This window comes from Atractosteus spatula, chromosome 4, assembly GCF_055471065.1.
Source record: "Atractosteus spatula isolate fAtrSpa1 chromosome 4, fAtrSpa1.hap1, whole genome shotgun sequence".
Classification (NCBI taxonomy): Eukaryota; Metazoa; Chordata; class Actinopteri; order Semionotiformes; family Lepisosteidae; genus Atractosteus; species Atractosteus spatula.
In genome coordinates this window covers 39573220-39702792 of record NC_142709.1, presented here as the reverse complement: position 1 = coordinate 39702792, position 129573 = coordinate 39573220, and the positions used below count along the sequence as shown (strand labels likewise).

The 129573-nt window shown below is 36.1% G+C and overlaps 4 protein-coding genes across 8 annotated transcripts; all 4 read left to right on the top strand.

Annotated features, from left to right (window-relative positions):
- Positions 1-6165: 6165 nt before the first annotated feature.
- Positions 6166-34965, top strand: LOC148836327 (interleukin-18 receptor accessory protein-like). 2 transcript variants are annotated; one of them, XR_016090991.1, is made up of 10 exons: positions 6166-6880; positions 9054-9309; positions 9657-9825; positions 10175-10340; positions 18359-18427; positions 19161-19287; positions 19631-19785; positions 28690-28830; positions 31375-31505; positions 32715-34965. XR_016090991.1 is itself a non-coding variant. In XM_088914527.1 (10 exons), the coding sequence occupies exons 1-10, from the start codon at positions 6784-6786 to the stop codon at positions 33083-33085; spliced, it is 1716 nt and encodes a 571-aa protein (XP_088770653.1). In that variant the 5' UTR covers positions 6166-6783; the 3' UTR covers positions 33086-34965. The 2 variants fall into 2 exon arrangements, 1 of the variants encoding a protein (XP_088770653.1); XM_088914527.1 differs by having other exon boundaries at positions 31341-31505.
- A 5349-nt stretch (positions 34966-40314) lies between these two features.
- Positions 40315-92197, top strand: poglut2 (protein O-glucosyltransferase 2). Of its 3 annotated transcripts, none has more exons than XM_088913733.1 (10): positions 40315-40851; positions 41534-41739; positions 50728-50933; positions 57232-57309; positions 60793-60887; positions 61610-61847; positions 66410-66619; positions 83867-83956; positions 86821-86925; positions 88609-92197. In XM_088913733.1, exons 1-10 carry the CDS (start codon positions 40673-40675, stop codon positions 88624-88626), a joined length of 1425 nt encoding a protein of 474 aa, XP_088769859.1. In that variant the 5' UTR covers positions 40315-40672; the 3' UTR covers positions 88627-92197. The 3 variants fall into 3 exon arrangements, with proteins under 3 accessions (XP_088769859.1, XP_088769858.1, XP_088769860.1); XM_088913732.1 differs by having other exon boundaries at positions 60793-60965; XM_088913734.1 differs by lacking the exon at positions 83867-83956 and having other exon boundaries at positions 60793-60965.
- Positions 92198-95657: 3460 nt separating this feature from the next.
- On the top strand, positions 95658-105397 carry tex30 (testis expressed 30). The gene is made up of 4 exons (XM_088914130.1): positions 95658-95720; positions 96663-96801; positions 102505-102707; positions 104082-105397. Exons 1-4 carry the CDS (start codon positions 95658-95660, stop codon positions 104238-104240), a joined length of 564 nt encoding a protein of 187 aa, XP_088770256.1. The 3' UTR covers positions 104241-105397.
- Positions 105398-108287: 2890 nt separating this feature from the next.
- On the top strand, positions 108288-124152 carry rmp64 (ribonuclease MRP subunit p64). Of its 2 annotated transcripts, XM_088913730.1 has the most exons (9): positions 108293-108397; positions 109687-109841; positions 110173-110261; positions 115882-116010; positions 116523-116600; positions 117912-118285; positions 119323-119381; positions 120799-121061; positions 122624-124152. In XM_088913730.1, the coding sequence occupies exons 1-9, from the start codon at positions 108319-108321 to the stop codon at positions 122898-122900; spliced, it is 1503 nt and encodes a 500-aa protein (XP_088769856.1). In that variant the 5' UTR covers positions 108293-108318; the 3' UTR covers positions 122901-124152. The 2 variants fall into 2 exon arrangements, with proteins under 2 accessions (XP_088769857.1, XP_088769856.1); XM_088913731.1 differs by lacking the exon at positions 110173-110261 and having other exon boundaries at positions 108288-108397.
- Positions 124153-129573: the final 5421 nt, after the last annotated feature.

The window sequence follows — 129573 nt, the reverse complement described above, 5'->3', positions numbered from 1 at the left end:
AAAGGGCTGATGTAGTTGAAAGAATGAGGTCTGATTGAAACACCCAAAGCTTCCCACACGAGGGCTGACAGAAGACTGAGGCAGAACAAGACAGGAGCAGCTGAAGGGATGCAGGCAGGTGACTGTGCAGAGATGCAAGACTGGACTAGATAACCAGTAAGCAACACCGGACTGGAAAACAGAAACAGGACTGCACAGGATTACCAGAAAGCACTGAAACAGACTGAACTGATTAAAACAGAGCTCTCAGGTAAGGACAGAGCCTAAATAAGAGCGACTTGATAACCAAGCCCCGAGCATTAGTGTTGCAGGACTTAAACACTGTGTTAATCATGGTTAATGGGTAGTATGTGGCTAGGACAGCCTGAATCTGGTGTGTGTAGCACCGGTCAGGGCTGAGCGCCTCCTGCGAATGTGATCAGCCCCCGAGTAACAGGGAAACCCACTCAAACACGGAGAGATCGTACAAACTCGGGCCCCAGCAATGCAAAACAGCAACACTAAACACTGACTCAATGTACCACCCTCAATAGTCTTTAGCCAGGGATAAGACATTAGTACAGTAGTTATCATACTACAAGGTAAGTAACTTGTGCTCATGCCTTATATTATTAATAGATCTAATGAGAGGCAAAGTTACCTCCAAAGCATGAAAAATTAAAAACATCCAACATATCATGACACATGAAAGAACAAGATGTAGTGCCAATAAGCCAGTGATTTAGTTATATTACCTTTATTAGAGCATAATTTGGCATTTTTTATTTGCAGCTGGTCAGACAGTATGAGCTTCTGAAGGTTTCTCAGATCAGAGGTTTTCAGTCGTCTGAAGCATTACCGCTTTTAACATGGGAAAGCAGGTTGAACAAATTCATTTTTTGCAGGAGGTCCTACTTTGACAATTTCATCTTTTGACATATGTTATCAGACACAACTCTCAGAAGGAGAGGAATGTACAAGTTAATGGTTAGATTAGTGGGAAGCACAGATTGCAAAAAGGCCTGCTGTTGATAGTATGTGCAGAGTACCAGTATAGTTACATGTACTACAAATTGAAAAACACTGTCAGGAATGCCTCAAAGGATAGGACCTAAGACTGCTGATGCAAGTGATTTGTGAGAGTTCAATTTAGTGCACAATTATTGAAAGGGCTCTTGCTGAGACATTGCAAACCACAATAGAATAATGACAGCCACTATAAACTGACATTAATGTGCTAGTTGTAGTTCTAAAAAAAACACTTCTTTGTAAATAATTCAAAATGTATATGTTGAACGTGACATTTTTCAAGAAATATAAATGAGAACAGAAATGGAGACTTTAATGGAACAGTAATCTATTTTCTTTGTACAGGCATTTGACCTTTGAGAAAAACTTTTCACTCCTATTTCAAAGAAAATACAACAATCCAGTAATATTTTGCAGAATGTATGAAGGTTTTGTGATCGGTGTTACAGCCACACAGTATTCTGAAGAAATAATCACATTTTACAGTACATAGCATTTTATTACATTTTCTTTCATGTATCACCTGTTTCATGGGAAGCACTCACTCGCCTGAAAACCACATTGTGATGAGTCAAAATTCAATGTAAAATTACAGGGTAGGAGTTACCCACTAGTACTTTCAAGTAGTGAACATTTTAAAAATCGCATTACGATAACAAAACCACAGATAAAGAACGTCACACAGAGTCCTTTAAAGATAAAGCACCAAAAATTTTCCGAAAGTACAGAAGTTCAAAATTTCCACATTTCTTTTAAAGTTTTAACTTTATAGAGTCAGAAATAATGAGAAAGAAGGAGAACATGAATGGTGACTTGCAAAAGTATTCAGACCTACTGTATACTCATACTCATACCTTACTAAGTAATCAAGAATACTTTCTGTGGCTCCTTTATTCTAACCGTAAAAGTTTCCATGACACTTGCTATCTTGTTCAAGTGTACATTTCACATACACACATGCTATTATTGGTACCTCTCAAAACATTCAGCTTTCTGGTAAAACCTGCAAAACCATTTCCTGTGGAACATCTAATGGCTTCCTAAATTAGGTCAGCATACTCGGTACTATAAAGCAATAGAAACAGATCACGTTTCACAATTTGTAACAATTATATATACAGTATATATTAGAGAATTATACAAGACATCTGTTCCACATTGCTGCTCAATGTGTGTGTGTTTATGAGCATGTTTATAAGCACTTATGTACTGCATAAGGTATCTTTGGATTGCTGCAGGGGGTGGCAGAGGTATACAAAAGCATACAAGTGCAGATCTGTTTTTTGAGTTATTAATTTTGGCACAACTTACGCTTCAGGGGACACACCTTAAGTAACTACTGGGCATCTGGTTTTCAACAGCTATAGAGACATTACTGAAGATGTCTGTCCTGTTGGAAGATAAAACAAAATAAATTTAATTTCCTTTTCAAGAGACTAGTGTTAATCCAGTCATGTTTACCTTAATTTGTAATTTAAATGAATTTGTTAAAAATGAATTTCTTAAATAATAATAAGAGTCTCATAAACGCATTTCAGTTCCTGAATTTCAAAAGATTCCTTATACAGGACTTGGGACTGGCAGTTAAAGGAGTTTCTAGTTCTAGTATTTAGTTCTGTTCTACTGGCTCAGAAAGATCTGACACTTTTCTGAAGGTGTTAGATGGGACAGTAAAAGTGAAGCTGTGAAAAAAGCTGTGAAAAAACTGCACACAGGGTTTTAATAGGATGAACCTAGATTCCCTAGCTGAAGGATTGCTCTCTCTCTCCTGGCTGATCATTTTATTAGGCAAGTGTATTAGTTTATTGGCCTTATGGGTGCACTAGTGAAGATTCACTACAAGACAGAATAATTACACTCTGCCTCCATGTTGGTCACTCTTGCATTCAGTTTGGGGATTGATGTACTGTACCAGGGAGGTTGCTGCATGATGAAATAAGAAATTTCAGAGGTAAAAAATTAAAATGAGTAATTCGAGCATATGAAGTAATATACTTTTGAAAAAGGCTGACACTGAGGCTGATGGTACTTTAAGCTTGAATATTAATCTGTATTAGTCACAAGGCTGTATCTCCTCTGTGCTGAATTTACTGTAGCTTTTGACATCAAAATGTGGTAATGTGTTAAAGACTACACCAAAATTACTGTGTGTAAAATGTGAGGCCAAACTGGGGAAACCAAGTGGTGTTCTAACAGCTCAAACCTCAGTGTTGTGACAGCATGTACTATGTGTGGTAACAGTGAGTACTCAGTTTATTATTACAGGAAGGATCTAGGAAGGAAAAAGTGTCGTAGATAAATTCTCACAGAGACAGGGAGAATTATGTTGACAGTTAAACTTTACAGAAATGTTAGTAGTGGTCCATAATTAATTTGAAATAATTTATTTTTCAATATTTAATTGTTTGAAGCAAATGGAACATTCCAAGCATTTATTAAAACTGCACTATTGAATATTTAGCTTTTAGATGAAATTATTCTATGTAGGAGATGTTTAGAGCTGTCTCTTGTGGGCTGCTGTCTTTATTTATCTGTTAAATGACTGAATGTTAATAAATGTAGTTGTCACTCTTTCACAACACTTGGAGGCAGAATCATACAAATTTTACAAACATACAATTCTTCTTTTGTCTTAATGCAATTAATGAAATTGCACTTTTAATTATAAAAATTAGCAGCCATGGGCAAGTGTTTCACACTTATCAAGACTCGTCAGTGACTCAGAGCTAATCATGACAAGTAAAAAGCGTTTTTATAAACAAGACCAAGCATATGCTATTTATCAATAATCAATCACAAGTTGTTCAGCTGTCAAACTGGAAAGTTGTACAGCTGTCAGTATATAACAACTCTATTAAGTCATGGACTGGATCTGCATACAACTGCACATTTGAATACAACTGTGGTGCCAGGGACTTACACAAAATAATGTATCCTGACTGTCAATAGATATAGATTCTATTTCACCATGCTATTCCCCTTATCTCACTGGTTTATTATTGTCATGTTGAGATTAATCTTTCAACATGACAATAATGACATACATGCAACCAACAAAGTGAAAATCTATTTGGAAAAAGAAGCATTGGCCTTTTCAAAATCATGAAGTAAACATTATTTTCATTGAAGTCAAATGAGGTTGTATGGATACTGAGAAAGTATTTGGACAACAATTCATACACTGTAATTGATGAACTGGATAGGAGCATGAAAACAAGATGTCAAGCTATATATAAAGCAAAGAGATGTATACCAAATAATAATATCCATATGCTGAACAATCCTGTATATTTATTTGTTTTTGGTTATCTTCTGCACTAATGAATTGTGCTTATGTTTGTGCTCTTAGCTAATATAATTTTCATTACATATCCACTTTCTCCTCAGTTTCCATATTTGTTTCAAATGCTGTAACTACATGACTGCAGTGCATTACTTTAGAATCCACTCCAAAAATGTACTTCTCTTATCAGTCATTCATTTATTAGTAAAAATGCTAAAAGTGTTAATTACAACTGATTCATTTGGCAATTGCAGTCATGCAAATGCAAAAATTAAAAAACTAAGATAAAATATTCAGAAACTATTAATAAAATGCCTATCTGTAAGGCTACTAAATGACAATAAATTAACTAATGCCTTTTCATGTATGAGTTAAGATTATAATGTCTCAATTTCTGTTCTAGCATGTATTTGTGCTCAAAGGACAGTTTCTCAAAAGATGGAAACTGAAACTGTTAGAGACCGGAATCTGGTCTGCTGCCAAGTACCACAAAAAAAGGTAAAAAAAAGTGTAACAGTAAAAAATGTAACATTATTTATGTTTTCTGAGTAGGGCCTTGAATAGTGCAATAAGAAATGAAATACAGATGTTATGGATTTTATAGCCAACACCTAGATTGATTGATTGATTTGTTGATTCTTCTTCTTCTTCTTCTTCTTCTTCTTCTTATTATTATTATTATTATTAAATGCTGCTAACATTCAAAACAATGAACAGTAAACAAATACTGCCAAAATATGTCAATGATAGATTGTATATAAAGAAGTCACAATGATTTAAAAATTAACCAAATACAGTACAATAACACACAAAATGATTCGATTTTATAAATCTAAATTAAACATTCAAATTTATTAAGATGATAGTTGATTTGGTTCTTTGAATGTAGTTGTAAAAGTTGGAGAGGAGATCAAAGCATGCCTACTGTACTGTGCCTATGGCTATCAAACTTCTTGCTCACTTGCTTGTACCTTTCACTATTGCTAGGGCCGGCCCTAACTTTTTGGGGTCCCTTGACAAGATTTCAGAAAAGAGCCCCCCAGACTACAATGTGCACATATACTCCTATGATATCAGCTCCCACCTCAAACTTATCTTACTATTTAGAACAATTAAATAAATTAATTATATAACTAGAAGACTTTTATTAACCAGCGTTGAAGAACACGTAATAACTTATAAACAAGAACACGGAGCACACATTTCATAAAGATAATGTATTTCAACACTGAAAGGTATAAATTAGAACATTCTTAGCAATACATAAAGATAAACAAAACCTACAGTATGTTACTTCAAAATCAGCGAATCATAATTTTCACTGCAAGTACTGCACTGAGGCCTTTGTAGAGAAGAATTGTTGAAATAAATATGAAATTGAGTAAGAAAAAACAAGAGCACTCAATAACAAGGGAAGTGAGATCAGCAAGGCTGTGTAGATAGGAAGGTTTTGTAAAAAAAAACCTTCTATAAATAAATTGGCCTATGTTTTTTACCTCAGGTATGTTTGGAATAACTAGAGCTCTGAAAAGCTCCTCTGCTCTGCTCGCTCACTAATTCTACCACTGTCACTGGGAGATTGACTGCAATCCGAAGGGCTAAAGGTTGAGTTCACATTACCCCCATTTACTGAGAACATGAATGAGTTAACTTATAGTAAAACACCTCAAATAGCCTACATATCTAGCTTGAAAATGTGTCATTTCTATCATTCGCTACATACATGGATCTGACAGACCAATAGTCTAAAAAGAAAGTGTTCAAGCTAGACATGCATGTTACACTGCATTCAGTTTTTAATGACAATAAGAGGAAACTTCATCTCATTGCCACACCGCAGGAAGCGTGTGTTTAGAAACTGAGACCGAAAACTCTGGTACACTTTTGGACTGCGTTCTCTACACACTGCTCACTAAGAAACTTTGGCAACATTATTATTTTTTTATTTTTCAATTTGTGATTTATTAAGCTTTCAAATTACAAAAAATGGCAGACTTTGTCCTGTAGATTTGAGGGACTCAAGAGACATTGTTAGTATAGAAAATGTCAGACTTTGAAAAATCAGAATGGTACAACTCACAAAGGTGTCTTCAAAAAGTTTTTATTGTGACTGTATCAGGAAGGCCCTGGAAAGCTTTCTTCCTTCCTATTGTATCATTGTATTCATTCCAACAAAAACACAGGATTTCACGAGATCAACGTACATTCTGAGAATCAAGGATGGAGAAACAATGACAGATGATCATGTTCTTGAAACGAAATGGAACAGTTTTTTTTTAGGGTTCATTTAAGACTAAATTAGAAGTTCCAAATGACATTAACTTCCGGATGCCTGGATACATTTTAATTTTAAAATTTTTATTTAAATGTATTCTTTTTGAATTATAATACCTTGCCTAACATTTGTTTTGCAGAAAACTTTGGTGTACATACTACAGTATTTGGAGAGGAATTCTCTCAGGTTCATAGAAAACAGCTGCGAATCGAAGAAAATGTGTAAAGGATTGAGCAAGGCCCTGCAAAGCATTTTAATAACGTTACTTCTTTTTCAACAATTTTTTACCTCATTCCAAGGAATTTCATCCCAAGGTAATTTCCTTATTATTTACAGTATATTATTGAGACATATTGCCTTTCTCTGAGTGCATTTGTAAAATGTTCTGTCAATACAAATTGATTATCAGTGTCTTTCTATCAACAATTAAAAAAACCTAAACCCCAAAATGACATTTCTTCAAAAAAAACATGTAACCATGGATAGATATAGATTAAATATGTTAGTAAAACTGATTTGTTGGTACTAATCATTAGTGAAATGGGTTTCAGTAAAGTAGAAGTAGAAAGGAAAATGGTTTGGGAACATGTGTATACCAATAAATGAAGAAATATCTTTGCAAACTGTTGAACACAAGAAAGGCTTAGGCTGTGTTGGTAGGTCACTTGGTAGGTAGGTAATTAGTATGGTATCAAATAAAAAAAAATTACCTGGGACATTTTGTTGTCCATTCAAGGCAAGACTATTGCTAAAAAACTTTAATAGAATCTTGTACTGTAGGTCACATATCGCTGTGCACTTAATAACACAGACCACCTTATACATATAGTATTTCATACTGAATTAACTTTTGAATTATCATGTCATGTGTCTATTAAAAGAAATAAAGTTGGAATATTAATTTCATTTAATTCTTTTAGGTTAAACTTTTATTTACATTAATTTATCAATTCATGCTCATAACAGATGGCACAACACAAATAAGAATGTATAAAAATGTATTATTACTTCAGAGTAAATAAAATATTACACAATATAATTTTAGAATAATAGAACATGTCCTATTGAAATGAAATAATGAAATAATATTACAAACAGTAGGAGGCCATTTTGCCCATCTACCATGTTTGGTTACTTAATCAGGATATTGATCAGCCATTTCTTAATGGAAAAAGGATATCAGCTTCTTCCAGAATCCCACAACCTTTAATGTCAAGAAGTTTTCAATTTTTAATGCACTTTTCCTTTGTTTCAAAGGTTTTTGTTTCTTAAGAAATACACTGGGATAACATTGTCAATACTTTTAAAGATTTTTTTAATGAATACTTCATTTAGGCCTATAGTTATTAAACTAAATATGAATACATTTTAGCACAGTGGCAAATTGGATAGCACTGTTGCTGTGCAAAATTGGAGCCCTGGGTTCAATTCCTGGGGTGCTATTTGCATGGAGTTTGTATGTTTTTCCTTTGTTTGAGTGGGTTTCCTGTGGGTGCTCTGGTTTTCTCCCACAGACAAGTCCAAAAACATAGTGGTAGGATAAATGGGTTCTAGGAAAATTGGCCCTGATGTGAATGAAATGTGTGTGTTTGTGTGAGCCCTGTAATAGACCGGCGTCCCATCCAGGGTGTATCCTGCTTTACACCTGTTGCTTGCCACAATAGGCTCCAAAATATGTTTGTTGTTCATGAATGAAATTAATTACATTTCAACCTGTTATATTAAACAGTGGTATAAAAGTGCTTATTTTTTTAGCCATGGTAGCTCAGACAGCAATGGTGTCTATCTCCTGACTGGAAGGCCCTAGGTTCAATTCCAGGTAGGGGCAAGTGATGTAGCTTGCTCTAATTCCTTCCAGATGGCTCCCAGGTCCACTCAGCCTGCTTTCCAAATGAGTACCAGAGGTTAATCCTTCCGTGGGTAATAGGTCAGCCCACATCACCTCCACTTCCAGTGTTGGATGGTCAAGAAAAATGGTAGCCCTTGCCCCCCATTCCCCCATGGGTCTTTATGGCCTGAAAAGGGGTCCTACCTACCTATGAAAATAGTTTTACTATATATACATTACTTGATCTTGCCAAGTATATATTTAATCTAGATTTATCAAACAATTATGATGCTATTAAAGAGATATAATTAAAAATTAACACTTGATACATTATATGGCCCTTTCTACAGTGCTAAATATGTGACATTTTTATACAAAAATTGTTTAAATTATTAGAGCATCCCCAAATTTTGGAACAACATATCAGTTGTTCAAATTGTTTAGTTGTTCACATATCAAATTTCCAGAATTCTATTGCTTATTATTATAAGGTAATTTTACAGTATATTAATTATGTTGATAGATTTTTAAAAAAATTCAGGGATTTAAAAATGTTCAAAATGTACAATTCAGAATATAAAAATGTTATTAGAAATGTCCATAATTCTGGATTTGTCCACATTTGTATAACTTACAGCTATGGTAAATGTCATCGGCAGGTCTTTCTACTGGCTTCAAAGCATATGGATATAAAGCTTTAGCTGGAGAGCCATTTGTAATGCAATGTGATTCACCTTATCAAGGCTTTCTATACAACAATTCGGAAAAAGATGTTCATTGGTTCAAATACCCTCAGAATGGAAGTGATGCTCAGCACATCATCAATGGAAAGGATAACATTATAAAGGAGGGAAATTCCCTGTGGTTTACAGACATAGAAGACAGACACTCTGGCATATATTCTTGTAAATCAAGGTAGGTCACAGAATGCACTTCAAACATTCCATTGTTTAGTTATATCAAAAGATAAATGGTACTTGCACAAAATGCCTCTCTTTCCATTCATGGTAAATAATATACAATATCATAATTAATATTTACTATATAAAACAGGTGAAATAAAACAAATGACTGAACATCCATTACCTACAGTACATTGTTTCACTTTAATATTTTTGCCTTGTGATCTAAAGTAAATAAAATGTTAATTTTTTAAAAACTAAAAGCTCCTATATTATATTCTATAATATATTTGTAAAAATAAATGCCAGAAAAAAGAAAATTCAATGCAAACTAAATATATCTTTGATGCTGAACTACAGAGAGCACAGATTCTACTTCTTCTTGGAGGTGAAACAGAGAAATGAAACTATCTGCCAAGAGTATGGAGAAAACAGAAGGTTTTTGCTGATAGGCAGAGGTGAAGAGATAAAATGTCCTGGAGTGAGCTGTTACAGTACACCATCAAATGTGTCTATCAGATGGTATAAGGTAAGCAACAATTGACATATCCTGTAAACTTAATGGAAAACAAATACATAGCCATAGCAAAAATATTACATTGTGTGGTAACACACTAACTTCAGTAACTGCAAAAAGGCAGGCCTAAAGGAGGAACAGGATGATTACAATTATTAGTATTCTTTTACCTAAAGTGAAAAGAACAGGTAAGCACTAATTTATAGCCATACAACAAACATTAACACATTAACATACATGGTAATAAAAAAGGACTTAATTTAAAAATATATATTATCATTTAAAAGTTATTTTATTATTATTATTAAGACTGTTTAAGTGTGGCTTGTTTTTAATAATATTTTTATTCTGCATTTTTCAGAATGCAAAATCTGCCATGAATAAAAACAGAGGGATGAGAATTGAACAAGACAAGCTTGTCTTATACACCATCTACATAGAAGACAGTGCCAACTTCACCTGTGACTTTGATTATGTTGACAAAATTAATTGGACAGTGCGGAGGGTAGTGAAAACCAAAGTTATCCGTAAGGGCTATTATTTTTGCAGAATTTCTGTCCACTTTTTCACCCTACTCTTCTGCTCAGTTTTAAACAGCAAAAACAGTCTTTCAGATCAAGATAAGTCATTGTAACAGGTTAGGAGGTGGAAAGAGGATAGAGCCACCATGGGCAGGCAATGAGGTTAAAAAAGGTTAGTGTGGAGGTTAAAACAGGCAGGGTAGAGAAAACTCCGGCAAAATTAAGATATATCCTTCAGGATTTATAAGAAGGAGTGCACAAGAAACAGAATATTGGTGTTATGCCTGTGGAAAATAGGGTCACATATCCATTACTTGTAGTGTTACTCATGCATGGGATCTCACAGCACACCTGGAGGTAGAGGTGCATGTTAACCCAATAACTGCAGTATTTGAGATTACAGCAAAGGTTAATGGTATGGTGATGCAGACTTGTCAACTTGGGTAGTGCTTTAACCTTATTTACTTTTGCTATAATAGATCGAAAACAAATCCCGTCTATCTTGAGATAAGGAGTCACATGGGTACGCAGAGATGTAAGATACTTTACCATTGCAACTGCACCTGTGCACATCACCATTCTTATAATGTACTGGCCGTAGTCGTGCACTAGTTACCAAACTCCATGATTAAAGGGAGGGATTTTCCAGGGTTTTCTGATCTACTGCAGGGGAAAAACCTAAAAAAATTCAAAGTCAGATGAGGTTGCAGATGTGTATCCTTTTGTGGATGACCTATTTGAGCTTTGTGGACAGTCAATAAAAAGAGAGGGATATCATAGCATGAGTACATTTTAGTCATTGTGGACTACACCACTCACTATCCAGTGGTATTAGAAAAGTTATTTCTCTCTTGTTGCCTGTGGGACTTACTAAATACAGTATATGGAAAGAAAGGGAATAGGAAGTGCCCGGTACACTGGTGGTTATTTTTTGTATATACAATGAGCAAACTGTAGACCTACATGCAACTCTGTTTAGTGTCCTTCATGATCGGACTTGGTACATAGAAATTAAATTCTTACCATTATTGGTGTGGTACCCAGAGAAATACTGTATGTAGTCTCCTCGGCCAAGAAGAGAGAGATAATTAAATAATTGAGAAAAGCTGCAGCCAAAAAACTTGACAGGACATGGCAAATGACTTTCAGAAATTGAATTACATGTTGAAATTCAACTCATACCCACTGCCCCATGTGGATGAGCCTATTGAGAAGCAGAGTAAGCAAAATACCTTACCACTTAGATTTAACCAAAGGGTATTGGCAGATATTGTTTGAAGAAATGTCTAAAGAAAAAAAAAAGCTTTCATTACTCCCACAGGACAGTGTCATTATATTGTGCTTCCTTTTGGTTTACACAGTATTCCTGCACCTTTCCATAACTCTTGAATAAAATCCTGAGAGCTCACATTTCATATACCCTGCGTATTTTGATGACGTAATTATTTTTAGCGAGGGCAGGGAATCACATCTGGAGCATTGTAAGCCTGTAATGGAGAATATAGGAGACGTAGGATTATTGATAAATCCAAATAAGAGTCACATGGCCTTTACAACCATTAAATATTTGGGGTATCTAGTTGGAGGGGGTCTGGTACAACCCCTTCTGAATAAAATGGCAGCTATAAAGAACTAGCCTAAGCCCCAAAAGAGGGAGCAAGTGTGAATATTTTGGGGGTTGGGTGGGATACTACCATCGCTTCATCCCCAGGGTTGCTGAGAGGGCAGTTCCGCTTCTGGACTTAACCAAGTCCACTGCCCCTAACATAGTATGATGCAGTCCCAAATCTCAGAAAGCCTTTACATATTTAACCCAGGCACTAAGTCCGGTACTTAAGGTACCTGATTGCATTAAATCATTTACTGTATATTGTACACACGTGCATCCAAGATGAGTCTCAGTGCTATGTTATATTAGGTCTGGGAGGAGGAAGAACAACCCATACTGTTCCTTAGGTGCAAGTTTGTCCCAAGAGAATGTTACTATGTAATTATAGAGAAGGAATGTTTCATGATTAAATGGGCAGTGAAAGCTTTAAAGTATTACCTGATAGGTTGTAAGTTCACATTGATCACTTATCATACCCCTCTGACCTGGATGAGTTTGAATAAGGAAAAAATGCTCATGGTCATTCACTGGTGATTTCTGGCACTTCAACACTTTAGGTTCATGATTCAACACCGGGCGGGGTATAACATGCTAATGCTCGTGGAATATCTTGGGCTCATTGCCTTATGGTGGCAGACCCTCTATCACAGGGATTGAGCTAGTGGAGGGAATTTAACAAGGCAGCCAGATCCAAGAGGTGGAAAGAGGACAGACCCACCAGGGGACAGCAGTGAGACATTCCATACCCTACAGTTGTACAAGAGAACTGAGGAACTAGCTGCTCTCCAATAAAAGCCATAGGTAAGAGCAGAGGAGTGTCTGATTAGACTCTCAAGTTTCCTTTGGAGAGTGAGTCAAGTAAATCTCAGGCTGAGATTTTACACTGTCATTACAAAATTAGTTTGTAAAGAAGCTTGTATATGTTACAGATTTGAGCTAGAGGTGTAAAGCATGGTATCATCTGCATATAGATGAATGCTGTAGTTTATACATAAAAGTAAATCATTTATAAAGAAAGAAAAAAATAAAAGGACCTAAAACTGAGCCTTGTGGGACTCCTTTAAGTAATTCAAGAAATTTAAATTCATACTCATTCTTAATAACCCACTTCTGTTTAATAAATTAAACTCATTAAGATGATCAAATATTTGGGAATGTATTTGTTTTTCCATGAATATACATAATTACATATATTACTGATATCGATTTATAATTAAAATATGTCACTATATTAGCAGTCCATTGGAGGTGCTTTAGGGATCTTAATTTTCCAGACACAATATATTGTAAAATGATCACTGAAACAATCCTATCGTGTTACTAACATAAAGTCGAGCAAAGTATCATTTTGACTTTGTACATTACTAATTCTAGTAGGTGTTTTAATTAGTTGAGTAATATTAAAACTTTCCAGTACATTTCAATCTTTAGTGGAAGATTTATTTAGCCAATCTCTATTTAAATCCCCTAAAATAATCCATTCGGTCACTGATACTATTGAAAGTAGAGGTAATGCAGTTAATGGATTCTGTAGTGGCAGTTGGCAGTTTGGCAAATAGGTATTTAGATATAAACCCCACTACAATTACATCTGTCTGCTCTGAATAATTTATAATTATGTATTTAATGTTCAATATATGACATTTTACTACTACTAGTCTATGTCATGACATTAGTCTTATGACTTTCTACCAAAGTATTTTTGGAAGTAAGCTCCCAATGTTTGAATGTACAGTACAGTATAATTTTCAAACCTTTAGTATTATCCAAAATTACAATAATAGAAAATAGACATAAGTTAACCGAATGCATACTGTATACAATGAAACAATTTCTTATATAATTCTTATACTAAATATGGGAAAAAATATTTATACAGACAACCAAACACAAATAGATAACATAAATAGAAATGTAGAACAAAAATGGCTGTACTAAAAACACTATAATAAAATAAAGAGTAAGTGGTCTTTGGTACATTGGTTACGTTAATCTGACAGGTTCTAGATAGGAGGTTGTTAGGTCAACCATGATAGTGCAATAGCATGAGTAACATGGGGATAAAGAATGCAGTGGTATGGCAACAATAAATACAGTATATAATAGATGGTCAAATAAGAATCAGTTAAAAAATGTTTGTAGTTTTATATCAACTTAACTGGTCTAACCTGAGGCACAGACAGACATCATGACTTTTTTCAAAACTTGAAGAAAACTAATAAACAGGGATTTTAAGCTATTTCTTCTAGACGGAACTCTTAACAAGGACCAAATGTATTAAACTTGAAAGCTAATAGAAATAATGCTTTCTGAAATGATCAAATATTAAAGGCATAGTTGCATGTTCAAAGATTTGCATAGGTTTTGGTACAAAACATCCATTGAAACAGAAAAAGGAACAATTGAGTCAGGATGTTTTAAATGTTTCCCTAGTTTCAATGTTAGAAACAAATTATTTAAAAGATAGTCCTCATTAAAGCAACTTATGCAATAAAATCAAGATTGGATTGAAACTTAGTTGGATACTTTAAGCCAGTGGTTCTCAAACTTTTTGGACCAAGTACCACCCCTGATCAAACCAAAGCATCCAAGTACCACCTACAAGTCATCTTCTCATAGGAACCCCAGAAATTCTCAATGACCAACATGAGTGCGCGTGTGCGCACACACACTAACTCACACACATATGATAAATATTATAATAATAAACTTTATTTGATATAACACCTTTAAATGTGGCTTCTCAAAGTGCTTTACAGAAAAAAAACAGGAACAACAACAAATAAAAATAAACAATAAAAAAGCACCATTTCAGTGAGAGGGGTGAGCCTGTTTAGTCGAGCAAAGCAGATGTGAATTCGTGTTTCGAGCCTTGATACAATTCACAACAGAGTCTAACAGATTTTAAATTGTCAGGCATTTTCTTGACGGCAAAGGTCTCACGGTGGATGTTGCAATGCGTCCATTCATTTCTGGAGCAACCTCTCGAACTCGTGCAACTACACCAATGTGTCGGCTTGTCATCGCTCTCGCACCGTCTGTACAAACTCCATTTACAAAATGTACAAAATGCATTTTATCCAGTCGATGCCATTCTCTTCGATAAATTCATTCAGAAGCTGAAATGTGTGCTTTCCTGTAGTTCCTGTTGGTAGCAGTTTACAGAACAGAAAGTCCTCATGGGACGTACCCTCAAACTCGTACCTAACGTAAATGAGCAAATTGGCCAAATCGACTAGACTAATTGCAGTGAAAAGCATCTGCTCATCTTAACGCGCTCTATCAGCGTACTTTTGATATCATCCGCCATTTCAATAATTCTATGAGTGACTGTGTCTTTCAGAGGGGGCAGCAGGTCGAGCTGTTTAGCAGCTTTTTCTCCACACATAATACGTGTCAGCTCTTTAGCCATCGGTAAATAAGGTTGTTCAAAAATAGTGTGGGGCTTACCTGCTTTAGCAATCCGCAAGCTTGCATTTTTCCCCGTTTCCGTTTCAGGAGTCTGTCTCAGAAGTTAAAATAAGTTTTTATTTCATGCGCATGGGAGTGAAACACAGAGACGCTCCGTGTATTTTTCTCAAATTAACCTAGAACAGTTCTTAAATATTTTTCTGTAACCTATCACACTTTCCCGTGCTCACAAGATTACCAGCGTTCCTAGCACGCATTTCTATGCAGTCCTGTGTTTACAACATTGGCATTGTTCCAAAATCACGCACATTCTCCTACCTCTATTTGCTGGAGATAAGTTTTTTTAAATACAATTGGTCACTTAAGTTTGTAGCATGCATTCCTATAGAATGGTATAGAATTACATTGAAGCTCTGTGTCCACTCAAGTATTAGCGCGTGCTGTATCGTAGTACTTAGGCTGCGTATTCGACACGTCTTAAAATAGAAAATATGAAAACCCGTCCCGATTTTTCAGTGCACACAACAAAGTTCCAGGGTCATATGGCGTACCAGCTGGCGGCACTGCATGTACCACTCCTGGTACGCGTACCACAGTTTGAGAACCACTGCTTTAAGCTAATTGACTTAAATGAGAGCTCAAAAAATTATTTCTAAAAGTTTTGGCTCTATGGCTAATTTCCATTTTCTGAAAATTGGTGTTAAAGGGATAGATAGTAAGACAGCATGCAAAGGAAAAAGGAAATTACATTACCATGGTAGTCTTACTAAATCCTTACTAAATTTTATGTGCTTTACTTGAAGATAGAACCATGTAGAAAAGATCTTTAAAAGTAATTTAAGTTAGTTAGTGCAAGTTTAAGTTGCATGAAAAGTAAAACTGGCTTGTATTTTCCACAAGAAAAATCTAGAAAAAAATTCAGCTTTGAAAAAAGACTGCAAATGCAGCTGTATTTGTAGATTCTGGCCTTGAAAAAGGTAATAGGATGTAATAACGTGTTACACTACACTCTGAAAAATGATTAAGTTTTTCTTTTTAGGTGGGGTGTGGATCTTCTTTTTGTTTTAGATTATTGCTTTTAAAGGTGCTGTATAAAAATGTTTTTATTATTAGCAGTAAGGCTATACTGCAACAGATAGTCCTTTTTTAAAACAGTGTCATTGCAAAGTTGTTTACTTCAATAATTTTTCTGTGTCTTCTATTGATAAAAGCAGTGTTCTACCATCTGTGTACTGCATCTGGTAACAACAAATGAAACAGGCTGTCATGCCCCACACTCTACCTCGGAAATGCCGTTCTATCCCTGTCACACCCCACACTCTCCCTCGCAAACGACGTTGCATTCCCTGAACCACTGTTTCACAATCTCATCCCTGATTGAACCCATCACATTCTCACATGTACCAGATTCCTCAAATTCTCACTCCCTAACCAATTATCCAACCACACCCCTTTCCTTTCAGTATTTAAACTCCCCTCACACACCTTCCCACACTCACTATTGAGAAGCCTCTTGTAGTATTCTCCAGTGTGCGTTTCCAAGCCTTTTGACTGATCTCCCGTTATGAAACTTTTGCTTCCGCCTTTTGACCTCGCCTTCTGGATTTTGACTTTTGGATTGTTTTGGATATCTCTCATTACTGGACCCTTTGCCTCCCTTATCAACCTAGCCTCTTGGATTTCGTCTTTTGGATCGTCCCTTTCCTACTCTGCGTTCTGTGGGATTCTGGTCACGCATTCCAATTCTACCTATACTGTAGGTTCCCTGACACAAGCATATTTGTGTGAGGGATAAAATAGAACTGAAATTAATTTAAACCAAATGAAAAAGGCATGAAATGGAATTCAGTTACTTCCTTTGGTATTTATTGTATGTAAAAGATGAAAATGAAAGAATACATATTAATTTGGAAGAACTACACCTTGAGTTTATTGGTTTTCATTGTTAATTTTCTAGAATTAAAACACACATACAGTATACAGAACAGCAACAAAAAACACTTGATCAGCAATTCTTATTTACCTACATTATAAAATGGGTAGGGGCACTGAATCAGCATCACGTTGCAAAATAATGGCAACTTCACTTGCTCAAGCTTCTGCTTTTGTTGTTGCAGCTGCTTGTGCTGTTATTTGGTAATGTTTGTGAGAAACCTCTGCCACATTTCCTCATAATCTGTAATTAACCAGGAAAGTACAACAAAACTGATGGAATTGATCTTCTGTTTTTAGTGAGTTAATGTATGTGACTCATTAAAAAAATACAATAAATACAAAATGTTTTTTTCAGAGAATATCTGTTTCATATTAAGGTATTTTATTTGTTATTGCTGATGTCTTTATCCAAGAATACTTACAAAAGTTACAAGAAAAAAACATGCAATTATTTAGAAGGTACTGTACAAGTAAAATGACCACATTTCATAGGTTTATAGGTTCTATATTGTAGCAAGGGAGTCTACACAGTGCTATAAGCAAAACTTAAAATACAATCAATTGTGTGAAATGTGCACACAACACAACATAGGAGCAGTGCTGGTGTAAAAGCCAAAATGGAGCCCAAACAATAGCAATAGGTGAAAATTAACTTAGTTCTAATTGTTTCAAAAACTATTAACAGTGGGTTATTGCAGGGAATTACTACATTGCAGTTTTATTCAGATTATTAAAATGTCTTGGAAGAACTTGTCTTGCATTCAGTAAAAGATACTATTCCCAGTTTTGTCATGATAATTATGTTGTGACAATAGTTGTGTTCTGGTAAACATTTAATGAAAACCAAATGGTGATGACTAACAGCATGTTTTTATTCATCTGTCATGTAAAAATGTCTGGCTACATCTTGATGTCTTGCATAATGAAGAAGTGCTACTCTTCCATTACCCTTCTTACATCTTTCATTATTTACAGGTTTGCACCACTAACAATATTCTATTTGCTGTTAAAAATGAATTATATATTTAACTCTCAATGTTAGTTAAAAAAAATGGTGTCAATTTTGCAGAAAAGGATACAGAGAGACCGCCACAGATTCTTAATCCTTACAGAAGCATGACTGTTGAAGTGGAATTAGGTAGGTAGGAATTAGGTTTGTTATCATTGCATATTATTGGTATAACAGGTTTTTTTTAAAATAACTGCATAATTATTAACTCTCAGTTCAATTCAAGTTGAATCAGTTTGCTTAACAGCCTACAGTTAGCATTTGTAAAAAGACTTAATACTTAATATTCATAATCTAGTGTTATAACACCATAATTTAAACATATCTAATTATTCTAAAACAATGTACATTTTTTAATTTTCCAGTAATTGGAGCATGAGAACTATAAATTGTAATCTCAATGTCTGAACAGGGCTAGTCTGGACTTGGTCTACAGGAAGTATTCATTTATAAAGTGAAGACTTGTTCTGAGGTCTTTTGAACACTTTTAAATTCTGCATCATTTCCTGTAATCCAAAACTCAATGTATAAAAATCCCAGGTGCCGAATGACTTTCTAAATACTTTAATTCCAAGACTAAATGCTTCAGATGTTTGTCGAATCATGTGAGCTCTTCAGGCTGTGCTTACAGTACTCACTGTGAAATGTGAATGCTTTAATATATTGTGCTTCAGAAAATCTTGTGTGTAATTTCTTCATCTGTTCTTGGGTGGAGAGGTACAGGTGTTGTGGTAGTAAATCAGTCAGGTTGGATAGTTTTTGGTTCTTCTGAATTGCTAGTTAATTGGTAATTCCTAAAATTATTTGAATAAAATAATGTTAAAACTGCCTCCTGAAATGATTTTGTTTATTATTGTAACAGGTAAACCATTTACTCTTCATTGCAAAGTGCAATTTGGCTTTGAAAGAAACTTCACTCCAGTAATTAAATGGATGATGCATTACAATGAAAATTCCACAAGTATTTTACTTGAAATGGACAGGCCACGGTAAGTGATGATGCTGCTACAATGAGGTACCATGCTTATTTCTCATATACTTTTGGAAGTAATAAAAAATATTTTATATTTCATGTCTGCATGCATACACAGAAAATGTTATGCTATTAGTTCAGAATGTTGATGAAGTTCTTTTTTCAATATAATAAACCTCAAACCAACTTAAAAAGACCAAGGTAAAAAATTAGACGTAGAATCAATATTCTATTATCATCAGAATAAGTGTCTGAAACACAGAAGGCCTCGGTTTTATAATAAATCCAAGAACTTTTATTAATTGGGTATTCAATTAAATCTGTATTCATTTATTTAAACTTTTTTGACGATTTCACAGAACTGTGGAACAGACCATAGGTGAAGAAATAATTATTCAGAGTGCTCAGCTGAAGGAAGTGACCGAGCAACATCTTGAGGCCACATTCATATGTTTTGCACAGAACTCTAAAGGCAATGAAACCAGCATATTGAAGCTAAAGAAGAAACCAGAAGGTAACCAGAATCACTACAAACTATAAAGGAATAATAATGTCCTGCCTATTGGTGTCATAAACACTTGAGAATTGGAGACAGGTATATGTGTATGAATGATGTACTGTACTAGTACTTAACAAGTTATTGATAATCTCCTCCATAGAAGATTATTAGGTACATACTTGCTCTCACAACCAATGGTGGCCGTATGCGTTACAATAATTTACTAATAAGGCATAGGTATTTACTAGCACCCAATAAATTATTTAAATTAGTAATGCTTTCCTTAAAGATGTAAATTAGTAATGCATGCCTTAAAGGTGTATCCTATTCTGAAGTCTGATATCTGAAGTGTTAAAAGTGCTTTAGGTCCTAATTTGTTGAATAATTAGACTACAAAACATATTTTTTTTCCATTTTATTTTTTATTTTATTATTGACTTCAGACTTTAGATGTTTTGAAAAATAAAAAGTATGCTGCTCACTAAAATGTTCTAAACAAAAAACATCTTATACAGTTTATGTAAGTTAAGAGTATCAATAAATTACTCAAAACCTCTGTTGGTATTTTCAAGCATTAGACAACTTTAATTTTTAATAATATATTTTAATTTATTTTATAAATGAAATATTTCATTAATTCATATTGACTAGGTGCTTCAGAAAATGACCACAACTGTACTAATGTAAACTATATTGTGTTACCGATTATAGAGTAGTGTTGGTCGGTCTTCACCTACAGCTGGGCAATACAAGGCTTGGTGTGGTCCACCAAGAGACGTGCGAGGAACCGAATGCTTTTCATGAGGGGGTCTCCTCCAGAGACCAGGCCAAGCACAGGCTGTCAGGGTGGATTAGGGAAACTTGCTAGGGGCTGGGCCGATCAATGTGCTCAATGAGGACCAGGTCCATTGTGGAGCCCCAGGACAGGGGCAGGATAAGACAAGGGTCAGATTGGCTAGCAGGGTGAAACAGAGTCTAGTGGAAGACTCTGGTCAGGGGCTGTAGACAGGGCTGGAAACAGGGTTTGAGTGCAGGTAGGGGAGGACTACCGGAGCTCACAGCTCTACAGAGCTTCCAGGTACAGGGCTGAGCTGTCACAGCCCATGTGGACTCCGAGGCCGGTGCAGCAACAATCCTCACCACCAAAGCACACACCAAAGGTGGAAGTGCCACGTCCACTGCAGGGAAAATGCAGTGTCATGTGGCACTAGGGAACTAAGACCATCTAATGTCCACTGCGGGACAATTCCAGTGAGGCGTGAGTGCCAGGACAACACAAATGTGCGTGCTGACACCAGGAAGCCAGCACACCAAACCCACAACCACATGTGGTACTGCTAACATCCAAAAAATTGGCTGTCTGTAGCTTACAGCAGGTAAGCAGATCCACTGATTTCCTGAATCAGTGGAGGAGAGCACAGCAAAGTATGTGTTCCCCAAGAGGAGTCCATGTGGATCAGGATATGGGCAAGCAACAGGAAAGGCAGGCAGGAAAACAGGAGCAGATGGAAAAATGGAGGAAAGCAAGGAGAACCCTGCTGATAAACCGTTGGCTAGTGATCCGAGAGGGACTGACAACACAATGCCGGATTTCTGTGGAGTAATCGAACTGGGCTTAAATAACCCACAACACCTGACAAAAAATTATTTCACATTATTAGGTGCTGCAAGTATTTTGTCTACTCAGCAACCAGTGCTGGGCGGGCAGGAGAAGGGAGGCTCTTGTCCACTACAGCAGCACACGCCGCCACAGCTTCACAGTAGGGCAGAAATAACATACTGTACAGGAGCAGCGAATATGTATTCCATCCATCCAACAATTTCTATTAACCGCTTAGTCCGAAACAAGGTCATGGCAAGCCTGAGCCTAACCTGGCAGAAAATACAGATGCAGCCATTCAGAATGTGCAGGCGATACCGCATTATTTTCCGGTACGCTGTACGCAGTCTACCGCAAGTTACCGGTAAATACCGCAAGTTACCGGTAAATACCGCTAGCAAAATAATAGTATCCGGAATTTCCGCAAGGTGGAGCTAATAAAGCTCAACCTCTCATGTTTGAGCTGTAGCCATCAAAGTCTTTAACGAAGATATTACTAATAGTATTAATAATAAATGACCTTGGACAAGCTGTAAACTCAAAGTATTGCCCTGGTCCACATTCTTTTTTTCATTGACCGTCTTTGTGAAAGTAACACCACAGCATTTCACAATCACGCATTTTTTTCCAATCATGCAAAGTACAGTAATTTTTGAGAATCGATTCACCATACCTTTCACATGCTCATAAAAAAGATTGATTTAGGAACATAAACATATTACCGTATGCAAACTGTACTGTATACAGTATGTATATGTATATTTAATGTCTTAACTGTGCCCGTTTAAGTATTGAATATTTATATGGAATTTTACCACTGAAGGGAAATCTTAGTGCCTGAGCATAAAAAGAATAGGAGCATACTGCAACGCGTGTGAAGGCCATAAACGATATTAATTTTGGAACATAAACATACAGTATATGGCTGGTCTCGGTACTTTAAAGAAAACATACACGAAACATAGTTTCATTATGACCAGAATCGGTCTTGAGATATTTTTAACTTGATTTACAGTATTTGAGAGGTATGTCTTGACACTGATACTACGTAAGTACTGCTCACGTACTGTATATGTTTCTAGGTTTATATTATGCATTTCATACGGTCAAATTACTTTTGAGCAACTGATAAGAAGCGCGAAACGGTATGCCCAGGGCGTTTTAGTTTCGTTTTGTGCGGGGACTGCTTTAACTATATCGCCGTGGATTGATTAGAGATATCAAGTACATACAAGTCATTTTTTAAATGTTGTAGTTTGTCTTGTAAAAATGTTACAAGAACATCATCTGTCAACAATTACACAGGTTCTGTTTCTATATTGCGGATTTTGGTTACGTAAAATTATTTTCTAATTTCACATTGTGAATATATGATTTGGGCAAACAGAGCCGCAAAGAAGTACATTATGGGTTGTTGTTTTCTTTTTGCAGTTTTATCTAGAACAAGCGATGCTTAAACCTTTGTCTGATCTTGTGAAACTATCCACACGACAGTTACCTACAGTAGGAGTTGACTTCAGTGATATCACTGATGGGATGTTTCTAAAAATCCATCCTCTGTAAAACGTCTTCTCTAGTTGTCCTGCATATGTATTCGCTAATGAAGCTGTGTGTTCTGAGCCTGGATCTCTACATTTCTGTATGAACCAGCTTAGAGGGCTAAAGACAGCTTGTGTTTAAATTGAGTGTAAGGTAATTTATACTTCTAAAGTCATGGTCAGCATTTATTATTGTACTGTGCTGTAAACTTGTTCTGTGCCTAGTCACATTATTTTATAGCGTTTTTATAGCGTTATCAAATCTGGTGGCGCTGTGTGTTAGTTTCCTGACTCCCATGTCACATGGTCTGTGATTGAATCCCATGGAACTATGACTATGAACTATGACAAACATTTCTTTGAAAAAATGAAACGTTTCCCTTGGTCAGAGATTAAATAAAACCTCACTCGCACCAAACAAATTTATATTTCTAAATATCACAACATGATCGAATTTAAGTCTTTTTAATAACAATGAATAGTCACCTATGCGTTACAAAATAAACATTTATATTGATTTGAATCGCGTTTTGATTTAAATCGTAAACGCGTGTTTAAATATATGTGTTTAAAGGTGATATACTGTATAAAAGCGCTGATTCTTATGGAGTGTGTTCCGCCGGGGATTCAAAAAATTTATTTTTTTTAATCGCGTATCTAAGGAAAATTGCAGTATAACTTTGTTCATGCACAAACAGTGGCATGTTACATTATAATTTGGGTGTCTCCCCTTGCCAGAAAGCTCTAAATTGCATTTTGAGTGCGGTTTTTGACTTTTTCTAAATTGCAACCCATAAATAAAGCTGATAAAGCTTAGACTAACTGTATTCTAAACTGTATTACAACGTAAATTGCAAAAATGCACTTGGAATCTGTTCAAGCCCTACTACGAAAATTATTTAAACTGCGACACTGATCATTCATCTCTAAATAAACTTTATTTTATATAGCGTTTTAGGTGAATAGGTAATTAGATTGCTCATAAACCTAATCGCTTTTTCTACATAAACACAGCGTGATTGCTCTCTGAAAATGCTTTTCCTTTATATTTAGGCTCAGATTTCAACTATAGATCGCATTATTATAAACTTTCTTGGAAAAATGTATTTTATGTAAACCATGTTTGCTATTAATTCATTTAGGGCTAAAATACGTTCATTGTCTTCCAATCGAGTCGAGTTGACATTAGAAGCTTGCCACTCCCGGACTGTTACACCAACGCATTAGCATGTTTAATTGAGGAGCCCAGCTACCAGTTAACACTGTACTTCCTACTTTGAAAATACCTGTGAAACCGGTTTAAATCGTCACAGCCAGCACTCCTGCAGAGAGGGGGTTGTACTCGTAAAGTAGAAGCAGGCGAGATTTCCAGCGAAAGACACCTCCGCCCCCCCTCAAAAACCCAGTTAGCAGTAATGCTTTATGTTGAAAATTGAGGTGGATTTTGTTTATGATAAAGAGGAGAAACTGGGATGGGAGGAGGGTTTGGTTTTGCATAAGGGGCGGGATTGTGATAATTGGAGGAATTTGCGAGAGTATAATGGTTTGATATATTTGATTTTGTATTGTGGTCGTTATCTATGTTTTTGGTTGGTATTATGTTTATATGGTTGTTTTTGTTGGTTGGTTGTTATTATGGTTATTAATAATACGATCTATAGTTGAAATCTGAGCCTAAATAAAAGAAAAAGCAAGTGATTAGGTTTATGAGCAATCTAATTACTTATTCGTTTAAAACGCTATATAAAATAAAGTTTATTATTAATTTGCTGGACAGAGCGGTGAACATTATTATGCATAAGACAAAGATAACGATCCTGATCAGTTTAGAAATCTGTGTACGCTGTAAGGTTTTTACTTCTTAAACTTTTAAAATACACGTTTCGAATAGAAAGAAATCCTCTTCCTGGTACAGTCGCATGAAGAGAGAGGAGAAACAGCCCTACACAGCCCTGTCGCAGTACACGAATATAATCATATCGTTATTAAATTCTTTAGATACGCGATTACATATTATATTAGCAGAAAAGCTTAAACTACCACTTTTTCACACGCTATTTCACATGTTAGTTAAATTTAATTTATTTATATATTATATATTTATATCTCTGACCAAGGGAAACGTCTCATTTTTTCAAAGAAATGTTTGTTCACAACAGCGACTGTCAGAAGATAGGACACAGCGGCTCAGGCACCCGCTGAATGGAAAAGGGGCACTTTAATGTTCTGTATGGCTAATACTAAAGCCAATACTAATATTCAATACTTTAATATCCTTTTCTGTATGTTTAACAATAGTGGGTACTGGCCTAATTCGTCCCTGCTCCCGTTGTTAGGTGTTAATGTGTTGTTAAGTGTGAATTTGTACCTGTTTCCCTGAGGTCTGGCTTTTTTTCTGGAAAACCAGACAGATTGACTGTCGGCGCCCAGGTCTGACAGTGCTGCTCCAGCAGTGCCAGGTTCTGGCGCAGCCTCTGTTCTGTGGGCGACAGCGGGACCAGGTCGTCTGCACAGAGCAGAAACTCGATTTCCATAATTAATGCAGATCGGTAAATCAAGGGACAAAACAATTATTGCGCCCGGGTCCTCAATGGGCTTTGACGTGCTAATGCGTTGGTTTAACAGTCCGGGTGTGGCAAGCCTCTAATGTCTCCCGACTTTGAAAACCAAGTAATAACTTAACTATATGTGCAAACGTTTCATATGTTGCTGTTGTGGATGCCTGTGGAGTGTATCTTATTTGCCGTGCGCCCTCCCGCCCTCTTTCCCTCAATTCAATTCAATTCAATTCAAGGTGTTTTATTAGCATGGCAGATGGGTTCAATCAGTGTTGGGTATTTACTTTGCTTTGAGATTCCACTTTTAAAGGTGATATATAAATTTTTGACTAAAATAAATTGATATCTTTGTCTTCTAAGCTCTCTGTGTACAGTGGAGCCTCCTGTCCAGCCAGCACATGTCCACAGACATTCACAACAGCGACATATCATAAAACGTTTGCACATATAGTTAAATTATTAGTTGTTTTTCAGGAAGTTAAAAAAAAACACTTGAACTACTTATCCATTCTCTCGAAATAAAAAAAACTAATAATAATGTAACATGCCACTGTTTGTTCATGAACAAAGTTATACTGAGATTTCCTTAGATACGCGATTAAAAAAAAATAAAAAAAAATTTGAATCCCCGGCGGAACACATTCCATAAGAATCAGCGCTTTTACAGTATATATCGCCTTTAAAAGTGGCTTCTCAAAACGCCTTACAGGATAAAAACAACAAGAACAGCAACAACAACAATATTGTATTTCATTGCACTTTGAAAACCAAGTAATAACTTAACCATATGTGCAAACGTTTCATATGTTGCTGTTGTGAATGCCTGTGGAGTGTATCTTATTTGCCGCGCGCCCCCCCCTCTCCCTCAATTCAATTCAATTCAATTCAAGGTGTTTTATTAGCATGGCAGATGGGTTCAATCAGTGTTGGGTATTTACTTTGCTTTGAGATTCCACTTTTAAAGGTGATATATAAATTTTTGACTAAAATAAATTGATATCTTTGTCTTCTAAGCTCTGTGTGTACAGTAGAGCCTCCTGTCCAGCCAGCACATGTCCACAGACATTCACAACAGCGACATATCATCAAACGTTTGCACGTACAGTATAGTGTGCAAAAATGCACTTTATTTACTAAAAATAAGACAGAGATACTGTATCAATTTATGTTGCATTAGCCTGATTATGATTAAAAAAACACATATAATTAAACACGCGTTTGCGATTTAAATCAAAACACGATTTAAATCAATTTAAATGTTTATATTGTATCGCATACTATCCAGCCTCCATTTCTCTATAAAAATTTACTCTATTACACACACACACAATAGAAGCAGGAAGCAGAAGCAGGGACCGTTGTCAGAAGGGAAGAAGGTGACTATTCATTGTTATCAAAAATGACTTAGAATCGATCGTGTTGTGATATTTTGAAATATAAAAGTCAATTGATTGTCCATAATATCGCTGTTCTATTTTTTCGAAGAAATGTTTGTTAAAAGAAGAGTCCAGCACCAGCTGGATTTGAACACACAACCCGTGAGTTGGTAAGCGGGCCAGTAGGCTACAGGGGAAGTCGCATGAAGAGGGAGGCAAAACAGCCCTACACAGCCCTGTCGCAGTACACGAATATAATCATAACGTTATTAAATTCTTTAGATACGCGATTCCATATTATATTAGCAGAAAAGCTTAAAACTACCACTTTTTCACACGCTATTTCAAATGCTAGTTAAATACTTCGATGCTTGAAATGTTTAGGGAGAAATGGAATACCGGTGTGTATTTTTCCTTTATAGTACCGATTCCTGGAATCTGACTGGCTGACACCCTTCTGAAGTGGTTCCATAAAATCTGGTATACGGAAAAGAAAGCATTGATAAAAAAAGCCTGGATTCTCATGTATCTCATACAAGTATCTTTTAATAGTCTTTGCTGTGCTCTTGAGGATCCTTGTGATATTTTGAGCTCTAGTTGAATGATAAGTGTCGCATTTTAAATCATTTTCGTAGTTAGAAATCATGAAACGCCCTGTTAAAAGCAAGGGAGTTTTTATGCCCGTTGAAGTAAAACAAAATGCCTGACAAAAAATGGCTTGGACAGATTCCAAGTGCTTGTACAAATGTGCTAAAGAAATTATACTTTGAGTATACAGCTTGTCCAAAGTCATTCATTATTAATACTATTAGTAATATCTTCGGTAAAGGCTTTGATGCATAAATATTTCTGATAAAGGTAGGTTGTGTACTTTTGTCCAGCTGAGCAATCTTGCTTTCATAAAATATATGCGCGATTCAATATTATATTCCCTTTTAATCAAATTCTAAAAGTATGCTTGTTGACTCCGGTATCTCTTTAGTTAAAGACTTCGATGCTTAAAATGTTTAGGGAGAAATGGAATACTGGTGTGTATTTTTTCTTTAAAGTACCAAGACCAGCCATATACAGTACTGTATGTTTATGTTCCAAAATTAATATCGTTTATGGCCTTCACACGCGTTACAGTATGCTCCTATTCTTTTTATGCTCAGCTACTAAGATTTCCCTTCAGTGGTAAAATTCAATATCTACAACGGGCACAGCAAAAACGTTTACTGTAAGTCTTTCTACGACAGACCAACGGACCACGAGTGCCCCTGTCGGTCAACCAATCACGTACTGCGGTGCCGCGCGTCATCTTGCGTCACACTGCGCGACGCCACCTGCGGTACGTGTCTGTAACGCGCACTTTGAATGGCTGCATCTGTAGATGGAAGGCACAATGCTAATTGGATAAGATGGCCAGTCAATTACAATATACACTAGGGTGAAATTTCAATTAACCTAGACAGGATATCGTTGGAATGTGGAAGGATGAAAACTCAAACCTTGGCCCTTAGAAATAAGAAGCTCTTGGTGTCCTTGGAATAACTCTGCGGTAAATCTCTTGCAACAACAAAATTTAACTTTAAGCAGTCTTATACCATCTCTCTGTGGATCTTGTTTAATCTCCTGGTTTTATCTTTTGGCCCTCTTAAATATCTCTTGGTTTGAAAGTTTCAATCAGAATGGTGTCAATAGATTTCCTGAATGCATTCCTTTTTGCATGTTGCCAAAAGGAGGAAGCTACGCAGAAAAGTAGCTTTATTCGTATTCCAATAAATAATACCTGGCCATTCATTTTTTAAGTTTTGTAAATATATACATGGTATTTAAACTTCATCTATGGATTTTCTTCTTTACAGTTCCTGGACTTTTGTACATAATAATTGGACCTATTGTGACAGTTGTCACCATCTCTGTGTTCAGTGTTGTGGTGTATTATTATTGGATTGAAATACTTCTTATATACAGAAACTACTTTACATTTAATGAAGCAAGAGGAGGTAAGTGTCTTTTAATGTCCTTTACTTAGGATTGGTGTTGTAGAAATCTAGCATTTGTCATTGTTTTATACTGTATACATCTTCACACCAGCAGCATGATGATGTAAATGTTTATTATTTGAAAAACATGCAATTTTCAAACAGTACTTGAAATTATGTGTAACTAGTAATATTTCTTAGCAATAGTATTACTGTTCAAGAAATCATTATTGTTTAATGTTTGCCTTAATTATATATTAAATTACAATCAGAGATCATCAGGCTTGGGATCATCATAGCTATAAAAACATAAGGAGAGGATAATATCAGATTGCATGTGTTCATGTTCCCTCATTTTTTTAAAAATAAAGGAATGGCTTAGTGATTAGTCCTCTATTCCATTCTCCTGGTGGCCATCTCCTGATGACCCTCATAGTAATTTCAATTTCTTTGGAAACCTGCTGAGCTGCTTGGTAAGGAGAATTAGGCATACCACTGTAAGGCCAATGATGACTTTGATGAGCTACAGAGTTTGGCTGAGAAAAAATATAGTCTAAATATAAATGTATTTTTTAAAATATTTTTTTAAATATTATTTTTGTAAGAAAGTGTATAAATTATTTGTAATTCAAGAAAATAAGACATCATTGAAAGGGGTGAATACTTTGCAAGTCACTTTATCTTATATATTCACTTGCGCAATGATATTGATTTGATAGCTGTGTGTGGAGAAAACTACACAGGGCATGTACAGTAGTCATGCATCTATTTTTTTCAGGGCTTTTCCCAGCTTTGTGTACTTTTATCAGTCTAGTTTAAAAAAACATGTGCCCCAACTGTACATGAAAGAAATACAATGTAGTACAATGAAAGTCTTTTGACCACAACTGGGACAGCCAGTCAAAAACAAGAGCTGTGGTAAACCTGTAAAACTCACTAAAAAAGCTAGCAATGAACTCCAACGGTAACATTTATGGTGGTTTTGCTCTACAAGGGTGATAAGGATTTATTGTGCTTTGGGCTATCTATAATTAAACAGAACTGAAACCAAATAGTCTAACTATTTTTAAAGTGTTCCAATGTAAAATTGTGATTACTTTTTAGAATTCTTAAAGCAATACTTAGAGATTTTCATGGCAGTAGCGTGATTTTTTTAAAGAGCTGATACGTAACAGGTTAGGAGGAAATTGGGGTACAATATATGATTATAAATATATTCATCATCCAGAGTTAAAATAAAAACTAAATAAATTAGAGGATTTCTTCTAATCCAGTGAAGAAGTTAATAATCTCCAAGATTACTGTATACAAAACAAGCACTATACTTAATTTGCTTAAATTATGGATTCACAACATAATTTTGAATGTTCATTTTTGAACAGTTGTGTCCTAGGAATCTCAAGAAAAACAATACTAGAGTAAAGGGACAAGTAATAGCTTTATTTATTTTTTTTATTTAATTTTTTCTATCTAGTTTGTTTGGTTTCTAGTAGATGAAGGATCATAAAATCCAATCCAGATGTTTTTTTTTTTAAAGCAGGGTGTCATCTTTGACAAAAATGAATGACTAGCTTGTTCGACACTCCTACAACACTTTGTGTAAAGAAATGAATCCAGTTCTTAGTTTAAAATTCACTTTTCCTGAATTTACACCTGAATCTTCTGGTACATGTTTCACTCCTGAACTTATTAAGCCTATTATAGGCTCAAAATATAAACTGTAAAATCCAGACAAGACTATAACCTTGATAGCAGTGGTAAATATGTATTAAACTATGAATGTATGAATGTTCACTGTAAACAGTGTGTTAAACTTTTTAAACATTAAACTTGTGCACGAAATGCATGAGCAAATCATGGATCAGATGTGCTTCTGCATATATTCACATTAGACTTTCACAGTGCCATCTGTTTTCTGCCAAAGCATCACATTACCAACTTCTTTACATAATTTTACAGGGCACAAACTGGTGCTATTTCTAAGGAGCTGTATACCTGTAATAGAACAGTTAAATTCAACAGGTCAAATTCTTTTCAAATACCAAGAACTGTTTTGTCAAATATCCTTGTGCTTGCATTAAGTTTTGAAGAGCTTCTTTTTTCAGGAAGTGATCATTGAATAGGTTCAAAAGTCCCACAAGATTAATTATGAGAAGAAACACCTTAAATGTCATGTAGCTATTTCCAAGCTCTAATATACGAGCTTAAAATTCTGACAGAAAAGTTAACCCACTACAGAAGTTTATTTACTAGCAGGTTATACATACAAATTGGTAGGAATATGAAAATATAATTGATGTGCCACAACTGATAATACTCCTGATTTTAGAATCATACGTTTAAACACATTAACAATCAACACTTCCATTATGATACTTCTATATTTGTCATTTGCTCTGTCCCAACAGTACCCTCTGTATACAATATTTACAGCACTACACAAATGTATGGGTGGTTTTAATCATAGGTTAGTACTTTGACAGTATAGTTTTTGTTTATGTATATATGTTTTAATTATGATCTTGCAACAGGAAAAGAATATGATGCCTTTGTATCATTTGCAAGCAACTCTTCCTCTGAAGAAGCAGTTGGTGTGACAGAGGAAACATTTGCCCTCTACCGCCTTCCTGAGGTCCTGGAGCAGCAGTGTGGATACAGACTGTGTCTTCTGGAGAGAGATGTATTACCAGGCGGAGGTGAGAGGGTGTTACAGCCGAACAGTGTGAAGTTAACCATTTGATACAATGTTACCTGAGGTGGTCATAAAGTGATGCTTGCATTAGAAAGCAATGTAAAGAGGACAGAACTCTATGCTTATGCAAATGGGTGTTCACAAATCAGTTTTAAGGGCCTCATGACACCACAGATGAAAACAGTAGGTAAAAGGTCAGAGTGTATTGTTGAGACTAAAATCCATTTATGGATGCAGTTCTGATAAATTTGCTGCAGATGGTTTTGGGCACCATTGGCTGTGTTTTTTTTTAAAGTATAATCTTGTAAACTAGCATTTCTCTTGTTAATCTTTTGATTATCTTGTTTATCTTTACTTTCCTGGATAGTAGTGAAAGATTCCTACACCCCAAAATTATGATGTAGATGCAGTACTGTATATCACTGTAGGAGGTGACAATTCTAGTATAATGACATGTAATCTTACAGGATTGTTTGCTTACACTGTGTACTTTATTTGAATTCTTTACTCGATTAGACTCTTTTCTAACTAGACAATAGTAAAAAAGTTAACATTAACTCTGTTAAAAGATTATGAAACATCTTTCAAAAATGAAGTGTTTGAAATTTAAGAAATGGGAACAATTATGAAGGAGGACTATAAGTGTTCATAGATCGCATGTAATTTCTACCTATGTCAGCACATCATTATGTGGCAAGAACAGCTGCAGAGGAACAAAAGCCAGAACTATTTTTACTATTTTTTAAGCCTTACATACCTAAAGCAAGATAGTTTAAAATCTAATGGAATGAGTGCAGATACCATTTCAAAAGAAAAAAGAAGAAAAAGGACAAGTAAACATGCAAAATATAGATTAAGAAACTCTGCTTTAAATGAAGAGAACAACCACTAAATGAAAATCAGAGTGTGGTAAACGAAAAGGAGAAAAAGTTTTATAATTGCCATGACTGAAATGTACTGTACATTTAATCCTTGGAGAAAGTGTTTTTTTTAACAGTTTATTATATTTTATTTAAAAAAAATATTTCTTCAATGTCCTTGTACAACATGTTTTTATTTTAAACTTTGATATATATATTTTAAGGTTTGATTTTAACACAAATCAAATTAGTTTTTTTTTTAATTCATTCATTATAGTGTATTTGGGAATCATGAACTCTACAAGTGTAACAGTTCAACAAAGAAAATTAATTGTTTTTTGTTGTTTTTTCAGCCTACACCGAAGACATAGTTTCGTGTATCCAGAGAAGTAGAAGAGCAATTTGTATCCTAACTCCATTTTACTTCCTAAGCCCTTGCCTCTTTGAACTGGAGTCAGCACTCCAAACTTTGCTGAAGGACAATCAATTCAAAGTTATTTTTATTAAGTTTAAGTCTCTCCATGAAATAGAGACTCTTCCACCCCTTGTCAGGAAGGCTCTCAAGGTCTTTCCTGCATTAGAATGGAACCCTGTGGAGTCCTTCCATTCCAATTCAAAATTTTGGAGGGATCTTAAGTCAGCCATGTCAGTTAAAAAAATCAGTTTTTCCCATAAAGGTGTCCAGCTCCATGATACATCACATACAGTAGGTAAACTGTACTGATCTACAAATTGATGGGTTAGGACGTTTTTGTTTACAGATGGTGCCGTCTGTATGACAGATGGCACATATTTACAGTATGTTACTCAGGTATAATATGGCTTGCCAAGTGTCTGTTCCACCCCTCCAGTTTCAAAGTAATATCTGACCTCCTGTTTGAAACTAAAACTGTCAGTAATATTAAAGAGAATTTTACAAAGCCTGGTTTTGGCAGCACTAGACATATACAATTTGAAAAATGAAGGAATTATTTTATATGTATTGTACCTCATCAAACTCAGTATACTCAAAGTTAAATGTGAAGCTTCCTTCATTTTTTTCACTGATATTTTTTTTTATTCAGCCTCTGTAAAAATGTACATTCGGAGTTCCATCTCATATACTGAATACACCCAAAAAAACAACAGCATTTTTAAAAAAAATACAGAAAGAAAAAGTGAATATTCTTAGCTTCTATATTGTCCTCCATAGTAACTAGCCTTCAGAAAGATAGTTTAATCTGTTTGTTAAACGAAGTATATTTTATCTATGATATAATGCCATGTTTTATAAAGACCAAATGAAAAGCATAAAAAGAAGATTTAAAGCCTTGTACATTTTATTGATCTTAACGTTTTCACAGAACATAATGAGGTTTGACATTGAGATTTGGTTATCTTTCCTGTAGCCCAAATAATGAATTAAATGTGTCCGCTGACAGCTGACCAAAATAACTGGAACTGATATTTAACTGCTAATTATTTCACACCACGTACTTTGTTATTACTCAGGAACAGAGCATAATATATGGAAGAAAACAGTCAAAATAATAGTCTGTTGCAGAAGCCTTTTGTTTCAGTACAATTTGAACTACAGTTGTAGAATGGTGAATTCAGACAGGCAATTAGAAACCTGTTTATGTGTAAGCTTCAGTACTGTGTTCCCATTACCTGCTTATTGCAGTGCTTGTGTTTATTTCAGAAAACATGATGAGACAGAACAGACTCCATTTCCATTCCATTTTGATCCAGCTGAATTCTGTACACTTCATATATAAAATAAGATAGTTATAATTTAGGTCATTTCTATTTCACCTGTCTTTCTAAACAGATTCAATTATAAGTTAACAAATTTAAAAACATCCCTCAGTGAAACAAAATTAAAGATTGCCGTTTGTGACACCAGAAATGAATCAAACCGCTATGGAATGGAGACCTCATCTGTTAGTCTGAAATGAGTATGGGAATATAATTGTATTAAAAATAAAGGGTAGAGTTTAATATTTATTTAATATGTGAAAGGCATCTCTTGGAATTTTTGTGTTGGAGTGTTTTTTGTGTTATATATATACAGTATTATATATTTTTTTTAAATTGCAAATAAAAAAATAGAAATGAAAAATTACTTCTAATTTCAGGGAAATACATCGTGAAGGCTGTAAAATTATACATTTACCTCAGTTAATAACTACTTTCACTTTGAGCACATATATTTCACTGTTGCTTATGGAAAAAATATAGCTATTTATTATTAGCAGTTTGACCATGTAAGGGTTCATTTCATGCTTAAAGGCAAAAAAAGAAACACAATGTTTTGGCTATGGAGCCTTCTTCAGGTGTGAGGGAGTGAGACAAAGTAGAAGCTAAATAAGGCAAAGGAGAACAAACAACAGCATAGGTAAAAAGGGTCAGGGAGCATTGGGGAAATGTGAAATGTGTTTCTTTTCCTTACCTATCAGCATGGAAGGAACGTTTAGAATGAACTGTTTCTTTTGCTGCTTACACATGCTGATGCAGCTATTTGAATGTCTTATTAGCAATTTATTGTCTATAGTATATACTGTAATTATTTAAATATTTGTAAAGGAATGTATATGTGAATAAAGGAACAGTGTTAAGACAAAATTGTGACTCACACATGATTGCTGTAAAAAACAAAATTTGTGATGCAAGTAATCATTTCAGTAGTTTCTCAAGATGTTTCAGGAAGTAGTATCTATCAAAGCACCATCACTCTAGACCAGAGTGCACATACCTGCCTTAAGAAAAATGTCTAGGCCAGGGTGCTTCACTACTACAGTGTTTGTAGTTAAACACTATAACAATTGTGAGGACAATACCTTGTTCAAAGATACAACAGTAGTGTCACACTTAGGATTTAAACCTTCTAATCACAAGTCCAGACCAATAACTACTGTTCCACACTTACATCCAGGTACTATAGTAGTTTTATCCCATTGGAGGTCACAGCTACAGATAAGTGACTGCAGCAAGTCTGAGCCTACTCTGGAGGCAAAGGACATAAGGGAAGACTGAAGCTGCATGACTGCTCTCCACTAGGAGGCCAGTCTATTACATGGCAATGGGTAAAGTTAGTTTATAATTGCCAGTGCATTTCCTGCCCAAAGGCCCAAATTTCCCAAAGGCCCTCTTAACACAGATGCTGGGCAATTACCACACAATTCAGGGGTAATGTGGGATTTTAAAGATTTGACGGGACCTGTGATTAAGAGGGGCGGAGTGGTGGCTCTGTGGCTAAGGATCTGTGCTTCTGGCTGGAAGGTTGCCGGTTTGTATTGTAGTATCAAACAAATGACAAAGTTCAGGTGTCTGTGAAGCAGAAGTCTCTTTATTCATATGCATATGGAAGTCTGGCTTGCAACCACCAGACTTAAAAAATAAGTAGCTGAAGATGGTCCTTTATACCTTAAAACACAAAGAGTTACTATGACATATTCTAAACAAATGATGAAAAAACAACACCTGCCAATTAATTATATCTAAGTTGCAGACTAGACAACAGTTAGTTCTTTTCATTTTCTGGGCGTACAGCCAGCTTACCAAATACATGCCCTTATCTTACTGACCAAGGCCAGGCAGCATCTTTATACTGTATACATTTGAGCACAAAACCTACGTCAAGCAACTAAACTGCATAGTTTGCAAAAAACATACAAAAACATGAAAATGATATTATTATCCCACTTCCTGGGCATCTCTCTTATCTCTTCATTCTTCAGTATCCTGACGCTGACAGAGGAATCCTGCTCTGCTGGGCCCCTGAGCAAGGCCCTTAACACCAGGTGCTCCAGGGGTGCTGTATAAATGGCTGTACCTGTGCTCTGACCCCAAGCTTCTCTCCCTGTCTGTGTGTCTCATGGAGAGGAAGTTAGGGTATGTGAAAAGACAAATTCCTAATACAAGAAATTGTATATGGCCAATAAAGTGATCTTACTGTATCTTTAAGAAATGTGAAGAAATTAGAGCACTTAGAGAAAACGACCTGAAAATGCAAACCCACAGAGTCAGGGATGGTACAATGGCATGGTGGTTAGCACTACTGCTTAATAGCAACTCAATTCAACCCTTGGTGTTTTTAAAGGATTTTTGCCTGATAGTGAAGGTCTCTGGTTTCTTCCCATTTCCTAAAGACATACAAGTTATATTTCATTGACAGTTCTAAATTGTCCTGTTCAGGAGTGGTATGTTGTAGAAGGGCAATTAATGCTTAAGGTTTTTTTTCCTAGTACCTGTATGTGTTTCAGATATCTGAAATCAGTATTTAATTTAGAATTACCATGTACGACTGTTTTAATGATTATTAAAAACATCTCAGGGGATTCTGTCAAGCAAACACAGAAGTACATATTTGACTTAAAATGAAAAGTTGAATAGGATAAAGAACACTATAAATAAATGGGCTTAGTGCACTAAGCAAGTTACAGACGTAAAGAGTTACTGACATAAGAGTTCAGAGAAGAGTGACTTTATGTCTGTAACTAAGCAAGTCACAGACATAAACTCACTCTCCTCTGAACTCTTGTGCAAAAATATGCCACAGTAGAAAATATGGTTTTCTGATATGGTGGAGTTATCAGGGGAGTGGCACTGTGCATGCTTCAAGCCACATACTGTACAACCAGAATTAAATCCTGGCCAGGGTTAGGGTGAGGTGCATTTTTTACTACTGTACTGTATATGACTACTGGCTACAAGAATGTAAAAATCTGTAAAAATATATACACAGTATTTAATTTCCTTAAAAATATATTGTAACGCCCTCGCCTGGTGGTGAGGAGGAAGCGCCCCTAGGCGCTCATAGTACCGCTGGGCAGGCTGGGAGTTGTAGCCGGGGAGAGTCTGAGGGTCAGCAGGATGACCAGCAGCTGACCCTACATGTGTAAATAATGTCATAGTAGTTCTAGTCTCCTGTGTAGCCTTCTAAATGTATAGCTTGTTGTTAAGTAATTACGACCCTAAAGATGTGTACGTGTTCTGTCAGTCTCCTCATGTGTGTGTATATCCTGTGTTTGGTTTTGTGTGGTTGATAAAAGAATAAAGTTATTGCTTGGTTTGCTTATCGTGTCTCCACTGGTCCTTTGTCCTGAAAAGAACCTGTAAACGCTACAATATATATACCATATTTAATTTTCTTACCCTAGATCGATAAAGTGAGATTGTTCACTCACGACTGCACAGCAAGACACAGCAACAACCGCATCATTAAGTTTGCAGATGACACCACTATAATAGGACTGATCAGTGATGATGACGAGTCCACTTACAGGGATGAAGTCGTACAGCTGCTTAGGTGGTGTCATAGCAATAACCTGGACTTGAACGTAAAGAAAACGAAAGAGCTAATAGTGGAGTTTCAGAGACACAGGCCACACACTCACAGCCCAACCAGTATTGATGGAATGGAAGTGGAAACAGTCACCAGCTTTAGGTTTTTGGGAATTCACATCTCTAAAGATCTAACCTGGACTGTGAACACTGACTCTATCATGAAGAAGGCTCAGCAGCGCCTTTATTTCTTGAGGTGCCTCAAGCGATGGGGGATGCCAATACACGTGTTGTTGAACTTCTACCGCTGCACCATCGAGAGCATCCTCACCAACGGGATCACCGTGTGGTATGGCAACACCTCTTCGCGAGAAAGAAAGGCACTGCAGAGAATGGTCAATATGGCCCAGAAGATCATCGGCTGCGGTCTCACCGAGATTAAACAGCTCTATGAGGACCGCTGCCGTGGTAGAATTCTGGCCATCACAGAGGACAGTCACCACCCCGGGCTTGAGCTCTTCAACCCACTGCCCTCAGGCAAGAGATATAAGAGCATACGGACAGTTACCACTAGATTCTTCAATAGCTTCTATCCACAAGCAGTGAGATTGGCGAACACATTTAGCCATCCCCCTCGGAACACACCTACACCATCACCATCTACCTCTTTATGATTTCTTATCTATTGCACATCTCCAGTCATTGTTTACACGTCTGTATTGTTTACATTCAAACTGTCTACATGTTTACTTGCACATTGTCTACTGTTTGTTTGTATATTGTCTTGATGCACTGTTTGCACTTTGTTTTGTTTTTTACACTTGTTTTACAATCGAGAGACTTTCTGTAAGTAAGAATTCCATTGTACCAGTACTGGTTACATATGGCAATAAAGTTCAAGTTCAAGTTCAAGTAAAGAAGTAAAAACAGAATATACACAATGGTTGAGCAAAAGACTTCAATAATTCAGACAAAACAGTCTTTGATTATTACCTAAATAAAATGCAAATACAGCAAAATTGTTTATTTTTATCATTAGAATTATTTTTCTTCTATAAATTATTGCTATTTGGCTGAAACTTTTTCAAAGCAACTTATATTCATAACCATTCATACAGATGGCAATTTTATCAAAGCAAAAGCAAAGTGTTACAAAAACAGAACCTTATTCAGGATTTGTCCCTACTACCTTCACATTATAAGCACCAGCCATTACTCTAAGTTGATATAAAAAATGATCTAATATTTCAAATATCTACTGTTTCATATTAATTGGATTTTGCATGTATAACAAACTAGGATCCTATACATAAAATGATCTCGAACATTTTTGTGCACTGCTACAGTTAATCTTTATTCATAAACTCCAATCCAATAGCTTCAGGGAAAAAAAAACTTTTAACTGGTTCTCTTCATTTGAACAGCAAGATTCACTCTAATATAACGGTATATACTTTTAAAAAATATATTTATGCTTAACAAAAGAACAAAAATTACAATACAAACAAGAGTACATATAACAATTCAAGACAAAAATATCGTCAGGGGTACATATTACTACATAAATTCAAGTTATGAAAAAAGATTAAACAAATTAAATAAAAATAATGTCCGCACTGCTTTCATATTTTTACACTTCGAAATAGTCTGCAAATACCCCCTTACATCCAGTTTAAAATGCTCAAAGGGCACTTCCCAGACCACTTCATTTTGTGTATATAATAACGTGCCATTATAATAATTAAATTTATTACAAACGAAATTTTAATATTATTATCGATGGGGCTGAAACTTAACATAACATCTTTTTCATCAAAACAAATATCAGCATTGGTCTCTTTTTTAATATGTCTGCAACTTAGTCCAGAAAATGTTTACCCTGGGACATAACCAAAACAAATGCTGAATAGTTTCAGGGCTATTGTCACAAAAAACACATTTATCATCTATATTAATTTGAAATCACTGGTAACAAGAGTCTTAACTGGATAAATTCGATGAATTATTTTGTATAAAACCTCCTTAACCTTATTGGTTATTTATTATTTATTGGGCATCATCCAAATTTTTCTCCAATCAATGCGTTTTCCAAATGCGGAATTCCAATATATTGTAATCGCAAGTAAATTATCATTTTTTAACAGGGATCTCAAAAATTGGTTATTACATCCACAATTCAGAATATCCTTTCCTTGTAGTCTAATGTAAGCTGTAAATTCTTCCAACGTTTCTAAAGGACTACTATTACAACTCCTTAAAAGAGTTAATATTTCCCCAGAAATCGCATTAATTACAGTAAAATACTGATCCAAAGTAATAGACATATTGTATCTATTAACAAACTCGGTGTAACTATATATTTCACCATCAGCATTGATTAATTGTTTAATCCAAATTATACCATTCTTGACCCAGTTTTCAAAAAATAAGGTTAATATAACGGTATATACTGTATGCTTAGTTTAAAACCAATAATTGTTAGAAATGAAAGGCGGCAATTCGGCCCCTTTAACTGCTGAGGAAAATACTCCAGACTTCAGCTGGCCTTTCCCTAGTTTTCTAGTCGGTTCCATTTAATTACGTATTCCCATATATCCTTTCCAAAACCCACCCAAACTAGCTCTAAAGTTTGGTTAGAGCGGTTGTTCTTGCGTATTGTCCAATCCCAGAAATCCATGTGGTGACGAATCATGGCGTTTGTTTTTGTCAGTCTTGCAAGCAGTAATTACATACATTTCAACTAGTTTTAAAATGATAATATGCATGTTTGTAGCATATCGATACATTCGCCATCGACGTTAACATGTCAGAATTATTAAAAAAATAGAAAAGAAGTTACGCGTGTAATTGTAACAGATGCAGAGTTTAAAATATACAGAGGACGGACTTTTTTCCAAGTGTATGCTTTACATCTTTTCCTTCTGGTGCCACATGCTCTAATTCCAGACAAAGTACTGAACTGGTACGGTACGGAAATGCTACCTTAAGGAAGTGATTGAATTTGTCTGAAAACATTTTGATAGATTCTCACACTAACCTACGAAATATGGTGATGTGGAAACAGTGGTTTGTGCACATACTTCTTCTACCTATCCTATCAGCGATCTCCAAAGGGACTTCACCCAGTGCTGCAAAAACTTCGGTATGGGGTCCCGGATTGGAGCCAGACGTTGTGCTCCCAGCTCGATTCTTCTATATTCAAACTGCAGATAGTACCGGGACGAAGTGAGTATATATGCAAAGCACAGTTGAAATAGCATTTTTTCTAGATTTTTAGATGCAGCTGTGGATAAGGTAACCAATCATCTGTTAATGTGTGCTTCGGTTGGCTTCATCCTTGATCATGAGTTTATCAGAGTTGCAAGTACACCAGTAATTGCAAATGATGTTCACACCGTGGCTTAGTTTCCGATGAAGTCAAGCAAACCTTTGTGTGAAAACGTTACTTGGCTTTGGTAGTCGTTACCTTGTTAATGTTGTGTTTCATTTAATCTTACTAGAGGTGCCGAAAAACAAAACATTTTTTTCAGTGGATCCTAGTGAAACAGAGTACAATTGCTGTGTATTTAGCTTTAGATTCTTATACAAATCAACACATTGTGCATGAATATTGTAAGGTTTTACTAGAGTTTGAATAAATTCATGTTGAACAGATTTCTTAAGTATAGTTTTTACGAGGTATTGGAGTCTTTAAATGAAGAAATAGATCAGACAGCTCTAAAATGGAGCTCTGTCTGTTTCCTTCTAAAAAAAGGAATTGGATTCTGGAGTGGGTAAGCTTTTTGTTCAGTATCATACTGTAGATTTTGTTACAGATTTCATTTTAATACAACTCAATGTTTCATCTGCTCTGTGTGAAACAGAATAAATGTATTCATTAATTAATTTTATTTACATCACATTTTAGTTTTACCTCTTCACCTGGTGAGAGCACATTCCAAGTTAAAATAACAGCACCAGGAGAAATGTTTTCAAGGATCTGGGTACAGGTTTTGGATCGGAAAGATGGCTCCTTTTTGGTTAGATACAGGATGTATGCAAGCTACTCTGCACTCCAGATTGAAGTTCTCCTCAATGGTAGTCATGTGGCAAATTCTCCATACATTCTGAGAGGTAAGACAGTGTCATATGTCATACTACTGCAAAAGATATACAGTATATTCCTTTTTGTTTTCTTTCCTGTTTTGTGTAAGGCATGAAGTTTTGAAGGACATACAATGATGTGAAAAAGAAAGTACATCCCCTTACGATATTATGGTTTTACATATTAAGATATACCTGACCTTTATCTAGTCCTCACAAAGTGGAAAAAGTAAGTGATTCAGTTACCCATGGAACCACTTTTATCAGCAATAACTTGGAAATAACATTTTCTGTAAGAGGTTATCTGTCTCTCACATCACCTGGGAGGAATTCTGACCTACAGATGCAGCCATTCAAAATGCGCGGGTGATACCGCATTATTTTCCGGTACGCTGTACGCAGTCTACCGCAAGTTACCGGTAAATACCGCAAGTTACCGGTAAATACCGCTAGCAAAATAATAGTATCCGGAATTTCCGCAAGGTGGAGCTAATAAAGCTCAACCTCTCATGTTTGAGCTGTAGCCATCAAAGTCTTTAACGAAGATATTACTAATAGTATTAATAATAAATGACCTTGGACAAGCTGTAAACTCAAAGTATTGCCCTGGTCCACATTCTTTTTTTCATTGACCGTCTTTGTAAAAGTAACACCACAGCATTTCGCAATCACGCATTTTTTTCCAATCATGCAAAGTACAGTAATTTTTGAGAATCGATTCACCATGCCTTTCACATGCTCATAAAAGAGATTGATTTAGGAACATAAACATATTACCGTATGCAAACTGTACTGTATACAGTATGTATATGTATATTTAATGTCTTAACTGTGCCCGTTTAAGTATTGAATATTTATATGGAATTTTACCACTGAAGGGAAATCTTAGTGCCTGAGCATAAAAAGAATAGGAGCATACTGCAACGCGTGTGAAGGCCATAAACGATATTAATTTTGGAACATAAACATACAGTATATGGCTGGTCTCGGTACTTTAAAGAAAACATACACGAAACATGGTTTCATTATGACCAGAATCGGTCTTGAGATATTTTTAACTTGATTTACAGTATTTGAGAGGTATGTCTTGACACCGATACTACGTAAGTACTGCTCACGTACTGTGTATGTTTCTAGGTTTATATTATGCATTTCATACGGTCAAATTACTTTTGAGCAACTGATAAGAAGCGCGAAACGGTATGCCCAGGGCGTTTTAGTTTCGTTTTGTGCGGGGACTGCTTTAACTATATCGCCGTGGATTGATTAGAGATATCAAGTACATACAAGTCATTTTTTAAATGTTGTAGTTTGTCTTGTAAAAATGTTACGAGAACATCATCTGTCAACAATTACATAGGTTCTGTTTCCATATTGCGGATTTTGGTTACGAAATATTATTTTCTAATTTCACGTTGTGAATATATGATTTGGGCAAACAGAGCCGCAAAGAAGTACATTATGGGTTGTTGTTTTTTTTTGCAGTTTTATCTAGAACAAGCGATGCTTAAACCTTTGTCTGATCTTGTGAAACTATCCACACGACAGTTACCTACAGTAGGAGTTGACTTCAGTGATGTCACTGATGGGATGTTTCTAAAAATCCATCCTCTGTAAAACGTCTTCTCTAGTTGTCCTGCATATGTATTCGCTAATGAAGCTGTGTGTTCTGAGCCTGGATCTCTACATTTCTGTATGAACCAGCTAAAGACAGCTTGTGTTTAAATTGAGTGTAAGGTAATTTATGCTTCTAAAGTCATGGTCAGCATTTATTATTGTACTGTGGTGTAAACTTGTTCTGTGCCTAGTCACATTATTTTATAGCGTTTTTATAGCGTTATCAAATCTGGTGGCACTGTGTGTTAGTTTCCTGACTCCCATGTCACATGGTCTGTGATTGAATCCCATGGAACTATGACTATGAACTATGACAAACATTTCTTTGAAAAAATGAAACGTTTCCCTTGGTCAGAGATTAAATAAAACCTCACTCGCACCAAACAAATTTATATTTCTAAATATCACAACATGATCGAATTTAAGTCTTTTTAATAACAATGAATAGTCACCTATGCGTTACAAAATAAACATTTATATTGATTTGAATCGCGTTTTGATTTAAATCGTAAACGCGTGTTTAAATATATGTGTTTAAAGGCGATATACTGTATAAAAGTGCTGATTCTTATGGAGTGTGTTCCGCCGGGGATTCAAAAAATTTATTTTTTTTAATCGCGTATCTAAGGAAAATTGCAGTATAACTTTGTTCATGCACAAACAGTGGCATGTTACATTATAATTTGGGTGTCTCCCCTTGCCAGAAAGCTCTAAATTGCATTTTGAGTGCGGTTTTTGACATTTTTTTAAATTGCAACCCATAAATAAAGCTGATAAAGCCTAGACTAACTGTATTCTAAACTGTATTACAATGTAAATTGCAAAAATGCACTTGGAATCTGTCCAAGCCCTACTACGAAAATTATTTAAACTGCGACACTTATCATTCATCTTTAAATAAACTTTATTTTATATAGCGTTGTAAGCGAATAGGTAATTAGATTGCTCATAAACCTAATCGCTTTTTCTACATAAACACAGCGTGATTGCTCTCTGAAAATGCTTGTCCTTTATATTTAGGCTCAGATTTCAACTATAGATTGTATTATTATAAACTTTCTTGGAAAAATGTATTTTATGTAAACCATGTTTGCTATTAATTCATTTAGGGCTAAAATACGTTCATTGTCTTCCAATCGAGTCGAGTTGACATTGGAAGCTTGCCACTCCCGGACTGTTACACCAACGCATTAGCATTTTAAAGCGATTCCATTGAGGAGCCCAGCTACCAGTTAACACTGTACTTCCTACTTTGAAAATACCTGTGAAACCGGTTTAATTCGTCACAGCCAGCACTCCGGCAGAGAGGGGGTTGTACTCGTAAAGTAGAAGCAGGCGAGATTTCCAGCGAAAGACACCTCCCCCCCCCCTCAAAAACCCAGTAAGCAGTAATGCTTTATGTTGAAAATTGAGGTGGATTTTGTTTATGATAAAGTGGGATTGGGAGGAGGGTTTGGTTTTGCATAAGGGGCGGGATTATGATAATTGGAGGAATTTGCTAGAGTATAATGGTTTGATATATTTGATTTTGTATTGTGGTCGTTATCTATGTTTTTGGTTGGTATTATGTTTATATGGTTGTTTTTGTTGGTTGGTTGTTATTATGGTTATTAATAATACGATCTATAGTTGAAATCTGAGCCTAAATAAAAAGAAAAAGCAAGTGATTAGGTTTATGAGCAATCTAATTACTTATTCGTTTAAAACGCTATATAAAATAAAGTTTATTATTAATTTGCTGGACAGAGCGGTGAACATTATTATGCATAAGACAAAGATAACGATCCTGATCAGTTTAGAAATCTGTGTACGCTGTAAGGTTTTTACTTCTTAAACTTTTAAAATACACGTTTTGAATAGAAAGAAATCCTCTTCCTGGTACAGTCGCATGAAGAGAGAGGCGAAACAGCCCTACACAGCCCTGTCGCACTGTCGTATATACACGAATATAATCATATCGTTATTAAATTCTTTAGATACGCGATTACATATTATATTAGCAGAAAAGCTTAAAACTACCACTTTTTCACACGCTATTTCAAATGCTAGTTAAATACTTCGATGCTTGAAATGTTTAGGGAGAAATGGAATACCGGTGTGTATTTTTCCTTTATAGTACCGATTCCTGGAATCTGACTGGCTGACACCCTTCTGAAGTGATTCCATAAAATCTGGTATACGGAAAAGAAAGCATTGATAAAAAAAGCCTGGATTCTCATGTATCTCATACAAGTATCTTTTAATACAGTCTTTGCTGTGCTCTTGAGGATCCTTGTGATATTTTGAGCTCTAGTTGAATGATAAGTGTCGCATTTTAAATCATTTTCGTAGTTAGAAATTATGAAACGCCCTGTTAAAAGCAAGGGAGTTTTTATGCCCGTTGAAGTAAAACAAAATGCCTGACAAAAAATGGCTTGGACAGATTCCAAGTGCTTGTACAAATGTGCTAAAGAAATTATACTTTGAGTATACAGCTTGTCCAAAGTCATTCATTATTAATACTATTAGTAATATCTTCGGTAAAGGCTTTGATGCATAAATATTTCTGATAAAGGTAGGTTGTGTACTTTTGTCCAGCTGAGCAATCTTGCTTTCATAAAATATATGCGCGATTCAATATTATATTCCCTTTTAATCAAATTCTAAAAGTATGCTTGTTGACTCCGGTATCTCTTTAGTTAAAGACTTCGATGCTTAAAATGTTTAGGGAGAAATGGAATACTGGTGTGTATTTTTTCTTTAAAGTACCAAGACCAGCCATATACAGTACTGTATGTTTATGTTCCAAAATTAATATCGTTTATGGCCTTCACACACGTTACAGTATGCTCCTATTCTTTTTATGCTCAGCTACTAATATTTCCCTTCAGTGGTAAAATTCAATATCTACAACGGGCACAGCAAAGACGTTTACTGTGAGTCTTTCTACGACAGACCAACGGACCACGAGTGCCCCTGTCGGTCAACCAATCACGTACTGCGGTGCCGCGCGTCATCTTGCGTCACACTGCGCGACGCCACCTGCCTGTAACGCGCACTTTGAATGGCTGCATCTGTACTCCTCCTTACAAAACTGCTTCAGCTCAGTGATGTTTGGGGGATTTAGTTTATAACACAGCTCTCTTTAGGTCCTGCCACAGCATCAATGGGGTAGAAGTCTGGACTTTGACTTGCCATTCCAAAATCCTCATTCTTTTCTTTTTCATCCATTCAGTCATAGATTTACTTGTATGTGTTGGATCATTGTCCTGTTGCATGATTTACTTTCATCTAAGTTTCAGCTGTAGGATAGTCTGACATTTTCCTCTAGAAAGAACTGATATAGAGAGGAATTCATGGTGGACTCAATGATTGTGAGGTTTCCAGATCCTGTGGCTGCAAAGCAGGCCCAAATCATCCCCACCCCCCCTCGCCGGCGTCATGCTTAACAGTTGGTATGAGGTTGTTATGGTAATATGTAGTGTTAGGTTTTTTACCAAACAAGTTGTTTTGCTTTAAGGCCAAACATCTCCACTTCCATCTCATCTGTCCAGAGGACCTTGTGCCAGAAGCCTAGGGGTTTATTCAGGTGCTGTTTTGCAAACCTAACCTGTGTAGCAACATTTTTTTTTGGAGAGAAGATGTTTTGTCCTTGCTGCCATTCCACGAAACCCATCCTTGTTCAGTCTTTTCCTAATGGTAGAATCATGAATGTTTAACGTATTGACAGAGGCCTGTAGACTCCTGGATGTAGCTTTGGGGTTATTTGCAATCTCTAGGAGCATCATATGGTCTGATCTTGGTGTGAATTTGCTGGGATATCCACTCCTGGGTAGATTGGCAACCATTTTGAACTTTCTCCATTTGTAAATTATCTTTCTCTATGTGGACTTACGGCCTTCATATTGTATAGAAATGGCTTTATAACCCTATTGCAGACTGATTCTTTCTCTTAGACCATCACAGATATCTTTTGACTTACAACAAACCTGAATTCTCGAGAGGAATCGGACAAAGTTTTCAATTTTATTTACAGGTCAAAGCACTTGATGACCAGCTAATCATGTGCACTTGTTTAGCAGCACCTGATTCTAATTACCTTCTTAATTGATATGAAAACTTCTGAATGTTAGCTTTTATGTTTAGTAAATAATGACAAAGTAAAATTTGTGTGTGTTATTTGTCACATGAGGTTAGATGTATCTACTGTCGGTGAAGGGCAGATATGTCTTAATATGTAAAACCATAGAATCTTAAGAAGGTGTACTCTCTTTTTCATATCGTTGTAAGTGATATTTTAATTGGTTATTGAAGGAGTATGTTAATAAACACTAAGTATGAGTAAAAGTACACTTTACATGTATTTTAAGCACCCTTATGGAAATCATTCCCAATCAAATTGAAGTAACATGAGAGCATACAGTATACAGTGCCTTCAGAAAGTATTCACCCCTTTGAATTTTTTCACATTTTGTTCCTGTTACACCTCCACATTTTGACACATTAAAATATTTTTTCTCCCTTCAATAACACAATAAATTCAACATTCTTCAATGCAAATTTGCTCCAACTCTGCCAAATTAGATGGGGAGTGTCAGTGGACAGCAATTTTCAGGCAAAGATTTTCAATTGGATTCAAGTCTGGGCTCTGGCTAGGCCATTCCGGAATACTAACCTTCTTTTTTTCAAGCCATTCTTTGATAGTTTTTGCCATGTGCTTTGGGTCATTGTCCTGCTAGAAAATGAATCTTTGCCCTAAATGCAGGTCTTTGGCTGACTGAAACAGGTTCTCCTCAATAATTTGCCTGTATTTGGCTCCATCCATTTTGCCCTTGATGGCAACAAGCTTTCCAGTTCCTCCTGCTGAAAAGCAACCCCAGAGCATGATGCTGCCACCACCATGCTTGACAGTAGGGATGGTGTTACCTGGGTGTTGGGCTGTATTTGGTTTGCGCCAAACATAGTGCTTTGCTTTCAGGCCAAAGGTTCCAAAAGGTTTCAGGTTATGTCACATGGCTTCTAGCAAACTCCGGGCATGACTTAATGTTGGCATTTCTCAGGAGTGGCTTCCTTCTAGCCACTTTCCCAAGGAGGCCAAATCTTTGAAGTGCTGAAGAGATTGTTGATGTCTGGACAGTCTCTCCCATTTCAGCCAAAGAGCTCTGCAACTCTGTCAGTGTTGTAGCTGGCCTCATGGTCACTTCTCTGGCAATTGCCCTTCTTGTCCGGTTGCTCAATTTGGTAGGACGACCTGATCTTAGTAGTATCTGGCTTGTGCCATGTTTTTTCCATTTTGTTGCCACGGGCTTCACGGTGCTCCTAGGAAGGTTCAAAGCTTTGCCAATCTTTTTATAACCTTCTACAGGTTTTGTCCTCCCAACAACTTCATCTCGAAGTTCCATGGGTAGCTCCTTGGTCTTCATGACAGCAGGACTGAACTAATCTGCTGCTTTAGTTGTGAGGCCTCACAAAGTCAGTGATATTTATTGTGCAATCAAGGAATTGAACACAGGTGGCTTCGGAATTAACAAGGGTACCTTGTTAATGTATTTAGTGTGATATCTTTCAAGATAACTGAATACCTCACCCAATTTAGGTTGTTATAACAAAGGGGGTGAATACTTATCAATTAAGTAATTTTAAGAATTTTATTTTTAAGACACCTAAATACTAAAAAATCCCATTTAAATATGCTTTGATTTGACATTGCAACACACCAGAACAAGAAATAATCAGTGAGGGGTGAATACTTTCTGAAGGCACTGTACTACCCATCCATCCATTTCCTAACTGTTTCTTCCAATTCAGGGTCACGGGGAAACCACAGCCTATCCCGGCAAACAACAGATGCAAGGCAGGAAACACTCTGGATTGGATTCCTATCCATTGCAGGGCAGACACAGACATGCAAACATTTGCACCTAGGGCCCATTTTTCCAGTAGCCAGTTAACCTCCCAATATTTTTGACTCTGGGAGGAAACTGCAACATCCGGGAAAAACCCACGCAAATATGGGGAGAGCATACAAACTCCTCATAGAAAACCTCCTAGGTCCAGAATTGAGCTGAGGGACCTGAGCTGTGAGGCAGCAATACTAACCACCATGCTAAACATAAACTACCATTTTCTTTCGATTTTTTCTTACAAGTTATACATCATCTATAAACCACATATTTATGGCTTACAGGATAATTTGTTGATATTTTGGCTAAGAAGGTTCTTAATTTTCTTTTTAAAACAGGAGAGCTTCCCACAATGTTATAGTAATTGTACAAGGGAAGAAGCTTACTGTTTCTCTGCAAGCTTTTTGTAAACAGTTCTTCTTCTGTTTTGCAGCATATTTCAGTGACATAAGTTTCAATATATGTTTCCTGAAATAATCTTTCTGGTTACTGTGCACACAGTACACATCTGCCAGAATGTGCTCAGTTTTTAACTTGGTTTAAATGCACACATCTATTATACACAGCAATAATATATGATTTTTATTAATTAGAATGAAAAATTAAATAGCTGATAGACCTACTGTAATTATGCCTGTGCATTGAATGTTTATTTCATTTGCACCTAGTCATTACTTTGGTATGTTGACTAAGGCATTTTGGAACAGCTGTAATCTGAATTTTAATTTGTGTTCACTTATTGTTAATACCTCTTATTCAGCAGATACTTCTTATGCTAGAACTGGGTTGAAAACAGCATACATAATTTCTAGTAAAGGTAACAATTGTACCTCTTGAAATTTTATAATCACCTTGTGAGGTGTTTGCCTTTCACAGGTACAAATAGGTGAAAATTGAAAAGGGCAAAACTTTGAGCTAGGAAGAAAGCTTCAGAGGTTCAAAGCATAGTCTGTTTATAGCACTGATTTTCACATATCGTCCTGGAAGGCTGCAGTCCATCATATTTTATAGACCTTATATTTAATGAGTAAAAACCTGGACCCTAGACCAAGATCCTATTAATATAGTGCAATTGAGTTAAATAAACTGATTAGCTGTCTAGGATTGACTAAAAACAAGAAGCATGGTGACACTGCTGTACCAGATGTGAATATCAGAAGTGTTATTGGTTGAACTGTTATTGTATGGTCTTGTATTGTCACTTTTGTTTATTTTTCTGTTATTTCTGATTTTTCTGATATTGGTATTGGTTGATATTGAAGAGATCGTTTCCTTTACAAAGGAAAAATCCAGCTGGAGGTGAAAATGTGGCTCACAAAGAATAAGCTTCTTCAAAAATGGCATTAAAAAAAACTTTCACTACTTGTGCTGCCAAGTTGCCAAGCAGAGTGCCTTTTTATAGAACTGTTAGGTAAAAAAAATCTAGCAACTTCTGTAAGCATTTACCCAAATTCATGCTTCTGGAATAAGGGCGATTGACACTTATTTTACACTGCTTTTGTATTTCTATCTCGCATAGGGCCAGTGTATCATGAGAACTGTCACTGTCCTGAAGTCAGTGCAGCCAAATGGATGGAGAACATGCATTGCCCAAAGGCAATATTACAGATTCTGCGGGATCTGGCATATTTTACAACCGTCGATCCAGACAAAAATGCCAAAGAAATTCCGAAGCGGTTCGGGCAGAGGCAGAGCCTGTGTCATTACACCATCAAAGACAACAAGGTAATGTCTTTCTTCTTTTTGTAGTTTTCAGATTTTGACTGTCTTGCTAGACAACTGTGCTTTTTTATGTATTATGTCATTGGTCTTCACTCTCTCTATTCGGCAGCCTAAAGTGCAGCAGTTACAACACATTTAATGTCAATTTAAATATATCATCCTATGTTTAAAATTCTACAGTTTTATATACTGTATAGTTTTTCATTTTGATTGCCCTTTTAATTTCTTTCCCACATTGTCTAAAATATGTAAATGATATGTCAACATAAACACCCAAGTATTCATAAGTAGTCTTCTCTAGCTTAGTGTTTCCAATTTTGTATTTGTTTTTACTACCTGCAAAACCCTGCACATGTGTTCATTAAATGTCATCTGCCACTTGTCTTGGTATTATCTGCAAACTTGACTAGTTCACTAACAATACCAGAATATAGATCACTGACACAAAATAAGAAGAGTAGTAGTCCTGGTGGCACTGAGTATTCAACCCTTACCTTAAAATCTTTGTTTTCTAAAGACCATTTCTTAATCCAAACACTTGCATTTCCCTGAATGTCAGCCATCCACAATTTGAGAATTGAATTTATGATGGTCTTTATCAATTGCCTTCTAGCAATTTAGAAGGATTATTCGGGTCACTTTTCTAACACTTTATATACATGGATTCTACATTACCAGTTATCCAGTCCCTGGTTACTATCCTTGTCTTAAGCAACTGTTGAAATTGTTGTGTTTCTAATGTTTAAATAACATTTCCTTGATTACAGTTGGTAAGATACCACCAGGCCTTGGGGATTTATTAATCTTCGAGTACCAGTGACTTCTATACCAAAACAAAAAAAAAACACATTTAGTACAGCAGCCATTTCCCTTTCATTGACTAGACAATTCTCATTTTTGACATAGATGTGTTTTACTTCATCATTGATGGTTCTTATATTGTTATAATACTGACAGAACTTCATTTTAGCCTCCTTTGCAATATTTCTATACTTGTGCCTGCAGTTCATTTTAAATTTTAACTGAACCCTGCTATTCATAGTCATTTTAGAAAAGTACCTTCTAAATTTTTACGTGTTGCCATATCAGTATTGTTTGGCAGTTCAAATATTTTTCTTAACCTGGAAAATAAAGTCACTGATTTTTCACTTTGTGATTCAGTGTTTCATCTGGATCCAGACTTCATTGATTGGAAAGGGTTTAGAAGGTTAAAAATACAATTTGTTCAAACTAATAACTCTTAGAAACATTCCAAAGTCATATTTCGAAATAGCAGTGTAATGGTAAGGACTAAGAGCCAAAAATATACTGTATGGAACATATGCACTGCTGATTTTGTTTTCAATTCTTTTTGTTTTTCCCTATGTTTCTTGAAGTCATTACTCTAGACAGCATGTTATCAGTTTTATCCACTACTGGCACATAAAAAGAGCATAAAATATAACTTAGGTTTATCTGCTTACAAATATGTATCTGTACGTTAAAGAACGCCAAAGTTTATTTTCTGTTTGCTTAGCAGTGTTACTAGACTGTGTTATTCTTTTGCACTTTACAGTGTCTCTTACTATTTCAATTTCAGGGTGACAAATATCATCTTGGTTGGCAACTATTATATTCTAAGTATGGAATTGCACATGTAACCCACACCTGGGTCAGTTTTACACTGAAGGTCCCCTTCAGTGTAAACCAGAGGCCTTTGTTTTAATTTGGCACTAAGCTGGTTCAGTTTCAAATTTCTGGTGTAAGCAGACCATTTGTTTCATTAGTTCTAACAATGGAGACAAATTTTATTCTAGAATTTTTATAGTATTGCAATGAAACAGAGTACTGGGGACATGAACAAAAAACTTTTTTGTTGTGATTCTGTCCTGACCTCTGTGTATGTCGAGATAGGAGCAGGTGGGCGTAGCCACTGTGTAATATTGTTAGAACAAGAAGGCTAAAGATGTGGGCATGCAGCATTCATATAGTACCCACAGGAGGAGAGAAGATATGAATAGAGTGACTTCCGTTGGGCTAATGGACCTGTAGGGAAAGGAAATCCTATACCTGGGCATCCTCTATATCACCGGTGGGCAAACTACGGCCCGTGGGCCACATCCGGCCCGCCAGCCAGTTTTAACTGGCCCTTGAGGTAAAAAATAAATGAGTCAATATTCACCATATTCCACCTTGTTTGGTGCTATTTTTCTTACATTTCATTATTCTTGCCGTTAGATGGCACACGAATGCTTTACCACAGTGGTTCTAAACTGTGCATCACACCGCCTTGGGGAAGTGCCATTGTCGGTCTGGGGTGTCGCAGGTATTGCCAGTCAAAGAAACATTTTATTGCAAGCAAAACCCGCTGTTCATGCACACAGAATGTACGAGTCGCATGCTACCTAGCTAGATTGTGTCACATGACACTAGGCAAGAGAGTCGGCAGTCTGTAAGCAGCGTACCAGTTGACTGCGGCTTCTGTGTTTCACGTTTCTATGAATGGTCATTTTGTGAGTTTTTTGTTACACAATCGAAATGGAGAGGTTTTTAAATATGAGTAAAAAACATTAAGGACATGGAGCCTAGTTCTAAAGAGAAACGGAAACCAAGTATAGAAAGTATGATGACAGTTTCTTGAATTTCTGTTTCACGTGCACAATTGTGGACACTGAAGAATGTCCTCAGTGTGTTGTCTGCCTTAAAGTGTTTGCTGCTTAGAGCATGCTCCCCAATAATTTGAAACGTCATTTGTAAACTTTTCACAGAAATTTGATAAGTAAGCCTCGTGATTATTTTTAGCGCACGTTAAATGAATGAACAGAAAGCTGCTTTTTCTTACCAAGCTACAGTCCCCAGCAGAGTTCTTCTTTCATCATACAAAGTTGTGTACCGAGTAGCACAATGCAAAAAACCTTATACTGTTGGAGTACCATGGAATAAGCAACAGATCCCTGTGAATTCTTCTTCCCATTGTAATTTCCTGCCATTTTTCTCCCAAACATGCTAACTAATTGTCATGCGAGGAATCTGTCATGCGAGGAGTGGGCTAATAGAGCTTCCAGACTAGCCGCTAGTTTACAGGCTCAGCAAAATGTGTTTTTCCACCCTTCTGCTATCCAATAGGCCAGCACAAAGACCAGCTACCTGCTTGCATCTAGAATTGCCAAACAAAGCAAGCCGTTCTCTGAAGGAGAGGTTTTGAAGGGGTGTATGATAGAAACTGCAGGTATTCTTTGTCCAGAGAGCAAGAGGAAATTTGAGAAAATAGGTTTATCATGCAGAACAGTTACCTGTTGGGTTGAGGTAGTCGGTGAAGGCTTGGCTTTTGAGTTGAATGTCAAATTTTATTCTTTTTATTTTTTTATATTTCTTTCTCTCAGGTTATCATTAACCTTGAACTAATAAGCCTATGCTGGATTTTAAACTTATATATGGCATAGACTAAATAGACTATCTGTAACCACAGCCTGAAGTGGCCCTCTGTACAGTTTCAAACTTGTATGTGGCCCTTGGGCCAAAAAAGTTTGCCCACCCCTGCTCTATGTTGTAAGATACAAGACTATTGGAGGCTGTCAACAACATCCTTAGGAATAACTGGTTTTCATATTGTACCACTTTTAACAAGCTTTTCAATTCCTTATCTGTTTTTCTAGTGAAATCATGGTGGACTAAAAGAAAAGTGTGTTCTTGTCTCCTTCTTTTCCCAGTTGTTTTTATTTAGCTTTGTTCAGTTTTGTTCAATGACAAGTCATATTCATGCAAAATTTTTAAAAATTAATTTTGAATTAAATTGAATTTTGAAATTGAAAATGAATAAGTTATGGACAGTAAACACAACATTAGTTGGTATGCCCTTTAAGAATATTACTGTGGCTCTGTGAACTTTTAGAAGATTGAAAACTGCACTCTTGTTCAGCAGATGAATATGATGGATTTTTAGAAAATTTAAATGGACCAATTGAGGTTGGCATTTCTTATGGTAATTTGAGTGCCTCCACAAAACTTTGAAAAGCCTACTTAAAATAATTTCCTGTATGTCGCTCCTAAGTAACCGTGTTTACTGTAATCAGAATTGCTCACCAGCAAAAATAAATATGGGGGAATTACCAGAACTTGATAGCTGACAATAACCATGTGCGCTTAACAGTGGTTGAGGTGATGCAGCTAGCAAGGATATAGGGAGTTGTTCTGCCCACAGATTATCTTTGTGATCTGCTGTACTTTTGTAACCGCTTTTGTTTAAGAAGTGTGAAAACAAGGGGAAAGATGTTCATATTCACTCCAACTCTTAACTTAAAATTCTTAAAAGTCTTCTCATCCAATTCCCTTGTTTTAAGTTAATTTGTTTTGGAATCCATGTTTACTATTAATACTATTTTCAAATTTGTTCTCAAATGCATTTATATGAAAATAGGTAATGCCTTTATTTCTATTAGTATTGGTGTATTAACTTTGAGGTGTAATCAACTCATAAACTCAAAATACTTATATAAAAAGTTGTTTAACTGTGTGTGTTGCCACTTACTTATTCCTATAGTCTGTCAGAACACCTTTTTTACAACACCACAGCATCTTTCAAAGTTGTATATTGATGGACAGAAGGTGAACAGCTTTGTAATTGATTTTACAACATGTCAGACATAAAGGTTTTCACAGAGTAGATTTTAATGTTTTGTGTAACTGTAAGTCAACATTTAAACAGTTTATTAACAGGGCTGTGTTGCTTGTTAAAATTATGTGAGAGTGTGGGGTAAATTGTGGGGGAAAAAAACAACCAGATTAAGAAAAATGCAGTATTATAAAGAACACACGTAACATTGCTTCATCCATTTAAGTTATGTGACATTTTTCTTTTAATTGCAAAAATATTTTTTCCAAATGCAGTGTCCAAGCCACCTGAATTTCAAGATTCAGTAGAGCAAGTGCTTGTTTTTTAGATTTCCATATGTCTGATTTTACTCTACCTAGCCAGTTCATATATGTGGATTATTAGGAGGCCATGATTGGTAGAGGCCAGTGGGAAATTTGGCCAGAACACCAGGGTAACTCCCCTACTCTTTTCGAGAAACACCCTGGGATTTTAAATGACCACAGAGAGTCAGGACCTCGGTTTTACATCTCATCCGAAGGACAGCACCTTTTTTTTTTTTTTTACAATATAGTGTCCTCGTCACTAAACTGGGACATTAGGACCAACATAGACTGCAGGGTGAGTGCCCCCTGCTGGCCCCACTAACACCTCTTCCAGCAGCAACCTTAGTTTTTCCCAGGAGGTCTCCCATCCAGGTACTGACCAGGCTCACACCTGCTTAGCTTCAGTGGGCTGCCAGTTGTAACAAGATGTATGCAGATTTGTAAACTTTATTTTGCTGAAACCTGAAACCGAAGAGTTCTAAGGGTTAAGTAACTTCCAGTAAATTTCCAGAAAAGAAAAGAAAAAAACACATACAGGTATATTGATTGGATAAGTATTTAGATCGGTGTACTTAGTATTTGGTGGAAGCACCTTTGGTAGCAATTATTTTCACAGGTCTTTTTGAGGTCTCCCATCCAGGTACTGACCAGGCTCACATCTGCTTAGCTTCAGTGGGTTCCCAGTTGTGAGTTGCAGGGTGATATGGCTACTGGCTTCTTGTAACATATATGATTAAATATTGTTGGCATGAAAAGAAAAATTAATCCATGTATGAATGGATTATAATAACACATGTTGATGTATGTTGTTGCATACAATGATGTGAAAATAAAAGTACACCCCCTTATGATTCTATGGTTTATTAAGACAAATCTGACCTTCATTAAGTCCTCACCAGGTCCTAACTGTAGATACATCTAATCTTATGAGACAGATAAAGCACACTTTTTTTTTGCTTTGTCATTACTTTGTCATTACATTCAGTTGCCTTGTGTGAAAAAGTATGCCAACCCTTACTGTTTCTTTATCAGTTAAGAAGGTAATAAGAACTCAGCAAAAAAAAAACTCATGGTAATGGATTTAATTGCACATAAGCAGCAGGTATAGCCATTAATAACATTTTCCAGTATTTATTTCTCTATGTACATATTACCTTTCCACAGGCTCAAATTGGTATTACTGTTCACCACACTCATTTGCAACAGTGTAAGGCCTCACTATCCAATTTATTGAAGCTTGCTCTATGTTTGCAATAACTATGCATATATGTTAGGGTCCTAAACATCACCATTGTAACCTCTCCCAAAATCCTCAAGAATAATTTTAATATTGAATTAATATTTTAAAATTGAATATAGAGATTTCCATGGTTTTATTAAAATATGATATTGCTTTCTTTGACAGGTGTACGTTAAAACTCATGGACAACATGTGGGCTTTCGAATCTTCATGGATGCCATTCTGCTTTCCCTCGCCAGAAAAGTGCGGTCATTTTTCTTTTTTTGTGAACACAGTGCTTGTATTCAGTCACTTTTTAAGACATGATTAAAGGCATCCTATGTTTAAGTAGTCTGATCCACTCAAAATTTAAACAATACAAGTTTATACATTAGATAGCTCTAGGTTTGGAATTCTCCAAGCTTGTCACTTTATTTGAAATAACTTTGCATATCCATACAAGAGAAGTAAAAATAATGTGGAGTATTCTTATTGCTACTCTTGAAATTTTAAATACCTCAACCCACAGTCTTTATCTGTAACTATTTTAAATGTTTTAAAAAAATACTTAACATATATAAAACAGAATTACTACAACAACAGCAGCAATACCCTGTGTGACCAAATTTGTCTGATTCATTTGTTCTGAATGGGTATAACTTCAATTTTGGGAACCATCATAGTAAATATACAGTGGCTCAGAAAAGCCAAACAATAGTTCACCTAGTTTGTAAAATCAACACTGACTCAGTACCATAGAAGCATTACTCATGACTGGAAATCCCATGGTTAAAAAAACGTTAATCTGTTTATCTGCAGTTCTTTTGTTGTTCATATAATAATTATGCATTTTACTACCTGATTTTCCAAAACCTGGTCCTTTTTGCAATTGGCAATTTTAGCAGTAATTGATAATCTTAAAGGCAGTTGTGAAGCAGTAAGCAACTTTGTTTCTTTTGCACTCAAAAACTAGAAAATCAATCTGGAAAAGTTTTTTTTGGAAGAGCATGTCACATTGTGACTGTATTGACAAATCATGCTACTGAATGTCAGTAGTACTTCATGAAAAGCTTTACTTTAAAAAGCAGTCTTTCATTGAGAAAAAAAGTTAACTTCATAAAGTTTCTTTCTGAATGATGAATTGTGATGTAAAACAATATATAGACACAAGATGGCGCTTTCCAATCAGAAATTGTATCATTTTACTGTCCATTGTATTTGAATTATCTTTTGAAGGGCAGTTGTGTGTACATTAGCTGTTTATTTTACTCTATGTACAGTACCTTATCTGTCAGTAGTTTTTGCAGTAACAGAAGACAAAGTAATTTTGTAAGATATGACATTAATAATTTTGAACAACTGAAATAAAAAGTAAAATAAAATTAGAAGTAATTACATTTTCAGTTGTGTTGGGGAATTCATGTAATTGATAAACTTGGATCCCATGAAAATACCCATCTGTACAATTACTTCTAAATAGGAATCGTTTTTCCGACTCTTCATGCTTTATAGTTGTACACCATTCAAAACTGCACTTAAATCTTTTGCCATTTGGACATTTGTTCTTCTCTTAAGATGTAAAAAAAGTTGCAAGGCATTATTAATGTGGAATCACATTAAGACATTTGAGTATCCACTGCTGGCAGTCTATTATTCAGAATTCATTGACCAAGCACTGTGACAGTTTACAGTCCTTCACTTTGAAAATAGTGAAATATTAGTACTGAAATGAAGAAAGCAAAAGTGATTTAACATAAATTTACAACTTCTGCTGTGATTTCATTTGGTCTCTTCTTAAAATAGTTTTGTCTTTCATTGTGATGACTTATCCTTGGAATACTAAGTCCTGCTGTATATCTCATGACCTGGGGTAGTATCAGACAAGTTGTTTTTTTCTGAGTAATTTGTATTTTATGGATCATTCTCTCACAGTAATGTGGCTGTATAAAAGAGCCTCTTTATTTTGTTACATTGTAATTGTACTGATATATCATCTTATGTTAGGATTCTTTGCTGAATCCTACACACAAAATAGTACTTACCAATAGGGCTGGGCGATACGACCTCAAATCAATATCGTGATAATTTCCCACATTTACTTCAATAACGATAAATTAACGATAATTTTTTGAAACCCTTGAAATTATATGATTACATGATATGCTGAAAGATCACGTTTTAAATATGCGAAACTATTAAACCTAGTTAATGTCAGGCACCACAGTTTGAGAAAAATATTTTCTTGAGGGCACAACGTATCTCTTGTCAAGGGCTTGAATGAGTCTTTTGAAACCACTATGCTCCACTGTAGCTATGGGAACCATGTCCTTCACTATGTAGTATGTTCGCTATGCAGTATCTGCGTAAATGTTTTGCATATTGAGTAGCATTAGTAAATGTTTGTGTTAGAGACAGCTTGGGGGAATCACTTCAGCCATGAGTGCATTTGTCAGTCTCTCTCTTTTTTTTGGCCATACACTCTACATATTCCACAACATGGTTGTGAAACAAGTTGCTTATGTTACTTTTGGGCGCAGAAATGGTTTTCTGACAGAGTTTACATCTGACTTCTCTTTGTTTAGTATTTGGTTTGCTGAAGCCAAAATATGACCAAATGATCGACACTGCATCTTTTTTAGATACCAGCTCGTCTTCATTTGTACTTGAGTCATCCCTGCCTGACTGTGGTCCAGCATAAGCGCTCGTGTTGTCTCATACTCGGCACGGTTCTTTGTGTTTTGAATGAAGAACAAAGGTTGGACGAGGCAGAAGCATGTGACTGGGTATGATGACTGGGTGTGTAGTTTTTTTAAGTGGATAGCTCATGAAAACACAGTGGGGAAAGCTTTTACCGAACATACTGACGGAAACAAAATAAGGTTTGTGAGAGATTCGGTACATCGGAACATCGGTATCAATAAATTTTCGATATATCGCCCAGCCCTACTTACCAAACAAGAACTGGTTTTCCAGTTTCACACAAAAGAATGTAATCCAGAACAGAGGCCCAAATGTAGCAAAAGTACTGCAGGTAGAATGAGCTACAATTTTCTTGCTGTATATTGTATTTGCTTTCAGGGAATGGGGTGTACATTTGTTCTTCATTTTATGTTCTTATATGTCAATAGATCTTACATTGATTGAAAAGGTATTTTAGTGAGAGTCATGTAGAAACTTTTAATCTTTTATTACAACTTCAAAGAACATTGAACTCAGTCCTGTATCTAATGGCCTTGCTAGACTCATATATTGTGTATCATTCTCCTTCTGTATTACTGCTGGTTTTTAACATAACATGCAATACCAAATGTTTTGAGATCACCAAGAATAAAAGGCTTGATAATGACATTGCAGTAGAATGCAAATGAGATCAAGAATAGTTCATCTGACTAAATGAAAAAATAAACTATGGTGCGCTGAATTAATTCATTCTGCCTAAAGTTATTATGCTATTCTTATGTCAATTTTATATCTATATCTTTTTTATTTGTGATTTAAGTTTTGCTACAGAAGTGAATGGAATGTGAGTCTGCCAGTTAGAATTGACTTAGTGAAGCAGAGTATCTTATGCAATTACAGTATATACATATAATCTATATCATATGTTCTAATATAGTTCATCTGACGATACTAATTGCACTAGTAAAAGGATTGACTTGACATTCAATTACATAGTGAATATTTCTTTGAGTAGATTGAAAAAAAGTAATTAAATTATAACTAATTTTACTTCGTGATTTTATTCAGGTCAAATTACCGGATGTGGAGTTCTTTGTCAATCTTGGGGACTGGCCTTTAGAGAAGAGGAAACCAACAGAGAAGATTCATCCGATCTTCTCGTGGTGTGGTTCCAATGATACTAGAGATATTGTCATGCCAACATATGACTTAACAGAGTCTGCCTTGGAGACTATGGGCCGGTAAAGGTTATCTCCATATTTTGGGGACTATTTTATAAGTAAAGGCCCAGTTCTCGGTTTTTAAAGTACAATTTTGGCTGCTAATACTGAATGTCTATTGACACTCCTTTTAGGACAGACTCTCTCTGTATCCTGCACGGTTAAGAAAATTTGGGCCATTCTAAGTTTTTTTTTTACTTTGAATGATGCACATTTGAAAGGTAGAAGAGGTGATTTAGACACATTAATTGTAGAAAATGTTTTAATCAAAGTCCTCATTGCAGTGCAAGATAATTTAAAAGAAAAGTTTGGAGAGACATTCTTTTGTACATATACACATCACAATTGTACCTCGGGACATACAAAATGGCAAATTAAAAGGTTCTTCAATTTAGATAATTTGTATGCAAATGGAAAATAGGAAACCTGTGAGAGAAGGTTCTGAATTAGAACATTTGTATTTTGAGAGATGAATATAATTTCATTAATTGATTTGTAAGATATATTAAGACAAGATATATAATATTAGAAAGGGTCAATTCTTCAATTAAATTATCTTTATTTCACATCTAAACACTAAATTAAATGTTTACTTCTTGGAGCTATAGTGATGCATCACATTTGTGTCAATGTTTGTACACATGAGGAACTCTTTCCTTGTCCAGGGTGAGTCTGGATATTATGTCGGTCCAGGCCAACACAGGCCCTGCTTGGGAAGACAAGAACAACACAGCCTTCTGGAGGGGCAGAGACAGTCGAAAAGAGAGGCTGGAGCTTGTCAAACTGGGACGCAAACATCCAACTCTCATTGATGCTGCTTTTACAAACTTCTTCTTCTTCACCCACAACGAGAGTCTCTATGGCCCCCTGGTGAAACATGTGTCCTTTTTTGACTTCTTTAAGGTAGGTGACCATGTCTCATCTTGTTTGTCCCTGTTTCAATGTGGCAAATTTTACATCTTGGTTTACATTGACCCAAAAGGCAAGATTCGTGCCATTTGTCATCTTTTGAAACTGAAAGCTCTGCAGCAAAACCAATAAACTGCACCTTTACTTGTTGAAATGGCATTTTAAATGAGGAGAACAGCTGCCATGTTTTTACAGGAGAAATAACTTTAAAAAAAAAAAGTTCCCCAGTACAGTGAAAACCCATCATAATGGAGATCAGGTTCATAAGTGATATTACCTGAATTGAGTTGTAATGACTATTGATATTTTTGTTCCTTATGGTTTAGAATGCTCACAAGCCATGTTAATAGACCCTATGCAGCAGAATGTATATTCAAAGAGTTTCGATTTTGGCCTACATTGCTATTTCAATTAAATTCTACATTTTTAGAATAAATGCTAGAAACAACATGCAGTGCAATCACAGGGGCTTTACAAGTGCCATATGTGTAGTTTATGTTGAATGCATTTCGATACATAAAAGTAAAGTAAAATCAGAGATGTAGGTATTCATTCAATAGTTTGGATGATCTCTTAAAATTTATAAGATTGTTCCTTTTTGTTTAAACTAATATTGGCACCTGCTAATTACCTTCCTGGTCTCACAAATGGTCAGAAAACCTCTCTCTTAAAAATAACTAATGATATTTTTATTGCATTACTCATAAATGTATTGCTTTAAATTGTTATTTAGTCAAAGCGGCAGAGGCTTCTTTGGGAAATGGAGAGGGTGAGGAGATTGAAAAAATTTTCTAAAAATATGTAATCTGTGCATTATATTGTTTATTTGAAAACATGAATGTTTTCAATTCCTTAAAAACCCTTTAGACTAAGAAGTGAGTGTGTTACTGAAATATGGTGTGTACTGAAAAAACGTGTGTGTCCAAATGGGAGAAAGCCTCTTTATAACACAGTTTTCAATATCTACACAAAAATTTGTAATACCAGTTTATCATGACTTAAAGTGCATTAAATTTATCCAGGTACTAATTTTAACTGTTTTTGCATGTACAATACAACATAAAGTACCTTTTTAAAAAGGGATCTGCAAACAATTCTTAATTTTCATGAACAGTGGATTTACTTCCTTGCATAGAGAAATCCACTTAATGCTTCTTCTGAAAGTGTTATAGCTATTCTTAAAGCTAAAATTGGGATCAGCTCCAAAATGTATTAAAATTTTCTACAAAGCAGGATGTTGAATAACAGGATACTACATTTTTATATATTCAGCCATTTCTTTCTTATCAAACGAGAGCACTAATGTTAACTTTACATATCAATTCAGCTTTGTAATCAGTGTATTACATTTGAATTTGCCACCTAAGTCATTGATCACATTAGGTCAAAAGGTTATTTCAGTTGCTACCAGAGAAACTGGATCATCAAAATGATATTCCAATGTGAAGTTTGCTTGTCAGAGGTCGAGACCTACAGGTTGGAGCACGTGTTTGATGGTATTGTTCAGAGACCTCTGGTTGGAATGTGAGCCAAGATTCCAAAAGGGGTGAGGCACTCTAAATGGGAAGAACAGCTGCCCTGTTTTTACAGGAGCAATATCTGTTTGTCTTGGGTTTAGGTAGGTTCAGTGTCAACCAGGATTTCTGTGATCCATCAGACTGACTGGAAGCAAACAACATTACCAATATGAATTGCTTCAGTTGTCTGCAGTTTGCATTTGGTGCTTCTACTGTAAGAAGACGGTTCTTCTTCACATGTATCCGAGAACACGTGAATGTTCTTTTCTAACTATGTTGATTCAAAGGTTGACGTAGAGAGTGTAGTTTATTAACAAATTTGGGTCAATGATAAAACTGGTTTTCCTAGGACTTATACCGATATACCAAGTATAACCGATATACCAAGTGGTTAGTGGCTGTGAAATTAAAATATTTACACAGTCTCGCTTTAAATGCAAGTGCAACTTCTTTTTAAATCAAACAACACACTATTGTAGTTACATGAGGGTAAAGGTCAATTAAAAATATATGTACTGTAGAAAGGCAATGTTAAGCATTATATGTATCTTTCTTCCTTGATCTTTTTTATTATTTAAATAGGGGTTTGACACTTTTACCTAAGCATAGTCATAAGAATTGTGAAATGTGATCAACAGTGACAACTAAAATGTGGTAAATATGTCATGGTATTAGCACGCATTAAGCTGAACCTAAAGTGTAAACTTGAAAAGTAAAAACTTTGTATTTTTGTATGGTTATTGACCTGCATGGATAAATTTAGTTTTATGAGCATTACACTTGAGAAAGTAATAAAATGAGGGTAATTTCTCCTGGTAATAAAATGTTTTGCATGTAATTTCCCATTTCTACAATGAAAATCTGACCTTGCTAAGATAACGCTTCACATAAAATTAGAAGTGTAGCTGTAAGTCAGTTCATTAGATTTGTGCTTATCTGTGTGATAATCTATGTAATCTTTTACATAGATTATTTGGTTTAGTAGACATTCTCATATTTTTATGACAAAATTTATATCTAATTTTTATAGACATAGTAGACATTCTTATATTTTTAGTTATTCTTGGAGCTACTAATGATTTTTTAATTAAAGTAATAAACCACTTGTACTGAGTATATAGAGCCTTGCAACAGTATTTAAATATTTAGTACATTTAGTACAATAGTACATTCAGATTTTGTTGCTTTAAAGCTTGCAGCCTTAACTGAATTAGCAGTTATACATACAACCTACTCCACTTAAAAAAACAGAAAGAATAAAAAGATAAGTAATCAAATGCTTTGCTATGGCAAACCTAAATTAAGGTGCCCAAAATTCCCTTATGAGCCATGCAATTAGTTGAGATTAGTTGAGCCTCTTTCTATGTGAAATAATAATGGTTCTTGTGACTTCAGAATGAAAATATCTGTCTCTGTAAGGTTCTTAAGACAGGTATTTAAGCAAGTAGCTTTTAAATCAACTAAGAGATAAAATTGTATAAAGGCACAGATCAGAAGAGTATAAAAAATGTAAAGACCATGAATATCTTTTGAGCATGACAAAGTCGATCATTGAGAAGTGAATGATGTATCTTACCACCTAGACACTGCCTAGATCAGGGTATCTTTCCAAATAGAGCAGCCTGGTATGGAGAATACAGGTTAAGGATTCCACCTTGAGACATTCCTTTCAGAAACTTTTAAAGAACTACATAATTCAATTGAAAATGTGCACAAGTCAGCAATACCCCATTCTTTCTACAAAGATGGCTTGTATGGCAGAGTGCAAAACATGTTATATCAAGTAAGGAGTTTGCAACAAAACATTTATGTACTAATGTAAACATGTGACAAACGTGTTGTGGTGAGACCAAAGATCAAACTGAGACTTGGTAAGTTGGTACTTACCCAAAAAGACCTGTGAATATAATTGCTACCAAAGGTGCTTCCACCAAATACTGAGTTCATCGATCTAAATACTTATCCAATCAATATACCTGTATGTGTTTTTTTCTTTTCTTTTCTGGAAATTTACTGGAAGTTACTTAACCCTTAGAACTCTTCGGTTTCAGCATTCAGGTTTAGAATAAAATAAAGTTTACAAATCTGCATACTGTTATTTCACATAATGAAACACCATGGGAAGTGTCTGAATTCTTTTGTAAGGCACTGTATGTGTAGTCACTCCAGATAGCAGCCATATCACCCTGCAACTCACAACTGGCAGCCCACTGAAGCTAAGCAGGTGTGAGCCTGGTCAGTACCTGGATGGGAGACCTCCTGGGAAAAACTAAGGTTGCTGCTGGAAGAGGTGTTAGTGGGGCCAGCAGGGGGCACTCACCCTGCAGTCTATGTGAGTCCTAATGCCCCAGTATAGTGACGGGGACACTATACTGTAAATAGGCGCTGTCCTTCAAATGAGATGTAAAACCGAGGTCCTGACTCTTTGTGGTCATTAAAAATCCCAGGGTGTTTCTTGCAAAGAGTAGGGGTGTAACCCCGGTGTCCAGAAAAGCTTTATATAAGTGTAAGGAATTATTATAATTATATGTTTCTGAAGCAGAACATACCATGTGGGTGGAAGATTTTATGGTTCTCATATTCCACCAATATGTGGGAATGTTGGCCCAACTTATCTACTATTTGAGATTGTTTTAATGTATACCTTTTAATGCTGAAACATACAAACAGATTCATAAAATATTCAATATAGAAGTTAAATAGAGTTCTGCACTTTTTGTATAAGAACAAGTATTCTGCAAAGCTTGCTTTTTATTTTTTTTGCAAACATGATTTTCTGTGTGCTCGAAGTGTGGGTATGTGCATCCAATATAAATCTATGCAACTGGATAAATTCCACATAAGGAATTTGATTAAACTCAGCTTACACAATTTTGTAGTGGGAAGCTTACAATTCTTTGGTTTTCAAATAGTAAAACTTAAATTACAAGCATTTATTAAATACTTTGACCTCATGAGGTTCATAAATTATTTTTTTCTATTACAAACTATTTTGATTAATCTGAAATAATGATTAAGGTTTTATGCTGTTTTTTGCAGTACAAATATCAAATAAACATTGATGGCACAGTTGCAGCATACCGACTGCCTTATCTGCTTGCGGGAAACAGTGTTGTGCTGAAACAAAACTCTATCTACTATGAACACTTCTACAATGATCTGAAACCATGGGAGCACTACATTCCTTTTAAGAGTGACCTTAGTGACCTTCTCAAAAAAATTCAGTGGGCAAAAGATCATGATGAAGAGGTATGTTGATGAGGTTTGTCATTTGTTGTTGTCATTGTTGTAGAATATTAGTTCTTCTAATGTTAACCGTAGGTACTCATTTTACAGAAAGGAATGGCAATCTCATATTTTTGGACATACAGATGCAGCCACTCATAACTCAGAATTGCTGCATTAAAGTGGTTTCACCATACCACAGTGTAATTCAAGTGTGTGATTCACTGGCCAAAGACGATCGATGGGTGGCACTTTTAGTGTGTTTGGTGTTAGTAAATAAATAATGCTTCATTCAATCTGTTTTCCTTACTGTATTTCTTTAAATCCAAATTAAATGGAATATTAATGTGAAATGATGTAACTAAATATATACTTTGGTAGCTGAAAATAAAAATCAAAGTATATTAACGTCTCTTAAAGTCATTAGCAATATTAATTCATGAATATATTATACATGTTGTATACACAGTGGATATAAAAAATATTCACCCCCTTGGATTTTGTTAAATTTTATTGTTACAAAATGGAATCAAATTGTAGTTAACTGGTAGTTTTTGCTATTGATTGATAGGAAACAATTTTGTTGACATTGTCAAAACAATGTCAAAGTGAAAACAAAATTCTACAGATCCTCCTAAATTTTAAATGGAAAATTATTGTGATTGCATAAGTATTCACCTCCTTTCAAACAATATGTGGTAGAGGCACATTTGGCGGAAATTACAGCCATACAGTATGTCTTCTTCAATAAGTTTCTACCAGATTTTCACATTTGGACTCTGTGATTTTTGCCCCTTCTTGTTTGCAAACTTGCTCAAAATGTCTCGGGTTAGCCGCGCACCTTTTTTTAAATTGCCACACAGAAAACATAATTTTTTTGCGCAGAAAAAGTGACTGTGACTGAATTTTCCTGTTAATGTTGACCTGTGTATCTAAGGTTGTGGCTGTAGTCTTACTTAATTACTGTCTTTGACATAAGTTAGCACACTATATTATGCTTTTGTCATTTCCTGTTTATAATGTGTAGCGTCATTATGAGGCGTTGCGTAGAGAGATAATTGTATAATATTTGAACTGCCACCTTTCTTGCATCAAGCACAGATTGCGAACGTCTGATGAACAATATAAAAACAAAGTCTCGAAACCAGCTGGAAGAGTTACATTTAGACATGCTAATGAGAATTAAATTGTACCAAAACAATGGACAGAATATTAATCTCGACAAGGTGTACACGCGATGGTTGTCATTGAAAGATACAGATGCAGCCATTCAAAATGGGTGGGGTATTTCGCGGTATACCCCGGTGGGCGTGTCGCAGTATCACGCAGTATCACGGGGTAAATCGCGTCATTTGACGTCATGCCGGAAAGTATCTAGCATCACCTTGTAAAACCGCCAGGAGGAGCCAATAAAGCTTAACCTCTCATGTATAGCATTTGAGCTTTTAAATTTAAACTGTGTATTACAGCATGTTAATCATCAGTCAATAAAAAGTTGGTATATTTTATGAAAGCAAGATTGCTCAGTTGGACAGAAGTACACAACCTACCTTTATCAGAAATATTTATGCATCAAAGCTTTTACCGAAGATACTACTAATAGTATTAATAATGAATGACTTTGGACAAGCTGTAAACTCAAAGTTATAATTTCTTTAGCACATTTGTACAAGCACTTGGAATCTGTCCAAGCCCTACTTTGTCAGGCATTTTCTTTTACTGCAACGGACATAAAAACTCCCTTGCTTTTAACAGAGCGTTTCATAATTTCTAACTACGAAAATTATTTAAACTGCGACACTTATCATTCAACCAGAGCTCAAAATATCACAAGGATCCTCAAGAGCACAGCAAAGACTGTATTAAAAGATACTTGTATCAGATACATGAGAATCCAGGCTTTTTTATCAACGCTTTCTTTTCTGTATACCAGATATTATGGAACCACTTCAGAAGGGTGTCAGCCAGTCAGATTCCAGGAATCGGTACTTTAAAGAAAAAATACACACCAGTATTCCATTTCTCCCTAAACATTTTAAGCATCGAAGTCTTTAACTAACATGTGAAATAGCGTGTAAAAAAGTGGTAGTTTTAAGCTTTTCTGCTAATATAATATGGAATCAGTATCTAAAGAAATTAATAACGATATGATTATATTTGTGTACTGCGACATTTCTTTGAAAAAATAGAATAGCAATATTATGGACAATTAATTGACTTTTATATTTCTAAATATCACAACATGATCGATTTTAAGTCATTTTAATAACAATGAATAGTCACCTATGCGTTACAATATAAACATTTATATTGATTTAAATCACGTTTTGATTTAAATCGCAAACGCGTGTTTAAATATATGTGTTTTTTTATTCACAATCAGACAAATGCAACATAAATTGATATCTTTATCTTCTTAGTATCTTAATAAACTTTCAGCATAGCTTTCTCCCCGTTTAGATTTATTTTTCTTGGGATCTTGGGATCAAACGTGGAAAGATTAGATTGTAATCGTTTTTATTTTTTAAATACATTTTAGAAAAGTGTAATCTATACTAAAAAGCTGTACACCACCTGCTATAAAGATACATATTGTAATACTTTCGGGTTCGGATAGGACAGACACAAGAACTCAGACTTGCGTAGTTAAAGCAAGTTAAAGCCTTGATTTTATATATCACCTTTAAAAGTGGCATCTCAAAGCAAAGTAAATACCCAACACTGATTGTACCCATCTGTCATGCTAATTAAGCACCTTGAATTGAATTGAGAGAGAGAGAGCACAGCCAGGACAGACAGGCATCTCGTATCTAAGGAAATAGCAGTATAACCTTGTTCATGCACAAACAGTGGCATGTTACATTATTAATTTGGGTGTCTCCTCTTGCCAGAAAGCTCTAAATTGCATTTTGAGTGCGGTTTTTGACTTTTTTTAAATTGCAACCCATAAATAAAGCTGATACTGTTGAGACTTATATTAGGATTTAGACTTATGTTAGGATTATATACTTTGTGAAAAGTGATAGTCTTTTAACCTTTCCTGTGAATTCGCTTGTTATCTAACAAATGCATACTTTTAGAATTTGATTAACAGGGAATATAATATGGAATTGCGTATCTAAACAAATTAATAACGATATAATTATATTCATGTACTCTCTGGCGGAATAAACTGAAGAGGTTAGTTAATGCGACACGGAATTATTAAGAATTATCACCTCTTTTTACAATTTAGAACAAATGAGAACATTCCACTCAGTGGTCGGTGCATTGTTATCTCAATCACCTGCTAATTCGTTTTACACCACTGGACGACAGGAGAATGTGACTGTACTGTATCTGTACAGAATGTGTGTTTCAATCAATACAGTAATTGATTAAAATCGCAATCGCGTGTTTAATTAAATGCCTTTTTGATTCACAATCTGAAAATGAAAACTGCAGTAAAGCCACCTTGAATTAAAAAAAAAACGATTTTGGCACGCCTGTAGCATTTTCACGAAACCTCCTAGAGTTGTGAGAACACATTGTGAATGTTTTCACAGCCTTCACTTTGTCGTTTTTATGCCATTTTTTTTAACACGCACGAATATTCCTATGTCCGTATCTTCGCAAGGGAATCAGTGCGACTTTTAATACTAATTAAATGACCGTGGGCACTTTCCACCCCCTCTACATTCTCAGAGTAGAACAGACTAACCTTCTAATGAAAGACGGTCCACCCCCCACGGACAGGAAAAGTGCCCACAGGCACTTAAACTTAATATGGTCAGTAACAGTAAACAGTAACATGGTCAGAAGGAGCACGTACAAACGTTTCCGAAATAACCACATGTAAGACTCTGATGCTTAAAATGTTTCGGGAGAAAGTGGAATACTGGTGTGTATTTTTTCTTTGAACTACCAATACCAGCCATATACAGTCTGTAACGTATGGATTTCTTTATGTCTTTATTTAGTGGTTACATTAGTGACAAAGGCTAAACTTTTAGCTTCAGTAACGCGTACATATCTCCCCTTTTTATAAAACGACATGGTTGAAAACTGTTCCAGAGCCACTGTTTCATCAGTGAAAAGTACATCATGAAATGCCTCTCCCTGTTCAATCCACTGGAAAAAAGAAAAGGAACATAAAGCGTCTGATGGTCATAAACGATATTCATTTAGGAACAGCATCAGAGATATGTTTTTAACTGCACTGCATCGGAGAGAATACCATAGTGTGTTTTTTTTTACTCCCTGGCGGAAACTGGCTTCCATAAGAATCAGTATGGCTCAGAGATTAAATAAAACTTCACTCGCACCCAACAAATGTATATTTCTAAATATCACAACATGATCGAATTTAAGTCATTTTAATAACAATGAATAGTCACCTAGGCGTTACAATATAAACATTTATATTGATTTAAATTGCGTTTTGATTTAAATCGCAAAACAAGGGTTTAAATATATGTGTTTTTTGATTCACAATCAGACAAATGCAACATAAATTGATATCTTTGTCTTCTAAGTATCTTAATAAACTTTCAGCATAGCTTTCTCCCCGTTTAGATTTATTTTTCTTAACTAGTATACTTTAGATCTTTTTTTCTGAACCGGGGAAAATCTGATCATGTTTCTCTATAACAATAATAAAAAACATTATTTTACATATCACCTTTATGTGATATCACCTTAAGGACAGCACATACAAGGGTTAATTGCACAATGGACCACGCAAAGAAATATAAAATAGTCTTCTTTAGGTGTGAGGGCAGGAGTGGATCGCAGAAGGCATAATCGGCAAATTAGGAAAACAAAGAACAGGACAGGTGAGATGTTTATCCAGAGAGCGAGTGATCAGAAAAAGGAACAGCTGTTACGCCCAGGTTTTACGCTCTCTCTCTGCTGAATGAATAAAAGCATTTTATTAAAAACGCGTTTGCGTTTGTCTGGGTATTTACTTTGTAATCTGTGGTTTACATCTACTGTATTGTTTTGAGATGCCACTTTTAAAGGTGATATGTAAAATAAAGTTTTTTATTATTGTTATAGAGAAACATGATCAGATTTTCCCTGGTTCAGAAAAAAGACGATTAAAATCTGTAATCTTTCCACTTGTATGTCATTGGAAAATACAAGAAGTTTCTGCTTTGTGTAAGGATGGTATCAAAAAGTAATCTAAGTGGTGAGAAAGCTGTGCTCCTCAAAGCGCTTTACAGGATAATAACAATAACAACAATAGTGTTAGGCTGGGCAAACGATTTTTTTATAGAAATACAAAATGAGATATAATGATGTGTTCCGGCTAAGACATTAACGAGTACAACCCCCCTCTCTGCGGGAGTGCTGGCTGTGACGAATTAAACTGGTTTCACAGGTATTTTCAAAGTAGAAGGGGGCGAGATTTCCAGTGAAAGACACCTCCCCCCTCCAAAACCAAGGAAGTACAGTACTTACTAGTAAAGAAAGCTAGGCTCCTCAATGAAATCGCTTTAACATGCTAATGCGTTGGTGTAACAGTCCGGGCGTGGCAAGCTTCTAATGTCAACTAGACTCGATTGGAAGACAATGAACATATTCTACCCCTAAATGAATTAATAGCAAACATGGTTTACATAAAAGACATTTTTCCAAGAAAGTTTATAATAATACGATCTATAGTTGAAATCTGAGCCTAAATAAAAAGAAAAAGCAATTTCTGAGAGCAATTACGCTGTGTTTATGTAGAATAAGTGATTAGGTTTATGAGCAATCTAATTACTTATTCGTTTAAAACGCTATATAAAATAAAGTTTATTATTAAGTTGCTGGACAGAGCGGTGAACATTATTATGCATAAGACAAAGATAATGCTCCTGATCAGTTTAGAAATCTGTGTACGCTGTAAGGTTTTTACTTCTTAAACTTTTAAAATACACGTTTCGAATAGAAAGAAATCCTCTTCCTGGTACAGTACTGTATGTATAGCAAACCAGCACATCTTTTTTCTCCAATCAGAGGGGTGTCAGATGGTGTCAGCCAATCACCATTCTGAAGCCCTACCATAATCTCTGGTATGGGGAGACCCCAGAATTCTGTCCCATAGTTTAGACAGATGATAGATACTTTTATTGATCCCGTGAGGGAAATAAAGTAAATCATTTTCATTTTAGGAAATTATTAAACGCTCGGTTAAAAGCAAAGGAGATTGTCTGTTATAGTGGACATAAAAACAAGAGTTCGCTGGCATTATATCCTAGAAGACACAGACCGGCGCCAGACCGGGAGAATGCCCGCAGCGTAAAAGAAAATGCCTGATGAACTAGGGATTGGACAGTTTCCAAGTGCTTGTACAATCGATGGAAATGTTCAAATAAATGTGCAAAAGAAATAAACAAAATAATAATTTATTTGTTTATCATATTGGCTAGCTAATGTCCTCTCTTTGCTAGTTAGTGGCTGTGTTTCTGCATTGGGTAGCAACGCGTGACTGTTCTCAGGCGGAAGATGTAAACAGCTTAATTTTCGTGTTAAATAATTTTTTAAAATTAAAATTCATTCTATACAGCAATCGCATATTTGGGTACCGTTTCATAAAACTTTCATGCTTAAAATGTTTAGGGAGAAATGGAAGACTGGTGTGTATTTTTTCGTTAAACTACCAAGACCAGCCATACACAGTACAGTTTACGTACATACAGTAATGTTTATGTTCCTAAATTAATATAGTTTAGTTTATGATCTTCAGATGCGTTATGCTCCTCTTCTTTTTATGCTCAGCTACTAAAATTTCCCTTTAGTGGTAAAATTTCATATAAATATTTAAAACTAAGTGGATTAAAATGTGCACAGTAAAGACATTAAATGATTAAATCTTTTCACTACCAACCAATGCACCACGAGTGCCCCTGTCGGTCATTTTGGCCAGCCAATCACTTACCGCGGTGCCCCGCGGTGGCTTGTGTGTAGTTTACCGTACCGCGGGTTTGTACCGCGCATTTTGAATGGCTGCATCTGTAGATGCCAGAAATGATAAATGAACAATATGGTTGTGTACAGCACGAGTTAGATTTAAACTTCAGCTGGTAGGATAGAAGTAAAGACTTCTATAATTTTCAGTGACATACAGTACTGACTTGCTATTTTTTATAGTGATTAGTGAACTGTTAAACTTGACTGTTGAAGTTAAAGATATGCAATGCATGATTTGCATTATAGTTGCAATGTCGTGAATAAAAAAAAGTCCATGGTAAAACTGCTTGCATTAGCGTGCACAATACTAAGTATGTAAGTAAGCGGTTTATTGCAATTCACATCAATCAACTGTTGAACAAACATCAAACAGAATATCAGAAAATAAACATTTGAACGTTGTAAATGGAAGTTTCATAAAAGTTTTTCAGTAGGTGCTATTCAAGCATAATTAATGACAGCAATGAACAGCAAACAATCAGTAAAAAATTCCGATAATGTGGCAAAACAAATAGGCCTTCATGGGAGTCATTAAATAACAAAATTTTGCAATAAAATATGGTCAACTCAATAGGTAGTACTTGAAAACGTCTCTTAAAACTACATATTGTAGGTACTTCCTTTAGTTTAGCTGGCAAGTTTTACAAAATCATCAGCAGCAATACATGTCATTATGCCCCTTAGGCCTTGTCTTTGGTCTTTTCGGTCAATCACTGAGTTCTAACATGGGACCGTTTGAAGCCCTGTGCATCCTCCACTACAGCTTTTTTATGTCACTCTGATTATTAGGTCATCTGCTCAGCAAAAAAAAAAAATAGACAGAACATTGGTGGGAACTGTTGGTGAACAGCAATTTTCAGTTCTTGCCACAGATTGGATTGAAGTCTGCGCTTTGACTGCGCACACTCACAAACATTGACTTTTTTCTTTTTAAACTACTCCGATGTAGCTTTGGCTATACATTTTGGGTCATTGTCCTACTGGAAGATTAATCTTGCAGACTGCTGCAGGTTTTCTTCCAGGATTTCTCTGTACTTTGCCGCATCCGTTTTTCCTTCTATCTTCACAAGTCTTCCAGGCCCTGATGCAGCGAAGTATCTCCATAGCATGCTACTGCCACCACCATGCTTCATAGTAGGGATAGTGTTCTCAGGATGATGTTAACTATTAACTGCGCCAAACATACTGCTTACTGTTGATGCCAAAAGGGTCAATTTTGGCCTCCTTAGTCCATAAAAAGCTACTTCTGTTTGGTCTCAGAGTCTCCCAGATGCCTTCTGGAAAAGTGTAGTCCTATTTTATGTGTTTTTGTTACTCTCCCATGAAGCAAAAATTTGTGAGGCACCCAGGCAATTGTCAAAAGCACAGTTTCTCTCATGTCAACCATGAAAAACTGTAATTCCTTTAGAGCTCTCATGGTGGCCTCCCTGACTGGTACGCTTCTTGCCTGGAAATTCAGCTTTTGAGGACATCCTTTTCTTCACAGTTTCACAGTTGTGCCATATTTTCTAAATTTCTTTTAACACTTCACTGTGCTTTGGGGGATATGTAATGCCTTGGAAATTTTGTTATACCTTTCCCCCGATTGGTGCTATTCAATAACCCAGTCCCAGATTTACTTTAAATGTTTATCTTCGTGATGTACAGTAGTTTTTGTTGGGAGCTGTACTAATCAACTGTGGAACCTCCCAGAGAAATCCCATATAAATACATTGTGGTTTTATATTGTAACACAGTAAAATATTAAAATGTCCAAAGGGTGTGAATCTATTTGATAGCCACTGTAGCTGGTAGTGGTAGCTAAAATAAAAAAAAAGTACACAACAGTATTCTGCCTTCTTCATAAATATTTTCTGCATCAAAGGCTTTACGTCAGTCCTGTATTGCTGTAAATGATAGTAAAACACTTGTAGAAAATGGAAAAGTAACTGTGGTGGCTTTTCATCAGTTTGTTCTTTCTTAGTGACGCTTTGGCTTAGCGGTAGAGTTCTTGCTAGCCACTTGGAAGTTCTAGGATTTAATTCCCAGCCAATGCATGGGTTGTATACAGATGAAGACTGTTTCATTAATAATATAATATGTATACTATACTGACATTTTTTTTATTATTTTTACATATTACTGTATGTAAAATATAAAACTAATATTGATAATACATGAATAACATTGAATGGACATGAATGAGTTAGCAAAATGTGAATACTGTTAATAGCAGAAGTTAAAACCAGTTCTACCAGTTGTTTGGAGAGAGTAAGTGAATTTAAAGCTGTCGCAAATGAAGTCTAGCAGTCATACCCTAAGTTACAGTCCCCAGAACTGGAAGAGAACTGGAAGAGGTCCAAAATTGAAGGGGCAGTAGACCAAACAGTTCCTTATCTCAGGGTTGTGAAGCTGGATATAATGTTCCTTGGGAGAATGACCATGGGGTTCTGGTGTTTGTGTGCCAACCATCCCATACAGAAAGGCGGTTTCTGGGGACAAATGTAATCATAGGCAGTAAGGAACCTGGATAAGGAAGTGGGGTTGAGAGTTTAGGAGCAGAGTACAAGAGTAGCCACTGGCTTGGCTTGAGGCGTATCAGTGTCAGTCTCCAGCCAAGACCCCTTGTCTTCTGGGGTTTGCCCACTACGTGGTACGTAAAGAAGTGGTCATTGGGCCACACCAACAGGTGGATGTGCCAATTATAGGGCTTTGGCCCTCAGGAGCAGGTAGTCCCACAGGAGTAGGTCAATTCTGAAGCAGGTAGTGGAGGTGAAAGTCCCCGGGCCAGATGCTACGTGAGGATGCAGCAATCCTGAAAGGAACATTTCAGAGATAGCATTGCAATATAAGCAGCAGAAGAGAATGTTGGAAGAGCTGCTTCAATGCCATGCAGACAAGTTTTTTTTTTGAGAATTACTTGGATCTTGAGTACACTTCCACCATTCAACATGAAATACTGCTTATTTACACTAAGCCACCGAATACCACCAGCTGAAGATTGTACAGTACATCTGCATGGAAGTGGCTGAAGCCAATTGACCAGCAAAAGTCCATAGGTCAAGGTAGGTGCTAGGTCAAGGAAGTTGAGTCTGAGGTCTATGGCCTCTTTGAATATAAAAAGGTGCCATTTGGTTAAAGGAGACCTCAGCCTTCCAAAGTCGAATGACAAGCTGATTTGGAGATGAAAAGTTTCTCTAGCCCCCTGCTGTATCTGGATGACTATTGTTTTCAGCTACACATCGACATTTAAGCCAAAGAAATGCAGTTTCCCGAAGACCCATGTTAGTTACCTTGGCCACCTAGCATTAGAAGAGAGGACAGTGGTGGAGAAAACATACCTTGCCCACAAGGGTGAATTCCTTGCTCTCAAATGGGCAATGGTAGAGTTACAGGATTACCAGTTCAACCACCAGTTCAAAGTCTTGAGAAGTCCTGACTGCTCTATATGGCCAGCACTGCAATATATATAAATATTTTATTATGCATAAATATTTTATGTATCAAAGTCTTTAACTTGGTAATTTACATGGGTTCTAGCTTTATCGTGCTTGTTCTAACATTATTAAGCTTATATTCTGTAATTCATAAAAAGTTATAACGTTTTATCCTTTTCTAAGAATACATAATAAGTACACCACTTTCTGTTATTGTAAAAAGATAAATGATGTAGTGATTTAACATCACTCAATAGTTATATAAATATGGAATTGTGTAACTAAGCAGCTAAAATATCACAGGCGGACATTTTGGAAACATTTTGATATCCGTTTCTTTTTTAAAATAATATATTGTCCTTGTAGTGGTAATGGACAAAGTGCTGCACCCAATGGTTCAAAGCGCGATCAGAGTATTAGTTTCGGTTTGCTTATGTATGTGAATACATAAAAATACTCCACTATTATAACTTGTTGTTGGCTCTGGTGTGAATTTACGTATCTTGATAAATTAAGTGATGGTTTTGTGATTAAGGATTTCTTCGCGAAAATCTTTTAAGTTAAAGGTTGGAAGAATGGTTATTTTTACAATTGGCACTCTGAGATTCTGACTGATTTAATTTCCCTCATTTAGCTGAAACAGATAAAGAAATCATCCAGTAGTTATATGTATTGGAAGGCGCTCTGTTTTATTAACAGACACTCCGACTCAAACCTGTGTTATACAGTGATATAGACGTGAGTAATGTCATCTCCATTAAACAATGTGCTTATCGCACAAATCCTTCTAAACTAGAAGCATTGCAGAAGCTGATAAACTGTACATTATTTACTGAAGCACAGTTGAGTTCAAAGAAGGATGTCTGTGAAGACCAGGGTAACATTAGCTTGAAGTTCGAAAATGATTTTGGCACGCCTGTAGCGTTTTCACGAAACCTCCTAGAGTTACGAAAACACTTGCTGTGTGTACAAAGTGAATGTTTTCACAGCCTTCACTATGTTGTTTTTACGTCATTTTTTTGACCACGGACAAATATTCTTATGTCTATATCTTTGCAAGGGAAACACAGAAAGCCTTCAAACCAAGCGTATTTTAAAGATCTCTACTTGTGAAAATGTTCACAACCTCTACATAAAACTATCAGTGAGCTAATTTTCTTTTTGTAAACCTGACAAGCTTTGAGGGCACTGTGGTATTGAATGCTGAGCTGTAATCAACAAACAGCATTCTCACATATGTTCCTTTCTTATCCAGGTGTGAGAGGGCAGTATGGAGGGCAGTGGCAATAGCATCTTCTGTTGACCTGTTCTGGCGATACGCAAATTGCAGTGGGTCTAGGGTGTCAGGCAGTGAGGAGGTGATGTATGCTTTGACCAACCGCTCGAAGCACTTCATGATAACTGATGTGAGTGCAACAGGGCGGTAGTCATTTAGGGAGCTGACTCTGGGTTTCTTAGGAACGGGGACAATGGTGGTTTTCTTAAAGCAGGAAGGAACTATAGACTGAGCTAGAGAGAGATTGAAAATGTCCGAGAAGACATCTGCCAGCTGGTCTGCACATGCCTTCAGAACACGGCCAGGGATAACATCAGGGCCAGGAGCCTTGCGTGGACTGGTCTTTTTAAAATCTTTACACACATCCGCTCTGGATATGATCAGTGGGTTTCCATCTTGGATTTCTGGATTCTTCCTGACAGGATGTGCGTTGCTGACTTCAAACTGAGCATAGAATGAATTTAGCTCATCAGGAAGAGAGGCAGACTGTTGTGCGATATAGCTGGGTTGCGTTTTGTAGTCTGTAATGGTGCGTATACAACTCCACATGGTCCGTGTGTTGCAGCCGTGGTAATATAACTAATTTAACTCTGTAGTTGTATTTAGCTATTTTGATAGCTTTCCTGAGGTCGTATCTGGATTTTTTGTATTTATCCATATCGCCAGAATTGCAGCTGTCCTAGCTTTCAGTTTGGCGCATATCTCACCATTTACCTTCAGTTTCTGATTTGGATATGTGCGAACAGTAATCCTGGGAACCACGTCTTCAATAGATTTACTGATGTAGCCAGTAACATAGTCCGTATACAGATTGATATTATTTTTGGCAGCTTTGTGGAAGATCTGCCAGTCAGTGATAGCAAAACAGTTATTTAGTATAAAATCCGATTCATCCGACCAACGTTGAATGGTTCTTAACGCTGGCCTCTCCCGTTTAAGCTTCTGCTTGTAAACGGGAAGTAGCAGAATGGAGGCGTGATCGGATTTGCCGAAAGGTGGTCGGGCGAGGGCTTTGTAACCATCCCGGAAGGGAGTGTAAACATTGTCCAACGTGTTTGTTCTGCGCATCGGGCAGTCAATGCTGCAAGTGTGAGTGAGGACCTTATCCTGCTTTTTTTTAAAGAAGCCCAAGTAAAATGACACAATTGTTGAAGTTGACCCACAACCGGCGAAAGAACTGCCCATTGCTGTCTGTATTAAACCTAGTTCACTCAGTAGTTTAAACTAAGTGTAAAGTGCTATGAGGAGGAATGCATGAAGCTGCACTCACATTGTTTTGAAAGCCATAGTTTTTTAAATCTTGTAAATAATGGGTGCTCCTACAGTTGAGAGGTCTGCATAAAGGACCCAAAGAATCTAAAAGCTTCACAGCTCAAGGGCAAAGTATCCATAGATTTTGCCAAAGCTGTCTCTAAAATAGACGTTTAATAAATTGAAGGTTGTGAAAACAGTGACAATGACAACAGAGCATGCTACTGAAAATTCCCCCAGAACTGTCTATTCTACATAACATTACACAGCGGAGTGTTAACACTCCTAGCCTTTGTGGGAAGTACGGAGCTGCGTTACATAAAGTAAAAGTTAATTCCAAGCTGGAAAGAAAAGACGCAATGTGTCTCCTCTATAAATATTTAGTTTACAGACCGTCCAATGTCATTTATTATCAATAATATCTTCCATAATGCATTAAAATTGGAATGTTTTTTACAAGTGTAAATCTACCTATTTTCTAACCGCTTTATCCAGGTCAGGTAACAGTTCCACCCCCCACCCCCCCGTTCCCTCTGCCTGCCTGACCTGTTCCCATTTGTAACCATTCTGCAAATCACAGAGGGTGAGATAAACTAGGGAGAGACCCTGTTTTTTTGATAGTCAAATGTAACATATGTTTGAACACAGTCTTGCAAATGAATGTTTTTACAAGATCTGGAAGTGTAACAATTTATCACAGTGCAAATTTTTATACTAATTATTGATTAAAATTAAAAATTAAACATAAAACATGTTTACAAAGACAGAGGATTACAGTAATACTACCAGCTATATAAATACATATATTTAGATCCTTAAATTAATATAGTTATTAATTTCCTTAGATAATCGATTCCATATTATATTCTCTATTTAGCGGATTCTAAAAATTATTTCTGTATTTCTGTGAATACCCTTTTAGAGCATACTTTGAACTGGTGGTTTTTTAAGCATGCTTTTAGAATTTGATTAACAGGGAATATAATATGGAATCGCGTATCTAAAGAGCATGCTTGCCGGCACGGTGACGTCACCGCCTTTCCCTCTGAATTGCTAGCAGGGACCTCAGCCTCAAATAATAGGCAGTGAAAACATTTGTCTGTCTGTCCGTTGGGGTAAGGGGGACTGTCTTTAATTGGAAGGTTCACCTATTCTACTCGGAGAATGTAGTGGGGAGGAAAAGTGCCCGCGGTCTTTTTTTTCACTGACAAAGTTGTGTTCACAAAAACAACACTATGCTGAAGAGCTGTTAAACCGGTTCTATTTAATGTTCTATTTATTTTTCGGCACAGCCAGCTGGCCCGAACCACACAGACACCAGCTAGCCTGCTAGAGCACCACAACTCACACTCAACCACATCACAGATCAGTCCCAGTGTGTGAGATATTGCTGTTTGATCTGTGTTTGATCTTTGATCTTTAATTTGAGCTTTAATAGAGAGCTTATCTCTATTAATATAACTATCGAGTTGTATTAAATAAATACAGCATTTTTGTATAGATGACATTTTTCTAAAATGTATTTAAAAAATAAAAACAATTACAATCTAAGCTTTCCACGTTTGATCCCACGAGGAAGTACAATACGTTCCTGCTTTGTTTAACCATGGTATGAAAAATAAATCTAAATGGTGAGAAAGCTATGCTTATTAATTAAGGGACTTAGAAGACAAAGATAACAATTTACATTGCATTGTCAGATAGTGAATCAATAAAAGAATTTAATTAAACACGCGTTTGCGATTTTAATCCAAATGAGGGTAATGGGGTTAGACCATTAGACATGCAATACACTTCCTTGTGATCATCTTAGAATCTTTGTGTAAGCTGTTTTTTTTACTTTTTAATTCTACATTTTAAACACTTTAATTTTGTAAACGCAACACACATTCCGCACAAATACAGTACAATCACATTCTCCTGTCTTCCCGTGGTGTAAAACGAATTAGCAGGTGATTGAGATAACAATGCATCGCCCACTGAGTGGAATGTTTTTTTTTACAAGTGTAAAAAGAGGTGACTCCGTGTCTCCTCTATAACTCTTCAGTTAACAGAGAAATTCCGCCAGACCCTCACAATACTGTCCAATAATACTCTTCTTGTGTCTAATTTTTAGTTTAGCAGGATTTGCACAATAAGCACATTGTTTAATGGGGATGACATTACCCACGTCTATTATCGCTGTACAACACTACTTCAGGTGGGTATCCGCGTCAGCCTGCATAGTCTGCAAAGGAATAAGTAATAGGTTTATTCCATGCTGAAGAGAGAACAGAGAAAACACAACATTTCGGCTGTGAAGCCTTCTTCAGGTGTGAGGGTCTTCAGCTCAAAATGAAACGCTTGGAGTTTATAATGTAGGGCACTCTGAATGAGTTAAACTTTGATGCAGGAAAAAATGTATTTCCCAGAAGCTATACTGACTCTGATGCAGTGCATCCGCTGGTCAGGTGACTGAGGGCTTGTCAGCACAGTGACGTCACTGCCTTTCATATGAATAGGAGGGACCTGATCCGTCAGGGTTGAGGGCAGATCTCACTGCCTGCTTCCCTGTTGGGTGACGCTGGAGCCCCGCGTTCAATTCCCCAGCTGGTAGGACGCATACCCACGTGAGCCCGAAAGTGCTATATTATTAATACTATCTTCTGTGTCACATTAACTAACTCTTCAGTTTATTCCGCCAGACTGTATATGAATATAATTGTATAGTTATTTATTTCTTTAGATATGCCCTTGAAATTATTCGAATGTTATTAATAAATGACTTAGCTCCGAACACGTTGTGATATTTAGAAATATAAAAAATGTCAATATGGTGTCCATAATATTTGCTAATTTAGTTTTTCAAAGAAATGTTTATTTGTTAAAAGAAAACTCATGGCGACAGCTGTGCTCAAACCTTCGACCTCAGGCATATAAAGCACATGCTTAAGCCGTCACGCCACAGACGTAATCACGTGTAAAGGAGTGAAACTGAAGCAGACATATCCAAAGACAGTGTACTACTGTGATAATTTGAGCTACAGTACATGAATATAATTATATCGTTATTAATTTATTTAGATACGCGATTCCATATTATATTCCCTATTAATCAAATTCTAAAAGTATGTTTTTGTTTACTGTGATAACGAGCGTATTCGCAGAAAAGATTAAAACATTATAACTTTTTACAAAGTAAATAAACTTAATATAGTCAGAAGGAGCACGTAAAATCGTTTCAAAAATAACCACATATAAGACTTTGATGCTTAAAATATTTAAGAAAAAAGTGGAATACTGGTGTGTATTTTTTCTTTAAACTACCGATACCAGCCATATACAGTTTACATAATATGTTCCTAAATTAATATCATTTATGATCATCAGACGTGTTATGCTCCTCTCCTTTTTGTGCTCAGCTACTATAACTTCCCTTTAGATGTAAAATTCCATATAAATATTCAATACTAAGCAGATTAAAACATTCACAGTAAAGAGATTAAATGATTAAATCTTTTCACTACCGACCAATGCACCACGAGTTGGTCATTTTGGCCAGCCAATCACGTACCGCGGTATGACGTAGGTAGTTACATGCGGTACGGGTTTGTACCGTGCACTTTGAATGGCTGCATCTGTATGGAAGTTTTTAAATGGAAGAATATAACATGTACAAGGCGGGGAGTTTGTTCCGTGTAACAAGCTGTCGTTTGCTATCTTGGAAAACCTGCCATGGTATTTTCTCATTTTAGAAATGAGATGCAGCAAGTTAATTATCAGCTCTCCCCTGACATCAGACCACTAGCGCTGGCTAAGACCAGCAGGATATCACCTCTACCAGGTGGCTAAGGGACTCATGATGGAAACACATCAGGAAGTCATTCAGTGGATTTTAAGGAACTACAGATTCCTAATACCAAGATACATGATCAAATTACCAGGACTGATGATTCAAATTAATGTAGACAATTGCTGAGCTGATAAGGCAAGTTAATCAGCAAAACATCGGTTTTGCTGGAGTTCAGAGAGAAAAAAATGTATACATTTTACTGTTTCTTAAACTGCTTTTATACTGAAATTTACTTACAAAATAAGAGAGACAAAAAAAGCACAAGCACAGAATACTGCAAGACTTACTGGTAATCATCTGAAGTCTCGTTCCTCCCCATGTGTGTGATAGGAATTGGTTTAAATAAATTGGTAGTTAACTGTGGGGTTTCTTAACTGTGAGGACATATCTGTAAATGTATAAGTCATTGATGTTTTCCAGCACTCAGCAGCAGTATAATGTGAACAAACACAATACAGAACTCTTTATTCATGTAAGTACTAGGTGTGCGTTTAGTAGGTATAAATCTCAATAAACTGTGTCTGCACATAAATTAATGCCTTTTTTCTCTTCCCAATTAGGCAAAGAAAATTGCAAAAACTGGCCAGGACTTTGCCCGGACAAATCTGATGGGGGATAATATATTTTGTTATTATTTCAAACTCTTCATGGTAAAGTTAAAATTTTAATGTGAAATAGATTTCCAAACATTTTTATTTAATAATGGGCATATCTTTTCTAATTCAACTTTAGCCTAAAAACAATTATTCTACACCGTGGAGTGTTAAGTCTTAGTTTCTAAGATAACACATTTCAAAGCCTGGGTAGAAGTAGAAGTTTTATTTTTTCCACTTAAATAATTAAACCATGGAGGTGGGTGGTGTCTTGGAACGAATGTTTGAAGACCTTATGGACCCCCCAGTAATTGAGTTCACAACACAGATCTGTGCAAACCTTACAAAAGAGATGTCAAATACAAGTAAAAATGAAACCCTTAATTTTTTTCTAAGTTTTCAATAAAGCTGTCTCTCTAAATCAAACATTTGAATATATAAGAAATATACAAACATTGGGATTTTCTCTTTCTCTAAATATATTTCTTTGTGTATATATCAATATATGTATGAATCTGTTTTACTGCTTAAATATTTATATGCCTATCTATCTGCATAACTTCAACCATTTATCAATCTAACAGTGAGTATATTTGTCTTTTATGAGTTTGACCAAGTGCTACCATTCAATGATTTCTAGAAGCTTGAAGCAGTCACTTTGTACAATGGAGACAGTGATTTTGTAATATAATTGTGCAAAAAGCATAAACCCCAGATTATCTTATTTGTGTTGAACTAATGTCTTTTTTTTCTCTTGGAAAAAAAACACAAAACCATTGAAGGAGAGACCTCTTTTGGGATACTAGTTTGAGATTTAATTTTTTTATTATTTTTACTTGTATTTTTTAAGCTTGTCTTTTTGTGATTTCTATTTCAAAAAGTGAGTTTTCTGTCTCCAAAATAAATGCTATGTAATAGTTCTATGAATATGGCTGCAAGCAACTTTTTATTCTTAGCAGAAGTTTGCCCTTGTCCTCAGTTTTATAGATCTGGCCTTGAAAAGAGTCATTCTCCTTTATTAGTGCACTGTCTTGTGCTGGGTGAACTGCTGTATTGCTGTAAAACAGTCTTCCAATGCCCTTCACATAATCTGATGACAACAGCAAGGAAGAACCTCTGCCTTTGGAATAGTAGTAAATGGTTTCTTTTTCGTGAGATCAGGCACTGAATTATTTTTCTTTTCCTTCTATTTTTTTTCAAAGCAGTTCAGCAACTCCTTTGTCTTGAACTTTATTAAAACAAGTGTTATTACACTGGAACCACTCATAAGCAGCATACATAATGAGATTCCTGCATATGATGATTTACAGAAACAGGCAATTTTCATATTTCTGAAGATGATTTGCACATTACTGTACGCATTTGCATTGTGTGCCTTCATGTAGTTATAATATTATTGCATCGTGTCGAATTAATCTTTTCCTTGAAAGTGATCTGCATGTTACAGACGCAGTCCAAAATAAATTGACTTGGATGGGATCATACCTGTGTCATTAAAAATGATCCAAAAGCAAATCCCTTGCAGAAATAATGCTCATATTCATCATTCCATACTGAATATTACTTAGAAGTATAATCTTTCTTACAAAGTAAATATCCACAATCTTGTTGGTGTGCATAACTGATGTCAGAAGTAATTCTGCTCTCTTTAGAATCTACTCTCTGACTTGATTATTATTTTATAGTTAAACTATCTTTAAAAATTCTGTATTTCAGTTTGATATTATCATTCTGTGCTATAAATGTATATGGCTATTTCTAAGAAGCCTTTTAAACCTGGTATTATTCTTCTAAAAAAACTTACAGTACCTCATGAAAGCACAAACCTATTGTATCTCCAGCCTCTCCAATAAGATAAAATGACTTTATGAAGTTTAATGTTTTCAATCTTTTCTGTTTATTAGGATAGATTGTAACTTTCTGTGAGATCAAAAATATTAGTAAAATAATAGTAAAATGCTGCTTTAATATATTGCCACGTTTTGCAGATTTGTTTTGCAGTAATGTAAAAAAGAAAATTATCTCTGCATAAACCAACCACTGCTAGGTGGTTTACATCATGGGGTGGAATGCAAATATTTCTGAAGTATGTAGCTGTTTGTTTATTAAAATCATCCATATTTTGTTTTCTTTAAGTTTGCCTTTTCATCCAGTTTCTATGGTTTATTTTTTATGTATTTAGATTTTTTTCTTTGCTGTTTACCAATTTGGAAATGCAAGTCTTTGTCATCTAAAATCATGTTTTGTAAATGTGCACAGAATTTAAAAAGGTAATATACACAGTTGTCACTAAGTGGATATTAAATTGAGAAATTCTAGAATTTCTCAAACAAGTATCTGAACGATGTTGTTTGCAAGAGTTACGAGCTTTGTTGCTGATGCCACAAGTATTGCAGCACATTTTTTTTTGCAGAGGTCCAGAAATACCTACTAAAATTACAGATTTTTAAATTTTAATGTAATGACAACTTTTTTTACCACTTTGTATCCTGATCTCATAAGATTTCAGGATTTAATTACATAAACATTATAAACAAGGTTACTGCTGTAAGTGGTGTTGGTAGAGCAGTATGTGGCAATCTGGAATGTATAATGACTAAGAACACTGTGCTGTAAGAAGTGCCATCCTTAAATTGAGACATTAAAAAGAGGTTGCACAATGTGGATATCCTGACATTACCATTCAATTCTATTGGTAAATTAATTTTTCCACTTCTTCACCTGAACTTCTTTATAATGTGTTTGGAGGATGAAGTGGGCTCTCTCCTATACAGTATCTAAATATCACTTTAGAAACTGTACTGTAGATATGCAAATTATAGTCCAGACGGCGGTAGAGGTTACCATATAATAATGTAATTAACCAACTACTCTTGACAATCTAAAGAGACTGAACCAGTTATATTTTGCTTGTGATTTAGGAATATGCCAGCCTGCAAATAAACGAACCAAAAGTTAGAGATGGAATGGAACTAGTGGGCCAACCAAAGGATGACCTCTTTCCATGTACCTGTCATAGGAAAAAGGTAAAATGAGAACTTGTAAAATTGTGCAGAACTATATCCAGATATTTCTTCTTGACTTATTAATAACAACATTAATATGTTAGTCAACAATACAAACTGCTGCTGTAAAACATGTTGTATTTTTCATCACATAGATCCTGTTCCTTTTCTAAAAAATTTGATGATTAATCCAGTTGTCTTTCTGGGCTGCTGCTGATATATTGAACAGAAGCTGTCACATGGTCAATTTCTCAAATCGTACTGTTACAGTTTCATGGCTTCTCAGATGTAAAGCCATGTAACTGTAATGATTTTAGATGTAGAACCTTACAATCCTTAGTTTTTTAATAGGACTGTGCCTCCACATGTCCTCCAAAATTTAAATTGGCCAACTCCAAGATGGGATATTCTGCATTTCTGAGCCACTGGGGAATTTAAACTGTACAATGGGGAACTAAGGGAGATTTCAAAAGTCATGATAATTGTTTTTTTCTAAATAGGAGATGGTATGATATCAATAGATCTTATCATAATTTTTAAATCCATTAAGCTGTTCTGTAAGCCCAAATTGAACTAGAAATAAATTTTCATCGCCAGCTGCTGGTTCTCTGAGATTGTACAGTCACATATAGCCATGTCAAATACATAAAAATATAACCTTAACCGTAATTATGAATGAACATGTGCTCTCTCTTTTCTGAAATAGAAGAATACTAACTTTAACTCTTTGCAAGGAAACGTGGGCCAATTCCTCCCAGGTGATGTGACAGACTGATTACAGGAAATTTAATTTAAGTTATTGCTGCTAAAGCGGGTGCCACAAGTTACTGAATCACTTACTTTTTCACAGAGAGATATTGAATGTAGGCTGATTTTTAAAAATACATAATGAAATTAATTTTAGGACTTGGTAAGGACTGGACGAACATAAATTATGTCTAAATATGTTAGACTATAAAATCTTAAAGGGATTTGCTTACTTTTTCACCACACTGTATAGGAAGGACAGACTTTAAAATAATAATCTTCTGTAGAGGAAGAATATGCCTCCATTTGCATAAATGATGTTCAGCTAAAATAGTTACTGTATTGCAAAATTGGAGGAAGGTTGCACAACATGCAGATCTTAAATAAAGGTTGCATTTAAGACTTGTTTTAGGTGGAGCTCTTTTACAATGACTCATTAAAACAGGAGAATAATTTGATAGCGATATCTTAAAAGATAATGGCCTTGGTTTTTCAACATAGACAGAAAATGGGAAATTACCCATTCTTTCACATTTATAGGCAGTTTGAGGTTAATTTTTAAATGTTTTTTATCTTAGTGACTATCTGTAAATGGTAATCATAGCCAAGTAATATACCTTTGTTAATTTTTGTGAGCTCATAAAGTTGGTACATGCAAGAACATTTGCCTGAATCATAAACCTGTGGCCTTGGGAAAACCTTGAGGTTATAGTTTCTCAAGAATGGCACTTGATTTTCTGTACTGCTTTTATTATTGGCTCACATTGTAATTTCATATTTTCTGTACTTTTGTCCTTTTTGTATCAAAATGTTCTTAAAGGTGTTCTCTGTCCCTTATTTGTTGTGATCTATAGAGTTTGAAAAGCAAAGTTTAACATACCAATACCCATGTTTGCTTTATACAGTTTATTCTTTTGAAGACTAATCTTTGTTTTTCCTGTTTCTTTCATTTTGCAGGAAAAGGATGAACTTTGAAAGTCAGATATAGCTGGATTGGAACATTAAATGGTGTTCTTAGCTTTTTTTAATAACTATTGAGACCCATGAACACAATATTTGGTGAAAGCGCCTTTGGAAGCAATTAGCCAGTGCAGTTTTGGCTTTGTGCTTTGGCTCATTTTCCTGCTGAAAGGTGAATTCTTGTCCCAGTTTTAGTTCTGAAACAGTTTTCTTTCTAAGACTTTGCATTACTTTACTCCATCTATGTTCCCATCAGTTATAACAACATAACATAATGCTCCTGCCACCATGCTTGATAGTAGGGTATTGACTAGGGCAGGGGTTCTTAACCTTTTTGAGAGTGCGACCCTTTTGGGGTTAAAAATATTTCGTGACCCCCCATCCCCCCACACACACACACAGATTTAAAAGTCGTCATCTTGTATAAATCGTAAACCTACTCACTCAATAATGATAATAATAACAACTTTTATTTATATAGCACCTTTCATACAATATTTGCAACTCAAAGTGCTTTTTACAAAAAATAAAGTTAGAAAAAAATTTAAGCAACTTAAAATAAGCAGAGGTAATTAAAAAAATAGGTTTTGAGCTGCCGTTTAAAAATATCCACAGACCCAGCATTTCTAATATTTTTAGGAATATTATTCCACTGTTTGGGTGCGTAGTAACAAAAGGCTGCCTCTCCTGTCATCCTATGCTTAATTTTTGGAATAAGCTCGTGCACCGTTTGAGCAGATTCCCATACACTTGTTCCAGTTGATTTCATGCTCACGTACATATGCGTCCAGCAAAGCGAAAAGTTGATGGCCAGTGGCACGCTCAGGAAGAGGACGACAGAACAAAAAATCCTCATTAATTTCTCCCTCTTCAACAAACCTGGCGTTAACGAGCATTTGTGCATTGCCGGAGATCAGTGGTCTTGTTAAGTTGTAAAGAAAATACGCACTAGATTTTATCTTACCGATTACCTACTCTTCCACATCTCTTGCCATACGCCCAGTGCAGTTAGACATGGTATCATTTGACACTGGTATCAATGCTAGCTGCTCTCCAGTACTTTTCCCACACATGATTGAAACCGTTTCTTTAGCACACAGTAAGAAAAAAGTCTCACCTAACGTGTGTGCCTTCTCAGTTTTGGCAATCCAGTTAGCTATGATGAAAGACGCCTGAAGTGCCTTCTGTTCACAGTGGTGGCTTAATTTTGGCCTCTTAGCTCCTGTAGCTTTCGTTAAAAAAATTAGTCGTATTTTCTTCTTTTTTTTCTGTTCGGAGTTTTCTGCTGTGTATTTCTCCACATTATTTTTAGCTCTCACTCTACCAGTGCCACCTATTACAAATGATCCATTGCTAGGCTAATCACGACTACCTTGTGCAGAAGAAAAAAGTGCTACAAATATAAATGCAATCATGGCCCACCCAATAGGAATTAATGTAGCGCCCTCGCCGGACGCACCGCAGAGCAGGCTGGGAGTTGTAGCCGGGGGATGGTCTGTGGGCTCGCAGAGTGACCACTAAGTCACCCTGCTAATGTAAATAGTCTTAACCATGCAGGTGTAACCACCCTGAATCTGTGTATGTGTCCTGTTTACCACCTGTTTTGGTTGATTCTGTCTCTGTTACCTGTTGAGCAACCCTCCTGGGAATACGGGATCATGAACCCCAGGTTAAGAACCCCAGGACTAGGGTATTGGTATTGAGTGGTATAAGACGGGGCAAGGGAGATGCACTGGAAGGGGTGACAAGAGTGTTAGAAAAAAAGAGTAAAGACAGTGATGGCTGGGCTTGAAGGAAATGTGTTCTGGCAGTTGCGAGTTGCACAGGGACATGACATGGGACATGAGAGTGTGACCACAAGATCAGAGAGGTAGTGTGGTGTTCATGACAGTATTGAGTCTCAGTGTGTGACTGAAGCACTGGAGCCTTAGATCAAGTGTTGTGTGTGTGGACCCAGCCTAGTGGAGTCAGGTGGTAACGTCAGCAGTTGGAAGTGGACTTACAGTAGAAGTTCAAGGATTCAAAGGAACGAACCCATACCCTTTGTGGAGTGTGTAACAGCTGAGGAGCTGGAGTTCCAGATTTCGAGTGAAGAAGCAGGAGGCTCCAAATTTCAAGTGAGGGAGCAGGAGATTCCGTGTGTGTGACATCTAAGAGCAGGATTCTCTTTTGTATTTGTATTTGCTGAAATTGCTGAAAACAAACACTGATTTTCCAAGACTGTTTCTGACATTAAAATTGACTCTTAAATGACAATAAATGAATAAATTGACATAGATCGGATTTTATTGTTTTTTAAGCACAGTAAACATCACATTTAATTTCTTCATAAAAATAATCATTTCCATAAATATCCTCCTGGGGCAGCACAGTGGTGCAGTGATTAGTATTGCTGCCACACAATGCTGGAGCTCTGGGTTGAATTCTAGGCATGTGTACGTAGTTTGTATATTCTCTCCGTGTTCATGTGGGTTTCTTTTGGGTGCTCCAGTTTCCTCCCTGTTACAACCACAAGTGTCTAGGGGTAAAGGGGTGTAACATTTAGGATGGTTTTGGATGCAGGTGGGTTTCTCGTGAGGGACTTAGGAAGCATGACAACAGGTTTGGTGCAAAAGGGATTTGTTTTCAAGTGAATAAGTGACTGGTACGTATAAGGACACAAAAACAGACAGGGAAAGGCAACTAGATCGGTGCCAAAGAAAAGAAAATAACAAACAAAATGGAGCTGACTAATAAAGTGAGGGAAAGCTGACCTACCTACCAAAAAAAAACCCGAAACACTCGGTATTAGGCATCTTCTAACGCCCTGGCTAATCTTTACTAACTACCCAAAACCATACAAGACAAAAGGCACTCACCCATCCTAAACTAGTGTTTCTAATACGCAGACCAACTACGTGTGAAGAATGTACCCGTCAACCTAAACTAACCCTTTACACAAGAGTTTTTTTTTAAAACTTTACACAAAACTACGAATACAAACAAGGGAAAATGAGAGTAGACTAGGAATAGGGTACAAAAGAACACAGAGGTTGATATAATACGTTTGGGCAAGGTAATGGCGAAGTAAAGATAATACAAACAAACAAAAGTACATGTAAACTAACGCAAACCAACAAAGCCGAAGCTATACGGAAACACACACAAAGCGGAATGAACTAAAATGGAGAGAAACGAAGCCATAGCAAAACAAAAGCAAAACAAAGCTGAACTGAGCAGAACTGAAGTCAAGCAAAAGGCCCCTTCGTTCTGAAAACCTACAAGTTAATACTGAATATGCTGAGTTCTGATAGGTCGAGAAGCTGATTACGAATGACGGATTATGGCAAAGTGGATGAATTAATGGACCAATGCGGAAGGAGAACAACCAAAATCAGGAAGTGTGGAAGATGGCATCAAAACAAAAAAACATGGACCACACCGGGACGTACTGTAACACTCCCACACTCCAAAGACATACTGGTGGGTTTCTGGGAAAACTGGCCGTGGTGTGAGTGGGTGCATGTTTCTGTCTGTATGTGCCCTGCAATAGACTGGTGTCCCATCTAGGGCATATCCTGCCTTGCGCCCGTTGCTTTCCAGGATAGTCTGTGGCTCCCCCATGACCAGGATATTGGTATTCTATTCGCTGATTAAGCGAATAGAAAAAAGATGGATCCTATATAGATATCCTCTCAATGGTGTCCTTTGCAAATGGTACCTTATAATCATGAATTACAGACTGGCTGGATTTGTCCTTAACCTTGTCCAATGTTTAAAGGTAGTAGTAATAATAGTAGTAGTAATAATAACTGATGATTGTGGTTTACTTTTGTATAACTCTTCATTCCCTGCAATCCCAAAGCACTTTACATATAGGACTCCATTAATTACACCCACCCTTGAAGTGAAGGGCAATAAACATGTGGTTCATGCACAGCTGCCCCAATACACAGCAGATTTGGTGAAGAAGTGAGCAATTGTTTAACCGGTTGAATTAAGTGGATGGTGTTAGAAGAAATACTGTAAATGTGCAAAAAGGAACTGGAATTCAGGTTTTGGGGAGAATAAAACAAGCTTCTTATCTGGCAATGTTATGATTACACCCACTCAAGATAGGTTATAAACAACCCATATGATGTGTTACAGTAGCTAATCCATCACATTTACCAGTACAATCTCATTGATTCCTTGTTAGGTGTTTCTCGTCTTTAACAATCATTCCTCTCTTTATATCCATACAAAGCTAAATGATACTTTTTGTAGTAAAAAAAACAGATCAGTCAGGATTAACTGTAAGTTTTAAACAAAATTTCAATTGAATTCAATTGAAGATTATCATAGTTCAGTTGTTAATAACTAAGGAAATTCCTTTTAGTTGACCGATTCAAAATGTGTAAGACTTCTGTACAACAGTGTACAGTTATCTCAAAGGGTACCTGGAGTACACTACTGGATTATGATATATATTCTTGATGTCAGATTTTATATAAATGCTTATTTTTTGCCTAGAAAGACATTTAGTTGATCAATAATATTTTAATAAGAAGTCTATTGTATTTTATTAGAGATCAAATAAGCATCAACTTCAAATGTCACAATGAATCAAATGTCTGTCTACACCAAGAATATCAAACAACTGGTAAAATATAAAAAGAACCTAAGTAAAAAAGGTCATCCTGCAACTGTAGGTCTTAAGCGCTTAAGCAATCATTGAAATGAATTTGAGTTTGAGTATATTAGTGAAAATTAATAATATAGAAGTATAAGGAATTATTAATAATAATTATAATAATTCTTTATACTTCTATAGCGCTTTTCTGGACATTCCACTTAAAAGTGCTTTACAGACTTCCATCCACCACCACCAATGTGCAGCCCCACCTGGATGATGCGACAGCTTCAGCTGATCAGCTGTCAGTGGGGAGGAGAACAGAGTGATGAAGCCAATTCATATTGTTTTTATTACATTATGTAAAGTAAAACAAGATTTGTTGATAGTGTTAAAATTGCAAAAGTAATGTATGTTACTTGCAAGTACACATGGCAGTATGTTAAAAGCGTTTTGGACATTGTCTCCAAAACTGTTAATTTGTCTGGCACTATTGTATTCACATGGGCAGCAGTGTGCTTTTTAAGATGCATTAATCAGTTCTTAATCCTTATTTCCTTTAAAGCCTCCAAATTACAATCTGAAAATTCATTTTTAATCATAGATAATGTTACAAGAAAATCATAATTTATTTTTATTTGTGTTAAGTATGTATGTGTCTTAAGCAAAATAAATTGTGTAAGATTAGTACTGTACATATTGAATTGAATTTGCAAATGCATACTAAGCAATTGGAAAAGTTTGTATTTTAATGTCTTACCACAACAGCTTTATAAGCCTTGACTCTGTAGACAAGATTAAGACCTTTACAGGTAAACCGGAGGCAAAGAAAACCATTGGAAGTCAGAGAAGTTGCCAGGGCAACAGGATAATGAAAGTTCATGTCTTCTCCAGCACCATGGGTGATGATATCTCTTGTCAATTGACAGTAATCCTCTGCAGCGGCTGTCAAAATCCCATGTATATTTTTAGCTAGAAAAAAGTAAAACCTTATTATGCATATTTGTTTTCCAAAACATTTACAGACAGAAAACATTTTTTCAACGGATTGTTTGGATGCCATATTACAGAACTTAACATTTCCACTGTATTTTCACATCACCACATATTTCTTCATATGACAGAAATATTACTGCAATTACAAATGGACACATCTCTTTTGTAATGTGCTAGATGCTAAGGAATGTTGGAGCTAATAAATACTGGAATGGAAGACCTTTTAAGGTTGCTGTTGTAAAAGTTTCTTGATGGACCAGAGACACTTTTTCTTCTGAATCAGTATCTAAACATAATGGTTTTAAGGTAAGTAATAGGTTTATTCCATGCTGAAAAGAGATCAGTAAGCATAGGAGAACAAAAGTTCGGAGAGAGGAAGGGCTGGAGGTGGGAGCAGGGGATAGACAGAGTGGCCAGTCAGGTAGTGTGAAGTCAGGATAGGTGAAGAGAGGTGTGAAATGAAACCTACAATGAAATGACGCAGTTACCCACCTGAACTACTATAATGGTTTTAAACTGTCTTGGTTAAATTTCACTCTTGGCTTAATAAATCTTACCAACATGAAGTTTCCCCTCAGTTTAATTGGTGAAGCAATTTATTGCTTCTTTCTTGGATCTGCTGTATTGTAGGGCTGCAACTGCATCATGGCTATGACCTATCATTCTAGTGTGTGCTGAGCTTCAGTTGTGGATGAAGTGCATCACCAGCTTTAAGTGGATAAGAGTGTCTTCTAAGCAAATAAAATGTATTCACTATGGTATTACTTTATATACAGTATACTTTTATGTTAAACCTCTCTAAACTCTTGTGTCTTTGATCTTCAAAGATTTGTTGAAGATTAAGTGACTACCCCAAATATCACTGCCATCCCTGCTTACAGGGTCTCAGGTGATCTCAGTAGTTTGCACAAATAAGTGAAGTGCTCATTATGGTATTAAAAGTTCAAGTGAAGTCAACGATGTTGTAACAAAATAAAATCAAGCTCCATGTGTTTATCACATTAATACAAAAAACATTAACAATGTATAGATACGTTTTTTAACGAATCAGAGTAAAGGTTCATGTACTTTTTGTATGTTCTATGTGTGTACATATAGAATGTGCTTATGAAAGTCTTTTCACTAACTAAATAAAGTTACGATCGTTTGTACACTTTAAATCGAAGTTATCTGTTTAAATACACGCAGCGAAAATGCCTGTTCTATACAGTCTAAACAGAAATAAAAAAATGTAAAAAACGTAAATTCTGACCACACAATACAGCCGCTTTAAAAATGCAAGAGAGTAGTCAGATGTGTAATCAGTTTAAACAAACGTGAGTTGAGACAACAGCCAGCTATAGACCTTTAGTAATCCGTAATAAGAACAATACCACTCCTTGACGCGAGAGGGACCTTTGGTAAAATTTAAATCCAAACTACAGAGAAACGTTTCCTGGAAAACAAATGACGAAGTGGAATGGCTGAGTGCACTGTGCATACTGTGCAAATGAAAGTAAAGGCTGATATGACGTTTTACGAGGTAAGATTTAATGTCTTTCAAAAGGAAGATCTTGAGTTTTCTTTGCTTTCAGTCCTTTATAAATAAGACAAATTTAACATCGTTAATATTCAGAAAAATAATATTGTGCATGCATTTTTCTATTCTTTTGAAGTCAACATGTTAATATTACTTTAGTAAATTAATCTCAAACTGTTAATTGTGAAATCATGCAGCATGATTAGCTTTAGTAAAATGATATTTTATAGGGTACGAATACTTGTTTCGGGTATTAAAAATCATATAATTAGCAACGCGATTTCTAATGCATTTCATGCAAAATAATGCGCAATAAAAAGCAATCTTCTACTGCTAGTTTAATATAATGGATATATGCTTCTAAAATAATTTGTAAATCGTAACCAGGATGTGTTTTTACAAATGGGTGTAAGCAAGCCTGTGTATTATTTTCTTCGGTTTTAAAATATTAGATCTTGTTTCTTTGTGCAATATATAGGTCCTCTTCATAAAAGTTGTTTTAGTCTACACTTTACACGGAAGCTCAGTCCATGAATACCAGTAGAGAGGTATATTACCAGTTTGTGCATTAACTCTTTTAATTGATTTGAAATATTTAATGCTTCATTGTCTTAAAAGATGGTGAATCTGTTCACTGCTAGACGACTGTAGTTTAGTAACAGTTAACTAAATGAATCAATTAATTACAGTATATTATTTTAGATAAAGAATGTTGCCAATATTTTCTGGAAATGTGTACAGTACCATTTGTAATTGCAGTAATATTTCAGTCATAGTGAAGAAATATGTGTAATGTGAAAATAAATGAGAAATATAAGTAATACGAATATAAGTAATATTACTTATTATATATTAATATTAAGTAATATGAAAATGTTTAATTTATTTAGAAAACATCTACTGTAATATATTAATATGCATAACTAGGGTTCACTTTTTTTCTAGGAAAAAGTTAAAATCCCATTTGGTGCTAAACATTTTGATGGGATATTGACAGCCCCTGCTGAGGACTGCTATCAATTGACAGGAGTTATCCTCACCCATGGTGCTGGAGGAGACATGAACTTTCACCATCTTGTGCTTAGTATGCATTTGCAAATTCAATTCAATATGTACTGTACTAATCTTACACAAGTTCTTTTACTCAAGATATATGCATATTTTACACAACTGAAAAGTTATGATGAAAAATGAATTCTCAGATTGCAAATTGAAGTCTTTCAATGAAATCAGGAATAAGAATGGTTAATGCATCAGGTGTAGCACAGATAAGGGGTGATGTACTGTAATTAGCAGAGTTCTACCGAGATCTATTAGGATCACTGCTCTTCCTTATATGCTGTATATCAATCATATAGATACGGGCATACTTACTAAAATAACACATTTGCAGACATTCTCACTTTAGGTGCTGCAAAGGAAATACAGAAATATTTAAATCATTGGTGGGTATTCCTGTTTTAGGAGGGCCAATGTGTTGGCAGGTTTTAATGTCAACTCATCTCACAATCTAAATTAGCTCATTATTAGCTTAATGGGGCCAATTTAACATCTTCTTCCAACTATTATGGTGCTACTGTATTGATAACCTCTAGAACGTCCGTAGAATCAGGAATACCCACCACCGGGCTAGATAAAATCCTGGTTTAGATAGAATTCAAGACTGGAGAAACACAGATGACATTTAACGTACCCCATAGAGAGTAATACATGCATAAAGTGTAGCAAAAACAAGCTGTCAGCTACTGTAAATATGAAATGCTTGAATAAACGTCCTGTGAAAAGACAAGCATTTATAATGACACATTTTCATCTTCTAGACCAGTGGTTCTCGGTCGTGGTCCTGGAGTACACCTGTATCTGGTGGTATTTGTTGCACCAGTGGTAATTGTTACTATCAACTGATCTGCTTGATTGTTGAGATTTTTATTCTGCACTCTGGCCTTGATTAGAAAAATACTTTGTACAACGGTACAAACGTACTTCCGAGTTCTGAGTATCCCCTGTGTCTTCTGGTTTATGATCCAGTTGAGTTCTCAATTACAGGCTAATTTTTTTCAGTTTTCTGTTTGAGGGCGATATAAAAATTGCTTTCACCTATGAGTTCTAATAAGTGTGTTTCAGATCGGCCCTCATTCAGGTGTGCAAATTGCAATATAACCATCTGGAATTAAGCAGAAGGAAAAAAAATGCTGACTTGCTGTGAGACTTACTTACTTATGATCAGCATTGTAATAAAAAACAAACAAAAACCAATGAATTCTTAATTACCAAGTTGAGAAGAGACTGCATAAAGTTGTGTATGCTGAAGCTGTTAGAAATAATGCACTTTAGGGTACTTGCAATGAAAATCTGTGTATAGAAAAAAACCTAAACCAGGAAGCAGATCAGATACAGGCATCAGTTAGCAGTGTTAACCAAGGGGGTTATGTACAAGCAAATGATTACTTCAAGACCAGATTTAAAACCAGTTTTACACATTGCAGGTAAGCAATAAAAAAGACATAATTTTAGGATACATTTCTCTTATTCCAAAGAACAGCTGAACTGTGTCAGTAGTTGCAATACTTTTATTTCAGAGGCCTGTGGACATACAGACCAAGTCATCAAAACAGTGAGACACAAAGCTTTTCTGCCTACATTCTTATCACACCCTGATTCAGCCAGCTAATTACCAGCCTCTCTGTAGATAAAATTACCATATTGATATTTTTTCTACAAGCTAAAATATTAATTCTGAAGGTTGTTCCTAGAGAGAATACAACATATAATGATTTAGATTTAAAGTTCCAGTAAACTCTGAATGTTATCTGGATGAAATAACATGATAGATCTGGTTTAACAAGTGATTGTTCCACCAATGCCATATCACTCATCAAAAATATTTAACTCTTTGCATTCATTCCTAAGATGGCTAATACAAAGGAAATCCATACTATTCTACAGGTACATGGTTAGAAGTGTGAACTTCAGTTAGGACTTTCAGATATTACAGTATGTTAAAACTGTACAATGCACTAATAAGATTTAATTTAGAATGGTTTCTATAATTACAGTAACCATGACACAAAAAAACACTTTGAGATCACCCCTGAGAAGATCACTGAGGTATTTTTCAGGCTCAAACAAATGTCCATGACTAATGTGTATTGAAAAGGAGTAATTGAGACATTTTTGACCACACAGTGTTGTAGAAGTTTGGAACAAGCTACCCAGCCATATTGTCAAAGCTGGTACCCTGGCTTCTTTCAAGAAATGACAGAATGAAATCCTTGGATTAATTAGCTGACTATCCTGGGTTAGCAATCAAACCACCTAGATGGGCCGAATTGCTTCCTCTAGTTTGCAGTTATTTTCTTATGATTGTAGTATAATTCAGTAATATATATTCTGTCTGTTTCTTCCTGAAAGGTAAATCCTACCAAATGTACAGTGGCTATTATATTTAACCTCCTTTGACTTTTTCACATTTTATTGTGTTACAATTTGGAATCATAATTTATTAAATTTAATTTAATTGTAACATTTTGCGTAGATGCAGTGAAGTATTCCCATACCATGATTCTGCCATCACCATGTTTCACAGTTGGGATGGTGTTCTCAGAAAAGATGTGCAGCGTTACACTTGCTCCAAACATACTGTAGCACTTAGCATGGGGGCAAAAAAGGTCAATTATGGTCTCATCAGACTATAAAAATATCTTCCACTTGGTCTCAGAATCTCCCTCATGTCTTCTGCCAAACTGTAGTCGAGAGTTTTTTCAATAATTTGTTTTGTTTTGCCATTCTACCATGAAGCCCAGATTTGTGAAGCACCCAAGCAATTGATGTATTCACAGTTTCTCCCATCTCAGACGTGGAAGACTATAATTCCTTTAGAGTTGTGATACGCCCTCATGGTGGGCTACCTGATTAATGTCCTTCTTGCCAGAATACTCATTTTTTGAGGACATTCTGATCTACACAGATTCATAGCTGTGCCATATTTTCTCCATTTCTTCATAATGGACTTTGGATGATATTCAGTGCCTTGGAAATTTTCTTATATCCTTCCCCTGATTGGAAAGCGCAAATAACTATTCTATATTTGCTTTATGATGTACTTTATGCTGGGAGTTGTACTAATCGACTATGGGATCTCCCAGAGATAGGTGTATTTAATATTTAAAAACATATGCAAAACATCATAATTGCCCACAGGTTGACTCCTCAACTAATTGTGTGATTTCTAAAGACAGTTGGTTGCACTAAAGCCAGTCAGTTATTTTCTGTTTATACTTATAATTAATTTGAGGGGACATGTATAAGTTTGTTTTCACTTTGATATTACAGGGTGTTTTGTGTTACACAATGGCAAAAAAACCCCAATACATTATGATTCCATATTAGTGCTGTACGATATGGCCAAAAACATTATCACGATAAAAATTTTCATATCAGTCAATATCGATAATTATCACAATAAATGTCAAATCATTATTTCTTTCAAGTTTAAAGGCAGATTTTTTCTCCTGAGTGAAAGTTAAAGAAACCAGACAGTTAATTGGTAAATTAAACAACTCTTTGTTTTAAGAACACAACAAACACTTGCCAAACAGCAGAAACATTAAACAAATCTGAGGTAGAGAGTATTCAAGTCTTTTTTTATGTCAAAATATGCATGAGTAAAATTTTTGAATGAGTTGAATGACCTTTTCTGTCGACGATGTCATCGTCCTTCGAGCTGGTCGTTGGCAGCACTACATTTGCTTCAGTGTCACTCATTTCTCCACTCTACAATCCTGTCAGCCACCACCGTGTGGGTAAACAACACCACGTTAGCTGCCCGGCCTGCAACACGCACGCGCACTCGCGCAGTATTTTGTGCGCAAGCGCATATCATGCGCAAAGCATAAACATATATGGAACATTTATAAAAGTTTTGTTGAAATTATATCGAGGAAAATTATATCGCGATAATTATCGTTATCGAATTATCGCCCAGCAAAAGTAACAATAGAATGTTGCAGTGCTTAGCATACTGTTCAGTGCTGTCCATTGCATTCACTTGGATTCATCTTCTTATAAACTACTTTTACAGTTTCCTTTGAAAGTGTGTGAAGAAAATATATTTGCAAAATATAATAATGTAAGCTTTACTCATTGATAAGATTGTTTTAAAGATTTGATATGTGATTAATTTTGTACTGTAGGAATACCTGAAGAATTTGAAGAAATACACAATAAGTGTTTTTTTTGTTGGAGGTAAGCAAGCAGTTTATGATTAAAATATGATTCCTCCACATCTTTAATTCTATAACCACATGTATTTTGTTAATTAGAATACTTTTTTTTGTTTTCCAGTGCATAAACAGTAGTTCAGTAGAACTTAACACACTGTTCTACCTAGATTTCTGAATAACATGAGTTTTCATGTGGAGATTACAGGCTTTCATTGGTAGTAGTTAAACTTGACTACGAATACATTACTACTCCATTGAATTTCAGCTTCAGGGTATTGACCAATTCCTAATTTTAACAGAGGTATAATGCATCAATAGACCACCATGGCAAAAAAACCCTCTGAATAATTTACATACATTTATCTGTATCTTCACTGAGCTATAGTGTTTAACACTGTTACTATAATGGATTACTACAGGAATTCATAGATAAAGGTGTAATGCACTATAACCCAGACCCAACCTGTTTTTGGTCTAGTCAGTCAATGATTGTTTATTTTTTAATACACCCTAATTAATTGCATTAGGTGGCACTGTGGTGCAGTGCATAGCATTGCTGCCACACAGCACTAGGGCCCTGGGTTCAATTCTGTACCTGGGGTGCTATTGTATGTTGTCCCATTTTCTAATGGGCCTCTCATGGACGCTCAGTTTTCCTCCCACGGTCCAAAAACATACTGGTAGGTTAACTAGTTTTTTGGAAAATTAGCTCTTGGTGTGAGTGTATGCGTGTCTGTGTCTATGTGCCTGCCCTATGATAGACTAGCATCCCGTCTATGGTATTGCTTGCCAGGGTAGGCTCCAGCTCCCCCATGACCATGAATTGGAAGAAGCCGTTAGAACGTGGATGCACATAGATTGCGTATAAAACAACAATAGGAAATTATTACATTTGTCCAGAATTAAAATATACACAACATAAAAGAACATGGAGCAATGATGATATATGGTACTGGCTGAGCATAGTGGTAGGAGGCAAAACATGGTAGGTTTGGAAACACTGTATGTTTTAGTTTAATGGCTTCCTAAGATTACTTTACATATTTGATCTGAGGGTCCAGATCCATCCAGTTAGATTTTGAAAGATTCAATGGAATCGGCCTTAGCAACATAGCTGGGACCTTGTTCGTGACACTCACCATCCTTTGTGTAAAAAAAGTGTTTTCTATTTTGCTCCTGAATGCATTTCCTCTTAATTTCCATTTTTGCCACTGGGCTCTTGTTTCATTGTTGATCCTGAAATATACAGTGGATGAATTTTCTCTGTACCCCTCATGATTTTGTACTTAAGAAGGACTGAATGGTTAGGTTTGTAATGTATCCAACTCATTAGAATGGCAGTAAGTAATTAATACAAGGATATTACTGAGCTATCTCTTGGAAGAATCCGCTTCACAACATAGCTTTTGAAAAACTTGTAAAGTACCTGCTTAATCTCTTCTGTAAAGGATTGAGGAATTTAAATTGTTTTAATCTATGTGGATGTATAAGAATAACGAGTAGATTGAGAACATGCTTACGTATGTCTTGCCATTTCATCAGAGTTGTGAACCATATTGTTTTAGGACGCTCAATGGGAGCTCGTGCTGTTGCTGCTGTCGCTAGGCAACTCAATGAGGAAAAGCAGGTCAAAATCCAGGGTCTGATCTGCCTTTCATATCCTCTGCATCCTCCTAAGCAAAGACATGAGTTGCGGACAAATGACCTTCTGGCTGTGGAGCAGCCAGTGCTCTTCATCTCTGGGACAGATGATGAAATGTGTGAGAGGGTGAGTTTGCTTTTTGTAGAAAAGAGAAAGGTCACAGCAAGCTACATGTACCTGTAAAAAGGAGAGATGACTTCCTGGTCAACGTCTGCTTTGCTTTTCTTAAATTGATAGAGTGACATACATGGATGCCAAGATTCTTGTATTTATAGTTGTTTTAATAACATGATTAATTAAATTCCTTGTAAGATATGTATTATTTTAAAAGGTTGTTATTCAATTTTGTATTTTAGTATCACTGTTTAATTTGTAGGCTTTCCTGCCTACAGAATACTAAAATATATCCAGTAAGTAAGTGATATGCATGATATGCATATCCTTGTACAGAAGTGAAAAACAGTTTGTTGACCATACATTATAGTTACATTTATTTTTCTTCTCATAGTTCCTATTATACTGTTTATTGGGAAGAATGAATTTATTGAATGAATAATGCTGCTTTAGAGGAACTTTACCATAAACTTTTAACTTTTTTAACTGTACCATAAGGTTTGGATTGTTACTATGTTCACAGTATTTGTGACATTAAAAGTAATATCTTATGACTTGCCTGTCACTTCCGTTTTTTTGTCGTATGCACAAGTGCAATGAAATGCTTACTTGCTCCGATAAAAAAGCATTAAGAAAACACCAAAACATAAACAGAACAGCAGCAAGAACAACAATAAAGTTAAATAACATACAACTTAAATACAAGTCAGCACAAGCAGTGTGAAAAGAAAGAAAATAAAAAAATCATCAGTGTGAGTTAGTGGTAGAAGTAGAGTTCAGTAGTCTCTGAATCTGGGGGTTTGTGCCTTTATGCTCCTATAATGCTTACCAGAGGGCAGGGGAAAGAAAAGTGAAAAACCCGGATGATTGTCTCAGAGAGGCAATGTTTTCATAGCTACTACAGTATATTTATGTGGGTTTTAGGCTACTTGTGTTTCTTAAGATAGTGTGGGTTTAAAGATCAGTCTCATGGAGAAGCAAAGTTTGGATTAGCTTGTTTTTACAGTCAGTATGGGAGTGGATTTCTGATAATGCTTAGTACTTATGTTTAATGCTTACTCATGCTTAGTACTTTGACTCAGGATTAGTCTTGCATTTCTTAAATGATTACACTTTATTGTGAAGATCTTCGAGTTGGGAAATTTGGAGGAAGCAACATGATTTACTGTTCTGTGGTTATCTTCTTACACTAGGATTGGTCCAGATGGCATGGCTCTGAGATTTTCTCCATAGTTTGGTGGATCTGCAAAAAGTCATCTTACTATTCCAGTAATGTTAATAATTAATATTGAAAATGTTTTAATGTCCACGCAGAATATATTGTCCTGTAGTTTTTCCTTCATAACACTGAATCCAGATAATCAAAAAAAACTTATTTTTTTCTAGGGCTTGCTTGAGAGTGTAGTAAGAAAAATGAAAGCACCAGCCTACATTCACTGGATTGATGGAGCTAACCATGGCTTAGTGGTGAAAGGAAGACGTGAGGAAGAAGTGCAGGATGAAATGAACACTCAGGTTCTGATGTGGGTTCAAAAGCATGTGTAAATTCCATAGTTCCTACTTCTGTGATGTTGTACTGTTACGTATTTTACTAGAAAAATCAAAATAGAGTGACAGCCTATGCAAGCTACAGATAGATCTCCACCTGGATTTTTGAAAATATATGGGTCCCTTTAAATTACCTTTGCGTGGCTCCCCATGTGTCACGATCGCTACTCCTCCTCTTAAGGGCGCTCCAACCCTTTCTCATTCTGCCTCATTCCCCACACCTGTTCCTTATTCCAGCCCCTTTTCAGTTCCCCCTTTATAAGCCAGACGCTGACTTCATTCGGGGCTCTACATTGAATCCCATTTCATGTGAGCCCGGGTCCTGGTGCGTCTGGCTCCGTCATGTTTTTAACTATCTGTTCCTGTTCCCCCGGCTGGTCCCCACCCGGTTCCCATTTTTATTCTACTGGATGGATCGCCTGGCCCTGGACTTATGCTTGTGTTTTGGATTCCCCGTTTGGACTTCCTCTTGGATTGTTCGCCCCGGACTCACTCCCCCTGGACACCTCCACACCAAGGACATGCCCCCTGTCTCCATTCCCGTCTCCTGCATGACTTTTTCCCCCGTGTTTCCTTACTATTCCGGATTGTGTCGTCTGCACAGGGCCCGGAAAGAACTGTTCGTGGCACCGTGGGCCCAACCACTAAAAAGCACTTACTTCAAAGCCCAGCAGGAGTGCTATAATACAGACATTGCCGTTTCTTGCCTTTGCGTTTTGCATGCTGTGAAAGGTATTCTCCAAGTTGACCAAGTTGGCATACTGTTGACCAAGATTTACCAGAGATCAGTGGACTTTAACTGGATAGTGTTTACTGTCTTTGCCACACAAAAGCAGCACTTGAGTCTTTGCCAGGAGCCATTAGTGACAGCCTAATTGACAGCTGAAGGGCAATCAGATGGTCCTGTGGTTATGAGGGCTCACTAGGGACTTCCTGGTGTCGAATTTTTCAGTCAAGTCTTTTGTGTCAGATTGTTCAAAAAGTATTAACACTTATTTTATCACCCTGAAGGTGGAGTGTTTATCACACAAGATGGTGTACTAAACATGTCTAAAAAATGAAAAAAATGAGGTTTTTCCATGTCTTTATAATGCACTTTAAAAAAATTTTATAGTGGATAATTTTGTAGATGGTAAATTGTCTGACAGTGACACATTAGCACATTAAAGAGAACTTGTAAAATACATTGATGTAAGTTAATATTAAAAAACGTACATTTTTTCAAAGTATTCATTCATTTATTCAAAATAAAAAAAGGAAAACAGTGTTTTATTCTTTATTAATTATCAGCTTTGCTGTTGTGGCCATGATACATACTTACTCTTTCCCAAGGAACAGCACTGCTAAGGGCAGCCACAGCCAACTGTGCTGTCAGCTTTTTTTGATGACTAAAAGATGTCACCTTATTTAGAATGGCCCATTGGTAAGATTTCTCCTGTACAACAGGTGAGGAATGAAAATAAGTGCTTTATTGGGTTGTTTAGTGGTTAAAGGTTTGTTGTATCTTCACATGAAGCAAAGAATGACACGGAGGCGGGTGTGGAACAATGAACAGTATAATAAAGTAAAGTTTGGTTGTACAGAACATTACACTACCGATCCAACATCTTCTTCAGCTGTCTTCAAGCTCCCCAGTTCTTCCCGGTTTTCTACCTCGCCTTCTGGCGCCAAAACTATAACAGCCTAGTGTGACTCCTACAACTTAGGAAAATGGGGGAGAGCCATCTGATGGACTATTACTTGTAATTCCAAATAATATACATTTATTTATGTATATATCACTTTACCACACATTTAGTGTTGATCCAGTTTCATGCCCTGTCCTCTGCATTCCCTGCCTTCCTCAAAGGCCCTCTTAACATAGATGCTGGGCAATTACCACACAATTCAGTGGGATTTTTAACAGATTTGACTGGACCTGTGATTAACAGGGGGTGTGGCGGCTCTTTGGATAAGAATCTGTGCCTGTGGCTGGAAGTTTGCCAGTTTGTATCCCATGGCCGGCAGAGGAATCCTACTCTGTTGGGCCCCTAAGCAAGGCCTTTAACCTCAACTGCTCCAGGGGGGGCGTTTAAATGGCTGATCCTGCGCTCTGACCCCAAGCCAAGTTGGGGTATGGGAAAAGACAAATTCCATATACAAGAAATGTTATATGACCAATAAAGTGATTTTATCTTATCTTAAGAGGAAGGACAGGGTGCTATGGAACAAAGCATCTTTCCCTGGGGAAAGAGTCAAAAGCATTTGTTTAGAAGCCTTGAAAAGCACCAGTCAGGACAAAACAAAATCCCCTATGGAAGTAGAAAGGTTTGCGGGACAGATTACAGCATTGGACCCAGGAGAAGACATTGATACCAGGGACACTACAGGGAGCAGCTGAGGAATATTCCAGCCTAATCTCCCTCCCCACTATCTCACATTCAATACAGAGGAATCAAGGTAGTTGAGGGAACATGTTGCTGAGGACAGTCAGGATCAGAGAAGATGCCTAAGAATCACTGAAGGACTGCACAGAGTTTCATCACTTTCCTTTGATGTGATGGTAAAAGGAACACCAGTTTACTAACTGGAGATTTTTTTAGAGAAAAATGCTGCTGGACTTGCCCTTTGGGACATTAGTTTTGGTAACTGGGGCCCATGGAGTTTCTTTGTACTGTTCTGTCAGTTAAGAAGTACCTCTGCTGGATGAGTTGTATTACGTGTTTTGTGTGTTGGGTAGACAGTTATAGAGATTATTGTGTTATAAGGATACTTTTGTGTGGAGTAGAATGGAGAATTGTTCTGAATTGTTCCCCAATTTAATTCAAACACCCCATAAGAGTCCACAAGAATGTGTTTTCTTTGCAAACAAAAATTTTATTACAGCTCTATATACAGTACAGTACAATATTACATGCAATACATGTTACATACACTCTAGTTTCTATACCTCTGTCCTTCAGAATTTACAATTATTTACATCTCAACCATTGACATGGATGGGGGAACCCCTGTTGTGTGTCCATTGTCCTCCTGCCTGCCTCTTAAACTGTTACTTTCCAAACATTCACAAGAGCCATTTCAGGCAGGGTGTTATGTCCTCAGCCTTTGTAAAAGGCCCATTGTCACAAGCAACAATAGGAGTCACAATATACTGTATCACAAGAATATATAACATATTTTCACCAAACAATGCATGCGATGTGCCTAACGTGATTCAAATGTGAATCAATAATGAGGATTAATAATAATAATAATAATAATAATAATAATAATAATGATGATGAAATTATTTACAATTATATAGCACACTTTATACAAGTATAATTCAATTGGGCACTCCAAACCTCAAACCACTTCGCAGACAATGGGGACTCCCCTCCACCACAACCAATATTGGGATTATTAAGAGGCAATGACTGGTAAAGGCCAATGGGGAAATGTGGCTAGGACACTGGTGTTACCACCCCTTCTCTTTTCAAGAAAGGACTTTTTAATAACCACAGAGAGTCAGGACTTTATGTCTTATCCGAAAGACGGCGTGTTTTTTTTGGTATAATGTCCCTGTTAATATACCGGGACAGAATGAGTACACCCTACTGGTTCCACTAACTACAAAAAGCAACTTTAACTTTCCCGGGAGGTTTCTCGTCCAGGTACTGACCGGGATCACACCTTCTTAGCTGCAGTGGGCTGCCAGTTGAGGAAAATAGAGTGATATAGCATCTGGACTTATTAAAGCCATTGTTAGTTTTATGGGTTCATGAAATTGAAACCAAAATGTACACATAGGTTGTGCTCAGAGAACGTATTTTCTGATAAGTATTTTATTTAAAAGTGTAGTTTAAAAATCTTATGGTTTTAAGTATTGCAGGTTTATATTTCCCTTTTGTTTAGCAATTATCACCGGACACTGTATTTTAAATTTAAATTACTTGCTTGATCTTTTACTGCTGATAGGAGGAAACTAACGTCAAAAACGCCCTTTTCTTGAGGTCTTTCTTTCATTGGTTTATCAGACAGCTCACGGATTCGTGACGCCGAGGCGTATGTTTGGTTAATTTTACAGCATAGCACCGTTTCCTGAAAAATTGCTATGGAGCCGTGGAATAAACTGGATATTGCTTTTCCCAGCGTAATATCTACAGTGGAACTTCGTTTTGATGGTTATATGGGTAAGTGAAAAATTAATTTATGAATAAAAACAACCGGGCTTACGAGAAGGTAATTGCTACTCACTCCGCAGCATAAAAGCTGTATATCTTGGTGCACCCACGTGGATGGACGTGGTGTTCAGTACCATGCTTCTAACTTTGCACGAGCATTCATTTAATCCACTTTTTTTTTAGAAGTTTTAGAATATAATTTAGAACAAACCTAATACACGAATGTGTGGAGTCTCCGGGATCACTTTCTGGCGTTCATTTTACTTTTTTGTTTAGTAAAAACTTTATTACGCCATCGTATTTATGGGTACTGCATAGGACATGTAGGACATGTTTAGTCCATGGGAATATAAAGTAAATAATGTTTACTGAATTACGTACAAATCGAAACATTTCTTTCAGATGAGGTCAATAAAACGTAGTAAATTCTAGTATTTACCTATAAGATTTTACAACATTGGTTTTCAATCGTGGTTCTGGTCTGTAATCAAAATCTGATTTATTTGAATTTTGTGTTTGAGGCTAAATTGTTTTCATCTCTTAAATATTGTGGATGGATTATATCATTTGTATATGCCCTTTTCCAAATAGTGAGTTTCAGTGCTGCCCCCCATTCCAGTGTTAGCTGAAATTTAAAGCAAAGGTTAAGCACGAGTGGGGGTATCAAACAGTGGGAGTGTTTGATAATATTATCCGTCCCATCTGTCTGCCCTTGACAAAGTACCGAATCAGTGCTTTTTAGACTAAAACAAGGGAGAAACTTCTTAATTAGCAAGTTGAAGAGAAACTGCATAGTGTCCTGTGTGCTGACGGTGCGGGGCCGACCTGTGTAGGCAGCAGGCGAGGGCGCCCGCCTGCTGCCAATTGCGTTACATTATAAATAAAGTACTTTAGTTATGGTATTGTTTACATCAAGACCTGAGAGTTTAAGGGCCCAGATGTAATGCCAGTCAGGAGTTGCAGGGGTCCAATAGGACCAGAGCCTCCTTTTAGATCAATAATAAAAAAACATTATTTTTATGTATGGTGTTGCACATCTCTTGTTCACAGAATTTAAGATGAGTTAAAAGTAATGTCTCAAAGCGTTTGTGGATGACACTACTTTTTGTAAATGGTGTAGTACAACAGATAAGAGATCCCAGAATATGTATGCAATGTGAAATTCAATCCAGTTGGTGAGAAGTTATATTATATCACGATTACTTTTTTACAGTCCAACTCTTTCAACAGAAATGCAGTACAATGTGGGTAGTGAATATTAAAAATATTACAGTAAGTTTTAATTTTGTGATTTACAGAACTCCATCTGAAGTGCTTTCTCGAAGAATGTGAAAAGGTATTGATATTGTTGAGGAGTAGAGTCCTGCAGACGGAAATTCGAATTATGAATGCACTTCTGTATGTCTTCCACCACAGACTGCGTCAGCACAAACCTTACCGGGCCTTTAAACAGGTGAGAAGTGTGTTTCCTTTTGTGTATTGGTCAAGTTGTATAAAAAAGGTTTTGCTCAGGCTGAACTATGTATGTTTTCATAAGTATAAACCAGCAATACCTATGTATTCATTATTTATAAAGAGTTAATATAGGTTTAATAAATATTTCTTATTGAATCTTTTTATAAGGTTTTTGTTATATAGGTTTTATTAACAGATGCATTTAGTATGTCTGAAAGCGTTTAAATAAAGGGTCCCATAGATTTAGCCGAAATCTATCAAGGTAGCCAGTTTTCTGTTGGTATGTAGGAATTCTGTCCAAAAGTTTAGTTCTTTGTCTTTTGCTTCAGGTTAAACAATGTGTAAACCGCCTGCAAAATATGAGACTGGAAGCTGCTTTCCAAGATATAAAGGAGATGTGTCCGAAGAAGTTTGAAAAGTAACTTTATTCTTTGTTATTCTGATAGCTAGTGAAAGCAGAAAGTTAAAAAATACAACTGTTTTTCTTCTTTGTTAACAAAGATTTCTTTTGTCAAAAGGCCTATTATTAATAATACAAATTCTGCTGCCTTTTCTTAGGATGATTCAAAGGGAAAATGAGATCTGAATTTGAAGGTGTCAAATTTATAGATTTAGAATTTAGAAGGTTTAGAATTTATAGATTAAGACATTAAAATATGACTATGGCCATAATGTTTATTGCTACTAGATGCATAACATTGTAATAATTTATTTTTCTTATAACTTTTTTGACTTAAGTCATTTAAATGCAAGATCTTGGCTTAGCCACTAATGGTACCCATTTAAAATGCGGGTTGATGCTTGTAGTCCAGACATCTCCTTTTTGGGGAATACAATATACTATGCCAGGTCAAACTGGGATCCCGCGTGTTGCAATGCTGAACTATCTGGAAATGAATGGACTTGCCTGTGCAAGATTTGCCTATGCTTCTTAAACAGTGCATTTTTTGAGACATGCTGCATGTTTGCAAACCATGCTCAAAATGAAAACTTCTAAGGGGGTAAGATATGTATAGTGTCAGCAGAAACGAAAGAAAAATAAAGAATTATGTTAATTATATAAAATAGCATTACAGATCCGTGAGTCTGTTTTTTTTCTCAAATGATGAGAACCACAATTATTACACACAGAGACCCCTTATCTTAATTAATTGTAAGACTCGTTAATTTTATGTAGGTTTGCCAAAGCAGGGGGTGTGAATACGCATGCAGTCATAACTTTTTTTTCTTTCTTATCTGTTTACTTCCTTTTTTGCTTTGAGTTTTTGCAGTACCCATTTTACAGATCCATCCATTCAGAATGCAAGGCAGATAATACCAGGTTACTGCACGTTTTTAAAAATATTCAGTTGTAGGACTGCACTACATTGTAAAACTGCCAAATGGAGCAGTGAAAGTTTTACCGTGGCATGAGGAAGCATTTGGGCTGTCGCAAGAAAACGCTGTCGCCTGGTTTTGATCCCAGTCAGTGCTGAGGGACAAACATTTTCCAATTATAGAGTTTAAGTTGTATGCTGATTAGACACCAATTAATTTTAAACTGTGTATTACTGTATTTTCAATTTTAAATTAAAAAAGAGATTAGGGTTGTTTTACAAAACCCACATTACTCAGTTTGATATAGGAAAAATAGTTTATTATTCTACTGTGGCTTGTTGTGAACCTAAATGTTCCTTTCAGGTTAACAACTGCTTTGAGATAAGGCCCAATCTAGGTCAGTGCAAACTTTAGCAATGAGTAATCGGGATAATTTAACTATAAAATTTTGATTACAGTCAACTCAAGAATTATTGGCACCCTTCAAGAAATTGAGCAAAAATGAATGTATAAAATAAACAACACATACAATGAGTCATATTTTGGGCTCAAACATATGGGGAAGCCATATACTTTTATTTTAACACAGTTATTTTTCAAGCACAAAACATTTTATTGAGTAGTACATTTTTTTCTGCAAAACATAGGTTTCAGAATTATTGGCACCCCTACAATTAATATTTGGTGAAGACTCCCCTGGAGAGGATAACAGCACTGAGCCTCTTCCTGTAAAGTGTGACAAGGTTGGAGTACACTTTTGGAGGGATCTTGAACCACTCCTGCATGCAGAACATTTCAAGATCCTTGATAGTCTTAGGTTTGTGCTTGTGGACTGCCCTCTTCAATTCAGACCACAGGTTTTCAATAGGGATTCAAGTCCAGAGACTGAGATAACCATTGCAAAACATTGTTTTTGTTTTCCTGCAACCATTTCTGTGTTGATTTTGATGTATGTTTGGGGTCATTGTCTTGTTGAAAGGTCCATCTATGGCCAATTCCAACCTCCTGGCAGAGGCAACCAGGTTTTGGAATTCATTATGCCATCGAACTTAACAAAAGCCTCTGGACCACCAGCAGCGAAACGGCCCCAAAGCATCAATGATTCATCACCATATTTTACTGTGGGTATAAGATGCTTTTCCGTGTATGCAGTCCTCTTTTGTCGCCAAACAAGCCAATAATGTGCATGGCCAAAAAGTTCAATTTTGGTCTGATCTAGCCACAACTTACAATTCCAATTGTAGTTCAGTAAGGGCTACTTTCTTGCAACCCTTCCAAAGAGCTTGTTGACATGGAGGTGGCGTCTAACAGTTGATTTTGAAACTTGATAACCCCAAAATCCCACTAAACTGTGCAGTTCTGAAACTGTGATCCTTGGAATCTTCTTTGCTTACCTCACCATCTTCCTCACTGTGCGGGGGGGGCAATATGCACGTGTCTTCTTCTTGGCAAGTTTGCAACTGTTCCAGACTTTTGAAACTTTTTGATTAATGCCCTGACTGTGCTTAGTGGTAATTTCAACTTTTTTATATCCGTTGCCTGATCTGTGTGGGTCAACAACCATCTGTCTCTTTTCAGCTGAAAGCTCTTTGGTTTTACCCATGGTTAGTTATGACGGGGAATTTACATGCAGCCTCATATTTATACCCCAGTGAAACAGGAACTGGATACTGAGACCAAATAAAAAGCATAGATTTTCATAACAGACGCCACTTTGTTTGGTTTTATTTTAAATATTCTTTAGGGATGCCAATAATTTTGCCTCCTATGTATTTGAGAAAAATACTATTACTCAAAAAACAGCTTTTTTAATAAAAAATAACTTTTATTAGAGTGAAGGTAAGTAGTTTCCCCAAATGTTTGAGCAGAACATTTGAATCATTATGTGTATTGTTTTATACAATCATTTTTGCTCAATTTCATGAAGGGTGCCAATAATTTTTGAGTTGACTGTATATTTCACGCATACTGTAGTGGTTTTAAAGCTACGTCTCCTACGTAATATGTACCTAATGTACATACAGTAGATAATAGTGGTAGCTAAATATAAAAAATACAAAGTACACACAGTATTCCACAATCTTCATAAACATTTTATGCATCAAAGTCTTTAACTCGGTAAAGTATGGTGGTTATTTTGGAAAAGATTTGATGTGCTTGTTCTAACTACATAAAGTTTATACACTTCATATAAAGCTATAATGTTTTATCCTTTTCAAAGTATACATGAGAACACTTACCTTTATTATTGTATAAAAAGGTGTAATACTGATTTAATACCACATGATAGGGAATATTAATGTATTCTTAGGTTCTGTTATTGTTTTGTTCAGTTGAGCAGTTTGCTTTTAAATTGTGTGGAGTTCACTGGTTCAGTTGATGGATAAGTTTACAGAGTGGCTGTTCAGTAATAAACTGCAAAGAAATATATGTCTGTCTCCATCCAGTTCCCATTTGTGCCGTCACACAAACCCCACAGTTACATTAATGGAATCATGTAACTAATAAAAATTTGGCAGCTAAAATATCACTTGAGAATATTTTGGAAACATTTTGACAATTTTTTAAAAAAACGTTTTTTGTCCTTACAGTGGAAATAGACATTGAAATGCTCATAGACTGTAATGTAGAGCATTGCACACAAATGGCAGTTTAGCACAGTTAAGACAAGTGGTTCCTGTTTCAGAGCGATCCTTTTGGCTATATTTTTTACATAGCTGTGTGTATAAAAATAGTTTATTATTATAGCTTGTTGAGAATGTGATATGCCTCTTTCAGGTTTACATCTGCATTAAGAAAATATATTTTGTCTTAATGCAAATTTCAACAACGAGAAATTTAACTTTTTCACAGATGCTGTACTTTAGTGGCTTTAAAACCGTACGGTATCATAAGTATATAACGTATATTTATACAGTAATCAAAAGTACATTTATACAGTAAAATAAAAAATAAGAAACAATGACATGTCCCTGCCTAACAGATATTGCAAAAATGTAGAATAATGTTTTTCCTCCTGCCAAAAGAATTTCTTATGTAGTTTATTATCTGAGTTAAAACGGAAAATACAGAAAGAGTTTCACAAATTAAAACCCAATGAGTTTCTGATATTTTGCTTTATATGGTCAGGTGTTTCGCATACATACAGTAGCTGTTGAATAGGACTGTAATTTCCGTGTTATGAAATTGCTTACACCTGTGATCTGCCTTATTCAAACTAAGGTTTAAAAAAATGCAACCAGGTTCTAAATGTTGTTTAAAAAAAGTTGTGAACATTTTCACAAGTCGTGATCTTTAAAATGTCTGTTTAAAAACGTTGTGTCTCATAAATAGGTATTTTAATAAGAAAGAGAAAGTTATGAAAACTGGAAAAAACAAATGGCACTGAGCAAAATACAAGAAATTTGAAATGATTATTTATTTAGAATTTAATATTGTTTATAAAGATCAGATACATTATTATTGTTCAGTTTCAGTGGTCTTTTTAATACCATTTTGTAATTCTCGGGTATTAATTGTAATATATATGATTTTATTTTAAGGCTTGTTGTGAAGGCTTGTCTTTAATTGCCCCACTGTGATGAATAAATTATTTTGAATTGACTTTGCGTTTGCTTATTCATGTTTTTTATGATATCATTTAACATTGAACACGTTGTGATTTTTAAAAATAATTTAAAAAGTCAAGATAGTGTGCATAATATTTACTATTTTATTTTTTTAAAAAGTTTATTAAAAGCAAATTTGTGCCCTGAGAGGGAATCGAACACGGACTTCCAGAATGAGAACTCACTGTACCAACGCACTGCTCGGAAACATAGCTGAAAGGGACAGGCAAAATGTATCATGAATGAAGGAGTCAAATTGACCCAGATGTTTACAAAGAAAGTGGAATATCTAAATATAATATATTTCTATAGCTGGTAGTATTACCATACTATCAGCTATAGAAATATATTATATTATATTATATTACCATACTACCAGCTATAGAAATATATTATATTTAGATCCTTAAATGAATATCGTTATTACTTTCTTTAGTTACGTGGTTCCATATCATATTCCCTATTAAGAGGATTCTAAAAAGTTCAATGTTTTTTACTGCAATAACGACAGCAATTTTTCATAGAAAAGGTTGACATATTATAGCTTTTTATAAAGTATGTAAATTTAATATAGTGAGAACAAGCACGTCAAAACTTTTCCAAAATAACCACGGTAATTGACCAAGTTAAAGACTGATGCATAAAATGTTTATGAAGAAAGTTGAATACTGTTGTATATATTTTTTTTTATTTTAGCTACCACTACCAGCCATATGTATAATATATTTATATTCCTAAATTAATATTGTTTAGAACATTCAGAGACGTTATGCTCCTATACTTGTATCGTCTTCAGAACTTCAGTCATTCGGGTGTGTTGAAATGTGATCAGCTGGGCCCCTAAAGCTGAAAAAGGAATGTTTGAAGCCAATATCATTCCTGCCTGTGCTTATCTGTTAATCATGAATTTACCACCCCTTATTGTCTTTTTAGTCAGAAATAAGTGTAAGTTGAAGAGTGACTGCACTGTCTCTATTTTTACCATACATTTTATTTTTTAGTGTTTGTAACAATTTAATTGCTTGCAACAATACTAATAAGTATGTCCAGAATGAAGTAAAAGTACTTTAACTTAAGTAACCTGAATTTCATACTCAGTGTTTGTCACTTTAGGTTACAGGGTTCTGAATTTGCCCTTTATGAAGTTCCAAGCCAACCTGCACTGGAGTGGTTCTCTCTCAGAGTACTAGGAGCCAGCAAACTGATGTTGAGTTTAATGCAATATTGTTCTAAAGCTTTTCTGTATCCTTTCAAATTTGTCATCTTCCAGGTGGTGGCTATCACACCGGGTCAGTGAATGTATCAATGTGTTTTTTGTGAAGTTACTAACCAGTAGCTGATATTCATTTTATTTACTTTATAAAATGTATATGCACATAAAATATGTGCTATAGGAGAAATAATCTCTAATTGTCAGAAGTAATTTGTAGAGAATGATAACTCACTGGCCCAGCTTTACATTTACTTAAATAGAAAGTTAGTTGAATCAAAGGCAGTGGATTTATATCTGAGAAAACAGAACAGTCTTTATTGACAACGTCAAGAATAGTTGATAGTGACTTGATTGACATTAAGAGTAATACAAAAAATATTTTCATTTACTTTATATTGCAGTGTTTACAGTAACTTGTCTTTGATTTTTTTTCTTCATATGCCAGTATATCAATTAAAATTTATGTTTTCTTTTAGAAGGGGGCTGGCGGGGGGGGGGTTGACACTTATGTTTTTCAGCGTCTTAACTCTGAAGTGTTCAGATTGGCTTTACAGCACCTGAACTGGAAAGAATTCATTATTCTAAATGTGGTCCTAACTGGAGTGCTCAGCAGATTGTGGTAAGTACTCATAAGGTGATGTGTTATTCAGCGTGACACACGCAAAATCTGACGTTTTGATGGCTGAACAATATTTGTAGTTTGTAACCAGAGTTTGTCAAGTGTGTATGTTTAAAATACACATCAGTACACATCCAACATGAAATTGGTCAAAGGTCAGTCATTCATGGGTTTACAAACTACATTACATAACAAACTATTAAAACAATAAATGCCATCATTAATAATGTTTGTTTACCAGATGCCCTTATTCTGAATTATTTTACTTTCAAACAATCCATAATTGGATAATTAGGAAATTATGCTATATCAATATTTTTTTAGATAATGTGATTTGCCAATCACAGTGCATTAAGCAGCACTCAACTAAGCCTTGCCCAATCGGCACTGCAGCGTTTGAGTTCTGTTATCACAGAATGTAGATTTTTCTGAATTTATTATAAATGCTTTCAGTGCTGTATTTCATCATTGCTGTTGTTGTATTGTTTGAATAAATTTGTTATTGTTAAATGTAAATTTTAAGATTGATGTTACTTTAACTGTAGGAAATAATGTTTAATAGGGTCAGTGACCTGAGAACTTTCATTCATTTTCTCCACAACACCTATCTAAATATAGTACTTGATTCATCAGTGCAGGTCTCATACAGGAAAGGAAACTAACTTTGCATACAGTCAGCGGTGTTCTTTGCTTTATACAGTTGTATGCAAACGTTTGGGCACCCCTGGCCAAATTACATATTTTGTTGATTTTCTAAGTGAAAAGACGTTAACGTAACCTCTGCTGCGAACAAACTTAAACTTTACATATTTCTACAAATGTTAATGCACAGTTACTATTAATAGTAATACTTATTACTATTTATTTACTACAGATTTTTATTTGTAATTTGCATTTTATGTTTCATTATATTATCTCTTTATTGTGGGTTTGCTCAAGGAACAGAAACTGTATCCCAGAAACACTCTTTATAGAGTTGAAAGAGGAAATTTTGTTGCTAGTTATACTATAAGCCTTATTTTTCCTTGTATTTGAAGACTTTCTTAACCTGTCTGCTGTAAATCAGCTTAGGGATCTGTATTCAGAAGCTTCACATTCAAAACACTAAGAAATAAATGCCCACTAAAAAGCAGAAATAAATGAAGCAGAGCAAAAGTATGGGAGATATGAACTTATTTTAGACCATATTTTGTAGTTTTGTGTTTGTGGGATTATCCTTTTATACTTTTTTAAAATTTTGTTTTCAGGGCTTACCATGTTTGATTAATGTCAATTGTACAATTCTCAAAAATGACATTTTCTTTTTTTCAGGGTGTTTTCCAGGGGCATATTGAAAACCTTGGTGTGTCTTTATGAGAATATGTTTCCTTTTCTGCAAGATGTGTCAAAGATGCAAAACCTGACTTTCTTGAAAGACTTTGCACTTCCTGCTGACATAAAAAACTTTTTGGGCTCTAGCTATTTTGAAATGCTCCAGAAGGAGCTGCCTAAAGTACCAGTTGTCAAGGGGGTGCAAGTCCCTGCCAGGTCTGCTCTTTTGAACAGATTTTCTTCTGGATTTGAGCAGAAAAAAGAGAGGACTGAGTCCCCCAAAATAGAATCAATAAACCAAAAGAGCACTTCAAAACAAGAGAAAAGTTTTGATTTGGGCATCCCTGTGTCAGAGAAACGATCTGAGGGTTTGGGTGAGTTTTAAGATTTGTTTTCTGGGAGGGAATTTGTGACACTGAGATCACAATGCTCAGAATTGGAGAAACTACATTTGCTTTAACTTATTAGAAGGGTTTGGGAAGCAATAAAAGAAATTCTGGGAATAGAGGAATAAACTTTTTCAAGTATGTCTTCAGTTGTAACTTAATTTTAATTGCCCCAAGTCCTAAGCAATTGCAAATCTTTTTTAATTGAAGTAGAGATTTCATGAACTACACAAATAAACACTATATACTCATCACCACTAATGATTTCCTCTCATCTTGTGAATTAAAAATTGCATAGTAATTTCATCTACCTATAATAATATGACCCTACTACTTTGTAGAAATTTGATCTTTCTGTAATGGTTGAATTGTAGACATCAGACTTTCTTAGTAAATCCTTTGAAACCAGATTGATGATTATGGTAGAATAACCTGATAATAGGGAAAGCTAATTTAATTGTAAATTCAGTGGAAGCCTTTATGTCTGTTATGGATTTCAACATCGTTCTACTCTGTTCACCCTTATACAATACAGATTAGAGTTTACATATCCATCAGGTAAAGTGCCGTGTATTTCTTCTACAGAGGTTCCCACCCCTGATCCTGGAGAGTCTCAATCTAGCAGGGTTTATGGTTCATCATTAAATTTCTAAAGACTTGCAACTATTTTGTTGTAATCAGTAAAGCAAATCATTTGTTGCATTACATAGTTGGAAATCATCTGGAACCAAACTCTTGATTACCCTTCAGCAGCTCAAGGGCCAGAGATGTCTTAACTGAACAGATGACTTGATTAAATAATCAGTAATGTGCATGTATTCCCAGTCTTCATATACAAGTAACCCCTTGTTCTGCAGTATAATCATGATAGTTCTAGCACACTTGTTGATGTAGTGCAAACAAATATGTTGTCTCATTTTTATGTCCTAAATTTCAGTGGCATGGTGCAGTTGGTGCATTTTTTAACTTGGCTAATTAACACCATAAGCATCTTTTACTTACTCTATGTGTTTTATCTGATAAAGGTAACCTTCCTAGATTGGATGTGAAGGCTTTGTTTAGAAGACCTTGTGGTGCCACTAAGGTTTGTAGTGAAATTCCATTCAAGACTGACAGACCTGTTTTACAGTTTTCTTTTTCAATTTTCTGTTGGAATTTTGTTGTTGGAATTTTCCCAGTTTTGTTGTATCTTGTTCAGCTATAGATAAATGCATACTAGCTCTCATCATGTCCCAAATAAACTCACTTTGAAATTATATTTTCCAATTGCAGAACCATTCTGAACTGATTCTACAAATTTTGAAATTTCAATATCCTTGATGAGATTGAAACTATTGTAGAACATTAGTAGCACTGAATTGTAATTCTTTTGCATCTCTATTGTGGTTTAAACTCCATTAAGTGTCTGTAACACTGATATTCACTTCTGGCCCTGGAAGGCTGCCATCTTTTCTGGTTTTCATTCCACTGGACACTTAATGACTTGGTTTGAATCAGTTGTTCACTCCATAGGTCTGTATAATCACTGTGTCTGAGTATTCATTGAAAATTATATTTTCTTTAAATCCTGTGGTCTTCCAGCCCCATGTGTAAATATTACTGGCCTGTAACATATTTGAAATTAGATGGAATAAGTACCTTATGCTCCTAGAATTATAAACAAAATTAACTACATTTGTTTATATGTGTTTACCTGTACTTTAAACAAAAGTTAATAATCCACTAGTGCATTTTATTAACTGAAATACTTTTAAAAGGTATTACATTCACTAATATTTACAGAAACAATTTGAATTACTAAATTTAGTTTAAACTTGGGGAAAAAGGTCTATTAGCTGCTAGCTGCTAGCTGCTATGGAAGATTCCCCACTTTTGGTAGACTGGTCCAGGGTACTCTTGCATATAAAAGGCTTTAAATACAACTGTATTTAAAAGTCCAATATTTTGGCTTTTTTTAAGTTAACAATACATAAGACTTCTTAAAAATACAAAATTTCTTAAATAGACTAAGTGAATAACTGCATTAAAGTTTTGCTTCCACCACCCCTTTACTGCTACTTACTCTTCAAACCTACTCCCTACATGACCCAAACTGCAACAGACTGTCACCTTGAGACATCCCTATTCACAAGAAAACACCCTAATTAAACCCATGTTACAGTCTGCACCTTCTAAATAATTATTCAATAATACAGTTGACTTGTGCACACCTGGTGCTACTGTTAATTATTTTTAGTGTCCCCTAGTGGAAAATCTATTGTTGCAGTCCTTCTAAGGGACAGCCTGTCCAGTTTTGCATCCTTTGGTGCTGTGAACAGGCCTTTTCATTTTCACTGCTCTTTTTTTTTAAATTGCAGCTGCATTAATTTCTTGGTGGCAATTTCAAACAGTCATGTATTCATAAATCCATTCTCAATAACCACTTCATCCAATACAGGGTGGTGCTTCCCTCACTGTGGGTATAGAAACAACACAGAAATACTTTTTGTTTTTCAACAAAGGTGACTGAAGGTGATTGCCATGTGCTTCCCAAATGTTTGATGAAGTGTCGAAGGGCTTCCCTGCTGGAAGAATCTTTGTTTTGTAAGAAGGAATCCTTTGTCTGCCATATAAAAGGGGTGGCCTCCTTCAGTGATCTGACTGCAAGTATTAAGCAAGTACTTGAGTGGTGCAAAGGACAGAGACTGCAGTGGGAATCCAGATGGCTGAGCTACCAGCATCTGAAGTGCCAAAGACTAAAACACATGGAAGCAAAGGGTTACCGGTAAAGTTCATTTCAAATAAACATTATGTGTTTATTAATAACGATTGAGTAAACTGTATATGAACACCTTTTGTGGTACTTTTTATTTTTTAAAGAAACCAATTCTCCAAAATCCTAATGCTTTTACTGTAGCAGCTGCCCAGTTAGAGCAGTTGGCTCTTGTGTAAGGTAGTAATAGCTTGATATTTTTGTCAAATATGTTCAGATATTGTTTGCTGCAAAGTTATGCAATATCAACGGTGCTTATAGATCCATCTGTTTTCTAACTGCAATGCAATTTTTGCAAGGGAGCTAGAGCCTACTCTGGAAAGCAGTGGGTGCAAGGCTGGATAAACTCGACTGGAAGCCAGTCCATTGCAGGGCTTACACAGACACAAACATGCACACACTCACACCAGGGCCGGTTCACCTACCAGTATGTTTTTGGACTGTGTAAGGAAACCAGAGCACCCATAGGAAACCCACACAAACATGCGGAGAACATACAAACCTCCTTTTTGATAGCACCCTAGGAATTGAACCCAGGGGCAGCAGTGTTAAACACTGCACTACTGTGTCTTATTTCCGATAGTTGCCTATAACTGAAAGCAATTACATATCAAAGACCGTGTTACAGTGCCAGAAAAGTAACAGCTTGTTCTTTAAAGTTTACAATTACAAGTGTTAACATTAACATATGTTAATTGTGGCATGTGTGACTCAGTGTTTAGATGACAAAGGTTTGTATTATTCATTCCTTGATGAATTGTTTCATGTTTGGAATCATCCAACAAAATCATCCAATTAAAAAATTTTCCGTACGTGGTGTGCTATGTTCGTGATGTTTGTATGTTCTCCTTATGTTTTCATGGGTTTCTTCCTATGATCCAAAATCATACTAGTAGGTTAATTGGCTTCTGGGAAAATTGGCCCTGCTGTGACTGCATGTCTGTGTGTCCTGTTATTAACTGGCATCCCATCCAGAGTGTACCCTGACTTCTGCCCATTGCTTGTGGGGCTATGCTCGGACTCTCTTGCAAACCTGAATTGGAAGAAGGGGTTAGAAAATGGATGGGTATGTTCACATAATTCTGTGGGAGTCTTTTAAACATTGTTAGTTTATTGCAGGATTTTTTCCCTAAATGCCAACATGAGCTCCTTTATAATGAGGTTGTGGGTAGTAACACCGTAATAGTATACCTTACTACAAAGTATTTCTCCTTCCTATCAGTGAATATATCGTATTAGTATTGCCCAGTTAGAGTAAGATAAACTAGGTTATTTCTCAATACATTTTTGCTACATAAATTTGTCTTTGTTTTTGTTTGGTTATTCCACAATTTTGTTTTGTTCCTATTATGTTCAACCTAAAATACGTTTTTTAAGGTGATTAAAGGCGATGTTGTGAATTGGGCACCATTTTTTCATTAAGTTAACAAGAACCTCAATGGGGAAGGAGGGGAGATAAAAAGTAAATTGTTGATGGGATTTGTGAAGTTAATTTCTGGTGTAGTTTTCACCAACTAACCCTTAGCTCTTTAAGTAAAATATTTGGTATTTAATTTTTTTTTGTCTCCTGTTAGTTTCAGCCGCAAGCTTAATTGCTACAGAAAACAGACCTGCAGAATCCTAATCCCAGGAGAGAGTGCTATGAGGAAGTATTCTACTTCAAATACAAAATGGAGAGTTCGAAGTCTGCAGTCTAAGTTCCAGATGAAGTGGAAATCATCCAGGCAACATCCCAAAGCTAAAATGGACTTAACTCTTGTAAACCCAAAGGACATGACAAAAAATACAGTTTCAAATAACAGCACAGAACAGGAAGATATTGATAGCATTTTTGCATCCATAGGCTTATAGCTGTACAGATATTCAAAAGATGAAATATTTAGGGATTCATTTTATATTCAAATACTGAACTAAATATTTTGTATCTAACAAAAAACTAGAGCAATGATATGGAAAAACCGTAGTCTCTTAAATTGTGTAGTGAGCACATTGTGGGGAAAAAGAGGTGTCAAGAATTTCAAGCACTGTTTTTATTTGGAGATTGATTTTCAGAGTTTTGATAAAACAGAGCTACTCACCAGCTGCCAGTGGACTTTGTAACTGTACTTTTCAGTCAGCAAATTAATTGTTGATTATGATGATCAGTTGAATAATTAAAAATGGATAAAGTTATGTAAAGACCAAAATTGTTAGAGCTGTCCTGCTACTGTTTATAACATTTATTAGCAGTTTTCTCAACGACTCCTTCCCCTTAGTCTTGTGCAGGGTAGTCAACTTTGAGAGTTTCACAGCTTGCCAGCAAAGAATTTTACCATAAATAAATTAATGAATTGTTTCTTAAATGCTTGACTAACTCTGGTTCTGAATGTCACTTTGATACTTATGGTTTAGTTGCAGCAACGACTTGTAAAGAAATCCAAGTACCAACATGGACCACTCATGTTGTACTGTAATGATCTTCAAATTGGCGATCCCTACAGATCTGGACTGCACCTTATACATGTCCAGAAAAACAAAATGAGAAGTTCATTTAGAGAACTTTAGTGATTAGTTAAAATTAGATGGTACAACAACCTGTAGAATATAAGTTGAAGTCTTTCTGTTTCAATTTAGTAGCGGAAAGACTGAAGGAGACATTGTGAATAGTTTTCTGTTGCTTTTTCTAAATACAAGTATTTCAGCAGGAGCACAGGGTTGTGTTCCTCTTTCAGTAATTACAAAGTTATACTTGTACCAAAATGATATTGGGGAAATATAAAGAAGCTTTTTTTCTTAATCTATACACTGGAACTCTCCAGTATGCTTCCATCTCTGTAGAAAGTGTACAAAGTAGTTAAAAACTGGTATTGTAATCCCTACAAAACCATGATTTGGACAGTACTTTAAAGACTAGACTTGGTGACAGTGTCTTCTGTCTCATAGGTTTGGAATTGTGTAGCATTATGGAGAAATATTAAAGCTACATTAATTTTAACCTCAGAAGAAGCTGAGAAAGCAAGAAATTGTAGCACATTGTTGCAGCTAGATTTTTAGTATTTTATTTTGATGTATTATGGGAGATAAGATCTTCCAAAACCACTAACAATAAAGAGGACTTGCAAAAGAGTTTTTATTGCTTTGACCATAAATGATTTCTGGGGATATTACAGTCATATAAATTTAAATTAAACTGTTTTGGAATATTATCCTTCAAAGAACTGAAGGGAAACATGAAATTACAGAAGGTGTTACAGTAGGCTTGGTCACTTTTTAAAATATTACTATTACAATAGACAACGTCTGTGAGCCATGTAGCTGTAAATTGGATAAAATACGATTTCCAATTATGTTGGCCAATAAAGTTTTCCAGTGAAGTTCTTCACTTGTAACCTAGGAAAGAACATGCTGGAAAGAATAGCACAATGCAACAATATAAAATAAATCCAACCATTAAAATCAAATAATAAAAAACTAAATAGTTTTATCTGTGTTTCAATGTGTAAAGTTAAAAAATCAAAATTTGCAGTACTACAATTGTTGACGGGCTGGGATGTTACAGAAGGGGGAAGGTAATTCATACAGTGAATGACTAGCCTGGAGATGAAGTGCAAACTCTAATGACAATCCAATACAGCCAAGTTCAAACTTTAATAGGAAAGAACAATTTTATTTAGGAGAACAATCCCAGGGAAGGAGTTCCTAATACCCAGCACCACCATTAACCACAACATTTGAATCAGTTAACAGATTTTGTTTACTTTCCAGTCATTAAATTGTTGTAGACCCTTACAGGACTAGAGCATTGCCCTGGTGTGCAAGCTGCGCTCTAGGGTGTGTGATGAAAATCTGTGAAGGCTGAGTAACTAAAGAATTAAAAACTGATGCTCCACACAAAATGGAACAGGTTCAGAGTCTGCTTCCGGGTGGTTGACAGTTCTTACAGGTAGTTTATTGTTGAAGAAGGCTGCTTTTGTCACAATGATTGTTCCAAATAAACTATATCAAAAAAATAAACTAATGCAGTTCCAAGACCGGCATCAGACCAGGCAATGATGCATTAAAGGTGTCTTACCTTGTGAAGTAAGAGACAAGATGTTAAAAGTGTAAAAACCGGTTCAGGGACGCCAAATATGTAATCATAGTGGCTCTCTGAAGGCACCAGTTCTGTAGGGTTTGGGCATTTACTGAGACAATTATTAATTGTAGCAGTAAATCACAAAGTTGATTCTTTTGATGGCTTTAGAATCCAACCATGCGACATAACTCAAACAACGCGCACACACAGGTACTAATACACGAGGATACATTTATTAATACATAGAATATGCATGTAAACCTAACAGATCTTATCGAGAGGGTTATCAGAATACAAAAGATATATATTCAATCAGTTACGAAGAGTTACACATATCAAGAGGACATACGTTCAGTATATCATTCATTAAGACCGTTTCGTAAATGAACTTGGTTATAACTTCTACATTAGATACTCAAAACAAGTACATAACTCTTAGGAATTAAATTGATATCAACTGGTTGGGATAACAATTGAATTCTCGAGCTGTAATGCAGTGAAGTTGAATACTCATCCAATCTCTGGGGATTCAGATCTCCTGCGGGCACAAAGAAACAGTTGCAGGCTGTTGCTGTCCAATCCGCGCTCTCTGGCTCGGTGCCAGGTTGTGCTGTGTGGCTTGCGACGGTTCGCTGCTGATGCTCACTGACCGGCTAGTTAGTGTTGGTTTTAACTAGCAAAGTTTGTGCACAGGAGAAAAGATGACTGTGGGTCCCAGCAAGTCAGGAAGAGGACCGGTTCGTTCCTGATGAAGACCTAGTTCTGAATAGTGATTCAGCTGTCCACAGTTCCGACCTGTTCATGAGGCCTGCTGCTGGTGCTAACCTCGGGTGGATCCTCTGGTTATTCTCTGGCAACCTCCGCTCTAGACTCTTAGAACAAAGGAAAGTTCTGGCACTCCGACACACTGGCCGTTCCGTGGTTGTCCGGGCTGAGTCTCAGGATGGTCAGGAGGCGCGCTGCGAGAATGTCCTGCCCTTGGGAGCCTTCTGCTCCTGGGCCGTCCTGCCCTGGAATTCTCCTTTGAATTCCCTTTAGAACAGTCCACAGAATCCTCTCCAGAATCTTACTGAATCTCCCAGGCTCTCATTGAATCTGAATCTCCCCTTCTGAATCTCCCGAATCTGAATCTCTCAGGCTCTCTGTGTTGCCTGTTTTTACCTGGAGGAACTTCAGCTCATTCATTGGCTGAAAGTTCCATGGGCATCAGAGTCCCACGTGGGTTACTCAGCCCTACCAGTCCCTGATTGGTTGATCAAGGTGAGATATGAGTCACTTACTCTTGACACTTAGGAATGCAGTCCAGATGTCCATTCAGCACTCCCTAGACTGATAGGCGCCAGTGGATGACCATTGATCATGATAGCCAGGCTTAGCTAAGTGCATCCCCCTTTGGGAGCTGTCCTAGGAAACCTTAAATCACCCTGCACTAATGGTCTCTCTGTGGCTGCACCACAGAGATGAACAGAGAAATGGGAATGGGGCCTCATTTGGGAAGCTCAGAAACACTTAATTCTGCCTTATTATTAAGCCTCGCCGCTACAAAAGGGTTAATAACTTAAGTCAGTTCTGCCTGAAAATTAGACTTCTAAGCAACAGGGGTTTATGGCAGGAAAGGGGGTTAACTGATAAGGATTCCAGATGCGAGCAAGGAACCCCCTGGGGTCATAATCTTAAACTGACCATTTGGCCAAATACCATGACCCCCCCCCCCTTCTTACCATAACATCGAATGACGTCTGAAGCAGCAAGCAAGGACTATATAACCTAAAAGTTTGTACCGGCACATCGAACAATACTTCGGTTTTGTTGTTTCTTGCGGGAAACAAGACTTCGGCTTTATTGTTCCTTGCATGCAATAAACTCATCTGTTTTACTTCATCTCGGGATCAAGAACCTTATTCTTTCTGTTACAACAAATTTGGCGTAGTCGGCAGGACGCTCCAGAAGGCGCAGAACTTCCCATCGGCAGGAGAGACGGTCAGAGCGCACATTACGAAGAGGTAAGGACTCCTCTTTTATTTAAAAGTCCCGACTCTCTCTGACCGATTGGGAAGTCTTTGCTCCCTGCGAGAATCGCCCGAGATGACGGAGTAAACGTGAGTTCCTGAATTCCTCTGGCCCGGGGAAGACACCGGTGTATGTAATGGGTTGTTTGCTGTAAGCCCAGAATTTGGTCTGGCAGGCGGTCCGCGGTATTGTGTACAGGCGTTCGAAGCTGGTGTATGCCTTAATTGCGCGTGGAGTTTTCGAATGGGTTTTGGACCTTTACCGCGAAGTTCAGGACTGGTGTGGGCCTTAATTGCGCCCGGAGTTCTGAAGGTCAGGACTGGTTTGGGCCTTAATTGCGCCCGGAGTTCTGAGGCTCAGGATCGGTGTGGGCCTTAATTGCGCCCGGGGTTCTGGAGCAAGTGGTGCATTAAAATGCACATAGTTCAGGACTGGTGTGGGCCTTAATTGCGCCCGGAGTTCTGAAGGTCAGGACTGGTGTGGGCCTTAATTGCGCCCGGAGTTCTGAGGCTCAGGATCGGTGTGGGCCTTAATTGCGCCCGGGGTTCTGGAGCTGAGTGGTGCATTAAATGCACGTATAATCCAGGATTAGTGTGGGCCTTAATTGCGCCCGGGGTCCTGAGATTAGCTACGCCTTGATCGTGCACGGATTGGCGTGGCGTGGTTTTTTGTTTTAAAAGGAAACAGAAGTAGGAGGTATATATATGTATGTTTTTGGTGTTTTCCTTGTTTGTGAAATACATATACACACGCTCGACACTAACATAAACACACCTCATAATAAAAGAGCAAAGCATTAAGTAGCAGGATTTAAAGGACGTTGAGACCCGAGAATCGCCCTGATTGAGCTCAGTGTGTAAGTCCAGCCCGGGGCAAAAGCAGCGATGCTGGCGTTCTGGGGATGGTGAATTACTGATCAAGAAAGGGGGTTTTCGAGGTCTCGTTCCTTACCTGTGAACAGTGTGGTGTAAGTCCTCTCTAAAGTCTCTGAGAGGCATTTAGATCTGGAGGTAACAGACGCCCTTAGCTGAATGAGTGCAGTAATGCACAGATTTTTCCAAGTGAAAACATTCCCCTACTGAATGAGCTGTTACTTCACACACGACAAAAGTAAAAGAGACCGAACATGTGTGCTAACTGATGGTTTGAGAAAGTGGTGGAAGGGTCCGTTTATATATCGGAAAAGTGTAAGTTGACGGAAAAGAAGGAGAAAAATATGGGAAAAGCTGAGTTTGTCAGAAGGAGTTTGGGGCGAAGACGCCTGTAAAGAAAGCATATGCGTATTGATTGGCAAAAGCACAAGCATGTGGCTCCCACCCTGGTGCACGGCCGGCACCAGTGGTGGCAGATACATGAAAAAAAAAAAGAAATTGGGATGTGACTTCTTAAAAGTGTGTTTACGGGGAAAACAAAAACCCGGAAGAAAAGATACTTTACTCGCTACGAAAGAGTATAAACAAAAGCGAAAAGAGGCAGTGCAGGAGAATCGGAAACTAAAAGAAGAATTAGTTCCTGGTCGCACTGCACTAGTTAATGTGTTATATCCTGCTCTCCCATAGGGGAACAGACAGGCAGGAAATGAAAATAATTGGGATCAATTCCCACAATGACCATATGGAGACGGGGGGTCTGAGTGGGATGACACCTGGTACGAGTGTGATAGAGACGGAACAGGAACTCCCTTCTTAAACAGAGGGCCTGATGTAGCGGGGGCTGGCGCTGGTGATGACAGCGTTACTCTAACTGTCTCGCACCCCGTCAAGGGGGTCTGCACTCGCACCTACCTTCCCCGATTCCCCCATACTATCAAATCCAAAACCGGAAGATATTGACCGGTGGGGTAAAGTACCGCACCCGAAATTAGGAACGCAGCGAACCTGGAGTGCGCTTCAGGAATTAAAAGGATTCATGTAGAAGTGAAACAAGAATACAACACATTGTAGTACGAAGAGAAAAATATATTCTCGATGTGTATGTGTGTTTTATGAATTTGTGTGCTGGCATGTATGTGTGTAACTGTGAGTTTTGGTATACTAAATGACGGTGTGAGTGTGTTTAGCCAGCGGGACTGGCTAGAGACATAACTAAAGAGACTTGATGAAAATCAATTTAAGGAGATTGGAAAATATAACAGCGTCTGAAACGTATAAGTACAGTACAGGTTTACGTAAAAGTAGTTAGATAAACAGTTTTTGTATTTTTATACAATTAGTTGCAATAGTGGAAACAATTTGGATTTATTCAAATGCCTCGAAACCAGACATGCTGAAACGCTGTAGGTTTAGAATCGAGACTGGGGAGAATAACGTCTTGTGAGAAGATCTGTTTACCTAACGATTAGATCCTGTAAATCCCTTGTAGCCTCCCTAAGTTTGTCCCAGTCCAGTGGATAAAAATGTACTGTTAATGGAGTGTTGGTTTCTCTGTTAGGGGATACTGGAGCACTAATGTCATGCTTGT

Bases quoted from the DNA above. Each gene is read 5' to 3' on its own strand.
- rmp64 (XM_088913730.1), top strand. From the start codon at position 108,319: ATGGAGCCGTGGAATAAACTGGATATTGCTTTTCCCAGCGTAATATCT. The intron at 109,842-110,172 runs GTGAGAAGTGTG...CTTTTGCTTCAG, and splicing joins CTTACCGGGCCTTTAAACAG to GTTAAACAATGTGTAAACCG. The intron at 121,062-122,623 runs GTAAAGTTCATT...GTCTCCTGTTAG, and splicing joins ATGGAAGCAAAGGGTTACCG to TTTCAGCCGCAAGCTTAATT.
- LOC148836327 (XM_088914527.1), top strand. From the start codon at position 6,784: ATGTGTAAAGGATTGAGCAAGGCCCTGCAAAGCATTTTAATAACGTTA. The intron at 19,288-19,630 runs GTAAGTGATGAT...ACGATTTCACAG, and splicing joins CTTGAAATGGACAGGCCACG to AACTGTGGAACAGACCATAG. The intron at 31,506-32,714 runs GTGAGAGGGTGT...TTGTTTTTTCAG, and splicing joins AGATGTATTACCAGGCGGAG to CCTACACCGAAGACATAGTT.
- poglut2 (XM_088913732.1), top strand. From the start codon at position 40,673: ATGGTGATGTGGAAACAGTGGTTTGTGCACATACTTCTTCTACCTATC. The intron at 57,310-60,792 runs GTGCGGTCATTT...GATTTTATTCAG, and splicing joins TGCTTTCCCTCGCCAGAAAA to GTCAAATTACCGGATGTGGA. The intron at 66,620-83,866 runs GTATGTTGATGA...CTTCCCAATTAG, and splicing joins CAAAAGATCATGATGAAGAG to GCAAAGAAAATTGCAAAAAC.
- tex30 (XM_088914130.1), top strand. From the start codon at position 95,658: ATGGCTGAGTGCACTGTGCATACTGTGCAAATGAAAGTAAAGGCTGAT. The intron at 95,721-96,662 runs GTAAGATTTAAT...CTTTTTTTCTAG, and splicing joins CTGATATGACGTTTTACGAG to GAAAAAGTTAAAATCCCATT. The intron at 102,708-104,081 runs GTGAGTTTGCTT...ATTTTTTTCTAG, and splicing joins ATGATGAAATGTGTGAGAGG to GGCTTGCTTGAGAGTGTAGT.